The sequence below is a fragment of the Narcine bancroftii genome, chromosome 1 (assembly GCF_036971445.1).
Source record: "Narcine bancroftii isolate sNarBan1 chromosome 1, sNarBan1.hap1, whole genome shotgun sequence".
In the NCBI taxonomy this organism is placed as follows: Eukaryota; Metazoa; Chordata; class Chondrichthyes; order Torpediniformes; family Narcinidae; genus Narcine; species Narcine bancroftii.
In genome coordinates, this window is record NC_091469.1 from 117,973,288 (window position 1) to 118,117,466 (window position 144,179).

Genomic DNA, 144,179 nt, shown 5'->3' on the forward strand with positions numbered 1-144,179 from the left:
CCACAACTCCCCTCTCCATTCAGACTGCGAACCTGTTCGCAAGTGTCAACTGATTTTGCAGTGACTGTTATTCTCTCCCACCCAACCCCCTCCAGAAAAGACTTTTATCTTCACATTACAACAAAGCTTCCCCTCGTTTCTTCTCTTTTAGTTCTTACTTATAAATTATTTTTACTTCTTTATATGTAGTTTGTCGTCGTTCTTTGTTCTTGTTACATCTCTTCATCTCTTTTTCTGTCCTGCAGGCTTTCTGCAAATTCTTGTGCTTTCTCCAGATCTGAGAACAATCTGTTTTGCTGCCCTGGGATAACTATTTTAAGCACTGTTGGATATCTTAACATAAATTTATAGCCTTTCTTCCATAGGATCGAGCTGGGTAGAAAAAAATTTTTGACCTTTGTATTCCAGTGGTTTTTTGTCTTCTCTAATTTTATTCATTTCCTTCTCCAATATATTTTTTCTTGTTGTGCCCTTTCTATTTCCATTCTTTCCTGCATTTCAGGCATTCCCAAGACTTTTGGGATCCATTCTTTTATAAATTCTTTCATATCTTTGCCTTCTTCATCTTCCTTAAGGCCCACTATCTTTATATTGTTTCGTCTACTATAGTTTTCCATTATATCCATCTTCTGAGCTAACAACTCCTGTGTTTCTTTAACTTTTTTGTCACTTCCTTCCAATTTTCTTTTTAAGTCATTCACTTCCATATCTACCGCCATTACATGTTCTTCCACATTTTCTAATCTTTTCCCTACATCTGTTATGACCAGTTCTTTTCTACTCACTTTTTCTTCTGTACTTTTCATTTTTCTTTTCATTTCACTAAATTCTAATGTCAGCCATTCTTTTAATGCTTTCATTTGTTCTTGAACTTTTTTTTTAATCTATGTACTGTCCATTTATTTTACCTCCTATTCCTCTGTGCAGAACTTGGTGTTCTCCTTCTTCTTCTTCTGTGTCTGCTCTTGGGTTTGTGTCTTCTATTTCTCTTCCTTGTATCTGTGTCTCTTCTGACTTTCTTGTTGAACTGTTTGTCTCAGTTTGTTGGGTATTTTTTTTCCATGGTGTCTTGATGTTGGTCCTCTTCTTCTGGGTTGGTTATCTGTTGTGTCTCTAGTTTCCTTTTTTCTTTCTCACCCCTCCCATTCCCATTGTTCTCTTTATCTTCCAGCTGGGAGCTCTGGGTCTCTCTCAGCTGTTCATGCTGTGGAATTTCACTCCACAGCTGGTCCCCCCTCCCGTCAGTGTTGTCCTTGTCGTGCGCATCATGCATTCGTGATTCCTCGTGCATGCGCAGTTGCGCACCCCTGTTTGGCTCTGTGAGTCATTTTTTCAGTCCTGCGGTTAGTGGGTCACGACACTGCAGGCTCTCCACTAATCTCGGGGAGTGGGCTCCTCTTTCCACGGCGGGTCCCTGCTTTTTCGTGTAGGTAAGGCCTTCACCTTTCTCTTTCGGTGTCTTTCTTTCTTCTTTTCTTCCCATTGTTTTTGGCTTTTCTTTCTTAAGTGCCATTTTCTCCACACCTTTATTTTTTATTTGTTGTGATTTGTGTGTCTGGGGCTTTGCTTTTTCTTCACTGTTTTCCTTCTTTTCTGGAGAGGGCTGGTATTCTCCTACTGGCCACTACTCCATCATTTGACTCCTCCTAGTCAAGTCAGTATTAATGCACAAATGATACAGAAAGGAAAAGAATCAAAGCAAGAGTTACAGAATTAAACTAGAGAAGGTGAAACACTCAAAGATAATTTTATTTTCCTTGGAATACTTTTCAGAAACTGAGAGTATCGATCATGTAAATGTTTAGCAGATGCACAGAGAATTTAAGCACAACATGGACAGTTAAGTGTGGCAAATAATCTTCAATAGTAATATAAAAAGGATAGATTTGAAAGTGTTACTTGGTTCATATTAATGAAATATCAGATGAAGGATGAACAGTGATTTGGACTTGGAGGGGTAAGGTAGACCTCTAGTGTTCACTTACGTTTTTGCACAGTTTACAGCTTTATTTCTGCCCTGAAATATAATTTATATTGTATGGTCACTGTTGATAAATGCATCAGTCAATCTGCACAAAGCAAGATCCTTCAACCAGCAGTGAACAAATGATGAAGTAAACCTTTCAGTCAGTGATGGTGGTTGGACAATAATGTTGACCAGGTCACCAGGGTCCTCCCTGTGGCCAACCTGTTCAATTTTACTCTGTATTGCCACACTGACCATGGCCTCATGTACTGCCAAATTGATGGACAACATCTTGTGTTCCATCATGGCAGTTTCCAACCATACAGCATCAATATTGACCTCCAATTTCTGAGAACCTCCTTCCCCAGCCTCACCCTCATCCCTCTGTTCTCCTTCCTTCAGCTCGTCATCCCTTCCCTTTCTTCTCCCATCACAGTCCTCTCCTCTGTCGCAACTTCTTTTCCTTTTACTCTCCCATCTCTTAGCCTGTGTTCCTCCCTTTTCTCCTCCCTCTTTCTCTCCCTCCCCTCACCTTTTTATTCAAGCGACTGTCTGTTTTTTGCATTCCTGAAGAAGGGCTCAGTTCCAAAATGTCAGCTGCTAAGCTAAATTTATGTTCATTAGAATAAAAAGATTAAACAGTTTTCAGGAAATGCTGAGAGTAAATGCTGAGAGTAAATGCTGAGAGTAAATGCATGGAGATCGGCTGAGTTTCTCCGTCACTTTTGTGCACTGAATAAGAGACGTCTACAGATTCATTCAAACTCATTGAGTGCCCGAAAATAGCAGCGCAGGACAGCACTGAAGAAGGAATCTAGATGATATATCCTTAGACATTTTACCTGAACCCATAACCTCGGCTGATTCTAATTACAATATTTTTTAACGTAGCCTATAGCTGCGTGACCAGAACTGCACGCAATACTCCAAGTGCAGTTTCACCAACATCTTCTCCAGCTGTAACATGATGCTTCTGCTCCTCTACTCAATACCCAGACCACTGAAGTCAAGCGCACCAAACACCTTCTATGAGTTGCCACTTTCATGGAATATGTATGTACATCCTAAAATCTCTCTGTTCTACATCACTCTCAAAGAGCGCTACCATTCCCTCTGTATTGAGGCCAATTAACCGAACCACGAAAATGCTTGGAGTGTGAATGGAAACAAGAGGATCTAGAGGAAACCCATGCAAACTCCACGCAGAGAGTAATGGGAGTCAGGAGTGGTGGTGCAGTGTGTGGTAAGCCACTAAATGTTTATTTACCTGTCAGGGAACATCCATCGACTGACTGTCTGCATCTGTGGCCCCACCCGCAGACTCCTGAATAAAGGTGACTGTTCCATAGCCCCCTCCCCAGCTCAGGATAGTCGACCAGCATGGACGTGACTCCATTCTTCCAGTCTTTTTGAGTTATTGATGGTGCATCAATTTTATTCACAATAAATTTTGACAATGGAGCCTTTCAATAGCCTGAGGTCTCTACTAACTTCAAACCCTGGCTGCGCTGCTTCGAGGCACTCCTGCAGGCATCATCAGCCATCGTTTGGTGTACTCAAAAATAATGGACACCACGACAAACCTGGAGGTGATGGACATCTTGAAAGACCAGTACCTGAGAAAAGTAAATGAAGTCTACACTTCCTGATGACCCGAAAAAACAGCGACCCAGAAAATCAAGCGCCAAGTATCTCTGGGGCCTGTGAACCTTCTGACAGGCCTGTGAATGCAAGACTGCAGAGAACACAGAGGACCTGATTAGAAATGCCTCAGTCGCAGGTATCAGATCCATCTACCTCCATCAGGGACTGTCAGAGCAAAGTGAGCTCAACTTGCAGAGGATGGTTGAATTGGAAGGCACACTGGAGGTGGCATTCCAAAACATGGAGGCCTACTTGGCTGACAAATGGACACCTCGTGGTTGCCCCAGACACTGCTAACTTGGGACATGCTGCCACCGTCATGTCCTGCCAGTGACCCGACCCACAGCAGCCGTACTCCGTGAGCACCAAACGCCACCATCGTCATGCCCAAAGACTGACCTGACCACAGCCACTGTACTCCATGAGCTCCTAAAGTGCTACTTCTGTAGCCTGGGCAAGCACCCAAGGAAATGCTGTCCAGCAAAAGATGCGGTTTGCTCCAGCTGGAGGAAGAAGGGGCACTATGCGAAGGTGTGTAGATCCAAACCCTTATCCATCAGTGCCGCGAACTGACCCTGGGGGCTGCCATCTTGGACATGGCCATTCCTGGAAACCAACAGCACCACGTGCAAGTTGTGAGGGCCACCATTTTGGGCACTCTCTTCAAGACCCAGTCACATTGTGTGCGAATCATGGGAGCCATCATTTTGGGCACCATCTTTGAGACCCAGCACCGCTGCATGCAAGGGGTGGGGGCCGCCATCTTGGATGCCACCATCCCCCAGCCAAACACATGAATCTTCTGCTGCATCAGCAAACAGTGACCCAACGCGGTACAGCATTTTTCTCTCGTCGTAAGGCCAATAAGTCAAAAGGTCTCCTTGGCTTCAGAGTCGAAAACAGCCAATGTCCGCAGCTACTGAGTGGTGACCCTGACCATGTGGGGTATGGGCTATAAGGACTTTAAACTCCTAAAGATATTGCACCTAAGTGCTGCCATGCTACTGGAACTGGACTTTCAATGTCACCTTAAAAGCATGACGATGGAATACGATGGGCCCCATCCTCTCCCAGCAGTTTTTAAATGTCCATCAGCCACTACCCTTCAGCCAATTCCCCCCCCACCCCGCCACTTCCCACAGCCACAACCTAACGAGCCAGCATGCATGACCTGCAGGCTCTCCATCCACAAAATCACCTCTCTACCACTGTTTGAAAACCTCACCCCTGACTATAAACCTGTTGCCACCAAAAGAAGATGGTCGAGTGCCAAGGACAGGGCCTTTATTAGGGCAGAGGTGCACTGCTACTCAACAAGGGGATCATTGAACCCAGCTCCAGTCTCTGGAGAGCACAAGTGGTGGTGGTGAGGAATGGGGAGAAAAGCAGAATAGTTATTGACTACAGTCAGATACACACAGATTCACACAGCTGGATGTTACCCCCTCCCTTGTATATCCGACCTGCTGAACCAAATCATACAATATTGGGTATTCTCCACCATCAACCTAAAGTCAGCTTACCACCAGCTCCCCATCAGTCTGGAGGACCGCCAATATGTTGGTTTCAATGCGGATGGCTGCGTCTATCATTTCCTGAGGGTCCCCTTCAGCTCCACCAACGGGGTCTCGGTCTTCCAGCCGGAGATCAAATACATGGTAGACCAGTATGAGTTGCAGGCCACATTCCTGTATCTAGACAATGTCACCATTTGCAGCCATGACCTGCAGGGACCATAATTCCTAGAGTTCGCCAGACTCCTCAACCTCATGTACAATAAGGATAAGTGTGTATTGAACATTACCCTCCTTGCCATCCTTGGCTGAGGATGGAGTCATTGTCCCCGACCCTGATCACATGCGCCTGCTTTTGGAACTTCCCCTCCCCCACAACCTTAAAGCCCTGAAAAGATGCCTGGGGTTTTTTTCTTACTATGCCAAGTGCCTCACCAACTATGTGGATAAGGCCCACCCCCTCGTTAAATCCACCTTCTTTTCCCCTAACACCAGAGGCCCATGCAGCCTTCAACTACATCAAGGCAGACATCGTCAAGGCTATGATGCACGCCATGGGTGAATCAGTCCATTTCCAGATGGAGAGCGATGCATCCGATATTGCCCTGGCTGTCACACTTAACCAGGCATGCAGATCCATTGCTTTCTTCTCCCGCACACTTGAGGCCTCGAAATTCAGCACTCCTCTTGAAAAGGAGGCCCAGGCCATTGTCGAGTCAGTACAGCACTGGAAGCACTATCTGTAATGGAAGATTTAAACTGTTTTTTACTTCTGAAACTGCAAGGCTGAGAACCTGCTTGTTTTTTAGAATCAGCAGACATAATCTAATTTACACCATGAAGCCCCAGGATACATATTTAGTAGACACACCTAAATTCCCAGGGGCCCAGGATGCAGTTGAATCAGAAGACATTATCTAATTTACACTATGGGGCCCAGGGATGCATATGGATGCATATCCAACTTCCACCATGAGGCCCAGAGATGCTTTCTTTTGTTGGTCGCAGACTGTCAGGAGACCTTGAAGATAATTTTGTTCAAAGAGATAAGATCTGAAGTAAACAACTTTTGGGTAATATAAGCCATGGTCCCACTGCTGAAGTTTGAGACTCTCCAAGAGGTGGCAACATCTCTCAGCAAGAAGAAGAACTTCAAGAGTCCAGCTAATGTCCTGGTCGAGGGAGGTGGAGAAGCTGCTACCGGCGCCCCAACAACCTACTACAAGTGTGCGGTCGTTGCCTCGCTTCGGCAGTTGGGACCAGTCCAGGCATTGATAAGTATAATGGGGAAGGGCTTGCATATTGTAGTGTGAATTCAGCTTTTGAATTTGTAATAAACATTTGTATAAACTGAACTGCTCTTGGTGTGTGTGTCTATTTTCTTTCGGTAGCTCAAAGACTGTGACCAATCTAAAATGAACAAAATGAGAGGTATAAGTTTACCCAAGACACTATCTGTCTGGCAAATGATTGACCAACGTGCAGTCACATTCATGTTCAATAATCAGCATTGAGGTAGAATCAAAAACAGCAAGATATTGAGGTGGAGAATTGAACTTTCCACCTACAATTACGATATCTTGTACCGGCCCAGGAAACTCAATGAACACCCAGATGCTCTATCCCGCGGAACATGTGCCAGTGCACAAATTGACCGCTTACAAGCCCTTCGTGATCTCTGCCACCCTGGAGTCACCAGGTTCTGTCACCTTGTCAAGGCTTGCAACCTGCCTTACTCCATCAAGGAGATCAGGTTGATGACGAAACACTGCTAGGTCTGTGCAGAGGCTTAAACCGCACTTCTACCGGCCAGACAGAGCACAATTGATAAAGATCACCCACCCCTTTGAATGACTGAGTATCGATTTCAAAGGACCCCTCCCCTCCTCAGACCACAATGTTTACTTTCTCAACGTCATTGACAAGTACTCGGTTTTCCATTCACCATCCCCTGCCCAGTCTTGACAGTTGCCACAGTCATAAAGGTCCTACACAGTCTCTTCATCCTGTTTGGCTTCCCCTGCTATATTCATAGTGACCTGGGGCCCTCCTTTTTGAGTATCAAGCCGCTCCAGTACCTGCTGGCCAGGGGCATCACTGTGAACAGGACCACCAGCTACAACCCCCAAGGGAACAGGCAGGTAAATGCCATAGTCTGGAAGACCATCCTTCTAGCCCTGCAGTCTAGAGGCCTTCCTGTCTCCCACTGGCAAGAGATCCTACCTGAGGTGCTCCACTCGATAAGGTCATTCTTATGTACTGCCACCAATACCACACCACATTAACAAATGTTTTAATTTCCTAGGAAGTCCGCTTCCAGCATGGCTGATGTCCCCAGGGCTGGTCCTACTCTGGAAACATGTGAGGAGTCATAAGTCAACACACTGGTCAAAAGGGTCCATCTCCTCCACGTCAATCCCTAATATGCTTATATGCCATACCCTGATGGGCACGAAGACACTGTCTCTCTTAGGGATCTGACATCCTCAGGGGCTCCGGAAACAATTATTCATCACCATGCACCCTTTTCACCTCTCACCATCCATGATGCACCAGGGCCATGGCAGGTTACCGCAGCCCCAAAGGATGGCATCCCAGACTCAACACTACGCACCCACCAAGCCAACACCATCGACTGCATACAGTTGGTATTACAACAGTCGCAGCGGCAAATCAGACCGACGAAGAGAGTTAATTTGTGATTGTATGTAATGCACTTCACCCTGCCGGACTCTTTTTAAAAACAAGGGGTGAATGTGGTAAACCACTGTCTGTATATTTATCTGCCAAGGCACATCAATTGGCTGGCTGTACCTATGGCTTCGTCTACAGACTCCTGAATAAAGGTGACTGCTCCACAGCCCCCTCCGCAGCTCAGAACAGTCGACCAGCATGAATGTGACTCCATTTTATTGTGAATAAAAGCCTGTGAGTTTGCACAACTTCCAGTCTTTTGGAGTTATTGATGGTGCCTCACAGAGGCTCCACACAGTGCTTGGCATTGCACTGCATTTGTGTCATTGAGGATGGGAGTACAAAAATTCTTGATACTGTTCTGTAAATATTCCTGATATTTCCCTGTTGGAAAATATTGAAAAATCGGAACATGTGCCAGTGCATAAATTGACCGCTTACAAGCCCTTCGTGATCTCTGCCACCCTGGAGCCACCAGGTTCTGTCACCTTGTCAAGGTGATCAGGTTGATGACGAAAAACTGCTAGGTCTGTGCAGAGAGAGCAAGCGAGAGAGAGAGAGAGAGAGAGAGAGAGAGAGAGGAGTCTGAGTGGCTGTAATGTTTCATGTTAACTTTTCATGTTTAATGATCAAGAACACCTCAATCCCTCGGTACTCGATTCATTTTTAATTTCTTTCCATTTCAATAACAGTCTACATTTTGATTCCACTTACCACAATACATGACCTCCCACTTTCCTATTTTAAATTCCATTTAACTTCTCACTCAACCTATCCGCATCCCGCTTCTGATCCATGTGCTCCCACCTATTTTATCAGCAGATTTGAATAGTTCACATTCTATCTCTTCTATTACATACTCCAAGAGATGAACACAAAATGTACTCCTATCTACTCTCTGTCTCCCTTTTGTTTATTATTCTGCTACAATGGAAATGCAAAGGATGTATGGTAGTTTTTAGAAGAGAATGGAAAACCATGACCTAATAATTTAACATATGGATTGTATTAATAGCTTTCCATTTCACTTTGTTCTCCTGCCATGGAATTTATCTGCCTGCTGTTTACATCCTGCTTGTCCTCAGGAATGAGACATATGTTTGACTTCTGCAGCATCAGGTTCTGTTGTAAAGATTGTTTCCTGTAACTATGTCCACAGAATCAGTGAATCAATGAGACTTAAGACAGTAAAATTAAAATTAATGATTCTTGTTTTATTTTCTTTCAAATCTGAAACTTTAAATTCTGAATGAATAAAGCTCCTCATTTAGAATTATATTTCCACCGCCAATAACACATAAATGATGACTTACCACAACATTTTCATTCTCTTGCCTTCTGGCACTAGAGTGAGAAAATAGCTGAACTTTTTTTTTAATGCAAAGATTGAAGTACATAAAAGAATCGTCATTCTTAAATTTAAAAAAGTATACAACATCCTGTCACCATCTTAGGACATCCAAAACAGTTTATAGCTCTGGCACCTTTGAAGTACTGGCTGAAGACAGGCTGTAATGCAGCCACTTTGTACACAGCAAGATCATATAAGCTGCAAAAGGCTAATAACCAGATAGCAACTTTAGTAAAGTTATTTTAAGGATGAATATTGGCCAAGATAAGGGAAATGCAATAACATTCTTTTCATCCCTACTTAAGAAAGAAGGAAGGACAGAACATTCTACAAGCATTCAGCAGGAGGGGGAGAGAGAAAGAGAAAGCTGTGTGAAGGATGCAGAAGCTAGAAAGAGATACAATCATTACTCACTTACATCATCTCAATCAATCAGAACATAGTTTCCATTCATAACATCCATATGTAAAGAACCAATGAAAGTCACATACTGTACATGCATCTCACGACTACATACATCAGACCAGATTTCAAGATACCGACAAGGAATAGGAGCAAGCCAGTCTCAGAATATGTCAGAGTCTTGGAGACGACACCACCAACCACTCATTTGCATTAATTCTAGTTTTTTTTTCCCACATTCCCACCATCTCCCCCTGATTCTGGCATTGATGGACTCCCCAGGGCTATTCACATTGGCTAATTTACCTCCAAAACAGCACACCTTTGGGATGTGCTGCAGAACTAAAACATCCAGAAGAAACCCATGTGGGCTACAAGAAGTAGGCTCCATAGCTGAGTGGTAGAGCACTGGACTTGTAAACCAGGGGTTACGAGTTCATCCCTTTCTGTGGCTTCATTTCTGTGAGGGACGCTGGGCAAAGTGGAGACTCTCTGTCTTCCTTATGGCAAAATTAAAGAATTTCATGTATGTTAACATTCTAAATGTAGTATTACATGACAATAATGGAACCTTTACTTTGCATGCAAACTCCATAGAAACAGTATCAGAAGTCAGGATTGATCCCTATTATCTGTTGCTGTGAAGCACCGACTCAACTGGCTGCACCACATGTCATCTGCTAAGTGAGGGAGGTTCTAACACTATGAATAGAATTGTACATTACTAAAAGAAATTTATCAAACCAGTTGTAATGTGACTGAATGCACTCAGAGACAAGTGAGGAGTGGCCAGTAGACACAATAGTCCTCAGGTGAATCTGAGGTAAGGCAGGAAACCAGGGTTTATATTGGGGTAGGTGAGGTTGGAACCAGGGGAGGAACCAGCCACCTGAACAGTACATGGACAATGAATTCCATTTCACTGCAGCAGTGAAGTGTAATGACTGAATCAATTGACAACAATATTGGCTTCATTTTTAATCCAGATTCTCACATTTATTACCCTCACATTATCAAATTTCTTCTGATAAGATGTGGATCATCTTTTACTTTACATCTAATAGTGCATTATAATGTTATCCTAATGACCTTCTTGCAGATAATTAAAGTGTAGCCTGGCCAGGCAGGACAAAGTGCAGCAAGAAAGAGCTGCTGAAGAGGAAATACCTACACTTGAATCTGTTAGAAATAGAAGTACCTTTAAAGAAATTGCTCGAGACAAAAATTGAGAACAAAGAACATTTATTTTACAACAATGCAAAGTTGGGTGCTTCCCCTTACCCTGGGAATACACACATACACTGGGGCTCACCCAACTTTTATACAGTTGATTTCAGTATAGGAATACCCTCCCCCTTACATTCTTCTGCCTCCTGCTGGAGAGGTTTGGCATTAGGCAATCCTTCCTGCCTACGTGCAATTTCAGTATACTTGGAGGACCAGGGGGTATCCTGTCGGTGTCCCTTCATGTTATTGTCCTTATTCACACCTTCCTGATTCTCAGGGCTACAGTCTCTTGATATGCAGAGTTGGCTCATCCTGTCTAGGGTTGGCTAATTTAATATGTATAAATCTGTGTAAGGTTAGCTAATTAGATATGTAGGACTTGGTACTTCTGTCCAGGGCTAGGAGACCCTTATCTGATCCAGACTACCTCAACTTCCTACATTCTATTGTTCCTTACCGCTCCTTATCTTAGTCTTATGGTGGCTCTTGTCACAAAGAGTAGAAGATTCTTATGTTAATCGTGCTGACTCTGCTTTCCTGCATCCTAATCCCCAAGCTCATCCTGTTTGTACTGGTTACAGCCATTAACTGATGTATGAATTTTAGTTTCCTTCATGTTCATAATTTTAGATCAGTTTTCCCATCTCTCACAAATCCAAACTCAAAACTACCTGCTCCAATACAGACATTTCAAGGGGAAAACTGAGTGCAAATCTATTCATTTTGAATCAAGGAGCACAAATGGTGTCCAACTGGGAAGGAGGTTTATGGCCACAAAGAAACCAAAGGATTGTGGATAAGGTCGTGCACAACTTCTGCTGCGGAGAACATTGACAGGGTGGGCTATTGAAGGAAGTGAATGGTTTCATGCAATGAAATGAGCAATCCATTGGAAGACTACCAAGAAAGCCAGTACATAGTATCAAAAGGCATTGGTGTTGCAGCACCAATGTGACCTATGGGTTTGTGAAAAGCTTGAAGCCTGTATTTTGCAGCATGAAAATGGTCATTGGTTTCATTAGTACTCATGTGGACATGAGTTCATTATCCAGCACTAGGTGTTCAACTTCCACTACAGCCAGCTAATGTTTGAGAGCTACAATAGAAGCTAAATTTGCTCTGAGTAAGCTCAGGCCACTACCTTCTCAGCTGTTGTTTTGTTTGTTGTAATGGAAGATTTAAACCGTGTTTTTTTTTACTTTTGCAGCCTTTGCTTCTGCAGGGCTGAGAACCTGCTTGTTTTTAGAATCAGCAGACATAAGCAAAATTCCACCGAGGGGCCAGAGATGCAGTTATCTGAAAAAAGGACATCTGTGTACCAAGAACATTTAATCTTCCTGCTTGTTTTGGTCACAGACTGTCAGAGGCCTAGCCTTGATGCAAAATAAACCATTGCATTCAAAGAGATAAGCTGAAAATTACGTTATTCGATGGAAGCCTAGCATGCTAGCTTGCTCGCTTATCTTTCTTACTGTGCTGGGAATAGGTGCTTGGGTAAGCAGTTTTTGGATAATATAAGCCATGGTCGCACTGCTGAAGTTTGAGGCTCTCCAAGAGGTGGCAACATCTCTCAGTAAGAAGAAGAACTTCTAGAGTCCAGCCAATGTCCCGGTCAAGGGAGGTTCAGAAGCTGCTACCGGCGCCCTGACAACCTACTACAAGTGTGCGGTCGTTGCCTCGCTTCGGCAGTTGGGACCAGTCCAGGCGATGATAAGTATAGTTGGGAAGGGCTTGCATATTGTAGTTTGAAATCAGCTTTTGAATTTGTAATAAACATTTGTATAAACTGAACTGCTCTCGGTGTGTGTGTCTATTTTCTTTTGGTAGCTCAAACACTGTGACCAATCTAAAACGAACAAAGTGAGAGGTACAAGTTTACCCAGGACATTTGTAAACTGTAAATGGCCTCTACTGTATCTGCCAAAAATAAATCAAAGGGCATGTGAGAGAATAAATTTGAGGGCTATAGGGAAATAAGGAGCAGAATACAAGTCTGATGCAATTGCTCTGTTGAGAACTGGCACGGGCCTCACGGATGGAAGGACCTTCTGTAAGGGAGTTACAGATGGAATGCTTGCTGAAAGCAACAGCTATATCATCAACAGTCTTTGTTGCCCAGTAGCCACACTTCTGTTTACCATCGAAATTCAAGGGCAGACTGTAGTAGGATGACTATTGCAAGGACACTTGTATAATTCTTGGCCTGGGGTTGCTCCAATGTAGGATGGAATAAAATACGTCTGGAAGGTAATATTGGATACTTATCTTGGGAAAGTCACGTACTCATTCTGTCAGTGAGACTTAGGTATCTTTGACTTGTGAACCACAGAGAGTAAACTGGAAGATATCCCAGACTCTATCCTGGGAGGAGTACTATATATGTACATAAAAGGAATATGATTGTTAGCTTGTCAATGCTTGTGATAGTACAATGTACAGATGGTAGTGTAGGATGACTGTGATTGGCTGAGAGTGTAGCCACACCTACTGGCAGGTCATTCTGGACTGGTCGACCTACTTGTGATATGCTCCAGTCTTTTAGTTAATAAAAGCCTTGGTTTGGATCAGCAAATCTTTGGTTCTTTCAACGCGCTCTACAATGCTGTTCGTACTTTTTTCCATTCTCCATGATTGTAGTTGAGCAGGTAACATCTTTCAGTGGGGACATTCTTTTTGATACACAAACAGACATAGTTGCTCATTGAGATTCAGGCAAGGAATTTAGGCCTCAAGCAACCTGACTGTATCAGAAGCAGAAGCAGAATTTATTATCATGAGCATGTCACAAAAGGTTTTGTTTTGCTGGAAAAATGCTATAAATTCCATTTTTTTTTAATTAATAAATTAGTGCAAAGGAAAAGAAGGTGAGGTAGTGTCTGTGCTCATTGTCCATTCAGAAATCAATTAGTGGGGGCGGGGGGGGGGGGTTTGATACAAGCTGTTTTTGTGCTGTTGGGTTTTGGTCTTCATGCTCCTGTACCTCTTTCCTGATAGTAGCAGTGAGAAGAGGGTGTGGCCAGGGTGGTGAGAGTCCTTGAGGATAGATACTGGTTTCTTAAGACACTGCCTCTTGAAGATGTCCTTAATGGAGTGAAGACTGATGCCCATGATGGCACTATCCGAGTCTACAAATCTAAAGCTTTATCTTATCCTTGGCATTGGCACTTCCATATCAAACAGTGACGCAGCCAGTCAGTCTGCATATTACACCTGTAGACACTTGCAAGAGTCTTTGATGACATATCAAATCTTCTCAAACCCATAACGGTTTAGTTGCTGCCGAGCCTTCTTCATGATTGCATCGACATGCAGGATCCAGGGGAGGTCTTCAGAGATATTGACATCCAGGAATTTGATGGTCTTAAACCTTACCACTGATGGCCCCTCAATATGGACTGGTTTGTGTTCTCTCGATTGCCCCTCCTGAAGTCCACAATCAGTTTGCTAATATGAGTGTCCATTCAACCAGTTAACGTCCAGGAATTTGAAATTCTTAATTCTTTCCACTGTTGACCCCTCAATGAGGACTGGTTCATGATCTCCTGATTTCCCTCTTCTGAAATCCACAATCAGTTCCTTAGTTTCGCTAACACTGTGCAAGGTGTTTATTGTGACACCACTCAACCAGCTGATCTATCTCCCTCCCTCTTGTGCACTTCCTCATTGCCGCCAGTGATTCTGTCTGGGCATGGTTTCAGCAAATTTTCCTGTTTTAATTTTGGCTGTATTCCATGAATGCTGTGCACATTTTTTTTTGTCTAGATATCTTAAAGTCTGAAAAAGATCCCAGCCCCTCACACTTCCTGTAGAGCTTTGCCACGTGAAGCGTGTTCAGTAATCAGCAAACCCTGAAGAAATTTTAACTCAGGCAGAAGAAATCTCTAAGTGGTGGGTGATCCCTTTAAATAGCACTGGTAGGCTGAATGTTTGTTGATGCTGACAAGGTTAAGGGATGAAATTGGCTGGAGTGCTGAGACCCAAAATAGCAGCACTGGTACCAAATCGGTGTTGCGTGCTGATTGATGTCATGAGTGCATAATTCCAATGGACCTGCATAATGTACATAAAGCATTAATAGCCTCATCAAATACTACCTGGCATAATTATCTATGAAGTTGCATACATACACCAGATACACTGGGTTAGAGCTCCAAGGGCATTTGTCGTGCCAAAAAATGAATGATAATGATTCCAGTTTCTTTACCTGTTTCTCACCAAGACCTAGATATATCATTTTTTATTGCTCCTTGGATTTAATTATATCTCAATAGTCTGTGTAATACTCTGGAGCCAGTTTAGTAGAAATAACAGCAAACCAAGGTTCTGTAAATATTTTCTTGCTGGAATTTTTGTATATTGCATCGACAGCTTAAAAATATTCTTACGACAGTACTCCTAAAATCTGATGAGGTAATTTTTTTTATTGAGAAGTTTATTAGAAGCCTGCTATTATTTTACAGAAGGTGTATACCACAAGTATGCCTATAAGCTGAATAGCTTTAGCTAAACTCCTACAGTATTCTGTTGCAGCTGGGGCCTCTTAACCTTGACATCTGCCAGCCTGTGACTGGATAACATAAATGTCAAATTTGTCTTCAAAGAGTATATGTGTACATTGTATCATACAAAATGAATTTCTACTTTGTAGATTTGTTTAATGACCGTGATAGATTATCTAGAATTTTGAACATCCTGTTAAATAAATAGACTGCAGCAAACCCATGGAGTCAATAAAAGGTAGCAATAATTATTGACGTCTTGATTACTTGTGGATGCTCTTCATTATTGCTATTGATGTACTGATTGTCTTTGATTTATTTGTTTATCATTTCAGTTTGTCTGTATTCTCCATTCTGTTCCTCATTCTCACAGCTCAATGGCATTTTTCCTTTGTTTTTCTTAGATTAGGGAAAATTCTATCAAATGTATTTAGTATGGGCAACAAGGCTGCCTGAGGTGGCAGGGGCAAGCATGGTGATCACATGAGAAGGAAGTGTGGTGAGAGCAGCAATATGACAATGGACAGTTTTCATAAATACTGCATATTAAATTATTTTATGGCTTACAAATGTGAAACTATAATAACAAAAATAGAAAATGGAAACAACCACAGTAAAATCCCTATTACCTGGAATTCAAGCAACCGGCAACCTCAAGCATTTAATTTAATCATAAATTTAAGAAACTAAGCTATTGACAGCCCACACGTCACAGAATTACTGTAAAAAGAAAGAAAGGTGATGGTTGTATCTATTTGTGTTCAAATTAAAAGAGTTGATTTTATTAGCTATCTGATGGCATAACTGAGAGACCCTTTTTTAAATGTACCATTTCAATATTGCAGTAAAGCTGTCCGCTTTCAATTTCAATTCATTGATGGAGGATAAAGGAATTTGATATAATGATAAATAGGGCTAATAAGCCGTTAAATAAATGAAAAGCGTTTTGACTCTACTGCAAGCAGTGGCAGAGGGAATAAATAATTAACTATGATGAGTCAACTTCAAAAACGATCTTTTAAGTAATATATGCAGGATTTAAAACTACTGCACAGGAATTGCTAACATGTTGCCAGGGTGTCTCTATGCTAATGTACTGCAGCTCCTGCAGTCCATTTTAAGCAACAGGAGATGAAGTGTGGATGCACTGGGGCTCTTAAGCGTGCATTAGCTTTCTTTGGATTCCCTTAAATTTCACGGATTATAGGTGGTCTGCACAAAAGCTGTAAAATGTTGGAATGATTTGCTTGGATTTAAAGGTAATACTTTGGCTTGCTTCCCAGTCAAACAATAGAGTCAGCAGTAATTCTGCACTTCTGGGCCATATCTTTCAAAGTGGGTGTTTTCATCAAATCAGTGTTGACAGGTTAATACCAATAAAAGTAAGTAAGATGCCATTTCCATTGTGTATTTTTGTCACTGATAATAAATGCACAGTATATACAAGTCATAAATGGCCACATGATTTTTTTTATTATGGTGCCCTCACAACTCAAATTACATCAGAGCTCTGCAACTTTGGGGACATCTCAGGTCATTGAGCTGGAGTTCATTTGTTTTCCTTACAAAATATTACTCCCAGTAAAATCAAGAGCAGGCCTCATGTAGTGCTGATGTCAAAAATGCCAAATGTTTTGCCAGTATCAACAAACAGTTCCTCCTATGGCATTACTGCAACATGTGTGGAATATCCTAGAATGTACTGTAATGGCTACCCATCCCTTTTAAGGCAGCAGGAGCTTGCAATGTTAAACCTAATATTCCAAGTCTCTCGATTAGCAAGGATCAGCATTTGCCACATGTGCAAAGCGACCTCGTCTCAGCTGAGATAATGGCCTGCACCCATGAAGAAATAGGGGTGCTAAATATTTACAAGGGATGGAGTGGGCAACAAGGTGGTATCTGATTTTTTTTAAGTGACTCTTTCAGATCAAAGGGAATCTATGGCAAAATCTTTTAGTTAGTTATTTTATTAGATACTCATTGCATATTTATCAAATTTATTAATATTTTAAGTTGTAGGGGAAAAATTCAAAGATTAATTGATTCATTTTCCTTTTTTACATACGATTGCATTTAACACTTTATTGTTGATATCAGTTTTATGTACCAACAGAAGCTGGAAAATTAAATTCAAGATAAAGGAAAATTAAAACATAAGAATAAATTTTATGAATATGCACAAAAAATTGCAAAGCTGCCAAATTGAAAATGGCCTGAGATATATACACAAATTAACAACTATTGAGCATGTTAATTGTCACACGACTGTTCTCCTGCAGACGTCACTGAAGAGCATTCAAAAGTATGAACCTTCGTAAGACTTTTTCCTTCCAGAACTGCCCAATGTAAAGGTCAATTGCAAAGACAACTCAGCATACACATTGATTAAATCATTAGCTTTTCTTGTATATTTAAAATAGGCACCTTTTCCTCGCTAACCCATAGAATTTTCAGAGTGCTTTGGAGCCAAAGATGTGTTGTTTATTGCTGTTGATTTGGCTGCAGCATCCCAGGGAGTCCAGAGGCTGCATGCATTCTGTTTCTTCCGTTGCACATGTGCTATTCACTTCAGTTGTTGGCACATGGGCGGGGGTTTTGCAGGATTGGAATGGGGTTAGCCCACTTTGACTGATCTGATGGGATAAAGACAGGAAGGGTGAGTAGGACTCTGATATTTTGTGTTGACCGTTACCACATTATCATGGACATTACCATGTTATCATGGACATTATTACAGTCATTATTTTGATGTTTCCAATATTTTTATAAAGAAACTTGTTCTTTTAAAACAAACTATACTTTATTAGCTATAGAACTCATTCACAACCATGTGAATACCATCCTTCTTGAATCCAACTGAGCTGCAACAACCTAGTCTCTAACTCCCTCTGGTAGTCTGGAGGATCACTAGCACTCTATTGCTGCACCCCCTTTCCTTAAGATTGTGTGGGCCCAGAGAACACCAAAACACAGCAGCAATAGAAATTCACCAAGACAAATGGTTACTTAAACAAAAGTTGCTTTTAATTATCTTTAAACATGAAAACAGGATCAAACTCTAAATTATTACTATTAACTTAACTTAACACAACTTAATCCCCTTCTGGATCTAAGTGTCCATGTATGTAATTTGTATATAAGTTCAGAAAAGTTATTTGATTCATAGTTCAATCTCACTTCTCATTCCTCCAAGTTCACCAGTATCAGGCAATTCTTATACTGTGCACAGAATTTAACATTTATGAATCTTCACCAGGCTTTGATGCTTGAAAGGTAAATGGTTACTGCTCAGGAAGGTTCTTGTCAGTTTTCAGAGAGAGATTTATTCCTTGTTTGACACAAACTGATTCCTTCCGATCAGCCACTTCAGTGTCTTGCTGAAGAAATTTGCCCCATCAGGGTTTTCCAGATGATAACCTCTTTCTTTCAGGTCACCACAGAGTTCATTTTCATTTCCCTTATCTCTGGCAAAACACCACACAGCCAGCCATCTCCTCCTGTATGGACCACAAGGAATTTGAACAGGCTGAACTAGAACTCACAAGCTGTCTTCAAAATGGGGTTTTCCACAAGCTTGCCAGCTTGCCATGTTCCAGTCCCAGCTGCTGCTGCTGAGCTGTAAAAAACTGTAGAAGTGAATTATTTCTCTCTCTCTCTCTCTCCCTCTCTCTCTCTCTCTCTCTCTCTCAATCTCAATCTCTCTCTCTCTCTCTCAATCTCTCTCTCTCTCTCTCTCTCTCTCTCTCTCTCTCTCTCTCTCTCTCTCCCCACCCCCCCCACCCCCCTGTCTCCTCTCGCTACTTGGAAAACCACACGACCTTCTTAGAACAGCAAACTGCGTTCAGACAGACTGTGGCTCTGGACCTAACCTTTTGAGTCTGATCATCTGTTGCTTTCCAAAACAATAATCCATTACTCCACAGCATGTCCATGTTATGGACTTGTGAAGTCCTTCAGCAAAGCAGTTTCCATTGTCTTTACAAAGGCACTGGAAGCTTGGACTGTCTGGCTTGAGCAGAGTTCTGGCATTTTAAATTAGATCTGTGTTGTGAAGTGTTTGTGTTTGTTTGTGATCTACACTTTAAAAACCCCTACAATTTATCTCCTTTTAAAACATATCTATATACAATATAAAATATAACATAATCCATCACAAGATATTTAATCTAACAACATAATATACTAATACAAACACAAAAATAAACACATCAACAGCACAAATATTTTAAGTGTCCAGTTATTTTTTTTATTTTAGATATTCAGTCTGTCAAGTGCTTTGATAACACATGTGGGTCTGCTGGTCGACTACTGTCTAGCACTGGTGGTGTTTCCTCTGTTGTTGAGCAGGCTGGATCTTTTGCATTTGTCTGTTCCTGCAGTGTCTCTTGCATTTTCAACAGGCTCTTTCCATTCCTCCTCAGTATTTGACAAGAATGGATTTACTTCCTCCAGAAAAGTAGCCTTTTGCCCCAAGTTTTGGAATCTCTGAGTCTCACTGTGTCTCTTAGTGGCCCTAAGCTTCTGGTTGACTTGTCATAGTTTGCTTTTTATCTTTATTGCCGATGCTTTTGTTTCTCTTCAACATCTTTGACATCTCTGATTTTGTTTGGGTCTCTCAAGTAGGGAAGTGTGGTGCGTAGTCTGTGTCCCATCAGAAGCTCAGCAGGTGACATGCCATGTTCAAGTGGCGAAGTTCTGCAACTCAATAGAGCTAGATATGGATCTGAGCTGCTGTCTAGTGCTTTCTTGAACAACTGTTTAACTATGTGAACTCCTTTCTCTACTTTACCGTTTGACTGTGGATGCAGATGATGAAGTCACATGTCAAAAATCATACACTTCTGCAAAGTTCTGGAATTCTCTACAACTGTAGCATGGCCCATTATTCCATGTCTTGAAAAGATCAATTTCATATTAATATATCACCCAAGAAGCAGACATGTTAGAAAGCAATACAATCTTTGGATAGTTCAATAGATAGTCAACAACCAACAAGTAATTATTTCCATCCATGTGGAACAGATCAGTCCCAACTTTCTGCCATGGATCCACTGGTAAGCCAGTTATTATCATGGGCTCCTTTGTCTACTTTGTCTGATGTTTCAAACAGGTCCCACAACTTGAAACCATTCTGTTAATGTCAATGTTTATCACTGGCCAATAAACAGCAGTTCTGGCCCTCGTCTTACATGTTTCTATTCCAAAGTGCTCCTCATGCACCCTTTTCTGCATCTTGTCGGAGTGATTGAGGAATGACATTTCTGCTCTGTCTGATTGGAAGTCCATTGACAACATTCAGCTCAGCTCTGATGTTGTAGTATGGCTGACATTCACCTCTAGGGCATCCTTCATTCATATTCTTGATGACCTTTAGTAGAACTGGGTCTTTTTCTGTTTCAGCTGCAATCTACTTGGATTTCAGTGACCATATTTACGTGGAGATTCACATATGTCTCTGTGGAACTCTCATTGAGTGCTTCACTCTGCGTAGCTTCCCTGGATAATGCATCAGCTAATGCAATAGATTTCCCTGGTGTGTACACCCTCTTGACTAAGCTTAAGTTTTCACATACTTTGTCACCAAGCAGTGATTCATGTTCATCTGAGACTACTGCAAACCTGAGGTGCTGCTCTTTATCTTTAAATTTCATCTTGAGTTTACATGTACCTTGTGTGTTAGTGCTCTGTCCGTTGTAGGCTTTGAACTGTAGAGAATTTTCATTGATATATGGCTTTATCTTCATTGCCCTGATGTCACGCTCACAGATCAAATTGACCTTTGCCCCTGTGTCCAGCTTGAATGGAATATTTGTTCCATTTGCATGAAGTGACACAGTCCACTTGTCCTGCTTGACTCTGTTCACTTTTGGCTGTTTAGTGTCAGTTGGTTTATAATCTTCCTGTATTACTATGCCAATGAAAAGTCTATTAATGAGTGTAGTTTCTTCTTTAGTGTGTACAGTGTGCACGGTTTCATTTCTGTTTTGCTTCCCTTTGGAAAAACATTGCTTTGCATTGTGATTCTGGCCTTTGCACATATTACAGACTTTTCCTTAGGCTGGGCATTGTTTTGGTTCATGTCTCTTTGTGTGTGTGTGTGTGTAACTGAACTTTTTTGCATGCTGCAGAGCTAATTCACTGGCTTGGCATATCTTCACAGCTCCAGCTAAGGTCAACTCCGTATCTTGTAGCAACATCTCTCTCACTTTCTTATCAATAATTCTGAACACAATTTTACACGGATCATTGAACAGTCCAAAATTACGTGTTCTTACTTTTAATTTCAATCCATTAATAAAGTATCAAAGCTTTGTACCTGAAGCTGCATGTACAAGTGAAGCATGTATCTCTTGAATGTTTCATTTTTCTTTGGTGAAAAGTGTTCATCAATCATTTCAATAACTTTGCTGAACTTGCCCTGGTCTGCCTCAGCAAAAACAAATGTATTGAAAACATCTAGTGCTTGAGGTCACACCATGGTAATTATCAGTGCAATCTTCTATGCCTCAGGTTTACTATCAACTCCAATGGCTTGCAGGTACAGCATAAATCTTTAAACAGTCTCCAATCATGATCAACATTTCCAGTCCAATTTACAGCATTGGAAGCTCTACACTCTCCATATCTCTGCTGATAATGACTGATACACACTCTGCACACTCCTGGTACCATTTGCTGTTTCTTTTATTGTAATAAAGAAACTTGGGTTCTTTTAAAACAACTAAACTTTATTAGCTATATAACTCAACCACGATCATGTGGAGGCATCCATCTCGAATCCAACTGAGCTGCAACAGCCTAGTCTCTGACTCCCTTTAGTGGTCAGGAGAATCACTAGCATTCTTTCATTACAGTTATCATGTTTCGTACAACAACCACGTCACATTATGAGTCCTTTTGTGTTCATCAAATAAACAGTTTAAAATGCATCTGGACTTCACTATGAATTTGTTCCAATGCATCACAGTTAAGAGCCAACTCAGCCTTCAAGCAGCCATTTCATGGAGAGTAGTTGCTACATTTTACACATAAGAAAATAGCCGCATCTATGACAGAACTGTCATAGATGACAGTTCTCATCTAGACTGTCACAGTCTAGACAAACAATCTATGACTTGAATCTCAGAGTTTTGTGTTGAATGGACATTGTTGGAACATTTGGATGGTTTCCCCTCTTCGGTTTGGAGTGATAAACCAAACAATATGGCATCCATGTTGGAAATGCTAACCTCAGGCTGCTGAAAGCAATCCGCCTCCATTGGTCTGAGCATCGGTCACAGAGGGGTCCAGGACTTCTAACCCTAGAGCAGTAAATTAAGTAAATTGTAATTTACTACTGATGTCCCTCCTCCTTTCTCCATCTATCATCTCCTGCCTTTGGATTCCTGCTGCCCCCTCCCTCCTTTCTCCACCTATCATCCCCTGCACCTCCCCCCCCCCCCCACTCTTTTGCTCATACACCTGCTGGCATCTTCTCATACTTTGATGAAGTGCTCAAGCTCGAAAGGTCAGTTATGTATCTTTTCCTTTGCTACATAAAGGACACTGTTTGACCTGCTGAGCTTCTCCAGCATTTTGCGATTTTACTAACCCAAGAGCAGAATGTCCTATATACACACTGGTAGAGTCATTTGCCAAGAATCACAGTGATATTATTGACTGCTGCCACAGTGAAAACTTGTTTCTCTACAGCAGCACATCACGGCCAACAGAAGCAGTAGGTTTACGTTTGAGGATTCCCTCTGTGTATTGTTGCATGTTTGAACACAATTTGGATGTACTGCTGCTTGTCCATTTGGGGACTGTTGATTTTGGGCTTACGTTGTGCAGGCTTGGCAGATGGTTGGAGGGAGATGCTTAAAACCCATCGCCACAGCCACCGATGAGGCGCGATGTATCACAGACTTGCAGTCGTAGACCTCAAATCAGAACTGAAACGATGGAACCTAGATATAAATGATGTCAAAAGCCTCATTGAGAGGCTGAAACAGGCAATAGAAGATGAGGTGGCTTCGGTTGATGGAAATGAAGACCCTGTAAAACCACTGCAGAAGACATCGACTGAATTTAAAGTGAGAAACTTGGAAATGGCTGAACCTGTGTCACAAAATGGTGGGGAAGAGGATGAAAATGCAAAGGATGTGCAATTCAAACCGGAGAAAGTTAAATATCAAGGCAACATCTGACTTGCAGGATGAAATACAACCAGGTGACAGTGTATCAAATGTTGGAAGGAGGAGAAGCAAATGAAGTTCTTCTGGATCAAGCTCCAGAGTTTCCTGTCTGCACAGCCTCTCAAGCGCCAGGTCTGCTGCCTTGTTCAACCTTCTCCAGTAGTCGACTGAGTTTTCTCTGTGCTTGAGCAGGGTAGCATAAAAGTCTGTGTGAAAGAGACATGAGGGGGAATCACTGAAATATTGGAGAAGAACATTGCATTACCATGGGTGCTTGTGTGGAATAAAACCGGAGAGCTCTGCATCTGCACAGATTTTCACTGGTTGAATAAAAGGACACTGAAGGACGGTCACTCTCTTCCTCCATCAGGGAGATTGTTTGGCAATGCTGGGAGGCCACTGCCTTTTCATTATGATGGATTTGACCTCCAGGTTTTACAATATGCCACTCCATGAGGAGGGCAGGAAGTACTCCGCCTTTACCACTCCCACGGGCCTGTATGTGTACAACCATCTGCCGCAGGGTGTCTGCAACAGCTCTGGGAGTTTTATATACATAATGACTAGCATTTTTAAGGATCAAAACTATTTTAGTCTGCTATGTAATTTTGATGATTTGTTGGTGTTTGCCCCTGACAAAGCAACAGCTTTGCTGCACCTGGAGACAGTGATTGACAGGCTGTGGTGCCATAACCTGAAGTTGCCTCCCAAAAATTGCTTCTTCCTCAGGAGGACTGTAAAGTTTCTTGGTCACATAATATATGAGAATGGTGTTTCAACTGACCCCAGTAAAGTGGAAAACATCACTAATATGACAAGCAATGACCTCATGGAGCCTGATGGCGTGACCCCATCCCAGAGCTGGATAAGATTATTTTTGGGGATGATAAATTACTATTACATTTCATGGCCAGACACTGCTGTTGTCAAGCCACTCTTTGATCTGCTGAAAGGGGTAAAAAGGAAAGGCAAACATCTAAAAAAACAAACTGTCAAACAGGAAGTTATGTGTGTCCAACTGGACACCGGAGCAGGTACAGGCCTTTGAAAATCTCAAGTCTTCACTAGTTCACAGCTTCCTCATCCCGACTTCACCCGGCCCTTCATGCTGTCAACTGATGGATCCTTGGATAGCATAGAAGCTGTCCTGTCTCAAATTCCAGAGAGTAAAGAATGAGCCAGACCTATTGCTTTTACCAGCAAGTCGTTATCTCATTCACAAAGGAACTACCTGGCTTTGAAATGGTCAGAGTGTGACAAGTTCAATCACTGGCTGAAAGGCCACGAATTCACAGTCTAGACAAACAATAACCCGTTGACTTACTTTCTAATGATGCCAAAGCTAAACTGTTGTGAGCAACACTGGGTAGCCAAGTTGGCAAGTTACAATTTTGATATAAAATATGTCCCAGGATGAAAGAACACTGATGCCCTGAGCCGTATACCATTTGTCAAGGAGAATGTTAGCCATAGGCTGCTCACCAAACCGTATGCAGGTCTTCTCACAGAGGTCAATTATATGTTGACTACCTCAATTCAAAATGTCTTCTGACCATCCAGTGGTCACAAGAAACACTCTCCAGCAAATAGTAATGGTCAGTCCGCATGCAATTCACTGCACATGCATGCTTAGTCTGTGGCAGTAGAGATGTGTCTGCTGTACTGCAGTTGCACATTGTGTGGAATGCTGGTCTGAGGGCTCGTGCTGTTGAGGTATTACAGAACCTTCTTCAATTGATTCCACCTGGGCTGGACACCTTACCTGTCTATACCAAAAAGGACCTCCAGGATAGGCCATTGGAAGATAGTATACTCTCTTATATTATGTTCTATGTTGAGAGACATCAGAGATCTCCTAGGAGAGAAGCACTGGGAAAGACTTACTGTAAGAAATGATATGCTGTACAAGATTTTGAGGGACCAGAGAACCAAGGCAAAGTTATTTCAATATGTTGTCCCTGACTCATTAAGGTTGAGGTTCTGCAGAGTTCATGATGAATCTGGACAAGCTCATTTCATGGGCCTCAGTTTGGCGAGATGGAGGTTTTTCTGGCCAAACCTTGAACGTGATGTGAGAGACTATGTTGGCCAATATCAGTGATGCATTGTCAGCAAGACAGTTGAGCCTGACGAAGGAGCACCCCTGGAGAGCATAAAATCAACCAGGCCATTGGAGCTAGTCTGCATTGACTTCTGGTTGGCCAAAGACTCCAGAAACAAGTCTATCAATGTCCTGGTGACAACTGATCATTTCACAAAGATGGCTCAGGTATTTACATTTAAAATCAGACAGCTAAGCAGGTGGCAAGGGTTCTCTGGGATCGGTATTTCTGTGTTTTTGGTTTCCCAGAAAGGATCTATAGTGCCCAAGATGCTAACTTTGAGAGTCAGCTGTTAAGTGAGCCCTTCAGGCTTTTAGGTGTCAGGAAATCACACACAACCCCTTAAAAGCCAATGGGAAATGGGAATGTAGAATGATTCAATTAGACCTTGGGTGGTATGATCAGTGCATTGCCCCTGGACAGAACCCCGACTGGCTGCGACAATTGTAAACTCTGGCATTCATGTGTAACTGCGCACCCCATGAGACAACAGGATACCCCCCCATTTTACCTCATGTTTGGCCGGGTTCCCCACCTACCTGTTGATGTCCTCTTTCGTACTGTCCTTCATGACGCTTATATGACAAGTTATGACAAATATGTGGCATGTCTCACTAATTAGTTAAAAGAAGTAATGGTGATTGCCCAGGACCATGCTGAAAAAGAGCAGAGTCGACAATGCCCAGCTGTTCACAAGCAAGTTAAGGGATCCAAAATTGGAAACGGTGACAGAGTGCTCCTGGCCAACAGGAAGGAAAAAGGTTAAAAAAAAATTGCTCACTGATGGGACACACACATACAGGATCCGAGACACAATCACTGGGCAGGAGATGGTGGCCCACAGGAACCTATTGATGCTGGCCAATTTTCTCCATGTGGGGTACACGTGTGAAATGTCTGACCTTGCCTCATTGATGCCTGTTACAGAAACCTCAGCCTCAGGAACTGATGTCAGGGAAGAGGCAGAAGAGAGTCCTGGCTTGAGAGGGAGACTGACACATCTTATACTACTGGTGAAAGCCATGATGCTGTGACAAAAACTCGTCTGTGACTGTGGAAGGAGGACAGGGTCCCCTGACTGATCTGAAGTCTGTGAACTCTGGAAGGAGAACTATAGATTGATTACACAGTTGTCTGTACCAAGTCTATCAGGGCAGATGATGCTGACATATCAAGTGTGACCTCTGACTGCCAGGACGCCTCAGTCTCACCTGGGAGTCACATGATGGTTCATCCTGTAATCCGTGATTTTAGTTCTGTGACAGTCGCGAATGTTCCAGCACATAGGAGACAGCCAAACCCACAGATTTGGTCGCCTAGACAAACCTGTGAACAGGCTCAAACAAACCATGTCCAGGCAAGATGTTGTTTATGACAAGCCCTCTGTTGAGGCTGGTTGCAATCTGTGTTCCAGGCTCTTGATGACTAAAACATTAATCAGATAGCCTATGGGTGAAGAACTTTTGTATTGGTAAAATGTTCCACTGTTTCAAGTTCGTCCCATTCATAGGTCTGCACTACGCAGGTGTTGGGTCATGTGGGATGTTCAAGGCACCCTATTACCAGTTGCTGGAATGATGAATAAGCGATGCTCTCATACCACTTTATCTTTATGAAAGATCAATACCATTGGTGTTGGTCTTTCTTTATACTGACCCTTTGCTAAATGTCAATTGTAGTGTTTTCTTTGGTGTGTTTTGTCTATTGGAAGTTCATATTCGAAAAAAAATCAGTGAGGGTGGGTGTAACAGAGTAAAAAAGGGTTTTAATCATTTCTATATTTGTGAATTTTATCTCAATGCGTTATTTGTATTTACTGTAATTGTAATAATGTTTCTAGTGGGAATGAGTTCGGTGGTGCATCCCCTAAGCCCTCCCTTCCTGTCTCTCACACTGTTGTTACCTTGCTAAGGGTAAGTGGGAGAGAAGATTACTACTGGAGTATTTTAAAAGTTTTCCTTGGAAAATGATTTGATTATGACATCAACCTTAATGGATATTGTTTAGTACTAATATTAATAGGCTCTACAATTAGTTTTATATTCTTTTAACAATTCATTTAAGTTTTATGGATGTTTTTATCTTGCTGGTATTTTGACTCCATTAACACGTGGTGGTCATGTGATCAATGTAGCTTTGCTGAGATTTCACAGTGTAAATTCTGTTATTTTGCATGTGTAGTGGGAAGGTGGGAAAAAGGAAGAAACCCCAAGACAATGATGGTTGTATTATTTTCTCTTCTAAAGGTACAGGATTTCCTTGCTAAATGTATGCAAGTTAATTTTTATATGCAGTTTTTAACTCACCCACCAGGTGCCACTGTTTTCACTTTGTAAATACAGTTTTTTTTTAAATAGTTTGAAAATATTTTAAAATGCAAAATGTTTTCCTGGCAAATCTTAAAAGCGTTCACACTGCTGTTACTTTGCTAAGAGACCAAAGGGGGAAAAAAAAGGGAAGAAAACCCAGAAGACCATGACAGTTGTATTAATTTATCTTCTAAAGGGAGCGAATAAATGCTGGAAAACAACTCCTTGAGTTGTTCCTTCTTTTTTCTTCTTTGGCTTGGCTTCGCGGGTGAAGATTTATGGAGGGGTAATGTCCACGTCAGCTGCAGGCTCGTTTGTGGATGACAAGTCCGATGCGGGACAGGCAGACACGGTTGCAGCGGTTGCAAGGGAAAATTGGTTGGTTGGGGTTGGGTGTTGGGTTTTTCCTCCTTTGTCTTTTGTCAGTGAGGTGGGCTCTGCGGTCTTCTTCAAAGGAGGTTGCTGCCCGCCGAACTGTGAGGTGCCAAGATGCATGGTTTGAGGCGATATCAGCCCACTGGCGGTGGTCAATGTGGCAGGCACCAAGAGATTTCTTTAGACAGTGTTTGTAGCTCTTCTTTGGTGCACCCCTGTCTTGGTGGCCAGTGGAGAGCTCGCCATATAACACAATCTTGGGAAGGTGATGGTCCTCCATTCTGGAGACGTGACCTACCCAGCGCAGTTTGATCTTCAGCAGCGTGGATTCGATGCTGTCGGCCTCTGCCATCTCGAGTACTTCGATGTTGGAGATGAAGTCGCTCCAATGAATGTTGAGGATGGAGCGGAGACAACGCTGGTGGAAGCGTTCTAGGAGCCGTAGGTGATGCCGGTAGAGGACCCATGATTCGGAGCCAAACAGGAGTGTGGGTATGACAACGGCTCTGTATACGCTAATCTTTGTGAGGTTTTTCAGTTGGTTGTTTTTCCCAGACTCTTTTGTGTAGTCTTCCAAAGGGTACATAAACTAACATGACACTGTGAGTTTGGTGAATTCTTAAATGAAGCTTTAAGAGACCGGCTGGGTTAATGGGTTTAACAGCAGTGCCAGACAACATTTACTAAATAAAAAAGAAGTAGCACTTAATTCAGCATATGATACAGATGGGTTTCAAGATGGCTGATAATAACTTGAACATCTGCCAAGGCAAACGACTAGTGGTGGGCAAATTTTCCTGCTAAGAATGCTTTTGCTGTGGAAAAAGCAAACACAGTCCTGATAATTGTTATTTCAGAAGATCTAGATGTCATTGGTGTGACAAAGAGGGGCACATCAGCACCAAGTGTCTGAGAAACAAATGTAAAAAAGATAAAGAGAAAGGAGAAAGATGAAGGCCTCACCACTGAAACAAAAGACTCAGAGGAAGATGAGACAGTGGAAGTCATGCATGTTTATGGATTAAAGGATAGAAAATCAGAATTCTACACAAGGAGAAAAATTAATAACGACCCCCTTCGAATGGAGTTCGACACTGGGGCAGCAGTTTTGCTAATGCTATTAAGTTTAAAACAACAACTGCTACCCCACCTCATCATTTAAAGAGGACAACACAGTGTTAAAAATGGTCACAGGGTAAAAAGTCAAGGTGTTTAGAAAATGCAACGTAAACATGAAATATAAAAGAACAGACACCAAAAAGACACCAAGGAGCTGGCGTTGTTCGGAAGAAACTGGCTATCACACATTCAACTAGATTGGATGGAAATTGGCTTCATAATAAACTTGTGCCTGGAAAATAAGGGCAAGCCAAAACTGGAGCGAGTTTTCAAGGAGCACCAAACAGTTTTCGAAAAAGGCCTGGGAAAAATTAAAGTGGAACTTAACAGATTGAAAGACAAGGGAATGCTAGAAGGAATCCAATACATGACTGAGAAGTTCCCATCCGAATTTGAAGTGATCACAAAGTCACCATTAACCAAGCTTTACAGATTATAGGACATTCTATGCCCAAAGAGGAGAAATTATTCCAGGCCCTGAACGGGGGAAAGAAATTAATGAAGCTGGATTTATCACAAACATACCAACAAATAGAATTGGATGAAGACTCAAAGAAATATATGGCAATCAATACTCATTTGGGGTCATTCACCTATACCTGATTGCCATTCAGATGGCCCCAGCAATATTTTGAGTGGCCAAGGGAAAATTATTACATAAAATTAATGTAAGATGTTACCTCGATGACATTATAATTACAGGTCATGATGACTTTGGGCACCTATCCAACTTAGAAAAGGTCCTAACCTGATTAAAACAACCAAATACCCATCTGCGCCAGGACAAGTTCTGTGACATATCTAGGTTTTACAATTAACAGTGAAGGAATCTGGATGGGGATCGCTAGTGCTGAAGCTGTCTGCAGAACAGCCTACCCAACAAACAGAGCCGAATTGCAGTTGTATCTGGGTTTGGTTAACCATTATCAAAAGCACATTCCAAACATGTCAATGCTGTTTAGCCCTCTCAACCAATTCTTAAGAAAAGATCAGAAATGATGCTGGAATGAAGAGACTAGTAATGTGGTAGATTGGTTGAAAGACCTACTAACATCAAGCGACAATGTTCTCATCTACTATGACCCAAACAAAGAAGTGACCCTGGCGGTGGATGTGTTGCCAGAGGATTAGAAGCTGTGTTGACACAGGTGACAGAGAAAGGGGAACAACTGGTGGCTTATCCCTCCAGGTCTCTGATGGCTATGAACATAATTACGCACAACTGGAAAAAGAAGAGCTTGCCATAATATTTGGTGTCAAACAATTCCACCAGTACTTGTATGGTAGAAAGTTTACCTTAGTAACAGCCCCTAAAAAAGGGATTCTAGGCCCTAAAAAAGGGATACCAGTGCTAGTGGCAAAAAGAATTCAAAGGTGAGCCATATTGCTTGCTCTATATAATTATGGTTTGAAACATAAACCAGCAACACAAAACAATCATGCTGATGCTCTATCTCGCTGACTTCCACCAGAAACTGAACAGAAAGACAAGATAATTAAATGGACTGCAGAGGCTACAGCTATCAATCAAGAAAAACTTCACCACTTACCCGTAACAGCAAAAATGATCAGCAAAGAAGTATAAAAAGAAGCGACACTATCAAAGATCCTATATTTTTCATAAAATGGGTGGACTGAGGCTGAAGCCATCTCTGAAGAACTAAAACATTAGTTAACACGACGCCATGAGATATCAGTTGAAGAAGGGTGTTTATTGTGGGCAACCACGATAATAATTTATAAAAATTGACAGGTGGCTATATTATCGGAGCTCCACAACAACCACCCAGAGATGGTTCGGATGAAGGTGGTTGGCAGGCATGTCTAATGGCCTTCAATGGGCATTGATATTGAACACGGAGTAGGAAGATGTGGTATTTGTCAAGATATACAACTCAAAGGCCTTCAAGCTGAAGCTCACCCATGGAAATGGCCATCACAACCATGGCACAGGATTCACATTGATTTCACTGGTCCATTTATGAGAGAAAACTTCCTCATTGTTGTCAATGCACACTCTAAATGGCCAGTGGTATCACACATTAGAAAACCAGACCAGACAACCGAAAGACTACGAAGTATATTTGCATTATATGGATTACCTATTGAACTGGTTTCTGATTGTGAGAAACAGAAGTACCTTCACAGAAATTGCTCGAGATAAAAATTGAGAATGACGAACATTTATTATACAACAATGCAAAGTTGGGTGCTTCCCCTTACCCTGGTGTTAGAAATAGAAGTACCTTTAAAGAAATTGCTCGAGACAAAAATTGAGAACAAAGAACATTTATTACAGCAACAATGCAAAGTTGGGTGCTTCCCCTTACCCTGGGAATACACACATATACTGGGGCTCACCCAACTTTTATACAGTTGATTTCAGTATAGGAATACCCTCCCCCTTACATTCTTCTGCCTCCTGCTGGAGAGGTTTGGCATTAGGCAATCCTTCCTGCCTACGTGCAATTTCAGTATACTTGGAGGACCAGGGGGTATCCTGTCGGTGTCCCTTCATGTTATTGTCCTTATTCACACCTTCCTGATTCTCGGGGCTACAGTCTCTTGATATGCAGAGTTGGCTCATCCTGTCTAGGGTTGGCTAATTTAATATGTATAAATCTGTGTAAGGTTAGCTAATTAGATATGTAGGACTTGGTACTTCTGTCCAGGGCTAGGAGACCCTTATCTGATCCAGACTACCTCAACTTCCTACATTCTATTGTTCCTTACCACTCCTTATCTTAGTCTTATGGTCTTGTCACAAAGACTAGAAGATTCTTATGTTAATCGTGCTGACTCTGCTTTCCTGCATCCTAATCCCCAAGTTCATCCTGTTTGTACTGGTTACAGCCATTAACTGATGTATGAATTTTAGTTTCCTTCATGTTCATAATTTTAGATCAGTTTTCCTATCTCTCACACTGGGAATACACACACACACACACTGGGGCTCACCCAACTTTTATACAGTTTATTTCAGTATAGAAGTACCCTCCTCCTTACATTCTTCTGCCTCCTGGATAAGTTTGGCATTAGACAATCCTGTCTGCCTATGTGCTGTTTCTGTGAACTTGGAGGACCAGGGGGTATCCTGTCTGTGTCCCATCATGTCATTGTCCTTATTCCTTATTCACAAACCTGCCTTTGTCCTTATTCACACCTTCCCAACCCTCAGGGCTTACTAACTCTTATATGCAGAACTTGCTGACTCTGTCTAAGGCTAGAAGACCCTTATCTTATTCAGACTAACTTCTTACATTCTATTATCTACCCTTATCCTATTCATACTGGCTTTATTCATTACACATATATCCATACTAGCTTTCTTCATCTCTCATATTTTCATATTAGTTTTACTCATCTATCACATGATCATGGTCCACAGTTTGTATCAGAAGCCTTTAAGGTATTCCTAAACAATAACAGTATTTGACATGTCTTGTCAGCTCCCTACCATCTAAGCACTAATGGGGAAGCAGAACGTTTTGTACAGACTTTCAAGAAGTGAACGAAGAAACTCCTAAATGGATCATGGAGTCACAAAATCACAGATTTCATGTTAGGATCTAGAAACACACCACACTCTATCACCAAACGAAAACCAGCTGAATTGATGTTTGGATGTAACTTAAGAACAGGTGTAACAATATTAATATTTGGGGAGAATTTATAAGATTTAGAGTAGGTCACATACATACACACATTTTAAAACAGATCTTATTTGAAAGACTGAAGAATTCTCTGTGATGATATGTAATTACACCACTAGGTCACCAGAGGTCATCCCGGTGACCTTGGAGATAAAGCAGTCCAGAGCTACAGTCAAGCCTTCCAGGTTCGTCTTGCAGAGAATCAAGACCACTTAGTGTACATATTAGTTTATTAAAGCTGTTTTATACTTGCACTGCTGGTGTGGTTATTGTCAGTACATTCACATTGCAGGATCTCTTGGAGAATGTAAGCACCTTTCACAAGTTGGTGTTAACTGAACTGATATCATAAAATGCTTGACCATTGTCTTGTTGGAGTCATGCTGTAGCAGAAAGGTCAATTCTGGATTGTTTACCTAAAATAACAACTTGAAAGAAAGAACTCATGTTGTTTTGCTCAGGAAGGTGGGGGTTTTGCAAGACATGATCACATGCTCTCTTTGGAGTTTCAGTTGGGGAGAGAGAGAAGAGAAGCGAAGCCCTCTCAGCTGGTGTGTGTGTGACAAAGTGCAATCCAGGAAGAACTGATGAAAAGTTTCAAAAGCAGTGAATAGCTGATGTTTCTCTTGGAATAATAGGAACAGAAGGCGCTCTGTCGTAATCTGAAAGAAAAGGGTTACCGTCTGAAAAACCCTGATGGGGCAAGTTTCATCAGCGAGACATTGAGGTGACTAATGGTGGTACCTCAGTTGTGGAAATCCTGGAGCAACAAATCTCTCTCTCTGCAAACCTTACAAGAACCTTCCTGAACAGTAAACATTAATCTTTCAAGCACATGGTGAACTTAAATTCTGTGCACAGTATGGTGATTGCTTGCAACCAGAGAATTAGAAGAAGTGAGATTGAACTGTGAACCAAAGAACTTTTCTTAAATTTATACACACATTACATACACATGCGCTTAGAATTAGAAGGGGATTATTTGGCTAGTTAAATACAGAGTTAAGTTAAAATTTGATTCTATTTTCATGTTTGAAGTTGATTAAAAATAACTTTGGTTTTAAAATACCACTTGTCGGTGAATGTCTATTGCTGCTGAGTTTTGGGGTCCTTTGGGCTCGTAACACAAGACTTTCCACAGTATCCTTGAATAGAACAATCCACGTGTACCAGATTTCTGGAAGTGGGAGAACCAGTATTGGTATGAGACTACCGGAACAATAGGAAGCCATGGGTGAGATGATCCTTTGGCCATGCCCACTGCTCACGATCCTGATGAGATACCAGATGAGATTCCTTATGCTCATTCCGCTGTCAACGTTCCAGAAATAGTGTTGAGAAATAAGGCCCTGTCTCAACTGGGCAGTCCTCAATCAAGCAGTCTTATGACTCAACAGAGCAGTCCTACATTACAACAACACAGTCCGATGCAACATCTGAATGGGATTTGCCAAAGACAAACTTCACAGTCCTTGCCATCAACCTAGGTACTACCCCAAAATGAAAAGAGTCCAGAGAAGTCACAAAGTACTCTGACAGAGTTTACCTCTCTGAGACAATCAAAGAGGGAAAAATGTCCTCCAGAATGCCTGAAAGACTAGTATAGTGTAGTTGCTTATTGGATCAGATGTACCAAAGCTCTGGAACCACTGGATGTAACATAGAGTGTGGGAGATTAACCTTACACTGTCAAAACCATGCTTGGTTGGACGATGAATGAACTATTAGAATGAAAATATGATAATGGTCAGGAGCGGTCAGCGACAAGTGTCAACAGGAGATCAGTTGTGAAACCTGATGAGCTGTGGGAACCACAGTTCAGGACTGACTTTCCTGAGTGCTTCAGTAACAACCAAGAACTTTCAAGTGAAGACAAGTAGTTCTTAGATTTAGTCTCATAATCTGCCAAACTAGTCAATGGCCATTATTGCATTTCCTCCTTTGAAGGAAGGAGAAATATGCATGCCTGACAATAGAAGTGTGGCTGAACCATGTACACTGAACCTAAAGAGAAGATTCAAGATGGATTCTTCCTTACATTCAGACCACACCAACTTCATGTCTGACATGATATCCAAAAGATGTACAAAGAAAGTACCAGATGGTGTCTTGGAACGTAGTGATGATGGAAAATGGTATCTACCACACCATGGGGTTTTGCATCCGCAAAAGAAAAAAAAACTTTGAGTGGTGTTTGTGGAGTTTCACTAAATTCTCAGCCCTTACAGGGCCCAAATCTGACCAGTTCATTGATGGGAGTCTTGGCTAGATTCTGTAAAGAACCTGATGTCATCACTGCAGACATTGAAGCAATGTCCCACTAGGTGAAAGTACAAATGAAGACCGTGACTTGTTATTGTTCCTCTGGTGGCCTGATGGAGACTACAGTCAGAATGTGGTGTAAAACAGAATGACAGGGCATCTATTTGGAGCAACCTCATCTCCAGGTTGTGTGAACTCTGCCCTTAGGAAGTGTGCTGAGGACAATATGAAAAGGTTTAGCCCTCAAGCTGAAAGCACCATCATGAACAACTTCTAAGCACTCAATTGCACAAGGACAGCTTCTTCCCCACTGCCATCAGATTCCTGAATAATCAATGAACTTTTATTTTTATTATTATTATTGTAAGATGGTTCATAATATGAATGTTTGCACTATGATGTTGCCCCAAAACACCAAATTTCATGACAATAAATTCTTATTCTAATGTAGATGACCGCCTCACTTCAGCAGCTCCAAAAGAAGGAGCAATAGCTCTTTATCATGAGGTATTTGTTTCAAGGGAGGCTTTCAACTTACCAAGTGGATAAGTAGCAGTCATCATGTGTTGGCTGCCAAACCTGAAACAGAGAGAGCAAAAGAAAGGAATAATCTGTACTTGGACCGTGACAACATTCCTGTGGAGAGGATGTTAGGTGTACAATGGTGTGTTCAGTCTAATGTTTTGAAGTTCAAAATTATCTTGAAAGACCGACCCCTCACAAGAAGGGGGATTCTTTCAACAGTCAGTTTGATATGTGATTCCATAGGATCATACATCCTGACTGCCAAGAAGATCCTGCAAGATTTCTGTCGGAAAAGGATTGGTTGGGATGATACAATGCCAGACTCCATTGTACCAGAATGGATGTGTTGGATTCAGGATCTTCATAAGATGGAAGACCACGGTCGGTGCCAAGGGGGGATGCTGCTATGCCCACATACTCAGTAATCCCCCACAAACCAAGGTCTTCTGCCTGGCCCCAACCACGCACCCATTCGCAGGCCAAGCCTTTGGCACAAAAGCACAAAAATTTTTCATTAAGGTATATTTTTAAGACTAAAGCTTACCTGTTCTCTAAATAAATTTAAATGAAATACAAACAGAAATAGGAAAGGAAAAATACTTGCACTCATGATGTCAGAAGGGAAGTTGTGTTGTAATGCATGCAATGGGCACGTGACGACAAACTGCAGCGCCATATTTAAACCTGAAGGAAGTGTGCTTACCATTCCTCTCTTGAAAATCAATTGTCAAAGAAACATGCACAATAGAAGTCAAAGGAAATGGATATCAGAAGATGGATGGATGTTTCTGCTTCTTGAAGGCCTCCTAAATTCCACCAGCCATAGATGACCTTGGGACTGACCAGCTCAACCAGATCATCTTACAGAAGTAACCTGCCAGCTTTTTCAGTGGTAGGAACTATTCATTTGTCTCCGCTTGGTACCACAGCTGAGGCTGGCTTGAATGCAGTGTCAAGGCTGATACAGCATTTTGTTGTTGCCTGTCTAGCACCACTTGGAGGTCTTGGACATGGATGCCTTTGTGAATGTGAGCTTTCATAACTGGAAAAATACTATGGAGAAAGATAGGTGATTTCATAACCATAAATCCTCAAAGGAGCATATCTCTAGCTGTACACTGTGGAAGGAGTGGGAGATGCATAGCAATACTGGAAAGGAGATTTCAATACTTGTCAAAGCAGAACGACTGTGAAAGAACAGAAATTATGTTTCCTCTGTCATCGATATTCTCTGACTTTTGGAGGAAAACCAGTTACCTTTATGAGGGAAGATAGAGGCTTTTGCTAACATGTTGGGGGTTGGGGGGGGGGGGGAGTTTATTTCACTTTATGATGCCAGTCTTGGGTTTCATAATTATTATGAAAAATGTTGATTTGAATGCTTTTTGTGTCTGTCTGCATTTATTCTGTAAGAGTGGAGCATATAGTCTATTTCAAATGATGTTTTTTTTTATTTTTTTTTATTTTTCACACTATAAACCATATTGATCAAGATACATACATTTTCCTTCTTAAATATATACAGTGTCGTTTTCTCCCCCCTTCCCTCCTCCCCTCCCTTCCCTCCTCCCCTCCCTCCCTCCCTACCTCCCCTCCCATTTATTTAAAGTTCAGAATATAAGATACATTAAATCCATCAAACAATGTTGTCACTCAATAAAAATAAACAAGAAATTCCACTGAGTCAGTTCTTTTCATTCTCTTCTCCTTCTGTCATTTTAGGTGGTAGATGTCCACGGTAGGTTTTCTCTATTATGTTTCATGTATGGCTCCCATATTTGTTCAAATATTGTAATGTTATTTCTTAAATTATAGGTTATTTTTTCTAATGGAATACATTTATTCATTTCTATATACCATTGTTGTATTCTCAAGTTATTTTCTAATTTCCAGGTTGACATAATACATTTTTTTGCTACAGCTAGGGCTATCATAACAAATCTTTTTTGTGCACCATCCAAATCAAGTCCAAATTCTTTGTTTTTTATGTTACTTAGGAGGAAGATCTCTGGGTTTTTTGGTATATTGCTTTTTGTGATTTTATTTAATATCTGGTTTAGATCTTCCCAAAATTTTTCCACTTTCTCACATGTCCAAATTGCATGAATTGTTGTTCCCATTTCCTTTTTACAGTGAAAACATCTGTCAGATACTGTTGGGTCCCATTTATTTAACTTTTGAGGTGTAATGTTGTCTTGGGTAAACTTATACCTCTCATTTTGTTCATTTTAGATTGGTCACAGTGTTTGAGCTACCGAAAGAAAATAGACACACACACCGAGAGCAGTTCAGTTTATACAAATGTTTATTACTAATTCAAAAGCTGATTTCACACTACAATATGCAAGCCCTTCCCAACTATACTTATCAACGCTTGGACTGGTCCCAACTGCCGAAGCGAGGCAACGACTGCACACTTGTAGTAGGTTGTCAGGGCGCTGGTAGCAGCTTCTCCACCTCCCCCGACCGGGACGTTGCTCGGACTCTGGCTGTTCTTCCTTCTTGACAAGGGGTGTTCCCACCCCTCGGAGAGTCTAAACTTCAGCAGCAGGACCACAGGCTTATATACCCCAAAAACAATTAATCATGCACCTACTCCTTCTAATATTTGTCAGTCAAAATCAAAACTGAACATTACATTCTACAATTTAGAAGATTAATTATTCTGGAACCAGGATGTTATAACTTCCTGGTTTATCTCGTAGATACAAAGACTTATTAAAACTTCTCGAGCAAGACAGGTTGTGACCAATTCGTCAATTTCAGAGTGTCGCATTTGACAGCTGCTTTCCCTGGGCCTCACGGTGGAATTCCATTTCAAAGTGTATCTTCAGATAAGTCCCCATGGCTGAGTTTAATTACATCTGCTAGTTCTGAAAGTAAGGTGACCTGCGTGTGGACCCAGTGTCGTCAGTTCCACATAAGCAAAAAGCATCTGGGTACATGGTTTTAATCCTCCATTACATCCCACCCCTTGGTCACAATCTGTCATTTGCGAGGCCTAACCAGTATTTGAGTACAGAGGGAGCGAAAAAAGAGAAATCAAAACAACAATTACAAAGATAAGCAATGATGCGAGCCACCAACGGAGGATAGTGTGGCCCACCTCCCCAAATGTAGCAGTTAGCCATGAGAAAGGATTCCAACCAAGGCTCAAATTATCCTTGTTGGCCACAATACCCAGGTACTGGAGCTCACGAACAGATTTTGAAACATGCTGAACAATAACATATTTATATAAGCTGCACTTGAGGCTGGTGACCGAGGACTTCCTTGGTGTAATGCATCGGACCGTGTTTCCCACGGGGAACTCCCTTGGAACGTCCTCGACATTACAAATCCAATTGCTGGCATCAAAGCAGCTGTTAAGCCAAATCACCAGGAGTGTAAAATGGAGAACCTGGAACAAAGAAGCCTGACACATGTCACTCACGATACCATAAGCGTTCAGTGTTTAAACAGACTAAATCATCCTGTCCCTCAATAGCTACCCACTGAGTGTTACCCTGGGCAGGTGTCCCTATTTCCCCTTTTACAGGAGGGCCACTACCTGGTGGTGCCACCCATACCTTTTGTCCAACATTCTCTAGTTCGGGGATGGGGGGCAATCACTGTTTTTCCTCTGGAATAGGCTGTAATTCAGGAGCGTGAAGAAGTCGGTGGAAAGGTGTACCTCCTTTTAAAGGGCGATGATTCAAATTGTCAACTGCCTGCTGCAGCACATGGCACCATCCCTTCTGGGTCCCCAGTGATGTTAACAAACGAATTTGTTCCTTCAGTAAGCCGTTCATTTGTTCAACTAACCCGGCAGCCTGCGGGTAATAAGGAATATGGTGGACCCATAAAATACCGTTGTCATTTGCCCAATCACAGATTGCTTTCCTGGAGAAGTGCGAGCCATTATCAGAGTGAATCTCCTCTGGAACATCATAACGATAAATCAAATGGTTTAGTCCTTGGATAGTGCTAGCTTGGTCAGCCGTCTTGGTGGGAAAAGTAAAAACCAGGCCCGAAAAGGTGTCAACCATTACTAGGATGTAATATTTACCCATGCAGTCTAGCATGGGGCCTATGTAATCAATTTGCCAGACCGCAGCTGAGTGAGCACCCCGTTTTATTCGGCCATGTGGACCAGGTGGAATGGTATGGGACTTCACAAGCTGACATTCTGGGTATGTACGTACGACCATGCGGACATCATCCTGATGGACGGATAAAGCATGTGTACGGGACCACATAGCTGATCCCTTCTCTCCCAAATGACCACTCTGTTCATGTGCCCATCGAGCCAGGGGGACGGTATCAGCACAGCTGATAGTGGCAAGCTGATCTGCTACTGCATTATGTTGAGCCATGTTAGTCGCCATATTGGTATGGGCATCAACGTGATAAACGGTTATCTCACGATGGTGGGAAGCATCCCACAACAGCTGCCACAACTCTTTGCCCCATACTGGGCGGTCATGTATCATCCAGTTGTTCTTTTGCAAATCAGGCATCCATACCACAAGTCCATTAGCCAAAGCCCAGGAATCAGTAAACAGGCGAAGAGGGTGATCATGGGGATCTAGTGGTAAAGTGACTGCCTTCAACTCAGCATACTGACTGGAGCCACCATCCCCCTCCTCCGATAAGTGAGTTCCTGACCTGGGATGGTAAGCCACCTGTTCGTGTACGCGGCCCACCCCTTCAGGCCCTCTGGTCGCACGACTCTGAATATACCACTTCCATTTAACAATAGAAGACTGCTGAGCCCGCCCGATCTTTAGATTAGCATTATTAGCCAGGACCCAATTCATTATAGGAAGTGCAGGTCGCAATTGAACATCTGCATCACCTGTCATTCTTTCAGTCTCTAGCAGGGCCCAGTAACAGGCTAGTAACTGTTGTTCAAAAACAGAATAACGAGTGGCAGCCTCAGGCATGGTACGTGACCAGAATCCTAGTGGGACTCGGCGACCCTCTTGTTTCTGCCAGAGGCTCCAGGAGGCCACATCATCAATATAATGGTGAATTGAGAGGGAAGGCGATACTGGAAGGTGGGTGAAGGTATACTGGCGCCCCTTCCAGGTAAAGGCGAACTGATCCTGTGAATCCTCAGCTATAAGAATACTGAAGAAGGCGTTAGCGAGATCAATGACAGCATACCATGTTCCTGAGTTCCCAGTAGCAATGTTTTCAATAAGGGTGACAATGTCCGGAACTGCTGAAGCGAGTGGTGGGGCATGTTTGTTCAAAAAACGATAATCAACTGTCATTCTCCAGGAGCCGTCCGGCTTCTGGACCGGCCAAACGGGGCTATTAAAGGGCGATGTTACGGGCCTCACTACCCCTTCTTCTTGCAGAGCATCGATGGTGGCAGTAATCTCTTCCTGCCCCCCAGGGAGACGATATTGTGGAATGCACACTGGTTTCATGGGGGCTGGCACCATCACAGGATCCCACTTAGCCTGACCCACTACTAGTTTTTTTGTAATAGTTCGAATTCCAAATTCAAATCCCCCTTGGCTAGTATTAAGGGCCATACCGGCCAACATATTAATACCCAGGATACACTCGTCAGTAGCAGCCACCAGGGCATGTAACCAGACAGGGGAAGGGCTATCACCCACCATGGCACAGACTTTTATTTCCTTTGCCAGGGTGACCGCTCCTCCCAACCCCTCTATTTGAAAGGCCGGTCCAGTCCAGAGGTCGGGATTACCAGGAATCACCGAGTGCTCTGCACCGGTGTCGACCAAAGCCAAGTATTGGCGATCATTACCCCCACCCCAGTGGATTGTTAACGGTATGTAGGGCCGCGGATCCCCGTGTGTGCGCCATGTCTCGATGGAGTAGACACGGGAATCCTGCCCACACCTTGAGGCTTCAGAAGGGTTCGGGGGCTTCCAGGACCACATGCTATTGTTATCTTTAAGAGCCTGTTTAACCCATTGTTTTACCTCATCATGAGTAACTGGAGCAGGAGAAGCCAGCTCGATAGAAGCAGCAGTGGGAGCAGAAAGCACAGCTGGGCCAGGAGGACTCAGCAGCTGGGGATGATGTTCCCCTGCTTTTTGCCTAAATCGATCTCCAATGGCAGCCAGCTCTTTTACAGAGAAATCACGGATCATTGACTCCTTCCGACCCCTGTTCCCACTTTGACTCACAGGGTCCTCCACCCAGTCTAGGGGAGGAGGTGGAGGCCATCCAACAGAGGGAGTAGGCCATAGAGCATAAGCAGGGGTTTGGGTATTTTCCCCTGGGTCCACATGGGAAACCGGGGTATCTATCCCTTCCATCTCTACCCTTACATCATCCCCCCTTCTGTCTGTTTGGGAAATCTGCTGCCTTATAGGGCGGGCGTGAACAGCAGATGGAGAGGGTAGTATGTTAGACACATGCTGAGGAGTATCTGCATTATTACCATTGTCATTCCAGATATTCCCATCCCAATCCTCAATTACATCAGGATCGTTACCATTCCTTATCATGGCATGAAAACGATATGGATCGGGTTCTACTCCATGCCTTTCCTTATCTGCACAGAGCTGCTGCCGGAGTTTAATATTACGGCAAATCATTTGGACATGCTTATCTTCCCATTCTTTGGCTCTGTCCTGACTGGTGCGAACAATCTCGCTCATCATGGAACAGCATTGTCGCAGGACTTCTAGCTCCTCCTCTAATTGCTTTCTTTTGCACTGAGATTCTACTTCTCTTTGAATTAATTCTGCTTCACGCTGAACGGAGTGGCGTAATGCTGTGGCCAGCAACCAAAAACCATTCGTCAGCGTTCCCTTTTTATCAGGAAATTTACTTTCTCGAAGGAGAGTGGCAACCCGCTCTCCCAGAGGTGCACTTGATGAGTCTAACTTCTCATCCCAACTAATGGGTGGTCCCAACAAAGACAGGGTATTGGCCAACATGCCAAACCCATCGTCTTTGGAAGTCCATCCAGGAATCAAGAACTGCTCAGGGCTCACCTCTTTCTTTCGGCGAAACATCTTGAGACCAATCCTGCTCGCAGCGCCAATTGTCTTGGGTAAACTTATACCTCTCATTTTGTTCATTTTAGATTGGTCACAGTGTTTGAGCTACCGAAAGAAAATAGACACACACACCGAGAGCAGTTCAGTTTATACAAATGTTTATTACTAATTCAAAAGCTGATTTCACACTACAATATGCAAGCCCTTCCCAACTATACTTATCAACGCTTGGACTGGTCCCAACTGCCGAAGCGAGGCAACGACTGCACACTTGTAGTAGGTTGTCAGGGCGCTGGTAGCAGCTTCTCCACCTCCCCCGACCGGGACGTTGCTCGGACTCTGGCTGTTCTTCCTTCTTGACAAGGGGTGTTCCCACCCCTCGGAGAGTCTAAACTTCAGCAGCAGGACCACAGGCTTATATACCCCAAAAACAATTAATCATGCACCTACTCCTTCTAATATTTGTCAGTCAAAATCAAAACTGAACATTACATTCTACAATTTAGAAGATTAATTATTCTGGAACCAGGATGTTATAACTTCCTGGTTTATCTCGTAGATACAAAGACTTATTAAAACTTCTCGAGCAAGACAGGTTGTGACCAATTCGTCAATTTCAGAGTGTCGCATTTGACAGCTGCTTTCCCTGGGCCTCACGGTGGAATTCCATTTCAAAGTGTATCTTCAGATAAGTCCCCATGGCTGAGTTTAATTACATCTGCTAGTTCTGAAAGTAAGGTGACCTGCGTGTGGACCCAGTGTCGTCAGTTCCACATAAGCAAAAAGCATCTGGGTACATGGTTTTAATCCTCCATTACAAATGTATAGCCTGTGTATCCAGTTATATTGTATCATACGTAACCTCATGTTTATTGTATTTCTCATAGTTCCTGAGCATAACTTCTCCCATGTTTCATTCTTTATCTTTATGTTTAGATCTTGTTCCCATTTTTGTTTAGTTTACCCGAATAATATGAATATTCCTTTTCCTTTGGGTGTTGTTTCCTCCATATATCCAAAAGTTGCATTTCTTGCATCAATTTAATTATAAATTTAGTTACTTTGTTCTTTCTGTTAATTTTTTCCCCAGTTTTATCCATGTTTGAATCCAAATTAAGGTTGAAATCCCCTCCTATTAGTATGTTCCCTTGCGTGTCTGCTATCTTCAAAAAAATATCTTGCATAAATTTTTGATCTTCTTCGTTAGGTGAATATACATTGAGTAAATTCCAAAACTCCGAAAATATCTGACATTTTATCATCACATATCTCCCTGCTGGATCTATTATTTCCTCTTCTATTTTGATTGGTACATTTTTACTGATTAATATAGCTACTCCTCTAGCTTTTGAATTATATGATGATGCTGTTACATGTCCTATCCAATCTCTCTTTAATTTCTTGTGTTCCACTTCAGTTAAGTGTGTTTCTTGTACGAATGCTATATCAATTTTTTCTTTTTTCAGTAAATTTAGCAGTTTCTTCCTTTTGATTTGGTTATGTATTCCATTAATATTTAAAGTCATATAGTTCAACATAGCCATTTCATACTTTGTTTATCTTTCCTTTCCATTTCCTCATATTCACCTTTCCTTCTTATCCATTTCTGCTTTCTTTTTTTGAACACATTATAAGACAACATTTCTAAAACATGAAACATTTCCCTTATTCTCCTATCTAAAATTCCTTTAACCCCACTATCCCCTCCCCTTCCTGAGTTGCCCTTTGTCCCTTGTCGGGCGACCACATCTCCCCTCTCCATTTGGATTTGCGAATTCACTCGCAAGCATCAACTGATTTTGCAGTGACCGTAACTCTTCCCCACCCAGCCCCCCCCCCAGAAAATATTTTAATCTTCATATATAACAAAGATCACTCTCGTAATTCCCCCCATACTTCCTTTCTTCACTTTCTTTCCCTTCTTAGTTCTTACCTATATTCTATTTTTTTCATATATACATACACACATACACATATATATATATATTATATATACCTACATATTCACATACATATAGTTTGTGGTCATTTTTGTTCTCGTTACATATCTTCCTCTCCCTGTCTGTTTTGTAGTTGTTCTGCAAATTTTCTTGCTTCCTCCGGATCCAAGAATAGTCTGTTTTGCTGCCCTGGAATAACTATTTTAAGTACCGCTGGATACTTTAGCATAAATTTATATCCTTTTTTCCATAGGATCATTTTTGCTGTATTAAACTCTTTCCTCTTTTTCTGGAGTTCAAAACTTATATCTGGATAGAAAAAAAATTTTTTGACCTTTGTATTCCAGTGGTTTTTTGTCTTCTCTTATTTTTCTCATTGCTTTCTCCAATATATTTTCTCTTGTTGTATATCTTAAGAATTTTACTAGAATGGATCTTGGTTCTTGTTGTGGTTGTGGTTTAGGGGCTAATGTTCTGTGTGCCCTTTCTATTTCCATTTCTTCCTGTAATTCTGGTCTTCCTAGGACCCTGGGGATCCATTCTTTTATAAATTCTCTCATATTCTTGCCTTCTTCATCTTCCTTAAGGCCCGTTATCTTTATATTGTTTCATTTATTATAATTTTCCATTATATCTATCTTCTGAGCTAACAGCTCTTGTGTCTCTTTAACTTTTTTTATCAGATTCTTCTAATTTCTTTTTTAAGTCATCTACTTCCATTTCTACGGCTGTTTCTCATTCTTCCACCTTGTCCACTCTTTTTCCTATATCTGACATGATCATCTCTAATCTATTCATTTTTTCTTCTGTACTTTTTACTCTTCTTTTTATTTCACTGAATTCTTGTGATTGCCATTCTTTTACTGATTCCATATATTCTTTAAAAAAAATATATCCATGTACTTGCCCTTCCCTTCATCTTCAATTTCTCTGTGTTCTTCCTCTTCTTCTGAGTCCACTCCAGGATCTGTGTCCTTTACCTCTGTCTCTTCTGGTTTTCTTGTTGGTTTGTTTGTTTTATTTTGTTGGGTATTTTTGGTCTTCTTATTTTTACTAGAAGTGTCTTGATGCTGGTCTTCTTCCTCTGGGTTGGTCATCTGTTGTTTCTTTGATTTCTTTTTACTCTCTTCTTTCTTGTTCTCGTTATTTCGTGTGTTTTCCTCTTGCTGCTTTGTTGTGGTTGTCAATTTCAGCTGTGGAGATCGACTCCTCAGCTGATCCCCCCTCCCATCAGTGTTATTTTTGTCTTGTGCATCGCGCATGTGCGAGGAGTCGTGCATGCGAGGTTGTGCACTTTTGTTTGGCTCCGAAAGCCATTTTTGTAGTCCCGAGTTCAGGGCTTCAACTGACCTTAGGGAGCGGGCTTCTCTGTCCACGGCGGGTCTCCTCGTACAGGTAAGGCCTGTAATTATATTCTGATCAGCACCGCTTGTGGGTGGTTGTGCCCAAGTCCGACTCCCACCTTTCCCTTGCCTTATGTAAGCCCAGCTGCAAGCTCTCACTTTGGAATAGGAGATACATCATAGAAATAAACATCATAGAATTAGAATCTCCATATCACTACACACAGGTAGGGCCATAGATGGTCCCAAATTATCACTTAAGAAAGATCTAAACTGAAAGTAGCAGAAAAAAGTTTTATTCGGTAAATCATACTTATTCCTCAGCTGTTCAAAAGACATAAATTGACACTATTCATAACAATCCCAGATACACCTGATCTCCTTCCACTATGAGATGTCCAGGATCTCATTATACAGAGTCATGGGTATTAATTTGATCTCAGACAAGGGTGCTTTAGGAGATAACCCAGCTTTAGCTCAATACATTGATTTATTTTTTTGCCATCACTGAATTACATGTTTTAATATGGGGTTATCTGTTTCCCTTGATATCAGTTTAGTGTCCCACTTATATATTATTTTTTCTGCGATCTTTACTCCTATCATATATAGTCTAATTTGAACCCAGGAGGGAGTACCATCTCCCTAATAAAGAGAAGCAATAAACCTCAACTGGGCCACCTAATAATATTTTTTGAAATCTAGTTATTTCAAACCTCCCAGTTTGTAACCCTAAATCAATTTTTCAATGGAAACCTTAGCCACCTTACTGGTCCACAAGAACTTCCTGACACATCTGTTGACCGTCTAAAAGAATCTCTAAGGCAATGGGATAGGCAAGGACTGAAATAAATATTGGAGTCTTGGCATCACTTTCATTTTAACACAATTAACCCTGCCCACCAAAGTTGTGGGCAAGGTTTTTCCATCCATCCAAATCCTCCTCGCTCTTCCAGTGCAAAGGGAGATAATTGAGATGATATAAATTATGGATACAGAACTTTGAACAGATTCCTTTTTGTATTTATATTATGTGTGAATAAAGTTTATGTTTGGTTGAGGTTCAACTCATTTATAGCATTGAGAAAATGATAAATATATGTGAAAACATGCTGCTTTCTCTTTTTCCACTAATTTTGTTCCTGGCTTACTAATTGACAGAAACTCCAGACATTACCTGTCTATGATCTTAAAATTTGTAATAGACACATTCTCTTTGCAGAAACAACTAGGTTTTAAAACACAAAATAAGATATTGAATGGAAGTTCAATTTGAAATCAATTTAAGCTATTAATCTTCAATATTGTATCAAATATTTTAAAATGTACTTCCATAATTTTGTTTACCAGTTTTTTAATAACCATTCCAATGCAATCTTACTTTTAATCACAGGTGAATATTCTAACATTTTTTTAACCAACTTGTACTTATAACATTGAACTCCATTAAAGCTTCGACAGTTCAGTTATTTAGATTCATTCATTGGCTGTAGATCTCAATGCACCAGCAGTAGCGGCACTAGGGGTTGCAGTTGATATCCTCAGAAGGGCATCACCAAAAGAATCACATATTTCCTGAAATCACGCTCTGTTCTATGAAACACCAGAGGGATGGGGGAGTATGAATGCAGAAGTGTGCAGAGGTAAGTAGGTACCACCAGCATCCCCTATCCCCTGCTGAATGAGCTTTAGAGCAGAAGAGGTGCCCCCATGCAGTTACCCAATGCCCCCCCCCCCCGCTAACACTTCCTCTAGCACTGACCCTGTGAAAGGTTGACAGATGCTTCAAACCCACAAACTTTGAAATGGTGACATCTCCTCAACTGCATCATTTTGCTGATGCATGTGAGGACGGTTACGGAACTATTAGTTACCTGGTCAGGCACATTGTGGGTTTGTGATGGGAAAAGCAAGAGTGGCTCTATTAAAGCCAGCCACTATCCCTTGAATGGAGTTGTCTACTGCCACCAAGGCGAGCAGAATAGAAACAGTGTGGAGAAAAGAGCTGCAGATGGAACTAGCAAACTCCATATTTTGGACTAAAGCAGCTCTGTGCTCAAATACATCAACAATAAGACCACAAGATTCTGAACTTTTGTGGCCAACGGAGTTGCTGAAGTTATCAAAGTCTCACATGCACTACAGTGGAGATATATTAACATAGTTAACAATCCAGCAGGCATGCTTCCCAAGGTTTGAAAGTCCAATCTTTTCTGAAGAAAGAAATATGGGTGCCTGGGCCTCAGTTTCTTCTTTGGCCTCAGGAAGCGAGGCCTCAAAATCCTAATGGATTGGAAGAAATCTCACCAAAGGTCTGAAATCAGCAGTATAACTCTAAATGCTGCTCAGATAACATATGAAGAACTTCTCATCTTGGAATCCATTTGAAAAGGGCAGTAGCCTGGATGTTCAGACCTGAAGGACTGCTTCTGTATCGTAGCAGAAAGAGGAAGCAAGCAAGTGGTGTTCTTGCTCAGCTTCATCCAGACAACATCCATCAGAGAGATCTACCACAAGGAGAGACAGGAAATTTGAGTCTCAGGAAAACTTTACTCTCACATTTGAATAACTGGCTACTGCGGAGATGGAGATTATCTGTTTTTGCCACAATAAGTACAAGTGTAATCTGAGAAAAGGAATGAATGTTAAGAGGGCTCATAAACTCAAACCCATTCCGGAAAATGATGGTGGGCGACTTAGCAGAGAGGCAATGCCAGAAGAGATGAAACATCCTGACATACTAGGCCAATGACGTTTACATTTCTGATCTAATTTTTCGACATGTTCATGAAGAGGTGCGTCATGGTGGTCACAACCATATGTTATCCAGACTACGTCAAAACTATTGGATTACCGATGCCACTGTGTCTATCAGAAAAATTGTTTTAAAATGTTTTGTTTTTGGCATATAAATGCTACTCCTGGACAACAGCAGATGGCAGATTTGCCCCTGGACAAAATCTATGCCAATGAGCCTCCCTTCACATATGTTGGAGTCAATTATTTTGGACCCTTTGGAGTGTAGCATGGATGGAGTGTTGTGAAGCGCTATTGTGCTATTTTCAGATGTTTAGCTTTATATGGCGAGCTCTCCACTGGCCACCGAGACAGAGGTGTACCAAAGAAGAGGTACAAGGACTGCCTAAAGAAATCTCTTGGTGCCTGCCACATTGACCACCGCCAGTGGGCTGATATCTCCTCCAACCGTGCATCTTGGCACCTCACAGTTCAGCGGGCAGCAACCTCCTTTGAAGAAGACCGTAGAGCCCACCTCACTGACAAAAGACAAAGGAGGAAAAACCCAACACCCAACCCCAACCCACCAATTTTCTCTTGCAACCGCTGCAACCGTGCCTGCCTGTCCCGCATCGGACTTGTCAGTCACCAATGAGCCTGCAGCAGACGTGGACATGACCCCTCCATAAATCTTCGTCCATGAAGCCAAGCCAAAGAAAAGAAAGAAAAAAACCTTTAAGAGCAATTTACGTTGAAGGCATCATCACTTGACAAAGACTTTTTCATCAATTGCCTTTGGTGTTTTACTGCCAGACATAATCAAGTGAAAGAACTACGATCTGACCACGGCACCAATTTTGTGGGAACTCAGTGCAAGTTGACGGGGGTAATTGAAAGCAGGAATCATGATCAAATCCATAATACACTGCTCCAGAAAGGAAACAATTGGATTTTCCATCCCCCTGTCGCTCACACCATGGAGATGTATCGGAAAGATAAATTAGATCAATGCAAAAGGTTTTCAATTCCACCCTAAATTTGCAGTCTTGGCAAGAAGGATCTCCACACAGTTTTATGTGAAGCTGAGGCTATTCTCAACAGTAGTCCAATCACCAAGGTTTCTACAGATTCAAATGACCTTGAAGTACTTACTCTGAACCTTCTGCTCCTTAAGACGATGCCATCGATGCCACCAGGGCAGTTTCAGAAGGAAGATATATATGCCTATTGCAGGTGGAGGCAAGTTCAGTATATGTCGGACTTGTTCCGATTAAAGAATATCTCCCCCAACTGCAGAAATGACAGAAATGGTCTAACATCAGTCACCACTTCATGCCAGGAGACATCGTGATCACCATGGATGATTTAGTGCCTTGAAATTCCTATCTACCTGGAAAAATTGTTGAAACCAGTATGAACAAAAAGGGGCTTGTGCATCATGTTCAGATCAAGACACAGATCCCTCAACAAATTTCTACAGGAGACAGAAGAACTTTGACAAGCCCAAAACTGACTTTATTTTGTTTTTTTTTTAACCTTGTCCCTTGGCCACTACACAGACTACAGACTTTACTGGTCCAGAGTGGTTATAAAGATCACACTTTTTCAAGGCTATGTGCTAGCAACCTCTGGTCTTATGAAGAATGAAGATCTACATAATAATGGAATATACCATGTTTGATCATTATTTATAATTGAGTAATTATTATTTGAGACATAATAACTAGGGGCCGGTATTGTAGGACCCAAAGATGTGTTGTTTATTGTTGTTGATTTGGCTGAGGGCATTGGTGGTGTCCTAGGGTCCAGGGGCTGCACATATTCTGTTTCTTCCTGTGTGCACGCGCTATTCACTTTGGTTGTTGGTGCACGGGCAGGGGTTTCGTGAGGTTGAGGAATGGTTAGCCCACGTGGACTGGTATAGCAGGATAGAGAAAGGAAGGGTGAGTAGGGCTCCAATATTTTCTGTTGACTGTGGACATTACCACAGTCGTTATCACATTTTGTACAACAACCACATCATGTTACGAGTCCTTTTGTGTTCATTAATAAACAGTTTAAAATACATCTGGACTTCACTATGAATTTGTTCTAATGCATTGCAGTTAAGAGCCTATGTAACCTTTGAGCAGCCATTTTATAGATAGTAGTCACTACAGAGTGAAACACTGTGATTTAGTAAAAACACAGAAATGCTAGAGGAACTCAGCAGGTTACCATAGGAGGTTATGCGATATAAGTGTCATTTCCGGCCTGTGCCCTTCTTCAAGTGTGCTCCAGCATTCTGTGTTTTTACACAGAATCTTCATTAACACCTTCAGTCTCTTTCCGTGATCCCAGATTTGAGAAGATGATGAGGTTAAATAAAATGGAAATATTCAGTTGCAACCCACCCACTTGGAATGAAGGAATGTCCATCCATGGAGGCCATGCAGAATACAACACGGCAAAGATATCAACTGGAAATAGTCTCTCTTTGGAAAAAAAGGCAAATGAAGTTATGATCATAGATTTTTGGTGTCCAAGTATTTCATGTGTTTTGTAAAATCCTTTGCCAACTCTATTATACAATTATTAATATCCAAACAACAAAACTACAAGGCCAAGTATCTCTTAAAAGCAGCATAAATCACATTTTCCTCCCACAGAGTAGCTATATCCTTGGAATATATCCTATATATCCCTATATATCCTCTTTTTTTTTTCTTTGGCTTGGCTTCGCGGACGAAGATTTATGGAGGGGTAATGTCCACTTCAGCTGCAGGCTCGTTTGTGGCTGACAAGTCCGATGCGGGACAGGCAGACACGGTTGCAGTGGTTGCAAGGGGAAAATTGGTTGGTTGGGGTTGGGTGTTGGGTTTTTCCTCCTTTGTCTTTTGTCAGTGAGATGGGCTCTGCGGTCTTCTTCAAAGGAGGTTGCTGCCCGCCGAACTGTGAGGCGCCAAGATGCACGGTTTGAGGCGATATCAGCCCACTGGCAGTGGTCAATGTATCCCATATATCCCTATATATCCTTATATCCCTATATCCATATATATACCTATATCTATATACCTATATCTATCCCTATATATCCTTGTATCCCTATAATTCCTATATCCCTATATCCTTGGAATAACCTCATTTATGCAAAACCATCAGGAAAACAGAAGTTGTTGATTAAAAAATATCAGATAATAAATTTATACCATTTAAAACGTTTAAATTCGGCTGTGTATTGGAAGCTACTACAACTCATTTCTTGATCTGAGCAAATATATGAAGTGGAAGAACTGGTAAAGTGGAATGCTTTAATTTTCTACTTTGTTCTCATTGACTCTCCATATTACAGGTACACGATCCTTTATCCGGACTTCTAAAATCCAGAAAGCTCCCAAAATCCGGCAAGTGGGGACTGGCGGTTAGCGGAGGCGGTTGGGGGAGACTGCTGGGCGGCTGAGGGACTGGTGGTCGGGGGAGAAGTCGGAGCGGCTGAGGGACCGGTGGTCGGGGGAGACGTCTGGGCGGCCAAGGGACCGCGGACGGGGGAGACGTCTGGGCAGCCAAGGGACCATGGTTAGGGGGGATGGCCAGGTGACATGGCCAGGTGACTGGAAGGAGGTGGGGATGGATATGGCAGCACAATTCAGGTGGCCTTTCCGAAATTTGGAAAAATCTAAAATTCGGAACACACTGTCCCCCAACAGTTCCAGATAAAGGATCATGTACCTGTAACATTAAAATTACTACCAGATAATACATCAGTGAGAATCTTTTAACAAAAAATAAATTAGAGTTCTAATAGAACACAGAAGGCCTTCAAACTCATTCATGATCGAGATGTTTATTGATAATTGAAAATCAAGAACTGTAGATGCTGAAAATATGAAGTGAAGCACAATATGATGGGAACACATAACCTGCCAGACAGCAGAAGTGGAGTGGGAAGCAGAGTAAACATTTCATAATAATGACCTTTCATTCGAATCTGATACATCTGGTCATAGATGCAATAGGCAAAAGGGCTGGACAAAATCAGCAGGTCACGCAGCATCTATAGCAAACAAAAGGCAGCCAATGTTTTGGGCCGAAGCCCTTCATCAAGGAATGGGGGAAAAAGCTGGCAGATGCCTAAATAAATAGCATGGGGAAGAGAGGAAGGAAGAAGGGGCTGGGGAGGAGCAGTGGTAGCTCTCTGAATAGAGAAGAGGTGAAGAGCTGGAGGAAAGGAGACAGAGGGATAGGGAAGGAGAGAGAGCGAGGGGCTGAACGGAAACTGGAGAAGTCGATGTTAATGCCATTGGGTGGGAAAGTGCCCATACAAAATATTAGTTGCTCATTAGCATATGAGGCCATGGAGAGACATGTCATTGTGGAAATAGTGTGTGGAATTAAAATGGAGATCCCTGTTATTGCAGCAGTAGGAGCAAATGTGCTGAATGAAATAATCTCACAGTCTGCGCCTAATCTCTCTGATGTAGAGGAGGCCACAATGGAAGCCACCGGATATAGTAGATGATTCCTTCTGGGCACTAACATCAACTTCTCTACTTTCTATGAGGCCATTTGTCCATCTCTCTCTCTCTCTCTCTCATTTCCTATTCCCCTGCCTCCTTTCCTCCAACTCCCCACTCCCTTCCCTCTCCAGAGAGCCACCACCTTCTCCTATCACCTCAACTTTTTTCTTCTGCCCTCCCACCCACATTCACTTATGACCTCTTACCTGTTGACCTGTGCTCCTCCTTTCCTCCCCTCCCACCCCCCACCTTTTTATTCAGCCACCTGCATGATTTGGAGGTGGTGCAGAGGAGGTTCACCAGGCTCATTTTGCAAATGAGATGATTAGTTTAAGAGGAGAGACTGAGCAGCCTGAGACATTGGAGTTTAGAAGGATGAGGGGGGAATCTTATCGAAGCATTTAAAATTATGAAAGGAATAGATAGGATAAAGGCAGAGAGGTTATTTCCATTAGCAGGTGATACGAGAATGAGGAAATATAGCCTCAAGATTTGAGAGTGTAGATTTAAGGATGAGGAGGAATTGCTTCTCCCAGAGATTAGTAAATTTTGAATTTTCTGTCTGCTGAAGCAGTTGAGGCTGCCTCATTAAATATGCCATATTTAAGATACAGACATATAGTTTTTTGAATTGTATGGAATTAAATTTTTTTGGCAAACAAACAGGTAGGAGATGCTGAGTCCACAGCCAACCACTCATAATCTTATTAAATAACAAGCAGGTTTGGCTGGCCAGATGGCCTATTCCTAACTCCTACTTCTTATGTTCTAGGTCATTATTCTTTAGTTTTGGTATTACATATTTGATGATATTCAAAAATCTAGGGTTTATTTTAAACATTACGGACACATTTCACCATTCCTTTAACATTCTAATTTGTTTTTTTTACTGCATTTGTAACTGAACCAATGTGAGTTCAAGTGACCATCAGCATTTCTCTGGCTAACTTCCCAGATAATGAGCTTCCAAAACTTTCCTGCCTCATTCCTTCTTTTTTGTTCACATGCTCATGCAGTAAAGGCAATGCATTACGTTCTTATGTTTTTCATATCTGAAATAAATCCCTTGTTTATGACTGTAATATAAATGATGTGAATCACTGCCCAATGATACATTCTATCGGGGGCCATTGTTTGAAATTTCACTCTGTTCTGTTTGATCTATATATATACCTTAATCATGGAGGGATTTGAAAAACATTGAACCTAGCTCTATCCCATTTGTTACACTCATCCTGTTCTGAGGTTCCATTTACCAAGTGCCGAAGCATTCAATCAAAATGTAGAGGAGGTACAGCGTACCACCATGAAAATCAATCCTGTCACCCCAATTTGCACTATTTTTTTTTCAATAACAATTATTATTTTCTGTCCCAGCCATCTTGATTCCTGCATCTACTAAGCCAAAGTCAACTCATTACAGATGAATGATTTGAGATGAGGTACTTACTAGGCTTCATGACTTTGTGCAAACCTATCTGGCAAATTTACCCAGTAAGTAATGTGGAAAACTAGACTGCAAGTTTTAGTACACATACTATATCTATGTCAGAATAGGTAATTATTCATTTCTTTCTTATTTAAAAGCAGTTATGCAAATGCTGTTGAATTCCATAATCCGTGAATTCTGCAGCTTTGCCCTTACATGGATTTCTCCATTCTATCATTCATTACCATGGCTTCAGTCACTTGGAACCAATTCATCGGAAGCCCATCTTAAATCTCTTCACCTATCATCTTTAAAGACTATTTTTCAAAAATACTTCTTCATCCCTACATGTAGTCAACTCTCTCGAGTGTTGATCGTACTTGAGACAATGGGTCTTCTTCATCGTTTCTGTAATGAATCAGTGAGCAATCACTGTTGTATTCCTGGGCATCCTTAATAAAGGCCAGCATAATAAAAGCCAATGGTTGTCAACCATTTTTTTTTCATAGGTGCTCTATGGTTAGTAAGGGATTACTTAAGGTGGAATGTGAATAAAGAAAAAGGTTGAGCAACACTGCCATTAAGCCTTCTTAACTATCCTATCAAACTGTGTGGCATTGTTGAGGATCTATTGTCCTGGAGCCCAGGGTCACTCTGTTCCTACACACCGTTAAGAATACTGCCATTAATCACAAACTCTGCCTTCAAGTTCTAAGTTCCAAAGTGCATCATCACTTATGCAGATTGATCTCCGCACAACTCTACATCCTGTCTATATCCTCTGGTAATCTATGGCAACCTTCTACCTATCTATAACACTTCCAACTTTCATCTGCAAACTTACTGAGTATTCTTCCACATCTTCATCCAGGCCATTTAGAAAATTCATCAAGAGCATAGGTCCGAGAACAGATTCCTTTGGAACTGCACAATTCACAGACCTCCAGAGGGAATGCATTCCATCTACTACTACCCTCTGCTTTCTGCAGGCAATCCATATCAAGTGGCTTTGGTGAGAAGAGAATAAGTTAAGACTCTGGTGAGAGTTTAATATTGTTTATTCTTTTACCTCATATTAGTGCCAAGGTAGAATAATCAAAATGGCAACAGGGTTAGTGAACTGTTCAGCTTGTGAGATGTGGGAATTCTGGGAGACTTGCCATCTGCATTGAATTGTAGCTCCTTACAGATCATGTTGGGGAACTGGAGCTGCAGATCAATGACCTTCATCTCATACAGGAAAATAAGTTCATAGATAAAAGCTACAGGGAGAAAGTCACACTGAAGCTGAAGAAGTAGGTAGCTGGATGACTGTCAGGAGAGAGAGTGCAGGGTATACCTGTGGCTATTCCTTTCAGTCATGTATGCTGTTTTGGATACAGTTGAGGGGGATAACTTCCTATGACTGATTCGCAGTGGCTGGGTCTCTGGCACTGAGTCTGGCCCTGTGGCTCAAAATGGAAGGAGGTAGAAAAGGAGAGTGGCAGTGACAGGGGATTCTCTAGTTAGAGGAGCAGACAGGAGATTCTATGGATATGAAGGAGACCCCTGGAAGGGTTGTTGCCACCCAGGTGCCAGGACCAGGGATATCTTGGATCAAGTCCATGGCATTCTGAAAAGGAAGGATAAGCAACAATATTGGAATCAATGACATAGTAGGAAAAAGGATAAGATTCTGAAGAGAAAATAGAAGGAGCTAGATCAGAAGCTGAAATGTCAGGGCCTCAAGGAGTGAAATCTCAGGATTACTGCCTGTGCCACACGCCGGAGAGACATGAATGTATTGCTGTATAATTGGTGCAAGCAGCAAGATTTCAGGTTTCTGTATCATTCTGATCTCTTTTGGGGAAGGTACAATATGTACAAAAAGGACAGGTTATACCTGAACTGGAAGGAGAACAATATCCTGGTGGAGAAGTTTACTAGAGCTGTTGAGGAGGGTTTAAACTAGTTTGGCAGGGGGATAAGAACCAGAATGGTAGATGGTGGAAAAGTTGATATAATGTGTAGTGAAATCGTGAGGAAGGACAAGCAGTGGAGAGAGCATAAAGATAGTCAGTGGAAGGATGGAAATGTGTTTACTTCAATTCAAGATGTATTAGGAATAAGAGAGATTAATTTAGAGCATGGACCAGTATGTGGATTTACCACGTTATGACCATTACAGAGACTTGTTTGATGCAAGGAAAGGATTATCTGATCCTGGTACTGTGTCTTAGGTGTTTAAATGGGTTAGATTACTAATCAGGGATAGTTTCACAACTGCAGAAAGGGAGGACATGTGGCTGCATTGCCCACTGAGTCAATGTGGGTGGACGTCAGAAATGGGAAGGGACAGATCACTCTATTGGGGGTAGTATGTAGGCCCCTAAATAACACTCAAGATATTGAGGGGCAGATAAGAAGGCAGATTTTGGAATGGGGCAAAAATAAGAGGGTTGTTGTTATTGGGAGACTTGAACTTCCCTAATATTGACTGGCATCTTCTAATTGCAAGAGGGAAAGATGGGGCAGAATTTGTCAGGTGTGTTCAAGAAGGATTCCTGACACAGTATGTGGACAAGGCAACTGGAGGAGAGGACATATCAGATCTAGTACTGGGTAACCAGTAAGGGGGGGGGGGGAGGGGTGACAATGACCACAACTCCCTAACCTTTAGCATAGCTATGGACAAGGATAAGAGTAGAAAAAATGGTAACATTTTAATTGGGGTGGGGTCATTACTATGGCATTAGGCAGGAACTTGGAAGAGCATATGGGAGAGAGAAGGAACTTAAAATAATCTCTATTACCATAGAAATAGTTTCAAGCCAAAAAGCCTTCCACCCACCCACCCACCCATCCACCCACCCACCCACCCACCCATCCACCCATCCACCCACCCACCCACCCATCCACCCACCCATCCACCCACCCATCCACCCACCCATCCACCCACCCATCCACCCATCCACCCACCCATCCACCCACCCACCCATCCACCCACCCATCCACCCACCCATCCATCCACCCATCCATCCACCCATCCACCCACCCACCCATCCACCCACCCATCCACCCACCCATCCACCCACCCATCCACCCACCCACGCATCCACCCACCCATCCACCCACCCATCCACCCACCCATCCACCCACCCATCCACCCATCCACCCACCCATCCACCCACCCATCCACCCATCCACCCATCCACCCACCCACCCACCCATCCACCCACCCACCCATCCACCCACCCACCCATCCACCCACCCATCCACCCACCCATCCACCCACCCATCCACCCACCCACCCATCCACCCACCCACCCATCCATCCACCCACCCATCCACCCATCCACCCATCCATCCACCCATCCACCCACCCATCCACCCATCCACCCACCCATCCACCCACCCACCCACCCATCCACCCATCCACCCACCCACCCATCCACCCATCCACCCATCCACCCACCCATCCACCCACCCACCCACCCACCCACCCATCCACCCATCCACCCACCCATCCACTATATAAAAATAAATAAATATTGTTTCGAGTCTTGGAGAGTTTGTATGAGCAGTTCATTTAGTCATTCAGCACTCTCATTGCCCGTGGTAAGAAGCTGTTTCTCAACCTGGTGGTTCTGGCTCTGAAATCCCTTTCCCAACAAGAGTAGCTGAAAGATGTGTGTGGGGAGATAGGGGTACGCAATGATTTTGCAAGCCCTTTTTAAACAACGATCCTGGTAGATCCTATCATGGGGGAAAGAGACACTTGTGATCTTCTCTGCTGCACTTATGGTTCTGTGGATTGACCTCTTATGTAATGCTCTGCAGCAACTGTACCACACTATGATGCAGCTGGCCAGGACACTCTCAATAGAACTGTTGTAGAAAGTTAACAGGATGGTGGTCAGTAGCCTTGCCCATCTCAGTCATCTTAGGAAGTGCAGTCACTGTTGGTTTTAACTGACAGATTGTGACTATTCCCAGACAATTAAAACATTGCAGAAGTAACATTAATATTCCAAAAAGGATGGAGACAAAAAGAAACAAACTCTAGGCAAGTTAGTCTAACAATTGTCATTAGGCAAACATTGGAATCCATCATTCGTAAGGCATGTCAATTAAAAGTCATGGTTATCTAAAAGGGAAACAGTATTTGATAAATTTTCTGCCATACTCTTGGACAGAATAAAGAATAGATAAAACGGAACTAGTAACTAGTATTTGTATTTCCAAAAGGCATTCTGGATAAATAGATAAGTTTCATTTGGTAAATCACCAACTAGTGTTGTCCCATGGATTAATGCTGTGCCCTCAACTATTTACAATCCATATCAATAACTTGGATTAAATTTTTCTGAGGATCCAAAAACTGTTGTGAGCAATTTGTGAAGAGCCTTCAATGGAAAGAGACAGGTTCAGTGAATGGGCAAGAAGGTGTCGATTGGAGGATCCAAGACAAAATGTGAGGTTATCCATTCTAGATGAAAGAATAAAGAAGCAAATCATTGTTTAAAAGGAATGAGACTTCCCTGGTGCACAAAGCAAAAGTAGTTAGCATGTAGGTACCAAAAGTAATTAGGAAGGTGAATGGAGTTTTGCAAGGGTGTGGGACATTAAAATTAAAGAAAGTTTGATACAATGTATAGGACATTGCTGATACCCCATCTGGAAATTTGAAAGGAGCTTATTGGCTCTATATTCACTGGAATTTTAAAAATGTTTGGCCTGGAAGTCAGCCTGAAGAAAACTGAGGTCCTCCATCAGCCAGCTCCCCACCATGACTACCAGCCCCCCCACATCTCCATCGGGCACACAAAACTCAAAACGGTCAACCAGTTTACCTATCTCGGCTGCACCATTTCATCAGATGCAAGGATCGACAATGAGATAGACAACAGACTCGCCAAGGCAAATAGCGCCTTTGGAAGACTACACAAAAGAGTCTGGAAAAACAACCAACTGAAAAACCTCACAAAGATAAGCGTATACAGAGCCGTTGTCATACCCACACTCCTGTTCGGCTCCGAATCATGGGTCCTCTACCGGCACCACCTACGGCTCCTAGAACGCTTCCACCAGCGTTGTCTCCGCTCCATCCTCAACATCCATTGGAGCGCTTACACCCCTAACGTTGAAGTACTCGAGATGGCAGAGGTCGACAGCATCGAGTCCACGCTGCTGAAGATCCAGCTGCGCTGGATGGGTCATGTCTCCAGAATGGAGGACCATCGCCTTCCCAAGATCCTGTTATATGGCGAGCTCTCCACTGGCCACCGTGACAGAGGTGCACCAAAGAAAAGGTACAAGGACTGCCTAAAGAAATCTCTTGGTGCCTGCCACATTGACCACCGCCAGTGGGCTGATAACGCCTCAAACCGTGCATCTTGGCGCCTCACAGTTTGGCGGGCAGCAACCTCCTTTGAAGAAGACCGCAGAGCCCACCTCACTGACAAAAGGCAAAGGAGGAAAAACCCAACACCCAACCCCAACCAACCAATTTTCCCTTGCAACCGCTGCAATCGTGTCTGCCTGTCCCGCATCGGACTTGTCAGCCACAAACGAGCCTGCAGCTGACGTGGACTTTTTACCCCCTCCATAAATCTTCGTCCGCGAAGCCAAGCCAAAGAAAGAGATACACATGACTCTCTCATCACCTCTGTCCCTGTAAAAAGCACCCAATGTTATTTCTCCTCAACAATGTAGCAAATTTTGGGTACAGCCTGTACAAGTTGTTGCCACCCACTCTATCCAAAACTGTAAATGGCTGCAGCCTGTACTAGCCCTTAAAGTGATGCTCACACTAAATGAAATGGGAGCTCATAATGCCACAACCCAACAAAGAAGATTTTGCTCTGCAAAATTTTAACTGGAACCAACAATGTTTGAAATAATACATTCAATATTGTTACATGATATAATACAGACAAATATAACATTTTTCAGCAGCAGATACAAATAATAAATTTCATTTTGCTATGAATATAGAAACATAGGAACATAGGAAGTAGGAACAGGAGTAGGCCAAAAATGACCCATCGAGCCTGCTCCACCATTCAATACGATCATGGCTGATCTAATTTATGACCTAACTCCACCTACCTGCCTTCTCCCCATATCCCCTAATTCCTCTATCATGTCAAAATTTATCTAACCGAATTTTAAATATGTTTAATGAGGCAGCCTCAATCACTTCCCTGATCAGAGAATTCCAAACATTCACTTCTCTCTGGGAAAAACTATTTTTCCTCATCTCTGTCCTAAATCTACTCCCCCGAATCTTGAGACTGTGTCCTCTCGTTTTAGTTTCCCTGGCCAGCTCAAAAAACCTTCCTTCATCTATCCTATCCATACCCTTCATAATCCTATATATTTCTATAAGATCTTTCATTCTTCTGAACTCGAGCGAATACAATCCTAGATGATTTAATCTTTCATCATAAGTCAACCCCTTCATCCCAGGGATCAACCTAGTAAACCTCCTCTGGACCGTCTCCAAAGCCAGTATATCCTTCCTCAAATATGGAGACCAGAACTGGACACAGTACTCCAGGTGCGGTCTCACCAGTACCTTATACAGTTGCAACATTACCTCCCTACTCCTGAATTCAATTCCTCTAGCGATGAAGGCCAACATTCCATTTGCCTTCTTAATAACCTGCTGCACCTGCAACCTAACTTTTTGCGATTCATGCACAAGCACTCCCAAGTCCCTCTGCACAACAGCATGCTGTAGTTTTTCACCCTTTAAATAATATTCAGCTCTTTTATTTTTCTTGCCAAAGTGGATAACCTCACACTTACTAACATTGTATTCCATCTGCCAGACCTTTGCCCACTCATCCAGCTTAACTATATCCCTCTGCAGACTCTACACATCCTCATTACAATTTGCTCTTCCACTCTATTTGGTGTCATCCGCAAACTTGGCTACACCACATTTTGTCCCCTCCTCCAAGTCATCAATGTAAATGATGAACAGTTGTGGGCCTAACACTGACCCCTGCGGCACCCCACTTACCACTCTCTGCCAACCTGAAAAACTCCCATTTATCCCGACTCTCTGCCTCCTGTCAGACAACCAATTTTCAATCCAGGCCAATATAACTCTGGCCACCCTCTTCCGTTTTATATATTTATAAAATTTTTTGCTTTCTGTTTTTATATTTTGTGCCAATTTACTTTCATAATCCTTTTTCCCATTACTTATTACCCGCTTTGTAACCCCTTGTTGTCTCCTAAAGTTTTCCCAATCTTCCAGTTTCCCACTCCTATTTGCAGCTTTGTACACCTGTACCTTCAATTTTATACTCTCCTTTATTTCCTTTGTTAACCACAGTTGATTTTACCCTCTCTTGCTGCCCTTTTTCCTGACCAGAATATATTTTTGTTGAGCATTACAAAATATTTCTTTGAAAATCTTCCACTGTTCCTCAACTGTTTCATCAATTAGCCTGTGCTCCCAGTCCACTCTGCCCAATTCCTCCCTCATCCTTGGTAGTCACCCCTGTTTAAGCATAATATATTAGTTTTAGATCTAACTATTTCCCCTTCCATCTGAATGAGAAATTCAATCATACTATGATCGTTATTTCCCAGATGGTCTCTGACTATTACATCATTTACTCTACCTATCTCATTGCACAACACTCGATCCAGGAGAGCATTTTCTCTTGTGGGTTCCTTAACATGCTGCTCAAGATAGCTATCGCGGATGCATTCTATGAAGTCCTCTTCCAGATTCCCACGACCAACTTGATTTTCCCAATCTATGTGGAAGTTAAAGTACCCCATGACTACTGCCGTATCATTATTACATGCCTCACTTATCTCTCTATTTATTTCCTGTGCCACTAAACTATTGTTATTTGGTGGGCGATAGATAACACCCACCAATAATTTTTTCCCTTTGTTATTCTTTATCTCTACCCAATTGGACTCAACATTATGCTGCTCTTTAGATCTTATATCATCCATCACTACTGCCTGGAGCTCATCTTTGATTAAGAGTGCAACTCCACCTCCCTTACCATCCTGTCTATCTCTTTGCACCACCTGATACCCTTGAAAGTTTAATTCCCATTTAGGGTCACCTTGTAGCCATGTTTCCATGATGGCAAATCATAGGCATGGGTACCGATTTGCGCCTCAAGTTCACTAACCTTATTTCTAATACTGCAGGCATTCAGATAAAGTGCCCTTATGCTCTTTGTCTTTTTAATATCTAGTGACTTCTGTAACCTTTTCTTTTGATTTTTCTGCCCACTATTTTTCTTTGTAATTTTCTTAACATTATCATTGACCCGAAAACTCACTGCACCATCTGATTTTTTTTACTTTCTCCTCCCAACATTACTTTTCCTATTTTACTTTTCCTGGCCATTACTTTATCTTCCATACCCTTTTCCCTATCACTCTGGTTCCCATACCCCTGCCAAATTAGTTTAAACCTTGCCCCACTGCTGTACCAAACATACTTGCCAAAATGTTGACACCTTTTGGATTTAGGTGCAACCCGTCCCTCTTGTAAAGATTATGCCTTCCCCAAAAGAGATCCCAATGATCCAAGAAGCCAAATACTTGCCTTGTACACCAGAACCTCAACCATACGTTCATTTTCCTTATCCTTACATTCTTTTCATCACTTGCATTTGGAACAGGTTGTAATCCCGAGATCACCACCCTAGCGTTCCTGTCTTTCAGCTTTCGTCCCAGCTCACCATAATCCCTTTTCATTATCTCCTCCCTTTTCTTGTCAATGTTGTTTGTACCCACATGTACCAAGACATCAGGCTGCTCTCCCTCTCCTCTCAGAATATTTTGGATGCGATTTGTGATATCTCGTACCCTTGCACCAGGGAGGCAGCACACCATGCAGGTATACTTATCTGGCTCATAGAACCTCCTGTCCGTACCCCTGACAATGGAGTCCCCAATAACTACTGCATTTCTCCTTTTCCTTTTGCACCACTCTGCCAGGCCATCTTCTGTCTGGTCATCTCCCTCAACAGAATCCAACACAACATAACTGTTGCTGAGTGGGATAGTCACTGGTGTGCTCTCCGTTTTTCTCGCTTTTTTCTTTCCCCCCCTGACGGTTTCCCACTTACCTGACACGGGTTCTGGAGTATTTATCGCCCTGAAAGTTGAGTCGATTAACTCCTCACTCTCCCTTACAAGCCACAGGTCATCAATCTGCAACTCCATATCCCTAATTCGCTCCTTTAGTAACTGCATCTTGGTACACCTGGTGTAGATGTGGCCATTTGGGAGGGTGGAGGTCACCCATTGTTCCCACATCTGACACCCAGTACAGAGCACTAACCCTATTGGCTTGGCTCTGAATACGAAGGCAAATAACTCAGCTTACCTTTTCTCCTTGCCTGCTTTCGCCGAAGCCTGATAAGCCAAAGCCAGGAAGTCTCACTCCTTTACTGCTCCACTCACTCACTGAGCCACTTCTCACTGGCCACTCCCTCCCCTTTCACTCCTTTTATTGGCCCTTGACCAATTAACCCTGTCACTTTCAGTAAGCTCCTCCTCCTCTGACTCACTTTCAGCAAGCTCCTCCTCCTCTGATTCACAGCCCGACTCTCTCCAAGCTCCTCCTCCGACTCCCAGCCGAACCAAGTAGGCCCAAGCACCGGTAAGCCCCCAACTTTAATAGCTTACCTTCTCCACACTTTCAGCAAGCTCCTCCTCCTCCTCTGATTCACAGCCTGACTCTCTCCAAGCTCCTCCTCCGACTCCCAGCCTAACCAAGTAGACCCAAGCCCCGGTAAGCCTCCGACTTTAATAGCTTACCTTCTCACTTTCAGCAAGCTCCTCCTCCTCTGACTCACTTTCAGCAAGTTCCTCCTCCTCTGATTCACAGCCCGACTCTCTCCAAGCTCCTCCTCCAACTCCCAGCCGAACCAAGTAGGCCCAAGCCCCGGTAAGCCCCCGACTTTAATAGCTTACCTTCTTCTCACTTTCAGCAAGCTCCTCCTCCTCTGATTCACAGCCCGACTCTTTCCAAGCTCCTCCTCCGACTTCCAGCCGAACCAAGTAGAAACATTACAAACTTAACATCTTGAAAAGCAATCAGCAATTACATTACCCTTACCTCTAATACAGTGGTTCTCAACCTTTTTCTTTCCACTCACATACCACTTTAAGTAATCCCTATGCCATGGGTGCTCTGTGATTAGTAAGGGATTGCTTAAGATGCTATGTGAGTAGGGAACAAAAGTTAAGAACCACTGCTTTAGACCCAATTGTTACTGAAATTCATTTAAGTACAATTAAAACAGTGGTTTTCAAATTTTTTTTTCCACCCACATACCACCTTAAGCAATCCCTTTCTAATCACACAGCACCTCTGTATTTTGAACGAATAAATAAAGTTTTTTAAAAAACACAACACCTATGGAATAGGGAATACTTAAAGTGGTATGTGAGTGGAAAGAAAAAGGTTGAGAACCACTGCTCTAATAAGAGTTATTTCTACATCATAATCCTGCAGAATTAGACTCCAGTTTAACAATTGTCTATTTTTGTTTCTCATTTTATTCAAGAACATGAAGGGATTATGGTCATTATACACAAGTGGTCCCTAAGCTGTAAACATCAAAATGCTGCAAAGCCAGTACAAGTGACAATAATTCTTTCCCTATGATAAAATAATTATTTTGATGTTCATTGAATGTCTTGGAGAAGTAACCCACTGGATGGTCAATATCAGCACCATCAATCTTTTGTAATTACACAGCTCCCGCAGCTTCATCACTGCAAAAGAAAATGGCTTCTCAAAGTCAGGTGACTTAAGCACAGGCTGGTGACATAAAATGACTTTCAGTTTGTCAAATGCTTCCTGACAAAGTTCTGTCAAAACAAACATTTCACCCTTCTTCAGAAGGTTAGGCAAGAAGGTCACTATCAGCAAAATTTCTACAGAACTTTTGATAATATCCTACCATTCCCAAAAATCTCCTAACAGCTTTCTTACCCTTGCAAACAGGAAACTCAGAAATCATCTGAATTTTTGCCTGAACAGGTGCCAACTTGCTTTGACCAACAACATAACCAAGATAAGTCACAGCAGCAAGGCCAAATTTACTTTTAGCTAAATTAACACTAAGGTTTGCTTTTGAAAGTTTGTCAAAGAATTCTCTAACTCCCAGGTATCATAGAAAAACAGAAAAATAGGTAAGAGTAGGCAATTTGGCCCTTCAAACCTGCACTGCCATTCATTATGATTAGTACCCGCTTCTGCCTTCTCCCTATACCCTTTGATTCCCCTTAGCTACAAAGGCTAAATCTAACCTCCTCTTAAATATTGATAAGGAACCGGCCTCAACTACTTCCTGTGGCAAATAATTCCACAGATTTATCATTCTCTGAGAGAAGACATTTTTTCTCATCTCAAAAGACATCCCCCTTATCCTTAAACCATGACCCGAGTCCTGGTTTTTCCCAGCATCGGAAACAACTTTCCTGCATGTAGTCTGTCTAATCCTTTACGAATTTTATATGTTTCTATAAGATCCCCCCTCAATCTTCTAAATACAAGCCGAGTCGATCCAACTTTTCTTCATATGCAAGTCCTTCCATTCCTTGTATTAATCTGGTGAACCTTCTCTGCACCCCCTCCAGGGCGAGGAAATCCTTCTTCAAATAAGGAGACCAAAATTGAACACAGTATTCCAAGTGTGGTCTCACCAAGGCCCTGTACAGCTGCAATAGGAGCTCCCTACTTCTGTACTCGAATCCTCTTGTTATTCTCCATAACCAAATCATCTGAATCACAAAATTAATCTTTTTTCTTTCCAAATGGTAAAACTTTGTATTCATATAACCCTGATGAGGTCACAAATACTGAAATTTATATCCCTGTCTGTTGAGGGAACACACCAATAACCTTTTACTAATTCCATCTTCGAAAGAAACTTAGCCTTTCCAACTTTGACCACACAATTATCCACCCTAGAGATAGGATATGCATCTATCTTTGTTACCACATTAACTTTTCCATAATCAGTGCAAAATCTAACCGTCCCATTTGGTTTAGACACCAGGACATGAGGTGAACTCCAATCTGAGGTGGAACATCTAATAATATCAATCTTTAAAATAGATTCAATCTCTTGGTCTAGCAGTCTGCACTTTTCAACATTCATTCGATATGGATTTTGTTTAATAGATTTTGCATCTCCAACATCAACATCATGACAAGTTATTGGTTCTCTCAGGCACATCTGGAAACAAGTTCCTACATTTTAAAAGTAATTCTTTGATTTGCTCCTTTTCCTGGGGATGAAGATGAGCCAACTTAACATCCAAATCCTGCAAAACAATCAAATTAGACAGACAAACTGGGACAATGTTTTGTTTGAAGTGACCCTCACAAGAGTCAACTTGTACAATCTCATGGTCCCTAGACTACTTAGTTCTATACAATACCACTGGTGAAGGCTTTAACATGCTGACTTGTTGACATGTACGCTAGCCTGTTAACAAATACTGATTTCCAGCTTTTGTCTTGGGCACAACCCACAATAAATTGAGGAAATGGTTCATCAAAAGTAGGAACGGGTTATAATGGAGCCACTGGGGGAACCTGATTGGGTTTACCCACAACCTAACAAATGTGACATGTCTGGCAAAATGTCACAACATTTTTTCTTAAACTAGGCCAATAGAATTGTTTCATAATCTTATACATAGTTCTCCTTACACCAAGACGACCACCCAAGGGCATGCTTTTGGCCCAGGTTAAAAATTCATCCTTACAGGCTGAAGGAACTACATTCTGGTAAACATCTGCCTATTCTTCACTGGCAGGAATATCAGGTCATCTCCACCTCCTCATCAACTCACCATCCTTGAAATAATAGCCAACTGGTGCTTTCTTTTTTTTTGAATATTTTATTTATACATTTTCAAACTCAAACAATTTCTATAATCAATTACAAATTACAGTTATCAATTAGATGCAAAATTCACTGTTGACTCCCAAGCCATTTTTTCACCTTCCCTCCCCCACCCCCTCCCCTCCCCACACTCAACAGACCACAGTCACACACAACATTCAAGACACCCACAACAAAGGTAGAGAACACATCAGGGATTTGTCACGGCCCAACAGTTGGCACTAAGGCAGTTACATTTTCTTGACTTTACTTGATTGGGATGGAATGAACCACCCCCCCCCCGCCCCTCCCTCAGTAGAAGGATAGACAGGGAAGGCAGGGCAGCAAGACACACAGGTCCACACAATAACTGTGCTCCTATGAAATTTTAATATGGTTGCCAAATTTTTAGGAAGGTGTTATATTTTTTTTCCTTAAATGATAGGTAATTTTCTCCAAGGGACACAGCTTTGCATTTCCGTATTGTAGTGCGCAATGTCCAAGTGGGAGTCAGATTGCCAGGTAACCGCCATGCATTTCCTGGCCACTGCCATTGCAATCATTACAAATTGGATTTGGAATGTGGCCAGCTTCATCTTAAGCCTTATGCCTATCATGTTACCCAATAGAAACAGCTCTGGGTCCTGTGGGAAGTCTATACCTATGAATTTTTCTAGGCCTTGTCCTAGTTCCACCTAAAAGGATCTCACCTTGATACATGTCCAGGTTGCGTGCACAAGGTTCCTGTCACAATGCCACATCTGAAGCATGGGTTTGAAATTTCTGTTTTCGCCTTATTCACTTTTTAGTGTTCACTATAGCTGGTGGAGAAAGATATACTGCACCAGTCTATCCCACACATTAATAATTTCAATCATGCTGCTCCGACACAGGTCTGACCAGCAACGCTCATCAATAGCTGTTCCTAAGTCTTACTCCCACCTTTGCCTCGATTTGTGAAGGCCCAGTTTTGACCCTACATATTGATTAATTTTGTTCCATATAGAAATTATGTGTTTCAATATACACTGTCTTTTTTTTGCCAGATTGTAATTTAGTATCCCACTTATAAATAAAGTCTCCTGCTACCTTTTCACCCACGGTGTGCAGACCAATTTGTGCTCAGGATAGTACACCTTCCCCTTCAAATATACCTCGATTGGGCTGCCCAGACTGAAGTCCCAGGTTAATTTTTCCATAGAGACCTTGGCTACCTTTCCATTCCACAGAAACCTTCTAACATGCAAATATAAAATCCCCAGGGCAACGCCACAGTCAGAGTCTGGAAGAGGTACTGAAGCCTCATCAACACATTCATTTTAACACAGCTGGTCCTGCCAACCAGAGTGATAGGCAGGGTTACCCACCTATTTAAGTCATCCTCAGTTCTCTTGAAAAGGGGGGCATAGTTTAGCTTATATAAATTATTTAGGTTAGTATCCACCCTAACTCTTAGATATTTGATCATGTTTTGCAGCCAATTCAAATGACTATTCTCTTGATATTGACTGTAGTCCCCCCTAGCAAGTGACATGACTTCACTCTTATCCCAATTGATCTTATACCCAGAGACCTCTCCATAGTCTTTTAGAGTAGAGTGCAGGCTGGCCAGCAAGTTTACTGGGCCTGTCAGATATATCAACACATCATCAGCAAATAAATTGGTTGTGTGTTCCTCCTGGCCTACCCCAAATCTCTTAATGTCAGGATCCTAGTGAATGGCCTCATCCAATGGCTCCATAGCTAGTATGAATAGAGCTAGAGATATTGGACACCTTTGTCTACTACAGTGGTTCCCAACCTTTTTCTTTCCACTCACACACCACTTTAAGTAATCCCTATACCATCAGGGCTCTGTAATTAGTAAGGGATTGCTTAAGGTGAGATGTGAGTGGGAAGGAAAGGTTAAAAATTACTGCTCTAGATCCAATTGTTACTGAAATATTTTGCTTGAGAAAAATTGTAATTGGCCCATTTCCTTTGGAGTTATTAAACCGTGCACATAACGAGTCAATTAGGTATGATTACAACAGTGGTTTTTAACCTTTTTCTTTCCACCCACATCCTACCTTAAGAAATCCCTTCACAGAGCACCTATGGCATAAGGAATACTTAAAGTGGTATGTGAGTGGAAAGAAAAAGGTTGGGAACCACTGGTCTATTAGATCTTGACAGTGGGAAAGCTGAAGAAATTTCCCCATTGGTCCCAACTTTTTCCTTGGGTGCATGGTACAACACCCTTATCCAATTTATAAAAGTTGCCCTATTCCCAATTTTTCTAGCACCTCAAATAATAAGTCCCACTTTAGTCTGTCAAATGCCTTCTCTGCATCAAGGTCTACAGATGCATTATACTCAGCAGTCTGCTTATATTGTCTGTTGCCTTCAATTTTTGCTCAAAGCCCACTTGATCCTTATTTATTAATTTCAGCAACTATTTTGCCAATCTATTTGCCAAGGTTTTGGTAAGTATCTTATAGTCTGTATTTATTAATGAGATTGGTCTATAAGAGGATGGTTTCAGTAGATCCCTGTCTTTTTTGAGAATGACCATAATAATTGCTGTCAAAAAAGATTCTAGAAGAGTATGGGTCTCAATTGTCTGGTCTACCACCTCCATAAAAAGAGGTATCAATAAGTCCTTAAATTCCTTGAAGAACTCAGACAGGAACCTATCTTCCCCCAGAGATTTGTTAGTCTGTAGTAAAGTCAATGCCTTTTCTATTTCTTCCTCTATGAAGGGGAAATCTAACCCTTCCTGTTCTAAATTTGGTTGTTCCAATTTTGACAGGAACTCATTGATTTTATCTGCTGCTGCCACCACCCCACCCCCACCGCCAATTTTGTTTCATATAGATTTTCATTAATTTGCCTAAAAGTCTCATTAATTTATTTTGACTTGTAAGAGACCCTGTCATTCCTGGTTTATATTGCATTGATCGTTCTTGAGGCCTGTCCTGCCCTCAACTACCAAGAGAGGACTTTATGGGCAATTTCTCCCAATTCTTAATACTTTTGTTTTGACCTCATTATGGCCTTTTCTATACTATATATTTGAAGCTTATTGAATTTCAGTTTTTTTGTTTTTTTAGAGCCCATATTGTTCTTCAGAGCCAGATTTTTGAAAGTCCTTCTCTAAATAAGTTATCTCATGTTCCAATTCTCCCAACTCCCTCATGTACTCCTTTTTGACTGCTTTAGTGTATCCAATTATTTGACTTCTCAAATCTGCCTTGAGGGTGTCCTAGAGGAGAAATTTATCTAGAGTAGAGGTACAGTTGATCTCAGAATATGTCTATATCAAATTCAGCTCCTTCATAAAAATCAATGGTATCCCTTGCTGCCTTTGTCTTTGGTATTTTTTTCATTGACCTGTCCAGGTCAGGATCCAGACAAAAGTTAAAGATCACCCCTCCCCCCCCCCCCTCTTTCCTCTGCCAGTTCCAAGAAAGTATATGTATGAACTTCTTGTCATCAAGATTTGGGGCATATACATTCACTAGGGTCCAGGACTCTGAATATATCTGAGAGTGCACCATTACAAATTTCCCTGCTCTGTCTGTGACTAAGCTTTCCACTATACCAGAACACTTTTTCCTATCAAAGTTGCCACAACCCATGCCCTAGAATCAAACAAAGAGGCTATTACCTGGTCGAGCCATCCCATTTTTAACTTTTGATGTTTCCACTCTGTTAAATATGTTTTCTGAAGGAAGGCCAGATCTGCCCCTATTTTCTTTATATGTGTCAAGACTCTTTTCCTCTTCACTTGTCTGTTCAGACTGTTTATGTTAAAACTTATATATTTGATATTACTGGCCATTTCCCCAGAGTCTCTTCCCAAGTCTGTGATTTCCCCCATCCCCTGACTGCCCCATGTCCAACATTCACCCAATCCTTTTCCTTCAGCCAGGCACTCCAGTCCATCGAGTCCACGACAAATCCGAGAAAGGAAGAATAAGAGACAAAAAGGACAAAAAAGACAAAAATAAACTATCAAATTCACATATATCCCCCATCTATATCCTGCTCCCTTTAATCTTCCCTCCCCTCCCCCTAGTGTCTTCACCCTCTGCATCATCACCATCCCCCTCCTCACCATAGGCTGTGCATTTTGCCTCCTACCTCCCACACCTCTCCACCCTCATCCCCCAAGCCCCCTGGATCATTTTCCTCTTTACAAATTCTCCCACAAATATATTTATGAAACAAACAATTAAACCTACAATAATTATGATTTTATAACTATTATTTACAGTACATTCTTACATACATCAAACCATTGGCATTATCCATTTGGCACTTATTCCTTTCAAACCAGAAACTGCTTTACAAACTGATGGGCCTCTTTTACCTCTGACAGGAACTTTATCTCCCCCCGCCCCCCCACCGTGGCATTACAATATTTCGAGTTGCTGGGTATCTGAGGAAACATTCATAGCCATTCTTTTCATTGGCTCAAACTCCTTTCTTTGTTTTAGTAGGGCCACACATATCTGGGTAAAATAGCACCTTGTTCTCCTCCAGCTCCATAGGACCCCCCACCTCCTTGCTTTCAGCCCAACAGCTTCTGCACCTAAAATTTTCTCTCAGTCCTGGTGATAGAGGAGCTTCACCAGTATTCAGCGTGGTCTTTGACTGGGGCCCGGCCACAGGAAGAAGGACCAATGGGCCCTCTCTACCTCAACTGATTCTCCCAGTTTCTCCCTTCCTAAAACCTCAGTGTTGAAAGAACACCACAGGATACCTCCCTTCCATGCCTTCCCTCAACCCCACAATTTTATCGTGTTTTTCCAGCAATGATTCTCCAGAGTATCAATTTTCTGCCAGAAGCGACCCCTTTCTGCCCCCATGCGGTAACTTCTCTCTCTAATTTATTTATTCGGTCTTCATTTTCCTCAATTCTTTCCTCTACTTCAGTCACCCTTCCTATCAGTCCAATTAGGGCATTTTCCCATCTGTCCATTTCATTATAAATTTCCCCTGTTTTTTTCCTTAAATCTCTAGCCAGTTTCTCCTCTATCTTTCCCATGGTCTTTAGGATGTTGTGTAGTGAGGCTCTGTGGCCTCTCCCCCTCTTGCCAATGCCATCTTGCCTCCCTCGTGCCTCCCCACTTTTCCCTGCTCTCTCTTCCTGCCACCATCTCTGATCTCCTCATCACTTCCCTCCTTGCTGGATTCACTGCTGGAGTTGTCTGTCGTCACAGGACCGAGGTCTCCCACATCCTCCTATAAGCTCCTCCTGCTACCCATCACATTCCACTCCCAAGCTCTCTTTTCTCACGGTCCTCCCCAAGGTTCAGACCTCTCCATGGGCCCCTCGCCTCTCAATGACCAGTCGGAAACCATGTTGCTTCTCACCCCCCCCCCCCCCCCACCCCCGGGTTGGTCTCACCTCTTGCTGCCCTCCAGGGCGAGCACTGGCTACATTCTGCGGGTCGCACCTCTGTCGTCAGAACCGCCCAGTCTTCAGGCCTGGAATCGGCATCGCTATCTTTGGCTCCACGAGGTGGACTGGATCGGGTGCTGGCAGTTGCTCCTTCCTTACTGGCGACTTTAATTTGACGGCATTTTTCATCCCCGTTTTTGTTGGGTAGGAGCCTTTATTTATCTATTCTTGCAATTTTTAGTGTTTGTACTTTTTTTAAAAACAGGTTTTGGCTTTCTTAGTCCGACTGCTCTAAGGTTCTACATTCTACTTCACTCTCCTCATCACGTGACCTTAACTGGCACTTTCTATATTTCATTATTGGAGAGAGCCTTATCTCTCACTTCAGTAAGATTGGGATCTTTGTTTTGCCCCTCTATAAACTCTTTTCTGGATAACACCAGCCCTCTGGTCCAATAAAGAAGGAGATAAAGGTTTTGGCAGGTCATTACAATCTGAGTGCTGTTTTGTACTATCACAGATTCTTAATCTGCACAGCACCATTTGCACAAATAAATTTTTTAGCCATAGCCCGAGACATTGCACAGGCTGGATATATATCAGAATCTGTCTTTGTCTCATCAATAACTGCCTTGGCTGTCAACCACACCACAGGGACAACTTTACCCTCTACAAGGCCGTTTCCCAGTAACAACAAAACTCCCTCTACTAGCAAACTTGATCAGATCTCTATCATAATAGGTCCACTAACTAAAGCTGATTTCAACACTATCCTGCGCCGAAGAATCGACTCCAGATCAACCCCACCCCCCCAGACCTCGAATTAAATTTATTTCACTGTGGCAGTCTCATCGCCAAACTCCAAAACACTGAGTGACTTGTGGTGACTCTTCCTTTACCGAAACCAAACCCTCTGACACAAAATATTTGAATCTGTTATCAGAAGGCCTGGAAACTTTTTGATTTCTATGTTTTTCAACTCTTTTTCTTTCTTTTGTTTTCTCAGCAGAAAACAATTTGCTTACAATAGTGGGAAAGGGGACCCAAAGGTTTTCCTTTCCTTGCTTATCTTCATCCTTACTCCTAGCACAACTTTCTGATTTATTTTCTAACTTATTTGGATAGTTCATATCACCCTTTTGGAAGGTTTTAATTTAACCTTGTGGGTTAAAGCATACTCATTCATTAATTAACAGATTCCTGCCAAATTTCCACTCACTTTTCATTTAAATATGCTTATACGTCATTAGGAATGCACCTTTTAATTTCCTCAGCTCTCTGTCTGTTATAATCATCATTTGTTTTGATGTGCACCATCGGTCGAATCACACAACAAAATCCTTAAGACCAATTTCCTCAAATTCCTAAATTTTTGCCTATAAGCTTCTTGAACCAATTTATAAGCTTTAAATCAGCAGCTTGTTTGGTTGTAAGGGCAGAGTAAGCCTGCTGGGCCTCCCTTTAATCACACTTTGTAACATGAGGGACCAATGGTCTTTTAGCTACTTTAAACTCTCAGCAACTTTCTTGAAAGCTGGAAGTTTTTATCAATCTCAGCCTCATCAAATGGAGGAACTAACCTAACCTCCCTACTGGTCACAAACCTCTCACTAGGACCAGAACATGGAACTCCATTTCTCATCTTCTCTCTCTCAAACTGCCTTTGTTCTCTCTCCACCTCAAATCTATGTTTTTCTAACTCAGTCTGTTCCAACAGTAACTGCTGCTCAAGGGATTTACTCTTGGAAGATTGTTCTAACTCCTTCTCTCCAAACTTCCCCACTGATGTATTAGCTTTGTGCTATAATTCTCCAGATCCACCTTTTTCATACATGGTTTTATCACAAAAAATCCCAACTTTTGGGCAATAACCACCAACTCATCCTTTTTCACCTTCTGCAAACCCATAGAGCATGGCGATTTCAAAAACTCATCCATATCCATTCCTACAGTTTTCCCACACACCCGTAAGTCTTTCAAAAAGGAATTTAACCAATCAGATTGAAAACAAATTGATCAATAAGCTCCAATTTTGGTCAGAACCCAGACGAACCCCAATTTGTTATGTCACAGGCCAGCAGCAATAGAAATTCACCAAGGCAGTGTTATTGTTTTTCTTTTAAAACACTATTAATAAACTACTAATAATATATATTAATCAAATCAAACCCCAACTATCTGCGAATATACATGTGTGTGTGCCTCTGTGACTGTGTGTGTGTGTGTGTGTGTGGAGGGGGGAGGGGTTGGGGGAATACCCAAACAATTACAGTTTAGGCACAATTCTGGAAAGTCATTCCAAAGTTCAGTCTTAGAAATCTATTGTTGAAATGCAGTCTTTTAAACTGATGCACAGATGAAATTATGAAGGAGATGATAGAGACTAGGTGACTGGACTACTAAAAACATACAAATCCTTGTCAAATTACTTGCTGAGAAATATCTTTTTTGCACAAACAGTTGTCACAACTCCCGTTTTACTTGGCACAGTGGAGAAACAAAACACATGACCTCCATGATGCTTCAAAACCCAGGTACGGGTTGATCAAAGTGACCTTTCCTTTGGTCAAGGTGGTATTCAATAATTTCCCTGACAGGGAGAATCATTCACAGATTCATTCCTGTTCCATGCTCGATGTGATGGCCTCTGGTCAATGATGCTGTTTCTTCAGTGTTCCACATGCATGACTCTCTCACCGCCTGTGTCCTTGGAAAAAGAACCCAATGTTCTTTTTCCTCTACAAAGTCACAAATTTTGGATACAGCCTGTACTAGCTGTTGCCATCAGTTTCTCCAAAGCTGTGAAGGTTGTAGCCTGTACTAACCCTAAAAAGTGATACAAACACGAAATGAAATGGGAGCTTGTGGGCAGCCGGGGCATTGGGCGTTTGGATGCTCGGGTGGACTGGGGCATTGGGAGTTTGCATACACAGGTGGCCAGGGTGTTGGGAGTTAGTATGCTCGTGCAGCTGGGGCTTCAGGAGTTCAGATGCACAGGTGACCGGGGCATTGGGAGTTTGCACGCTTGGATGGCCATGGCATCAGGAGTTCAGATGGTCAGGTGGCCAGGGCATCAGGAGTTCATATGCTCGGGTATACTAACAACCTCTTATCGTTTCCATTCTGCAAGGCAGCAGCACATCTCATGTCAAATATTTATCTTAAAGGCAGTCTTCCTGTTGGCTGTCCCTAAGATGAATGTATCTCAGGAGTCAGTCAATGCTTAACCATACAATATCATTAATAAAGACAAGACATAATTCTGTAAAAAATTGGGTTTTTTATGCTGGTTGTGAATACTACCTTAATTTGCTAACATTTTCCTCTGTGGTACATTCTTCACATTAATATGTAAGCAAAAATCCAAAAGATGCATTTTGCTGGAAGAAAAATACAGCTGTTGGAAATCTGAAATGACATCAGAGTGAGAGATTGGGTCATGAAGCAAGTCAGGGGGCATCTGTGGAGAAAGAAACAGGATGAAAAAACAGTTTCAAATCATCTGCTCCAGTTACTGCCTATTTGTCAATCAAGTCCAATTATCTGTTCATCGCTCATGATGGCAGACACTTTGGAAGGGATAGAAAAGGTCTCTACATCAGCCATTCTCAACCTTTATTTTGGCCCCCTTCCAATTCTTCTCAAAAGTTTCTGGGGCCCCCTTCCCTGTGAAGCAGTCAAGTTTTGGTTTCTTCCGTACTTCTCTCCTATCAACTATAAAAAAAATTAAGAATATTTATGTTACATGAGGTGAAAAGAAAACAGAAAATAAAGAAAAGGCTTTTACTTAAACGTGCTGTGGCCAAAAGGGGGGCAGTAGGGTCTTCGTTGAGAATAGCTGCACTTGATTATTCAAAATGAAAAATTAACTTTATAGTCTGCACAAATTTGCCAGTTGATTGGGATGTTATGATTACAAGTTCCTCCTGGCTGCCTGCAGGATGGAGGACACCATGCCAGACTGTCAAAACATTCTTGCTTAGTGGGTCCATATGCCGATACTTTCCACAATGTCAATAAATAAGCAGTGATGAGAGGGCCAAGAAGTAGGTTCAAATATTTTTGACTCTTTTTACCTGTATATGGTAGTTAGTATTAAGCTGGATAGTCTGAACTAAAAGTTTATGGCCAGGAAATTTCAATGCCTGTTATTATTTTTAAACTTTGATTTTTGAATAAGGATTGATTACACTGAGCAGTGAAGATTTTGCTTCCTGAACACTTCAGTGTATTTTATCAGTTTTGGGCTGCTGGTCATGAAAATCACTTTAAAAATTTCTGATCATATACTGTTTTTTAGATATATAAGTCTATTAGTATATTGCCTACAATTCAAGCTGTTTTGGTCAGTCCAAGCATGTTTGGGCATGCATTCAGTGCAGGTATTATGCAAATGTTTTTAGGCCTGGACATGCTTATTCAGGATAGATGCAGACAGGCTATAAAAGCAGCTCGCATATTCATATGCTGTGCATTACATTGATTATAGATTGGATGCACTTTGATGCACATGTTCTTCAGGCAACAGCATTATGAGTTTACTTAACAATAGCATTTATTGTCTTCAGGAAGATTCAGTACAGCAGAAAAGTCTCATCAATGTTGCAACAGCTGCAATATATTCTATTACATTTGTGGCACGTATACACTTAAGGCTCAAAGATGCAACAAGACTGCACTTATTAAGAAAGCTTATGTGTTCTACTTTGGTTGTAAAATTGGTGACAAAGACAAACCCTGTGCAACATGTGCAGTCAACCTGAGAGCTTAGCTCAGCATCATTATGCGATTTAACATGTTAAATTAAATAAAAGTTCATTTAATGTTTCTCCATCTTCGTACGTGATACAGCAAATCTGAAATTATCTTTGTGTTCAGCTTGAAGGTGTCTTGTAATCCCCAATGATTTTTTTTTCAGGAAGAAAACCTTTCATGAAAAAAATGTTGTCTAGTCTTATTTTGGGTGTGGGATGCATGACTGGTGATATCTAATTCTAATTGGGCTTCTCTGGAAATTCAGCAGAGCTCCTTCAGACTCAAATTGAAATTGTGTTGGCTATACAACATTTGTGCTAGATGTATTTACATGTAGAGTGAGTGTTGCCTGGGAAATCACATTACAATGTTGTGTGGTGACCCTATTGTTGATTAGTCCCAAAACTGCCATCTTTTATTAATGCTGTTTCCTGATAGGTCCCCATCTCATAACTTCCCTGACTTGAATTTTTTTTTAAAAAAACTGCCAATGCTGGAGATCTGTATTGAAAAGAAAAACAAAATGCTAGGGATATCAGCATCAGACAACATCTGTGGAAAGAAAATAAGGGTTAATATTTAATATCTAACACATATTGAGAATCAGGAAAGAGAGAAAGGAGAGAATATAAGTTAGAATTAAGTTGCAGGAAGAGTGAGAAAGATTGGAGAGGATGAAAGGAATATCTCTAATAGGGTGTTTGGTGACCTGGAGAAAATCTAAATGAGCTCATCTGATTGGTAGGTTAAAGGCAGCAGTTGGGGAGGGAGAATATGCCCCTTCATTCATAAAAGCAATGGAATGAAATTGGTTCAAGAGTGAGATCGTTGACAACCTTCATTAAGAGTTGTGATATGCAGGGCATAGAACCTGCCCAGCATATCATGTTGTGCTAAGAAACAATGGGCCAACTCTCCCTCTGCAACTGCCCTATTAACCAATAGGCCAGATAATCTAATTTACAGTTTATCAGAGGGAAAATCTGACCTCATGTTATCAAAGATATTCCCTTTGTCCAAATCATCACTCCCACCTGTCCTGAAAAAATGCAAATTTATTTTTCTCCTTCCCAGTTCTGATCAAATCAGCCTTTGACCTGAAATATTAACCCTGCTTCACCTTTGACCTGTTGAGTCTTTCCAACATGGTTTGGTTTTATATCACTTTCTCTTTCTTACCTCCTCTTCATGAGCTCCCCAACCCCTATTCTCACCCAACTCACCTACTCATGCTAACCATCTCTCCCACCTCTGATTCCCTAATATATTCATGAATCTTCAATGAACTCTCATCTCCAGCCAAAGTCCAGGTATATGGCCATTCACTGAATCTTATACCTTGGGCCTCCAACAATAGTTACCTTGAGCTTTGGGTGATGGTTATTTTTGCCACAGCAGACACACAGTCAAAGCAACTAGTGGCCAACTTACTGACATTTTAGCACATCTTTGCAGCACAATTGAAACTTCAGGCCAGTTAGACGTAAACCAATGTATTGATGCTGCACTCGGGGCCATCTTTGCCAGTTTTTCTCTGCTAACAACACTAATTGTTTGGAAGGGGAGAAATAGGGTTTCCCTTGTCAACATCTTACCTTAATTAATGAGTCATGAACCTCAACCTCAATGTTTGCAAACCAGCTGACAAATTTGCCTATCAGACACATATGACTATATTGCAAATTGAATTCTGAGGATGTAAAATTCCTCTTCTTATTGTTAATGAATTCCATTTACCAAAACAAGAATTTGCAGGTGTTAATCTGATCAAATTTTCTGTCACAATATTGAGATGTTTTTAGTACCAATTTGTTGCATTACTGCATCAACCACATTCGACGTGATCAATGGAATTACTCTTTACATGCAATGACTTGGAATTTGCCTTGCATCAATATACTTGAAGAAACCATCCCAGTCCTTATGGTTAAAGCCTTACTTGGCACTTAGGCCTTTATAACATATTTTGTTGTGTGGGAGGAATTTTCAAGACAAGCCCCACCCACAAAATCTTTTGAACTACAGACCATGGAGCATTAAAGCACAGAAACAGGCCCATTTGGCCCATCTAGTCCATGCTAAATTATTTATTTTGCCATGTCCCTTCAATCTCTTAATGTTCTCAAATCCCATGCTGTCTGTAGGGAGTTTGTATGTTCTGCCAACGTCTGCGTGTGTTTACCCCAGGGGCTCTGGTTTCCTCTTGTGAGAGATCAGTAACACTGATCTTTTTGAGAGATCAGTATCACTGATCTAAAAGAGAAGTGAGGATTGTGAGAGATGAGGAAACTTGACATAAAAATATGAAAGATGGGGAAACTAGTGCAGACATGTGGAGTGATGGGTTAAACCAGTATGAACAGGCTAAACATGGAAATTAGAATGCAGGAAGCAGAGTCAGCCTCTGTAAGATAAGAATCTTCTAGTCTTTTCGACAGGATCAGTGAGCCCACCGTATGAATAAGATAAGGAGAGGTAAGGAATAATAGAATGTAGGAAGTTGAGATAGTCTGGATGAGATAAGGGTCTCCTAGCCCTAGACAGAAGTACCAAGTTCTACATATATAATTAGGAAGCCATACACAGATTTATCAAGTTAGGCATATTTAATTAGTAAACCCTAGACAGGATTAGCGAACTCTGAATATGAAGGGAGAGTTGGAAAGGTGTGAATGGGGACAAGGGCAAGGTTGTGAATAAGGACAATGGGGATAATGACATGAGAAGACGCGACAGGATACCCCCTGGTCCTCCAAGTCCACTGAAACTGCACGTAGGCAGGAAGGATTGCCTATGCCAAACCCATCCAGAGGGCAGAAGAATGTAAGGGGGAGGGTATTCTGATACTGAAATTCACTGTATAAAAGTTGGGTGAGCCCCAGTGTATGTGTGTATTCCCAGGGTAAGGGGAAGCACCCAACTTTGCATTGTTGTTGTAATAAATGTTCTTTGTTCTCAATTTTTGTCTCGAGCAATTTCTGTTAAGGTACTTCTATTTCTAACACTCTCACCGTTCAAAACATACCAGGGGTTGTAGGTCAATTGGGTGCAATTGGGTGGCATGGGCTCATGGGGTGAAATGGTCTGTTACTGTGCTGTATGTCTAAATTAAAATTTAAAAAACTTAAACATGTCACCTTTCACCCTCAATCCATGTCCTCTCAGTCTTATCTCATCCAATTTCAGTGGGAAAAAAGCCTGTTTGCATTTACCCTATAAAGTGTACTCCTCATAACTTTGAATACCTCTACCAAGTCTCCCCTCATTCTCCAGCACTCCAGGAAAAAAAGTCCTAACCAATTCAACCTTTCTCTATAACTCAGCTTTTCAAGTCCTGGCAATATCCTTGTAAATTTTCTCTGCACTTTTTCTGTCAAGTACATTTGTTAAATTCTTCTTCTTTGGCTTGGCTTCGTGGACGAAGATTTATGGAGGGGGTAAAAGTCCACGTCAGCTGCAGGCTCGTTTGTGGCTGACAAGTCCGATGCGGGACAGGCAGACACGGTTGCAGCGGCTGCAGGGGAAAATTGGTTGGTTGGGGTTGGGTGTTGGGTTTTTCCTCCTTTGCCTTTTGTCAGTGAGGTGGGCTCTGCGGTCTTCTTAACCAATTGTCAAATCTGTCATAAAGCTTGGCATAGTTTCAAATATTTAACAGCATTAAAATTGTTATAAAATATTCAAATAATTAATAATTTAAAAAATTATTTTATAAATGTAAGGATTAAAAATTGGAACATACAATTGATGAAATCTTCAATTAGGAAAAGTTAAAAAATATTTCTCCTTTATATTTTTATTAATCGAGCAGTGAGGTGTATTTGCTTGTACAATCTTCATCTGGCCTATTAACCAATAGTGCAGTAATCCAGTGCACATATTCATGCAGGGACTTGATGCCCAGTGTATTTGATCTTGCTGTTTTGCAAACAGCTCCAACTGGAAGCTTCATCACTCAGCTGTTTGAATGTTCCTAAGACCTTGGTTTCTACTTATATGCTTTCAAGGACAGATGTTTGTAGGTCAATTGGGTGCATTTGGGTGCAAGTGACAGATGGTGCTCTGTTCCTGCACTCCACACAGAGTCCAGTAATAGTGCTTTCATACTGGAATTCCCCAGCATTTTGCAAGATCAGTTAAACTACTAATTTCAATGGGAATCCCAGGCATGGCTCTCAGGGGCAATGGGGAAAGGAAGTTTTTTTTTGTAATATCTTAAGTAAATTAACATTTTTACTTAGGTATTTTATGAAATTAAAAGAGGTGCAGATGGGATAAAGAGAATCTTTTTCATAGGATAAAAATTCAAGTTCCAGAGGACATGCATTTAAAGTGTGAGAGGGAAAAGTTTAAAGGAGATGTTCAGGGTAATTATTTTTACATTGAGAGTGGTAGGTATCTGGAATGTGCTGCCAGGTGGAAGTGGAAGCAGAAACAACAGAAGTGTTGAAGAGACTTTTGAAAGAATGAAATGCAGAAAGTAGGGGAATAGTTTAGATTAATTTGGCATAGTGTTTGGTGCAAACATTGTTCCTGTCCTGCTCCGCTCCATGTTCTACATTCCAATTAACTCGATATTTTGTGTTTTATTTTTCAATTATGTTTTAATTCTAATATTTTAAATGTATGTATGATGAAAGATGTCTAAAAATTTGTCAACCAACTTGTAGCTTTCACATCTGGACACCCAAGTTTGTCAGGTCTGTTTTGGAGGTACACACTGAGTAACCAATGGCTGAAGGATGTGGATGGCCCCAGACAGACCTTCAGTGTCTAGCCTAGATAAAATGTGTCCCTGCCCATAGAAAGTTAATGATAGAGTAAAACCCCTGGTATCTAACACCTATGAGGATTGGTAGATGCCCCAGAAATGTATTTTCCAGTTGATTGAGATTGTGTATGGTGAACTAACAGTGAGACACGCCAATTTTAAATGTCTGTATTTTTTACTTAATTATTTACTGTGATTTTTTTTTTGCTGCTTGCTTCAGACTGCCAATTGCTAGAATTCTGGATATTGGGTTTTACTGTACAAAAATGGGATGGTGGAGAAAATATAATTCAAAATACTGTTAAATTATGGCTCCATTGCCAAGGAAAGATATTCTGGACATTACAGATGACTTCATGAGTGCACATTGAAAATGCTTGTCAATTGCTCTTCTAATAGTATTGACATATAAACAGATAAAACATCAAAGAAATTTGCTGTGTAGTACATTAAGGATTTAATGGCAGAATAATGAATCAGTCAACAAACACGTTCATAATAATGAATAAGTAAATCAAGTTGTTGTGGTAACATGGGTAGGATAAGTCCTAGAACACCTGGACACAAAGATGCATACATCAGGATTCTCTTTATTGACTACAGTTTGATATTTAACACCATCATCCCCTCAAAACTGATCAGCAAACTCCAAGATCTGGGACTTAACACCCCACTGTGTAATTGGATCATGGATTTCCTCACCTCCAGACCACAATCAGTGAAGATTGGTGAGAACTTCTCCACAATCTCCATCAGTACCAGAGCACCACAGGGCTGTGCTCTACTCACTTTACACCTACGACTGTATGGCTCTGTACGACAATAACACCATCTACAAATTTGCTGATGAAACCACAGTAATATTTTGTATAAAGGAAAGGAATGTGTCAGCAGACAGGATGGTGATTTAAAACTTAGCTGAATGGAGCACCAACAACAACCTTGCACTCAATGTCCCCCAAACAATGGTGCTGATTGTTGACTTCAGAAAGCCAAAGGTGTACAATCCAGAGATCACTGGGTGATCAGAGGTGGAGAGGGTGAGCAAATTTATGTTCCCGGGAGTCACTGTCTTGGAAGATCTTTCCTGGACCCAACACACTAATGGCAAAGTGCAGAAAGCACATCAGCACCTCTACATCTTCAGGAGTTTGCCTAGGTTTGGTAGGACGTCTGAAACCCTGGCAAACTTCTACAGAGGTATGGTGGAAGTGTGCTGACCAGCTGCATCATGGTCTGGTATGGAAGCACCAATACCCCTGAGCATAAAGCCCTCCAAAAGGTAATGGACACAGCCCAGACATAACAGGCAAAATCCTCCCCACTATTGAGCACATCTACAGGGACCACTGCTGTTGGAGGGCAGCAGCAATCATTAAAGACCCTCACCACCCAGCACATGCTCTGTTCTCGCTGCTGCTATCAGGAAAGAGGTATAGGTGTCACAAGACTTGCTCCACCAGGCAGAGAAACAGCTGCTACGCCTCCACCATCAGTCTCCTCAACGACAAACTCAACCATTTATCTCTCTATCCCCTTTTATATTCCAACCTGTCATTGTTTAAAATCCAGCCTATGATGGTAGTGTCATCTGCAAATTTATAGCTTGAATGGAGCAGTGTTTGGTAACACAGTCATGGATGTGCAAGGATTCCAGGAGGGCACTGATCTTCTAGCCTTGTGGAGCCCTGGTGTTAAAGATGATTGTGGAGTAGGTGGTATCATCAATCCACACTAACTGGAGCCCTTAGACAGGAAGTTGCTTCTTTTTTGTTTGGACATGCAGCAAAATAACAGGCCCTTTTGGGCCATGAGCTTGTATTGCCAAAATACCCCAATTAACCTAAACCCCATACATTTTGAAGGGTGGGTGGAAACTGAAGCACTTGGAGAAAACCCACGCTGACACGGGGAGAATGTGTAAACTCCATTCAGACAGTGTCGGATTTGAACTCAGGTTGCTGGCTGGTAATAGCCTTGCATTAATCACTATGCCAACTGTGCTGTTTTGTTTGTGGTTAGCGAGAATCCATAAGTTTTATTTTAGTTCTCTGTGACCTCTTGGAATGAGCAGTACAGTAATTATGATCAGTGTACAGTAGACAACCCATGGTCGCATGGTTTTTGTTTGCCAAACATAACATTGAGTTCCACAGGATTTCAGATGCTGATCCTTTCCGGTGAGTGCCTTGGAGAACAATGTAGATTCTCTGATGATCTAGAGGTCTTCCGAAAGGAAATTTCCAAAGTAAATTATCTTTCCATATTCTCAAGTATTATCGGCTTATATTCACCTTGGATCTCTCCATTCCCACCCCATGATCTTTTTCACTGGTGGCCTCACCAATAACTACTCAGTTCACATATAAGCTCTTCCCCTTTTCCTAATCATATCCTTGGCATCAACTTTGCCAGGCAGTATTCTGCCTCACTAACTTCCTTCCAATCTCAAATTGTCTTTTTGATAGATGCTCAGTGGACATTTTTTTTAACCTAAGAGATCAATTCCTTCATCACAGTTTAAACAAGAAAGTGGGAACGACAACTTGTAAATAGTTTTCAATGGGATAATGCACTAAAATTTACAAAAATAATCTGATTCAGTTCTATTTTAATGAAGCTGGGACTATCAAATGGAAACAGACTATTTGCTTTCAGTTGATTAATTGCTACTCTGGCAAGTGATATTTGCCAAAAAGTTAACATCATATTAAGGTGAGGAAATTCATATTTGTGGAAAGTTGAATCATGTGTATAAATGAATACTGATTCATCACTCTTCTAGAATATATTTCCTTACAACTACAGAAATAGAACAATGAGCAATAGTGGAAATGCAGGACGGTGCTGGCAGGACCCTTGGTTAAAACTTAAGTATCTATAGGACTTTATAATCAATTTAAGATCAAGCTAGATACAATATACTTGGTATGTGCAGCAGGACTGTTAAACATTTGTTCCAGATGGACTGAGATCACCATTATAAAAGTATTAGAAATAGAGGAAAAGGCCATTGAGGCCTATTCTCTATTATTCAATAATGTCATGGCTAATCCAACTTCCCTCAAGTGAATTTTCCTTTTCTCTCACAATGAATAGTGATTCTTGAACAGATTAAAAATCTATTGATTTTAGCTTTAAATATTTTGAAGACAAGGAATTCCTACGACACATTGTGAGAAAATGAATTTTTTCTAATTTCAGTCTTAAATGGGAGCCCCCAACTTCTGGGACTATGTCCTTTCATCCTGGATTTACTCCAGAGGGGAAACATTCTCCCAGTATTGGCCTTGCATTTTCCCATGAGATTGTCTCTGAAAATGGTGTAGGATTTCTCTATAATGGGCTTTCAGTCAAAGCAACAACTCACCTAACACACAATGAACAAAAAAAAGGAACAAAATATGAAAGTAAAGCATTTTATGAATGATCCCCCAAAAGGACATTGCCTGAAACATTGACTAGAGTTTATCTTGCCATACATTTTGCCTGACCCACTGGTGCTTTCTGTTTTTAGTGCAGTGATTAAGCTATTGGACTACTAACACAGAGGCTTGAACTGTTATTAAGCACTGGATGGCTGATGTAGAATTTAAATTCCGATAACACATTAGTTTTCCACCCAAAGAAAATGACCTTCTAATGATCATGAAATGACTGAATTGTTAAATAATTCTTTACAGTTTGCTCATGTCCTTCATGTAAGGAAATCTGCCCTGTCTATACATGACTAAAGACCCCATAGAAATGTGGTTGATTATTAAGAACCTCCTCAGATCAGGAGCAATTAGATACAGGCAATGAAATGCTGACCTTCAGAAAATTCTATTAAAAACACTGAGGTATGTAGGGAAACACTCTGAAGGCACAGCAACACCAGGCGCATCAAGATACGGAGCTTATTCAATGAAGCTACAAAACAGCATTACATTAATGGTAGACAGTATACAGAGATATAAGCTCATATCTAAGTCATGAGTGATGGTGGTCACTGAAAATAACTGGAAGAGAAGGCCAGGTGAATTTGGATCCAAGCGCCAGGATGGAAAATACGAGTGAAACATTTGTAATAATTTTCATCAAAAAGTGACATCTCAAACTCTTATAAGGTTCTTACCAGTATGTTTTCATTATGAATCAACCAATTTGTCAAGACCTGACAACGCCCCAAATGAGACTTATGGCTCAGAGTAGTGAATCAGGGCCTCTATTTCCTCAAAAGCCTGAGGATATTTGCATGTCACCAACATCCCTCAACAATGTTTACAGATGTATCCTGTCAGGCTGCATCAGTATGTGGTACGGGAGCTGCTCTCCCCAAGATTACAAGAAACTACAGGCAGTTGTGAGCACAGCTCAGATCCACTCACTTTCCTCTCTATTTACTCCATCCCACTGCCTGAGAAAAGCAGCCAATGTACTCATCCTGACTCATCCCATCCTGGTCACAAGATTCATGAATGTGAGATCACACATCAATTTCAAGGGCAGTTTCTTTCACACTGCTAACATTGTGGTGATGTGTAATTACACCACTAGGTCACGAGGGGTCATCCCGGTGACCTTGCATGTAAAGCGACCCAGAGCTACAGTCTAGCCTTCCAGGTTCGTCTTGCAGAGACACAAGACCTCTTAGTGTACATATTAGTTTATTAAAGCTGTCTTATCCTCGCACTGCTGGTGTGGTTATTGTCAGTATAATCATAGTCCTGAATGAAACATGAGTAAAATAATGTTGCCTTTGTTCAGTACTAACTGGTTTTTCTCTCTATAACTATACAATTCTGTACTGTGTTTTACTTGCTGTACAATGAATGGAAAGACTAGCTGGACTGCATTCAAAACAAGCTTCCTCACTACACCTTGGTCCATGTGACAATGAACTTAATTGGATTTAGCAGTCAGACCTCAGATGAAATTCCATAATGTAATGCAAAAAATAACATCACATTGCACCAAATAATTTCTAGGCCTCAAATCTCTGTATATTTTATTAATTTTATATGTAATATCAATGTACAAGTTGATTGCTAATTCTCTCAACCAGGTATATTTTACAACACAGAAACAGGCCCACAATGTCTATGTTGACTATCAGCTGTTGATATATATTAATCTTGTTTAATAACACTTGATTTATAATCATCTATGCTTTACTGATTTGAATGTTTCTTAAATGTGGTTCCTCAATTTTCCTCTCATCATTTTTTTGTCCCTACCCCAAGCATATTCATCCTCCAAAAATACATTACTTTTTAAAAATACATAACATATATTTATTAAGATTAAATTTCATATATCATTCTTTATCTGCACCTGCCCATTTGCAGATTCCCATCTACATTGAGCCTCTGAAGAGTCTGAAAAATGGCAGATTTGCTCTTCCAAATCTTCAATATGTGAAGTTCAACATTTCCAATCTGAGTGTTCAGCGAATGTCAACATTATCCAGACTATCATTCCCTACTGGAGGATCTTTTTTTTCAAATAACAGCACCAGGAAGATTTTATGAAATACGGAATACTGTTCAATTTATCTGCTGGCTGTTGTGTTGCAGAGTTAATGCTTGCAAAATGAATCATTTGAGATTCTATTACAGGTGTGACAGACAATATAGATATATTTTTGGCAGCTAAATTGGGAAAGGTTTGTTAGAGTAAGTTATATACAAACACTTTAAAACAAATCTTATTTAAAATACTGGAGCTCTGCTAGACATATCAGGGCCTCAGAGTTTTCCAAGAGTTTTGAAGAGTGCTCAAGAGACTTCAGTAATGGATTGTTGTTACAAAAGGCAACAGATGAATGATCTTGCTGGAGCCACAGATTGTCTGGAAGAGAACCCATTGTTCCAGGAGAGTCATGTGGTTTTGCAAGCAGAGAGTGTCAAACAAGCTTTGTGTGTGTGTGTGTGTGTGTGTGTGTGTGTGAGAGAGAGAGAGAGAGAGAGAGAGAGATCACTTGTACAGTGTTACAGCCAGCAAAAGTAGCTGGGACTGGAACAAAATCAGCTGGCAAGCTTATGGAAAGCCCTTTTGGAAGACGGCCTTGTCAAAGCCTCTGTGGTTCATGTAAGAGGAGAGGACTGGCTGTCTAATGTTTCACTTGGAATAAGGGAAACAGAAAGGAACTCTGTGGTGACCTGAAAGAAAGAGGTTATCATCTAGAGAACCCTGAAGGGGCAAGTTTAGTCAGCAAGACACTGAAGTGGCTGATTAAAAAGGAACATCAAATCTCTCTCGGAAAACCGACAAGAACCTTCCTGAGCAGTGACCATTTACCTTTCAAGCACCAAAGCCTGGTGAACTTTATAAATGTTAAATTCTGTGCACAGTCTAAGAATTGCCTAAAGATAATTAAAAGCAACTTTTGTTTAAGTAACCATTTGTCTTGATGAATATCTATTGCTGCTGGGTTTTGGGGTCCTCTGGGCTCCTAACACAGGAAATGGAGCTGAATAGATGGCATTGGGTGCTTTGCCTTGGAAGGAAGTTTGAAGGTTGAGGAAGAGCCTGGTAAGAATTCTTCAAGAATCAGAACTATCCCAAAGTCTAGAGGGAGAAAGTAAAGCCTGGAGGGAGATGTTTACATTGTTTTCAATTTTCATACAAGTGTTTTCACTTTCATTTCACACATTCATTTTACTTAAAGTAAGCATGGTGCAACTTCACATCCTTGTAAAACATATTCCTTAGAACCGGTTTGGAAACTCAAGTGCCCAAGAATGCAGAAGGCTACAGAAAGAGGCATATATAAAGCATCAGTATCTCTAGATTCAAGAACAGATTTTTTCCTAACTGCTTTCAAACCTCCCCATATTGCCTTAACCCAGTGGTTCTCAACCTTTTTCTTTTCACTCATATATCACTTCAAGTATTCCCTATGCCATAGGTGCTCTGTGATTAGTAAGGAATTGCTTAAGGCGGTATGTGGGTGGGAAGAAAAAGGTTGAGAACCACTGTTTTAATTGTACCTAATTGACTCGTTATGTGCACGGGTTTATAACTCCAAAGGAAATGGGCCAATGACAATTTTTCTCAAGCAAGATATTTCAGTAACAATTGGGTCTAGAGCAGTGGTTCTCAACCTTCCCTTCTCACTCACATACCACTTTAAGTAATCCCTTACTAATCACAGAGCACCGATGGCATAAGGATTACTTAAAGTGGTATGTGAGTGTAAAGAAAAAGGTTGAGAACCATAAACTTCTCTGGGACTACTATGTCTTCACAATTGAAACAATTTTTTTCAACTTTAAATATTCAATTTATCTGTTCTTAATATTTATTGTCTCTCTTTCTGTCTGTTGGTACTTTGTTGTCATTGTAACTTAATTTATACTGTTGTTGTTCTTGTTGAATTGTACATACCTGTATGGCCGCAGCAAGAAACAGATTGTGTATCTCTATGTTGTACTTGTCTATATGACAATAAAAACTCATTCTTATACTTTCCTAGTCACAAATTAATGCAAATATCCAATGCATGAAAGTACATGAAACCATCTCTTCCTTCACAATATTTTTTTTGTAATCATTTGTGAAATGACATCGTTAGTAAATGCAATGCCTCGCTGTATATGAAAGTGTCACAAATCTGCAGAAGATCATTTTCAATGCAAATAGGACCATCAACACCCATTTATACTAATTCCTACATTCTGCCAATTCTTCCTAGATTCTAAAAGCAACGTACACTCTCTGGGAATTAACAGTGGGCAATTAACTTACCAATCTGCAGGAAGACAGCATACAAACTTCACACATACAGTACCAGAAGTCAGAATCAAACTCAGCTCCGAGGCAGCGGTTTTACTAACTACATCAATGTGCTATAAAAACTGCAGTTTCCTGCTTTCTAGACTCCTCACATTTCCCTTCACCTCTGAAAAGAGTCTCCTTAAGATCTGACCCCTTCCCAACATTCAGCACTACAAAGCAGCAGTTATAATTTCAGGGATCAAGTGGATCAAGCTTCAATGCACAAATATAAGTGAATGACCCGAACATTTTAAAATTGAATATTTTCCTAAATGCACATTTAACTCAACATGATGAAATCCAATTTCCAAGCACAAGCCTTATTGCAGAAAAGGTATTTAAGTTGCAATAATAGGGAGTGCCTTGTGGCAAAGAGATTTTATTGTAAACACACAACCGATATATAAGATTTAGAAGTGATGACAATATCTGAGCACAGTCAACATCTAAATGATCCTAATTATAAGAACTTTACAAAACTACAAGAAAGAATGAGGAATACAAAACTGATAAAAGAAACTTACTGTGGAGAATTAAAGACTTTAACTAAGTTTGAGTAGACTGTAGAAACACAATGATTGGCTTTCAGGGACAAGAAAGGAGCAGAAATCAGATATGTGACAGTTGTAAGTAAATATCAATTGAACATGCAGGAAAAAATCTTTTCTAAAGAAAACTGAAGATTTAAATTTTCATATAGATTGGAAAAACAAAAAAAAGCAATTCTAAAGGCAATAAATTTCAAAATGTTTTCTTGGAACAAAATGTTTTTCAACTAACAAAGGAATTTTTCTACTTGGCATTCTTCCCAACAAATTTTTTTTTAAGCCTGCTGGTTTAATGTAAACAGAGCCAACATTGTGCAGTTGGAATGTTTGTACCAAAAGAGTTCAGTGACTTCATCCAATGGGAATACAATGTTATTTCATTCTTATAAACAGCTAGTCTCTCATGTTTAGAGCTATATAGGTAACATTATAGTAATGTTTTTTGTACATTAATATCTGTACTCTCCGCAGAAATTTAATCACTTAGTATCAGTGCATAAAATGATACATTTTCCAAAAATGTGGTAACATCAAGGTTGAAAAGCATGAGAGAGATAACAATTCAAGACTAAGCATTTGGGATCTAATATCTCAACGAGTCGAGCAGAGTTCCAGCACATTTTCCCTCTTAATTTCATTCTCCAGAAATCATTATGCATCAGATTTTACCCAGAAACCTTTCCATTGGGTTTTGCTCCCTTTGGAGGCTATTTCAGCCTGGAATAGATCTGAAAATAGATCTAAAATATCCTGTTCCTTCATTGCATGCACAACATTGAGAAATACAAGAACTGTGATTGCTGAAATCTTGAGCAAATAATGAAAATCTGGAGGGATTCAGTTGGTCAGGTAGCATCCGTAGAGAGAAATGGATAGTCAGTATTCCAGATCGGGTCTCAAAATAGGGTTTTACATGCATAATATATTGTTCTAAAAATCTGATACACACATATTCCATGAACTCAATCTCAAGGACTACATTTGTAAGGTAATATTAACGTACCCATAATTTTCTTTTTGGTTGTATGCCACCACTATTTTGCAGGAACATAAATAGGGACGGGGGCATGGCAAGATGCCGTAGAGTCTAGACATGCAGTCTCGACCTCTCAAGCCAGAGTTTTAAATACCTGTTTTTTAACCCTTTATTTTCAAGTTTAAATTTTTTAAATTTTAGTTCAAAGTATTAAGGAATTATTATGGCCACTAATGGTAATAAGACTAAACCTCAAGTTCATAAGAAGTTACATTTTCGAAGTGCTGAAGATTTGGGGCCTAGACGATCTGATACAGCCCCAGGCTCAATTTCTTCATTGTCTAAACCCCAAAGATCACCTGTGGGGGCTGAAATAAAAACCTATTACTCACCAAATGAAGGATGGCGCTGGAATTACCCGGAAGAAGGTGCGTGTTCCCAAGAAGTGGACCCTGATTTGGAAAGCCTTTCGATTTCAATGGAGGGAGCACATAGGAAGAGAACTCCATTGTTGGAAATGCATCAGGTAGCATTTCAATCTGAAGAAATCGTTTTTCTTCGTGAATTGATGAAAATACGAGATAAGGGGGGAGACCAGCAGCGACTCCCTGAGGAAGTCGGGGTGCTGTCACTGGGAGTCCAGACCCGCCGTAAAACTTTTAAGATGTCTTCTGTTGAGTTGCAGCAGGAGCTGCAGTTACCTTGTTCTGCCACTATGTCAGAGAGAGCAGAGCTGAGATTTATTGAATCACAGTGTATGCAATTAAATGAAGTTATTCAAGCTGTTATAAAACCTTTGTTGACATCTCAAATGAATGAAATGGCTCAAATGACTGCTGGTATAAGTTCAGAATTAAATATGGTTAAGACACATGTGGATGCATCTTATGAAGAATTTTTAAAAATTCAGACTGCTTTTTTGGACTGTGAACAAGAGACTTCTAGCATAGAAAAAGTGTTGAAGGTGGAAAAATCAATCATAGAATTAGGAGAACGTGAGAAGGAGCTAGAAAGAAAAATAGATTATTTGGAGAATCAAAGCAGAAGGAATAATGTGAAAATTGTTGGTTTGCCAGAAGGTATCTTTAAAGACTGGATTCTGCAAATATTAGGGCAAGAATTTTTCTCTGGGGGATTGGCACTGGAAAGAGCCCATAGAGCTTTAAGAAGAACATCCTCAGCTGGTCAACCCCCGAGACCAGTAATAATTCGATGTTTGAGTTATTTGGATAGAGAAGCAATACTTCGACTTGCAGCACAAAATGCGACACAACGACAAACGCCATTATTGATTCAGAATAGCAGTCTTTTTTTATCCTGATCTGAGTCAAGATGTCATTCAACGTCGACGTCTATTCAATCCAGTTAAAGAAGTTTTGTGGTGTAAAGGTTATAAGTCTACTTTTCGTTACCCTGCAGTGTTAAAGGTGTTTTACGGACACTATCAATTTCAGTTTTTTGAGACTGATCGTGAAGCAATGATTTTTGCTGACTCATTGCCAGATATAAGAGGACAAAGACAAAGTCCACCATTATCTCCTAAAGAAAAATCTGGTTGCTCTGGAAACAGAAGAAATGGCAGAAATGGGAAAAACAGGAATGGAAAGAGTCTACCTCCTTCCGAAATGGGATCTTCGAGATTGGAATCTTCTGGATGAAAAGAAGAATTTTCTTATTCTATTTTTTCTTTTGTTATTATGATATTTTGATGTTACTGATTGTTTGGCTGGAGAGGGAGAGATTTGCACTAAGTTCTTTACTAGTCATCAGCCACTGGTGGGTGACCCACACCCAATTCTTGTTTAGGGGATTACTACCTTTTGGTAGTTTTTTTTTGGGGGGGGGGTCTTTTTTTTTCTTTTTTTTTAGTTTTTAATTTGTGGAAAAAAAAATTAGAGGAAAAAAAAGAACATAAATAGGGACCTGATAAATCACTCCTGTCAATGTTTCCTTCCCACTTACCTCTATCCAAACTGTTCCTAGTTTCTGATTTTCTGGAACCAAATCGTTTCTTCACCGCTGGCCTAATGCCAACCCTCATCATTAGATTTACTAACCCAGCACTTCTCTTCCTCCCTTCCTATCACTGGAAATGTCAAGCACCCAAGACCATTTGGTTTCTAGCCTTGATCAACTAGCATGAAACTAGCACCAAACCCAAGTTAAGTAACTCCATCTTTTCCTAGAACTAGTGCCAGTGCTCCATCAATAAAAGCTTCTCCCGCATTCAATTCTTTGATCTGCTCTGCCAATTTGCGTGTGGCTCACAAAGTTAATTTAGACTCAGCTCCTCATAATCCCTCTGCAAAACATATCAATTCAATTTCTATCATTGGTCTCCAAATAGACCTCCTCCAAATTCTCTTCATGCTAAGATATAATCCATGGCACCATCTGGATAACTGTGTCCTTGGAAATTTAATGAGTGTTGAGATTAAGCCATTCAGGTAATTTGCTTTTTTCTTGGTGTATCAGTAGGGGTTTACAAACTGGGGCTGCTCGGGGCCCATGTTTCTTACTCATTTAGTGGGCCTCAGCAGCCCCTTATACGCTGAACTTATAAGTCGAACTGCAACTGGCCAATTTAAGGATGATTTCACCCCTTTGGTGAGGTGGCATCACACACTCACTGGAAGTCACTGGTATCCCTATCGGAAGTCACTAAAACTGATCTATATTCACTTTATGGACATACGCTGATTATCACAGAAAATTAACCTGAGCTGCACACTCTCCACACTCAAACCTCTTGCCAATGTGTCACTAATGACATGTACATGCATGCACTGGCATCGTCTTCCACTGGGCAGCCATCTATCAATTACAAACTGAGCAGCAACAGCTACACGGTACACCTACATGGGTTGGCAATCCACCTCCAAGGTGGTTTGTGAACGTGCAGTTTTTTTTAAATTGTACCCACCAATTGGCCCGTACATGGGTATATAACCTGACAAAATGGCAGGTTAAGCTCATGTTACAGTCCAATTTGTAAACCTTAATTAAGTCTGCAACTCAGATTTCAACGCAATAATTTTTACTCAGTCAGCATTCCTCACAATGCAGGCGTTGCCCATGTTACTGTTGAGATTCTCACTGATTACCTCCATGTTGTATTCACAAAACAGTAACTATCCCTTTGACCGCAAATCTCATGCACAGCAGATTGTCACTTTTGCACTCTCTTCATGAAACACTCCGTACATGAGCTAAAGCATCTTACTCATTGTATTGGGAAGGATTGTGCCTGTCATGTGACAGCACTGCCCCTACCTAGTCAGAAGACACACTAGCTTCCAATCTGGCTTGGTTCTGCCCCACCTATTAGTGCACACCTTGCAGTTGGCTCCATATAAATTAACTGGACTGGACTCTCCAGTTTGACTGTACTTGGCCTTGGGCCATTGGCTGTTGTAATTGGATTAACCCTCCTGGCAATGAGCAATTGACCTGGGCTGGACCCTCCAGAACTATAAAGGTGCTATGCGTTCTTTGTTTTCTCTCTCTTTGCCAGCTTGGAACCACCCTGCTTCACTCCAGGCCTAGAAATGTGGAAGGGTGCAGGAGAAACTGTTGGTAAGATGTACACTGTTAAAAGGGTTGGGAGCATTTATTTAGTGTCTCTTTGCAGCATGGAGCTGTGCCTGCACTGAGTCAAGGGGTGGTGGGACATTGTTGTGATTTTTTTTCTTTCATCATTTTATGTACCAGTTCATTTTGTGTATGTGTGTGTGTGTGTGTGTGTGTGTGTGTATTTTGTTTCCCATGCTATTTTCCCCATGTTTGTTATTAATTTTCCATTATTTCTTTCCCGCGGCTGCTGTAAACTGTGCGTGTGTGTGTGCCATCAGTTACTATTTCCCACACTTGTCTTTGTAAATAAAATCCTTCCCTACCAAAACTGTGTTCAGAGTCCTTGCCTTTGAGAGCTATCAAACCTGTTTCCTCATTTACAACACTCATACACATGTTTAAGTAAGACCAACTACCCTGTACTGGTTATCTTCAGTGACAATAATTTATATCTATTGAAAAGCCAAAAACAAAAGCCGCATCTACTGGAAATTTGAAGTAAAACCAGAAAATACTGGATAAATATTCAGCAAGTCAAGTGGCATGTGTAAAGAGAGAAATAGAGTTAACATTTTATGTTAATAACATTTTCTCAGAACTCAGTTAACTTGAACATTATATCCAGACATGCTATCTGACCTGCTGATGTTATCAGCATTTTTTATAATTAACACCTATTCAGGTAACCAATTGCAGCTTGCCATCAAATAGCATTTGGTTCTTTGGCTTTTATTAGACAGGTGATTGAGTTTAAGAGCAGGAAGGTAATGTTGCAGCTCTATAAAATTCTGGTTCGTCTAAACTTGCATTCTGTTCTGTTTTATGTTCAGTTCTAGTCACCTCATTTTCAGAAGGGATGTGGAAGGGTTCAGAGAAGATATTGTATGATGTTGTCATATCATTTTAAAAGTTATTTTATTTTTCTTTTCATAAATATACCTAGAAAAACTCTCCATGTTGTTTTCTTTACAAAAAAACAAACAACAAAACAACCCCCCCCCCCTCCCTTTCACAGTATAAATCCACACACCATAACGGCTCACATTTATGTTGACCATAAAAAATTATGGGAAGTCACTTATGGGAAGTTACTATAGCAGAATTTATTATTATCCTTTTTATTATTGTATTTATAATTACAATTGGGCCCCTATATCATCCAAATATAGCTGGAATATCTTGATAAAAATGTTGTATTTGTTCTTTAATTTGGGTGTAATTTTTTCCATAGATATGCAACTATTCATCTCAGCAGTCCATCGTGCTATATGTAGAGGGGAGTCGGATTTCCAAGTAATTAAAATACATTTATTAGCCACTGCCAGGGCTATTTTAACAAATAAAATCTTGAATTTAGTTAATTAATTACTTATTTCAATGAAGTTTCCCCAAAAATAAAGCTCTGGATCGCCTGTGATGGTCATCTCTGATATCCTTGTTATTATTTCAGTAATATCCTGCCAGAAAGGTCTCACATGACCACGTAGCATGCAAGAATGTTCCTATTTCTGTCCCACACCTAAAACTCATTTCCAATATTTCAGATTTTGATTTATGTAACTTCTGAAATGTGAGATGTAGGAAATTATATTGCACTAATTCATATCTTGCATTTATGATTGATGTCATGCTATGCAAACACCAATCAGACCCACATCTTTCCATTATTGCAACACTTAGATCTGACTCCCAACTTTCCCTTGATCTCTGTAAACCTGATTTCACACTTTAATTCTGGAAAGCATAGTGCATCTTAGTTATAAATGTAGGTGTATTCCCAGCAAAATTCTTTGTTTCATTTCATTAATTTCAAGACTTGGCCCCCATCTTTCTCTTAAGAACAATCTTAGCTGGAGAAAAAAAAGAAATTCCTGTTAGGCACTCTGTATTTGCATCTTAATTGTTCAGAAGACATGAGATCCCTTCATATAGCAATCATCAATATATCTTATTCCTTTATAATACCATGAATTTAATATTTTTTACCCAGAATCAGTATATTTTTACATAATGGTGTTCTTCATGATATACCTGCTTTTTTTCCAATACAATAATTGATGTCTTGCAATATTCTAATAATATGAATTAATATATGGTTATTTGTCTTTTTTGTTATTAACAACATTCCATTTATAAATAAAGACCTTTGATGTTTCTTCTTCTATTGAATTCAAACCCATTTGGATCCAAAAAGGAGGACTGTCTTCTTCAAAAAAGAATGATAAAAATCTTGCTTGTGCTGATAAATAATAATTTTTAGGTAGTGCAATAGGTAACAATTGAAAAAGATAACTGTAATTTTGGCATCACCTTCATTTTAATACAATTAACTCTTCCCACTACAGTAATCAGCAAGTCTTTCCATTTCCGTAGATCTCTATTTTTTCTAAAAGAGGAGTGTAATTAAATTTATATAAGTTCTGTAAATTATTATCTGTCATTGTCCTAAATAATTGTTTCCATCTCTCTTAAATCTATTACTTTTTTGATATCTTTCATAATCAAAAATTTTCAATGGTATTATCTCACTCTTGTCCATATTTAATTTGTAACCTGATATTTTTCCATATTTTTCATATGTTTGTAATTTTATCAGTGATTCAACTTGGTCAGACAAATATAATAGTCTTTTTCTTTGGCTTGGCTTCGCGGACGAAGATTTATGGAGGGGGTAAAAAGTCCACGTCAGCTGCAGGCTCGTTTGTGGCTGACCAGTCCGATGCGGGACAGGCAGACACGATTGCAGCGGTTGCAAGGGAAAATTGGTTGGTTGGGGTTGGGTGTTGGGTTTTTCCTCCTTTGCCTTTTGTCAGTGAGGTGGGCTCTGCGGTCTTCTTCAAAGGAGGCTGCTGCCCGCCAAACTGTGAGGCACCAAGATGCACGGTTTGAGGCGTTATCAGCCCACTGGCGGTGGTCAATGTGGCAGGCACCAAGAGATTTCTTTAGGCAGTCCTTGTACCTTTTCTTTGGTGCACCTCTGTCACGGTGGCCAGTGGAGAGCTCGCCATATAATACGATCTTGGGAAGGCGATGGTCCTCCATTCTGGAGACGTGACCCATCCAGCGCAGCTGGATCTTCAGCAGCGTGGACTCGATGCTGTCGACCTCTGCCATCTCGAGTACCTCGACGTTAGGGGTGTGAGCGCTCCAATGGATGTTGAGGATGGAGCAGAGACAACGCTGGTGGAAGCGTTCTAGGAGCCGTAGGTGGTGCCGGTAGAGGACCCATGATTCGGAGCCGAACAGGAGTGTGGGTATGACAACGGCTCTGTATACGCTTATCTTTGTGAGGTTTTTCAGTTGGTTGTTTTTCCAGACTCTTTTGTGTAGTCTTCCAAAGGCGCTATTTGCCTTGGCGAGTCTGTTGTCTATCAACATCAACAGCAAATAAATTAATTCCTTTTGTCCTTCTTGTCCAACTTTGAAGTCCTTAATCTCTGGATCTCTCTTTATAATCTCCACCAGAGGTTCAATAGCTAGGATAAAAAGTGTTGGAGACAGAGGACATCCTATCTATTCTATCTACTCAAGGGAAAAGCTGCTGGTATCCGATTGTTGGTTATAATTTTGGCTTATGGTTTAGGATAAAGAGCACTTATCCAGTTTATAAATTTTCTGCTTATACCATATTTTTACAATGTTTTAAATAAGAAAGACCATTCTAATCGATTGAATGCTTCTTCTGCATCTCGACCGATGGTTATACTTGGATTCAACTTTGATTTTGCCATATGTATTATATTAGATAGTCTAAGTAGATTATTTGAAGAATATCTTCCTTTAACAAATCCCACCTGATCTGTATGTATTAATTTTGGTAGATATTGTCACAGTCTATTAGCTAATGCCTTTGCTAATATTTTAAAATCAGCATTTAAGAGTGATATAAGTCTATATGATGAAGTTTTTTTAATGGATTTCTATCTTTCTTCAGTAGCACTATAATTATAGCAATTGAGAAAGATACTAGGATGGTCTGGGTCTTCACCGCCTGGTCCAATACATCCATCAATAAATCTTTAAATTATATGTAGAACTCGGGAGGTAACCCATCCTTCCCCTGAGATTCGTTAGCTTGTAAAGTACCCAAGGTTTTCTCAATTTCTTCTCTTGTAAATGAAGCATCTAAATCAATTCATTCTCTATTTTCTAATTTTGGAAGTTCAGCATTTGTTTAAAATTCATCTATCTCATTTTAATCTCCTAATAGATCTGATTTATATAGTTTTGTATAATATTGTCTAAAAGTATTATTTATTTCTTTTTTATTATGTTATAATATTGGTCTCTGCTTTTATTGTATTTATCATTCTAGATGACTCCTCTGCCTTAACCTGTCAAGGCAAAACTTTATACTCCCATCCTCCTAATTCATAATATTTTTTAGTTTTCAATTTTTTTTTATTCTCTGTTTGTGATGTGTTATATTTCAATTTTTTATTATCTAACAGTCTATATTTTTCTTGTGATCCTGTTCTCTGACTTTTTTCTAGTTTTGTTATTTATTTCTCTAGACCAGGGGTGTCAAACTCAAATTCACAGAGGGCCAAAATTAAAAACTTGGACTAAGTCGTGGGCCAAACTAAATATTTATTGAAAATTTTCAACAACATCTGCATGTTTTCTCTTCTTTCAACATATGTAATGTTAAACTTTTTCTTATTAAAATAAATGTTTAATAATAGTTTTGGTTAAACTTTTTCCAGAAGAAGCATTAACAAATGAGAAATAAAATATTCAATAAATAATATTTCTCTATAGCCTTTAAGCTCCTTTTAAATGTTTTTTTTTCACAAGCCAACAAGTCAAAAAAATAACAACTTGCTTCAATGAAAATCCAATCTTTCAACTATGAACAGTCCAAAGTTAACCAAAGAAAATATTAATCCAAGCTTAGCTTGCTACACTGTGATTTACTCTGATGCACCTGGGTTTAAACCAGATACTTGGCATCTCTTCTTAGATGCAAGTTCATCAAACTTTGGGGTCAGAGTTTTCCTCCCACCTGTCTTGAAAGGTCCTGTTTTCTGTCTCGTTTGGCCATTTTTCGTAAGGGGTTTATTACATGTGAGTTGGGCGACAGGTCGCAGATGTTAATGAAAGTAAAGAGTGGAGGTGGGGGCGATTAGCGGGCTGACGGGCCAGTGCCAATGCATTTGCAAAGCATTCTGGGATTTGTAGTATTAGCTGTGCATGCGCGATACTGGTGCGACGGCCAGCAGGCCAGCTCTAATACATATTTGATATGATCTTGCGGGACAAATATAATTATATCACGGACCAAATTTGGCCCGCGGGCCTGAGTTTGACATGTGTGCTCTAGACCATCTAGTTCTGTTGCATACTCTCTCCAGATATTTTGTTCAGTAAATTATTTTTCCTTTTAGATAAGCTTTAAGCATATCCCATATTAAAAAAGCTATTATCAGTAGAGGAAAAATAAGGTTCACAGAATAGTTCTATCTGTCTCTTAACAAAATTACAAAAGTCTTTCATTTTCAACAGTGTGGCATTGGGAAAATATCTATGTATATTTTCTTGGTTTTCCATTATTGCAATAGCTAAAGTTAATGGTGAATGATCAGATAGAAGTCTTGCCATATATTCCATTTTAACAATCTACTTTTTAACTGGGCAGATATTAAGAGCAAATCAGTCCTTGTATGTGAATCATGTACCCTTGAGTAGAATGAGTTGTCTCTTTCTATGGGGTTAAGTGCCTCCATAGAGCAATCAAATTTAAATCTTTGATAAATTCTAGTGTAGTGTTTGCAACTTTTGTCCTTGTTGCTGTTCTGGCTGATTTATCCAGCATTGGATCTGGACAGAAATTAAAGTCTCCTCCAACCAATATATTTTATCTTCCTTCTGCTGTTTTTTAAAAAAAATCTTTCATAAAGGCTTCATCGTCATAATTTGGTTCATAGATATTCATAAATTTCCATGATTCTGCATAAATTTTACAATGTACCATTCTAAATCTACCAGCTTGATCAGTCAGTGTCTCTTCTATTATTATTGGTATATTTTTATTAATTAAAATCATTACTGCTCTTTCTTTTGAGCTGAATTAGGACAATATTACTTGTTCCACCAATCCTTTTTTTTTCAATTTAGCATGTTCCAATTTGGTAAAATGCATTTTTTATTGAAAGACTAGATCTGGCTTAAATTATTTTAGATGTGCCTAGACCCACCTCCTCTTCTCCGACCCGTTTATCTCATTAACATTTACTAATAAATTTTAACACTCTATCCATATTGATTTTTAAAACAAATATTGTATAACAATAAAACATTTTTGACTGTTTAAATAATAGTGATCTTTCCCCTTTAAAAAATACATACAAAGTCCTTGACCCAACTGTGACAGAAACAGAAAACACTGAAAACCCATGGAATATTTCGAGAATATTTTTTATAGATACTCCTCTCCATTCTCCCCCTTCGAACAGATTCTCCACCTTGCTACTACTTTCCCCAAGTTTTCTCTCTTTTCTGAGCTCTCTGTGAACATTTCAATAAAATTTACTTTTCAACAAAAAATATGACTTTTTTTTCCAAACACAACTTTTACTTATTCCCACTGTAATCACTCTTCATACTCTTCCTCTTTGGCAGCCTTAGCCTTTTCATAAACCTTGCAGGAAGTCTTCCACCTCTTTCTTAGTTTTGAAAAATCATTGATTACCTTTTGCTACTTCCACCCTCAGATTCACGGAATATGTCATTGAATATTTCAAGTTTTTGGAATGCATTGACTTTTTATATCGTTAAACTCCTTCCTTTGCTTAATCAAAGTAGGACTAAAATCTTGAAAAAATAGCACTTTTTCATGGTCAATCTTGGGTGGGTCATTATTTTGGTTAGAGTATTCATATGCTGCTCCCAGAATTGTCTCCTGTTCCTGGTAACTCAAAAGTCTTATCAGGACCAGTCTGTTCGCTGATTGCCTGCTTTCTTGTGTTTGATGGTCTGGTGACCACTTTCAATATACAATTTTTTTCTGAGTTTGTCTTCTCCCAGCACTCACAGGGGTCCATGTTTTAAAGAAGTTCACCAGATCTCTTCTCTCAATTCCTTCTTTTAGTCCAATAATTTGGATGAAGCAGGACTGCTCACCTGACGTTTCAGAGTACTGGAACTGCAGGGCAGAACTATCAGTGATTGAAGACATCATCTATAAAGAAAGCAAAATCCTTATCCCAAAGAGTCTGAGAAAAGAGATGCTAAAAAGGATCCATGGAGGACATCTTGGAATTGAAAAGTGTAAGAAAAGAGCATGAGAGGTGATGTACTGGCCAAAAATCAACAATGATATAACAAATGAAGTGTTAAACTGTACAATATGCCAGAAATATTAAGCAAGCAATCCTTCAGAACCACTGAAGCCACACCCAGCACCATACAGACCTTATCAGAAGATAGGCGCTGACCTATTCGAATTTCAAGGGAAGGACTATCTTGTAGTCACAGACTATTACTCCCTGTAATCCTGAGGTGTGTAAACTGAACACCACCACTGCAGATGCTGTAATAACAGGTATGAAAGTCATATTCTCCAGACATGGCGTGGCAAGCAAGGTCTTCACAGACAATGGATCCCGGTTTTGCAATTTAAAGTTCTGACAGTTTGCCAAAGAGTGGTACTTTGTACACACCACGTCAAGTTCTTATTTTCCACAGTCCAATGGTCTAGTAGAAAAATCAGTACAGACAGTGAAAAGACTGATGAACAAAGCAAAAGACAGTGGAACAGACTTCTACCACAGCATGCTAGTATACCACACAATGCTGCTCGAGTGTGGTATGTCACCAGCACAACTCCTTAGACTAAGATCAAACCTACCCATGCAGGAGAACATCATAAAAACAAAAGAGGGGGAGAAAATGAGGAAGTTCAAAGAACAACAGAAAGAAAAGCAAAAGTATTACTTTGACAGAGGAACAAAAAACTACTGGAACTCTACAATGGTGACCAAGTAAGGCTCAAAGACAAAACAAACTTATGGACTCAGAAGGGAACTATACTTGGTGAAGCCCAACCAAGATCATACACCATTCAGATAGATGAAGGTGCTGTTCTGTGAAGAAATCATCAAGACTTTCAAATGGTACCAGTCACAGTAGATGGAAAGATGGATACTGTTGAACAACCTGAATATACATCTGAGAAGACATCATCTGAGGCAACAGCTCAGATTCAAGGATAATCAATCAGGAGATCGTCAAGACACGTGAATCCTCCTAAGAGACTCATTGAGCAAATTTAAAGACTCCCGTTATAAAATGAAGTAGTGCTGTTTTATTCGCTCTTCATGTTTTAGTGTATGTAAATGGAAACACACAAAACAAGTTTTAAAAAAAATAGTAACAATGTTGATAATAATGAAAATGCAAGTTCTTGGTGTTAAAGTTAAAATTGCAGAGTTATACAAAGAAAACATGTTAGTTAAAAGTCAGCTACTTTTCTTTCAAGAAAGGGAGATATAATGATAGTGATTGTGGTTGCAAGGCAACTAGCAATGCCTTATTGTTTGATTATACTTGGCAGCCACCAGGGACTAACACAGAGCAAGACACATAGTATGCGATATCTCTAATGGAGACTTGCAGCCTCATGGCATGTGTCATGGTGCTGTTTATATCATCTTTAAAGTCAAGAACATTTTCCTTCATCTATGTGTTGTCTTAGGAACTCATACATACAAATACAAGATGAAACAACTGGAATCTGTTTGGACCAGCTTATTGCATGGAATAACTTATGCCAGTGATCAGAATCAAATTCAGAATCAGGTTTATTGTCATGAACTAAATTTGTTATTTTGCCACAGGAGTATTGTGCATTGCAGATGCAAAATTGCTATAAATTATGTATCCATAAATACAACATTTAAAAATAAATAATTAGTGCAAAAATGAAAGAAAGGTGTGATAGTGTTTATAGGTTCACTGACAGTTCAGAAATCTGATGGCATAGGGGATGAAGCTTCTTTTGTAACATTAGGTGTGTGTGACTTCAGGTGTCTGTATTTTCTTCGTGATAGTTGTAGTAAGAAAAGAGCATGGTCTGAGTGGTGAGGGTCATTGATGATAGAGTGTAGTGAACTGGGATTCACTAGAAGTGTGCTGTACTAATGACTGGTCCTGCCTTCGAGCTCCTCCCCTGTGGGCCCATATATAACCCTAGTTTCCCGCCTAAACCCAGAACCCCTCTGAAGCCTGTTCATGAACCCTACCTGTGTTGTAAGCTAATAAAGCATTAGTTCTCCCTCCAGTTGAATGTGAACTTTTAACTACGCTACATAGAGTTGCTTTCTCGAGACACCACCTCTTGTTGATGTTCTTAATCTCATGACGATCCTGGCTGAGTTTAAAAACCCTCTGTAGCCTTTTCCTTTCTTGTGCATTGGCACTTCCATACCAGAGAGTGATGCAACCAGTCAGTATGCTCTCCAAAGTACACCTAAAGAAATTTGCAAGAGTCTTTGGTAATGCACATATCCAGGACCAGGCCTATTCAAGAAAAATTATATTTTCGGATAACTGGTCATTTTTTTAAAAATAGTCCAGGACCAACAGCAAATCATTTGTAACAGTGTTTAAACAACAAGGGAAGACTTTCCAAGCATGAAATAATATTTAATTCTCACCAAACAAAACAATGAACAAAATAAATCCAACACCAAAAACTCAAAATTCTACTCAAAGGTTTTTCCAGAATTTTTTCAACCTGTGACATCAGTTTGGGTCAGAAAAAAAATTTGGATAATTGAGTAATTCTGATTGTTTCGGATATCCTCATTTATTCAAAACATTTTGGATAAATGAGGATTTATGATTTTTCTGAAATCCTCAATTATCCGAAAAAGGTTTTAGAGCTGAACAGATGTCACTTATGGGTCAAAAAAATTTGGGTAATCCAATTTTGGATAATCTGAGTTGTAATGTACCTGGAGACATATACAAGACTGTGGATGCTGGAATCTGAAGTTAAACCCACTCTACTGAAAAAACTCAGCAGGCCAAGTAGCATCAGTAAGATAAAAAAGACATTTTGAGCTAAAGATCTCTATTGAGATAGATGACTTTGGCTCAAAATTTTGACTATTTGTTCTCCCACTGATGCTGCTTGATCCACTGAGTTCTTACAGGCTTAGCTCCTCAAGAATCTTTTAGCCACAGATGCTGCCTGATCTGTTTGAATGTCTTCACAGTTTTTTGCTTGTGTTTCTTTTTCCCCTCATGTTTCCAGTTTCAACAATTTTATTTGATCATTCCAGAAGTGTGCATTTACACCAGGGTTTCTCTGTGGAACTGCTAGCAGCAAGTTTTTCCCTCCCAATCTTTTGGAACATGGTTTACCATGAATCTTTTTTTCCTGTAACCTTTCTACATGAATCTCTTTTCCTGGAAATTGCCAGCAATGTGCTTTTTGAATTAGAATCTCTTTTCAGCTAATTTTGCTTGTGAATTATTTTTACCCTCAAAATAGGCTCCAGGAAATAAATCTAGTTCAGAACAGTACCAACAGTGAAATCTTGTGTAAGTGGGTTACCGGCAGTGAACCAAGTGATCTGTCCTCCACTATTCCCTAGGGCAGAGTATGCCAAGGATTCACTTCCCATTCCCCTTCACTGATAAAAATCAATTGCAGAGGTTTCAAAGAAAAGTCTGATGCAACCACATCCACGGGAAAAGTAGTACAAAGCTGAATAACCTGATGAAACTTGGTCCCTCGGGAAATAATTGGCATAATCAGGTTCTAAGAGAAGAACTTTTAGGAAGGAGGTCTTGGAAAAGACCTGGTGACAAGAGATTTGAGGCAGCAACTTGGTGTAAAAGCCAAGCAAAGAAAAAATGTAATGCAGATCCCTCTGACTACCAGGTTTCTCATGATGTTAATGCTCTGTTATTTTGGAACCTATTTGAACTACTTTTATTTTCAGAAAATTGTTTGCACCAGGTCTTACCCCTTGGACAAATTTGCACCATTATAATTTGTAACCTTTTTCCTCCTGCTGTTTCCTCCAGTAAACGTATGCACCTGGTATTTCTGCTGGGATCTCCTTGGACCAGGTGTTCCCCAGAACATGTTTGCATCCGATTTTCTCTTTTTGCACCAGGATTTTCCTTTAAGACTTTTGTTGAACTAAGTATTGCCCTGGAGTCTATTTGGACCAGGATTTCTCCAGAGTTTCTTTACACCAGTTTTCTTTCCACCTTACAACCTATTTACATTAGATTTGTCTGCTGGAACTTAATTGCAACTAGTTAGGTTGGCTTAGCAGTTAGTGCAGCGCTGTTACAACGCCAGCGATCGGGACTGGGGTGTGAATCCTATGCTGTCTGTAAGGAGTTTGTATGTTCTCCCTGTGTCTTTGTGGGTTTTGCCTGGGGGCTTCTTCCCACCATTCAAAACGCACTGGGTGTGTAGGTTTAAACTGGGCAGTATGGACTTATGGACCAAACTAGCCTGTTACTATGCTGTATGACTAAATTTCAAATATTAAAAATTTTGTTTTGTTTCTAGAAACTGTTTACATCAGGTTTTTTTTTTCCAATGTGAACCATTTGCACCAGTTTTTCCAGGAACCTATATTTAACAAGGTTTTATTTGGAAATGGATTGCATCTCTTGTGACATTAATGAATTTTAATTTTGAGGACAGACTGTGGAAGTTGCAGTTGATCTTCCAATGGAAGAATTGTAAAGGGATTTGATACAAGTGCTTAACAGCATGAAGAGTATAGGTAGAGAGCAAGTGACCCATTCGCAGAGGGTTCAAGAGGTGGTAATCAAATAAAGACGTTTGGTGTCATCTGTAAAAATTTGTAAAGTGATTATTTAGGATGTGGAGGGCACTTGTATAGGGAGAAGTAGAGGCAAATTTAATTCCAGCTCTCATGAGTGAGCTGGATAAGGTCAGAAAGGAAAGTAAAATTGCAGAGCATCTTGGTGAGAGAAGAAATGTGAAATTGGCAGGATCACTCTTAATAGAAACTGGTAGAGATTCAATGCCGTGAACGGTCTTGTATATTGTAATCGTTCTATGATTTTATGCCTAAATGAAATGGATGTAAAACCACACGTACATTCACAGCATTTAATGTTCTCATATTAACAGGAGTAAACATTTTTTAAATTAAATTGTCATAGTTCACAATTATAGTTAGAAAACAGATTTTCTTTAACTTCCCAGACAGAAAAATTATAGCAAAAATATGTCTGGGTTTAGAAGCCAATTTTTTGATTAAAGTACAAAAATGAAAAAAAAAAGCTTTTGTTGTTTTGTCCAGATGATGTTTAATGTCCTTCAGCTGCCATCTTGCTGAGGAACTACAGTCAAAAAGATTCATGTTGATGTAATCAGTCCAGAATTACAAGGCTGATTTTGATCATTGATATATAGTTTAATCTATAAATTGCCTTTTAGTGATTAAAAAGCCTTAAATAATAAATTTAGAAAATTTATCAAATATATTTTGTCAATTAATGTGAAGTTTAGTAACACATCTGTGCAACAGCTGAGAAAAACAGCACTGTGAAATAATTACTGACATTCCAACTGTGTAACTAACAATTTTGACATTTCTGTAAACTATTTGACTCAATCTTATTCTTGGATGTGCTGCATAAAAATCTAGTGTTGGAAACAGAACTAATCTCCACTTTGGATCTTGCCACATGTCTGTACCATGTATTTCAAACTACTAGATGCTTCAATTTGCATAAAATTTGCAAAACAAAGTCAATGAAAAAATTCATTGTTCATCCAGCAACTCCTTGCACAGACAATCCCATTTTGCTTCTCCTATGCATTCAGAATATGGACAGAGGCTATACATACTATCCCCATAATGCAGTCATTTTCAACTCCCTGAATAAATGGTGTAGCGCGAATAAAGGCTCTCATGATTGGAGGGAGAACAAACACTTTTATTAGCTTATAACTATGGGTAGGGTTTCTCATTAGTCTTCAGAAGGGTTCTGGGTTTAGGTGGAAAACCAGGGTTATATGTGAGCAGACAGGGACGGAGCCAGCCATCAGCACAACACACTACCAGTGAATCCCAGTTCACTACATTCACCCCTTCCTGTAGAATTTGGGGTCTGTGGATGAAGACAGAGAACATGGGCTCAGAAAAAAGTTGAAAAATATGTAGTTATTTACAAATATACAGATTTAAGCCGAACGAAGGTCTGGAGATCCTGGGTGGAGAGCCTTAGCACTGGGGGTCCTTGGACTCCTTGGGTCTCCTGGTCCCCTTGTGAGGGAGAAGAGATAGACTGGATCTCTTGCTCAGCAGTGGAGGAGGATGCACTTTCTTCCTGAACCAGATCCCCTGAGGCCCTGACTTGGGGTGGCGAGAATTAGCTCCATAGCTTGCAGGGCACCTGAGGCAACGGACCCTTCGTTCCGGTGGGTGCAAGTCCCTGATGTAGATGGTGTCCTCCCTGCCATCTGGGTACTCCTCATAGGCATACGTTGATTGGCGTGAAGCAGTTTCACCCTTTCCATCAGGGGGTCAGTCTTGCTTCTCACGTGCTTCCTGAGAAGGGCTGGACTAGAAGTGGTGAGCCAGGTTGGGAGTGTAGTTCCCGATGCCAACCTTCTTTCGAAATTGAATAGGAATTAGTGAAGCATAACATTGGTCATATAACATAGTGGCGAATGGATCACCATAGGGAGGACTTCCTGCCAGCATGTCTGGAAGCCCTTTTGACTTCAGGGCCAGTTTGACAACCTTCCAGACCATTGCATTCTCCTTTTCAACCTGCCCATCCCCCTGGGTGTTGTAGCTAGTAGTCCTGCTGGATGCGATGCCCCTCACCAGCAGGTATTGACGTAGCTCGTCACTCATAAAGGATGAGCTCTGGTTGCTATGAATATAGCTGGGATACCCGAAGAGGGTAAAAATGGAGTCTAGGTCCTTTATGACTGACAGAGTGGGTGTGTCTGGACATGGAATGGCAAACGGGAAGTGGGAGAACTCATCAGTGATAGAGAGGAAAAAGGTGTTCCCATTCATGGAGGGGAGAGGTCCCTTAAAATCGACACTGAGCCGTTCAACGGGCCTGGATGTCTTGATCAGGTGTGCCTTTGTGGGGTGGTAGTAGTGTGACTTGCACTCTGTGCAGACCTGGCAAGACCTGGTCATTTCCCTGACATTTTCCATCGAGTAGGGCAGATTGCGCGCCTTGACAAAATGAGCCATGCAGGTAACCCCTGGATGGCAGAGCTCATTATGCAGAGACTGCAGTTGGCTAGTGTGTGCAGAGGCACAGCTTCCTCTGGATAAGGCATCTGGAAGGACATTAAGAGCTCCTGGCCAAAAGGCAATGTCATAATTGTAAGTGGGGCGCAATCTTGTCATTTTTGATTTTTCCCCTCTTGACATTATTAAACATGAATGCGACTGAGCTCTGGTCAGTAAGGAGCATAAATTTCCTACTAGCCAGGTAGTTTCCAGTGCCTCTTGGCTTCTACAATGGCTTGAGCTTCCTTTTCCACAGATGAGTTCTGAAGTTTTGTAATGTCCGAGGAAAAAAATGCAACAGGCGTGGTTGAGGGTAGCAGCCAAGGCTACATCCGAAGCATCAACCTCGTGGCATGATAAGATGGCCGCCCTCCTTCCTCCACTGACGATGATGGTGCCGAGTTTGAATTTGGGTCACGGCAAAATAGCCACCTAGCCTTATCACCCTGTTTCCTCACTGCCACTGCCACCCTCCATCAGTGTGTAGCACAGCAAGTTGGCTCGGGTGAATTCAGGGCAGACGGCTTGGGGCTGGAATCAGATCCGGGAATGGTGCAGACCACAAACTTCCCAGGGCTTCCCCTCACATGGCAAACCCTTATTTAATGCCCTTTCTTGCCACAACTGGAACACACTGAGTCTTTAGCTGAGCAATGAGATTTGGGATGCTGGCTCTTGCCTCAGAAAAAGCACTCCCTAGCATGGGAACTGGCAGCCATTAGGGCTGGAATAGCAGGAGCAGCCAGCCTTTGGAAGGGATCAACTGGGTAAGTGAGCTCGCTGGCTTCGAGGTCATCGTTCTCGAGCTTGGCCTTTCCAACAATTTGGCCAGTTCAACGTGGCTAGTCAGGTCCTTCTTTCCCAACTTGTGCTGTCGCTGCCTCATGTACCTCGAGCGGACCCCCACAACTAGATTGTCCCGGATCTGTTCTTCCTCACGAACGTGGCCCATAGCCGCTTTTTACCTGCACTTCTTGGCAAGTGTCCAGAGCTCCTGCAGGTAGTCATCGATGGTCTCTCTTGGCCATTGACGACATAGAGCCAGTGCCTTGCTAGGACCTCATTGTCCACCTTCAACTCCTCAATGGCGGCATCATATGTAGTGCAGTCCCTGATGGCTGCATACCCTTTCGTTCCTACCCTCGAAATGAGTTTGGACCTCCTGAGTTCATCATTGTAGAAGATGTCTCTGGTCACGTTCAGGTCGACTGGAAGCAGTCCAGCCAGTACGTGAACTCCTCAGCCGTGTCGGGGGACAGAAGGTCTATCAGCAGCGTACCTGGCTTGAGTAGTGCTTCCATCATTAGGGAATAAGCTAATAAAATTGTAGCATGAATAAAAGCTCTCACAATTGGAAGAAGAACAAAAGCTTTTATTAGCTTACAACTATGGGTAGGGTTTCACAGTAGTGTTCAGTAGTGTTTAGGTGGGAAACTAGGGTTAAATGTGAGCAGATGCAGGCAGAGCACAACACACTACCAGTGAATCCCAGTTCACTGCAAATGGTGTGATTAAAACAATGTAAATGGTTACCATTGTTCTTGAACCAAAATGAGCCAAAAGAAAAACCTGCAAGTTCAGAGTTGCAAGTACACATATGATCAAATGTTCACAATCTCTTTTAGTTATCTAATGAGGATTTAGCTATTTCCTTGAGTTTAAAATGCTTAACTTCAACACCAATTTTAGGTTTGAAGGTGGCTATAAATGCCAATGAGAAAACCGCAGACTCTTCCACAAATGTGACAGGTACTGTCCAATAGAGCCACCGGATGGGCAGTCTGCGAGGAGATCATTCTCTTCCATTGCTTTTGTAAGGCCTCTGTGTAGTCCCAGTGCATGGCCTCAAGATTCTCAATGCCATCTCAAATTCTCCTTTTCCTCCTTTGAGTGGTCATGGTCCAAAAGTCCCAAAGAGTCCATGGTGATGGTAGTCCTTTGTTGAGCACATCTTCAGTGTCTGCCTGGTAATCTCTTCTCATTACTCATAACCGCTTCTTGGGTCAGGGGCATCATGATGCGAATAACAAGGATTCCCCAATATAGCAAATAGTATCTCAATGGGTACATTGGCCTAGATGAGGGCTCTGCTATTAGTTTTCTAATTCTTCCAGTAAACTTGGAAGATGTTGCAGAGATGACATTGATGTTATCCTTCTAGTGCCTGGAAATGCCTGATATGGTTAGTCCTTGGAAGCATATAAAAGAGTAGCAAACATTGCTGCTGGCTGGATGAGTTTTGTTCAGATCTAAAATTCTGATCTACAAATACCCTTTTCCCAAATTGATCAAAGTTTTTGCCGGCTCGTAAGACCATAAGATCTATGTGCAGAAGTAGGTCATTCGTCCCATTGATTCTGCTCTGCTATTCCATCATGAGCTGATCCATTCTCCCACTCAGCCCCACTCCTCTGCCTTTTCTCCATAACCTTTGATATCCTGAGTATTTTGATATCTATCAATCTCTTCCTTACAAACACCCAACGACTTGGCTTGTGACACATTGTAGGTCTCACTAAATTTCACATCAATGTTTGCCTCTGTTGAGATATAAGAAGTGGTTCACATTTTTCAGGGACTCACTATACAACTTTACTGTCAGAGAGCAGTGGAGAACCTTCATTTTGTGGATGTTTAATGGAAGGCCAATCCTCTTGTATGCTTCAGTGAAAGACTTGAAACTCAATCTCTCAGTGTATGCTAATAGGTGCAAACTATATTATTATGAGCTTGTCTTCCATCTAGTCTGAGTATCTGTTGTGAGTGAGGAAACAGGTTTGGTAGGTCTCAAAGGCAAGGACTCTGAACACAGTTTTGATGTAGGGAAGGATTTTATTTACAGAAGGTAAGTGTGGGAAAATGGTAACTAATGCAGAGCATACACACATAATGAACTGGTACATACAATGATCAAGGAAAAATCACTATGGTGACCCACCACCCCTTGACTCAGTGCTACAAGGGACATTAATTAAACACTCCCAACCCTTTTAACAGTGCACATCTTACCAACAGTTTCTCCAGCATCCTTCCACATTTCTAGACCTGGCGTGAAGCAGGGTGGTCCTAAACTGGCAAAGAGAGAGAACAAAGAGCACATGGCACCTTTCTAGTGCTGGAAGGACAAGCCCACATCATTTACTAGGGCCAATAGCTCAGTGGCAGGAGGGTTAATCTAAATACAAAGGCCAATTGGCCAAGGCCAAGTACAGGCAGGCTGGAGAGCCAGTCCAGGTAATATACATGTGGCCAACAGCAAGGCGTGCACTAATGGGTGGGGCGGAACCAAATGTTGATTGGCAGCTGGTATGTCCTCTGACTGGAGAGGGGGCAGTCACATGACAGCCACAACCCTTCCCAAAACAATCCACCCCTCAGAGATCACACCACTCGCCAATCATGAGACAATCAATAACAATGTATGTTACAAGTCAAAACATGTTTTTAAAAAAACAATACTGATCAAGTGGGTCAAATATTTACACTAGTGCTGTCCGAATGCTGGAGAAGGTACATAATCAAATTCAATGACAACACCTCACCAGTCCCCTCACCCCTGGCCAACCAGTGTCGTGGTATTACCAATGGAGCAGGATGCTGTGGGAGCTGCTCCCCAATGTCAGAGGCTGTGTGTGGGCTGGTAGGGGTCTTTGCAGATTTAGTGAGCCCTCTTAAAACAATGATCCTGGTAAATCATGTCATTGAGGGTGAGGGAGTCTGATCCCCTCTGCTACTTTTATCGTCCTGTGGATTGATCTATGATTCAAAGCTCTTCAGCAACTATATCACACCATGATGCAGCCAGCCAGGATGATCTCGATAGAGCTCCTCTAGAAATGTGACAGAATGGTGGTCATACAGTGCAGTTTTACAGTGCATTTATAAAAATTGGTAAGAGAAATCATTATACTACCAATTATACATACAAAATTTCCTTACGCTATTGAGGAAGGCATTGGTGTACTTTATTGGCTGCATTATCAATGTGGTTGGACCACTATAGCTAAAACCCTTTTTTAAAAAAAATAATATTTGTATTGATATTTTACAGGATAACCAATTAAACAGTACAATTATACAACGTGTTACAAAATTTACAAATATTCTCATGATAAGGAAATCCAGAGCACAATCACGAAAATAAAGTAAAATTTAACAACAAAAAGAAAACAGAAAAGGAAAGAGAAAAAAATACAAAACAACTTGGAGAGGGACAGCACATTGCCAAAATTTCAGAACAATACTAATTCTTAAGATTATGATAATAATTCATAAATGGGCCTCACATCTTTTGAAACTTAATATTTGAATCCTTAATAGTATATCTATTTTTTTCTAGAGTTAAACAAAATATAATATCACTTAGCCATTGTGCATGTGGAGGTGGAGAGCTATCTTTCCATTTAATCAAAATTGCACATCTGCTATCAATGAATTAAAATATAAAATTCAGTTTTGAATTAAAGTCAGTAATATATCAACATCTTGAAGTGATCCAAAAAGAGAAATTAAAGGGCAAGGCTCCAATTTAAGCTTAAAAATTAACAATAATGTTTGAAAAGCATCTTTTGAAATTTTTCTAGGTAAAGGCAGGTCCAGAACATGTGAACTAAAGAAGCATCACCTATTTTACATTTGTTGCATAAAGGATATATCTGAATAAAAACGAGACTATTTAACTTTAGACATATGTGCTCTATGGACCACTTTAAATTGCACCATACAATGCTGTGCACAAAAGGAAGTAGTGTTAATCAAATTAAAAATGGAGACCCAAACCTCATCGGACAATAAAAGATTTAAATCCTGCTCCCAGGCATTCTTGATTTTAACTAGTGGGGCATCTCTCAGATCAGCCAAATTATTATAAATAAAAGATATTAAGCCTTTATGGGAAAATTATAGATCAAAAAAATTCCAAGAACAATCACCTCGGTAATTCCTGGAAAATCAGGGATCTGAGATTGAACAGTGTCTAATTAGTAAATATCTAAAACAAATGGGGTTTTAGGTAAATTAAAATTTTCCAGCATTTGTTTGAAAAATGCAAAATTGTTGCCAATAAAGGTATTTGAAATGTTTAATACCAAATCTGTATCAGTCTTGAAAGAAGGTGGAAAAAGGTGATTGAATATAAAAACTCTGAAAAACTCTGAAAACCAAAAAACCCTTCTAAACTGTACCCATATTCTCAGTCAGTTAGTTTATATAAAGAAGACCCTAGAATTGCCAACATAGAAGTATTCTTAACAAAATTTCCATTTCTACCCATGTGGGGCATTCAACATGATTATCAAATTGTAGCAAAAGATCAAATTACATAATATATTGACTACCCAATAATAAAATCTAAAATTAGGAAATTCCAAACCACCATTCATTTTTGCTTTTTGAAGATTAACTTCATTTAAGCAGGGGTGTTTTCCTTGCCATATATATAAACAAATCAAGTGAATCAACAAAAGATATAGTAATAAAAATTGGTATAGATTGGAAAAGATACATAAATTTAGGTAAATGTTCATTTTAGTAGAATTGATAAGGGCAAATCATCAATTGATAAAGGTGACCATCTTGATAAGAGTAATTTAACATGATTAAATAAAATAGAAAAAAAATTCTTTAAAAAATGTTTATATCTCCCAGTAATTGTAATACCAAGATAAATAAATTGATCTTTCACAATCTTAAAAGGAAAATTAAAATACCTTGGTAAAGGACCATTTAGAGATAAAACTTCACTCTTGTGCAGATTCAACTGGCTAAATTTAGATAGCAAGATAATATGGTTGGTAAAGAAGCATCTGGATTAGATACATAAAGCAAAAGATCATCTGCATTTAAGGAAACCTTATGTTCAATTACCTTCCGATAAATTACTTAAAATCTCTGCATTCACGAAAGGCAATTGTTAATAGTTCTAATACCAAATCAAAAATTAATGGACTTAAAGGAGAGCCTTGACAAGTACTCTATTGAAGATAAAAAGGTTTTAATTGTTGTAGAATTGAAGCAGTGGGACATAAACATAATAATTTAATCAGTTTAATAAAACATAGTCCAAAATTAAATTTCTCCAGGGTCCCAAATAGATAACCCCACTCCACCTGATCAAAAGCTTTCTCTCTATCTAAAGAAAGAACACATTTAGGGACAGGAGTGGGGGATAAATATAAAATATTCAATAAATGGTGTATATTAAAATAAGAATAACGATTTGTAATAAAACCAGTTTGATCTTCAGAAATGATTGATGGTAAAATATTCTCTATTCTGTGTGCCAATGCTTCAGCCAAAATCTTCATATCAATATTAAGTAAAGAAATAGGCCTATGAGAAGAACATTCAAGTGGACCCTTCCCCTTTTTTTCAGAGCAAGAGAAGTACATGCTTCATTAAAAGATGACAGAAGATTCCCTTTTTAAATGTGTCATTAAACACAGATCTTAATTGGGGCATGAGCAATTTAAAAAAGGATTTCAAAAATTCTACAGTGAACCCATCATGTCCTGGAGATTTACATAATTATAAAGAAGATATCACAAAAAGTATTTCATCTTGGTAAATACATGCCTCCATATTTGTACATTTATTCAGAGTAAATCAATAAAATTATGATAAAAATATATCTTAAAAGGGTAAGATTTTGAGGTTTAGTTATCAGGTCACATTTCACAAAACAAACATCTCATTTGCCATGCAAGAGCTATGCAAGGGATAGACTTTGTGTCTGCCGTTAGCTTTGCAGAGACAATGAAAAGTGTTTCTGAGAGTTTCACAAGTAGGTGTTAATGGACCAGCATGTTTGAACCCTGTCCAGGCTCAAGAATTGAGAGCTTTTTTGCTTGTAAACTGGTACTAGAGTTTGTTGTCCTAAGAGGGGACATGTGGTTTTGCAAACAGAAAGAAAATATCCATTGTTTTTCAGAGTATTCTGCAATAGTTGGTGTAAAGGCTTCAAGTTGGCATACCCGCTGAAAGACCCCATTTCAAGATGGATTTTGAGTTCTGAGTTCAGCGTATTCTAAATCTCTGTGGTCAATTTCAGACGTTGTGGCTGGTTATTGTGTTTCTCCAGAAATAGGGGGAAAAGAACTCTTTGTGGTAACCTGAAAGAAGAGGTTATCTTTTGAAAAAACCCAAGAGGAGGGAAAGTTTCTTTGGACAGACACTTCAGTTGCTGATTGAAGGAGATGATTTGTGTGTCCAACGAACAACGAATATCTCAACGAAACCAAAGAAAGACTTTCCTGAGTGGTAACAATTTAAGTTAAAGCATTAGAGCCTGGTGAATATAATATCTGTTCAATTCTGTGCACTGAGTGGAAGAATGACTGATATCAGTGAACTTGGAGAAGTGAAAAGTGAATAATTGGACAGTGAAAAAGAATTTTCATGAACACATAAACATTACATACACATGTGCTTAGAAATAGAAGGGGGTTAAGTTAATAGTAATAAGTACTGATCTTATTATTATTAAGAAAATAAAAACAGTTTTGTTTAAGTAACCATTGTCTTGGTGAATATCTGTTCCTGCTGGTTTTTGAATCCTTTGGGCTCGTAACAGTTGGAAAATTTAGGCAGTCGATAAAGTCCATCATTAAACTATTATCGTTATTAGATTCAGTAGTAATCCATACCTTCATATATCTGAATTTTAGTAATTTGTTTCTTAGCAGCCATATAACCATATAACCATTTATGGAGCAGAAACAGGGCATGTTGGCCTTTCGAGTCCGCACCGGTTCACTGATTTTGTGCGCCTTCTTCAGGTAATGGTCCCGATGGGTTTGGCCCTCGAATTCCAACATCTGTGGCTGAATTCTTCTGTTATTCCATCTTGGCAAACTCCAAGAGTCTAGTTTGCAAAACCTACAAATTGGGAAGATAAAGAGGTCCACGAGCTCCTTACCCTCCAAGCTTGAAGACTCCGCACAGTTGTTTTAATTCATTGATAAAAAAAATAAATTAGCAATCATCTCAATGTTACTTGTAAGAGCCTGTATTAAATGTGATCACAGAGGTTCCAGGATAAGTCCTGATAGATCCAAGTCAAAGAATGCCAAATCTCTTGTGAGTTCCATTAAAAAAGAGTGCAATCACATGGCAATAGGTATGCAAGAAAATTACTTGCAAACTTAAAGAGTTAATCTTTCCATTGAAAGTGCTGACAAATGGGGAAATAATGTGAAGGGAATGAAATATTAAACATTGAAAATTACTCAAAGTGCATTCATGTGTAAAAAAAAAAAAAAAAATATTTTCTCACCATATTTTTCAGCCATTCATTTCAATTGGTTGGCCAAATGCTTACCATTCACCATGAATGTAAAATTGACTTTTACTCCTCAGAAGTTGCTGTTCAATGGGTTAAGTAGAAAGAAGATCAAATTTAGTTTTAAATTCAACTCTTTTTATATAATTCAGGTTTTTTTTTAACTCATGCATTCTATAAGTCAATTTGTTTAATCTGTTTGATTAAATCTAATCTTTCCTTATTAGTCTTCTTCTTTATATTAGCTGAATAAGAAATTATTTGTCCTCGAACATATGCTTTCATAGTGTCCCAGACAATCAAATTAGAAACTGTTGAAGAGAATGTGTATTAAAGAAAAACTTAATTTGGTCTTCTATAAATTTCAAAAAATCATTGCCTGAAAGTAAGGTAGAATTAAAACGCCAGTGTCTCTTTATAAAAGGAAAGTCAGGAAAATTCAAAGACCAAATAATCAGAGCATCACCAGATAATCACATGATTTAGTTGATGAAATCAATTGATTATCTAATAAAAGAATAATCAATTCAAGAGTAAGAATAATGAACATTAGAAAAAATGAGTACTCTCTACTGTTAGGATGAAAAAAATGGCAAACATCTGAAATATCAAAATTTGTTTAAAAAGAATGAATTACAGCAGCAGATTTATTCAGAGTGGCAGCTTTAGGGGATAAACAATTGAGAAGAGTATTTAGCCAACAACTAAAATCTGGGCAAGCATGGCGTCGGCAAGTGCAACGACAATGGGCGCCTCCTGTTGGAGCTCTGCGCAGAACAGCAGCTTGTCATTACAAACACCCTTTTTCAGCAGAGGGACAGCCTTAAGACCACCTGGATGCATCCCCGATCCAAACACTGGCACCTCCTGGACTACATCCTGGTGTGAGAAAGTGACAAACGAGATGTGCTCCACACCAGGGTCATGCTCAGCGTGGAATGCCACACTGACCACCGGCTGGTTCGCTGCAAGCTCAACCTTCACTTCAAGCCAAAGCCCAGGAACAATAAAGCCCCCAGAAAGAGGTTCAATGTTGGAAACCTGCAGTCAGACGAAGCGAGAGGAAACTTCCAGGCAAACCTCAAAGCAAAGCTCGACGATGCAACCCGCCTCACGGACCCGTCCCCTGAAACCCTCTGGGATCAGTTGAAGACTACCATACTGCAATCCACTGAAGAGGTACTGGGCTTCTCCTCCAGGAAAAACAAGGACTGGTTTGACAAAAACTGCCAGGAAATCCAGGAGCTGCTGGCAAAGAAGCGAGCTGCCCACCAGGCTCACCTTACAAAGCCATCCTGTCCAGAGAAGAAACAAGCCTTCCGTCGCGCATGCAGCCATCTTCAGTGCAAACTCCGGGAGATCCAAAATGAGTGGTGGACTAGCCTCGCCAAACGAACCCAGCTCAGCGCGGACATTGGCGACTTCAGGGGTTTCTACGAGGCTCTAAAGGCTGTGTACGGCCCCTCACCCCAAGTCCAAAGCCCGCTGCGCAGCTCAGACGGCAAAGTCCTCCTCAGCGACAAGATCTCCATCCTCAACCGATGGTCAGAACACTTCCAATCTCTTTTCAGTGCCAACCGCTCAGTCCAAGATTCCGCCCTGCTCCAGCTCCCTCAACAGCCCCTAAGGCTAGAGCTGGATGAGGTTCTCACCCTGGATGAGACATATAAGGCAATCGAACAACTGAAAAGTGGCAAAGCAGCAGGTATGGATGGAATCCCCCCAGAGGTCTGGAAGGCTGGCGGCAAAACTCTGCATGCCAAACTGCATGAGTTTTTCAAGCTTTGTTAGGACCAAGGAAAACTGCCTCGGGATCTTCGTGATGCCACCATCATCACCCTGTACAAAAACAAAGGCGAGAAATCAGACTGCTCAAACTACAGGGGAATCACGTTGCTCTCCATTGCAGGCAAAATCTTTGCTAGGATTCTCCTAAATAGAATAATACCTAGTGTCGCCGAGAATATTCTCCCAGAATCACAGTGCGGCTTTCGCGCAAACAGAGGAACTACTGACATGGTCTTTGCCCTCAGACAGCTCCAAGAAAAGTGCAGAGAACAAAACAAAGGACTCTACATCACCTTTGTTGACCTCACCAAAGCCTTCGACACCGTGAGCAGGAAAGGGCTTTGGCAAATACTAGAGCGCATCGGATGTCCCCCAAAGTTCCTCAACATGATTATCCAACTGCACGAAAACCAACAAGGTCGGGTCAGATACAGCAATGAGCTCTCTGAACCCTTCTCCATTAACAATGGCGTGAAGCAAGGCTGTGTTCTCGCACCAACCCTCTTTTCAATCTTCTTCAGCATGATGCTGAACCAAGCAATGAAAGACCCCAACAATGAAGACGCTGTTTACATCCGGTACCGCACGGATGGCAGTCTCTTCAATCTGAGGCGCCTGCAAGCTCACACCAAGACACAAGAGAAACTTGTCCGTGAACTACTCTTTGCAGACGATGCCGCTTTAGTTGCCCATTCAGAGCCAGCTCTTCAGCGCTTGACGTCCTGCTTTGCGGAAACTGCCAAAATGTTTGGCCTGGAAGTCAGCCTGAAGAAAACTGAGGTCCTCCATCAGCCAGCTCCCCACCATGACTACCAGCCCCCCCACATCTCCATCGGGCACACAAAACTCAAAACGGTCAACCAGTTTACCTATCTCGGCTGCACCATTTCATCAGATGCAAGGATCGACAATGAGATAGACAACAGACTCGCCAAGGCAAATAGCGCCTTTGGAAGACTACACAAAAGAGTCTGGAAAAACAACCAACTGAAAAACCTCACAAAGATAAGCCGTTGTCATACCCACACTCCTGTTCGGCTCCGAATCATGGGTCCTCTACCGGCACCACCTACGGCTCCTAGAACGCTTCCACCAGCGTTGTCTCCACTCCATCCTCAACATCCATTGGAGCGCTTTCATCCCTAACGTCGAAGTACTCGAGATGGCAGAGGTCGACAGCATCGAGTCCACGCTGCTGAAGATCCAGCTGCGCTGGATGGGTCACGTCTCCAGAATGGAGGACCATCGCCTTCCCAAGATCGTGTTATATGGCGAGCTCTCCACTGGCCACCGTGACAGAGGTGCACTAAAGAAAAGGTATAAGGACTGCCTAAAGAAATCTCTTGGTGCCTGCCACATTGACCACCGCCAGTGGGCTGATAACGCCTCAAACCGTGCATCTTGGCACCTCACAGTTTGGCGGGCAGCAACCTCCTTTGAAGAAGACCGCAGAGCCCACCTCACTGACAAAAGGCAAAGGAGGAAAAACCCAACACCCAACCCCAACCAACCAATTTTCCCCTGCAATCGCTGCAACCGTGTCTGCCTGTCCCGCATCGGACTTGTCAGCCACAAACGAGCCTGCAGCTGACGTGGACTTTTTACCCCCTCCATAAATCTTCATCCGCGAAGCCAAGCCAAAGAAGAAAATCTCCCCCCATCACCAATGAGTAATGACTTAAATCTGGTATGGCTGAGAGAAAAATCTTTCAAAAAGTTCTGGATCATCAGTGTTGGAGATGTATACATTAGCAAAAATTAACATTTTATTTTATAGTTTACCTGTAAGAATAATATAATGACCATATATAATGACTATAGTATTATGATGTACAAAAGGAATATTCTGGTTAATTAAAATAGAAACTCCCCTGACTTTAGCATCTGAAGAGGAATGAAGCATTGTCCTTTCCATTTTGACATAAGTCTGGCATTATCACAATTTCTGATATAAGTTTCTTGAAGAAAAACAATTTCAGCCTTTAAAAGCCTGACATGAGCAAACACTCTTCTATGTTTAATTGAACTATTTAACCCTTTACCATTCCAAGAGATAAGTGTGATTAGATAAATCATAAATCTTAATTAATGTTATGAAAACAATCAGGCACAGTTTGTCACTATTCACCAAGCAGTCAGCTTGAAGTCATGTGATGACATGGCTTGTATAAAACCTGCTCTTAAGACCCAAACACCCATCCTTCTCCCCAAACATCCCAGCACTCAAAGTTGTTAAACAGAACTGCAACAAACTAAAAAAAATTTTAAATCCTTGCACTTCTGCTGAAGAATCTAAGAATAGCTCCTTATTTTAAAAGAATAATTAATATTTTTTCCCAGACAATAAAAATTATATTAAAAAATATAACCAGTGAAAATTAAAAATTTACAATAAAGAAACATGATACAAATGCATGCATTATAAATTCATGTCTCTTCACTATCAGCAGAAAATAAAAAAATATGCTGATGTGTTAAATTCTTCAAGACCTCTAAACAAGCATTCAAAATAATACGATATTATTAATAATTAAAGAAAAGCCCCAAAGAATGTAAAGATCCACTTATTACTTTTCAAGCTCAATAAAATAAGTATCTAAAACCTATATTTGAACAATATAAAATTTTCCACACTTAAAATAGACTATGCACCTGAACATTATTTAAATGTTGGCCCTATATTCCCATGATCAAATAATAAACCACGTACACTGTATTACTTGTGCTACTGATAAATGAATAACCAAAATAGATAATTACTGTCAACATTAAAGTAAAATTAATGTATTCAATTTAAATCTTCACTGTCAAAAAGAAACAAAATAAGCTAAAATTTAAAAATTAAAGAAAACAAAAAATTATTAAACCACTTAGCAAACAAAGCATTACCCCTTCAATTAACAAAAAGAGAACAGCCAAACTTCCCCCATTCAAAACATAACAAAAAAAAACCATTCAGAATATAAAAATAACTTTGGACACCAACTATTAGTTCATGTTAGACTTGAAATTGAAGGAGATTCATTCAAAACTTTACATGCCTCTTCCACCAATTTCAGAAATTCCTTGTGACCATCTTCAAAAGTGATCCGTAGACGAGCTGGATATAACAAGGCAGGTTTGAATCCTTTCTTGCACAGCTCAGTCTTGACTTCTTTATATCCTTTCTGCATATTTATAACTTCAATTAGTCTAATTTGTTGCCCCTCGTAAATCCGATTTCTCATAAAACCCTGAAGCTATCTACCATGGTGGGAGGTGATGGTTGGAATCATCAGGTCCTAGTGAATCCATATTTCAGAATAACATGCCTGGAGCCAGCACATCAAGGCAACCATGAAGAAGGCACATCAATGCCTATATTTACTGAGGAGTCTGAGAAGAGTTGATGTAATTGGATACACTATGAATGGTAGTGGAACAAGTCACTTTCAATTCTAAGTAAACATCAAAAAGTATGTCTTTCCCAGGGGATTACAGTACAACATATTTTTCCAAGAAACAATACCTTCTGTTAACAAAGTTTCCAGTACTTAGTGAATCTAGAAAAAGAAACAAAATATTCAGAATTAGATACGCAATAGTGCCATAAATAATCAAAGTATATATGTAAGTAAGTGATGCCGATCAGCTGTTACACATTTACCAATGTCCATGCTAAGTTCTTAACATTAATTGACAAACATCCTCATGTTTCAATCGCATAGACATCAAAGTTTCAATAAGATAACTGTTACAACTATCTGTTTTAAGGGAATTGGTACATACTGGAATGACCAGAAGAAGCTGATTCCATTTGACATAGCTACCAGGGTACTTTTTATAAGACAGCATCAAAGAAGAAAAGGAATAAAGTATTATTTTCCCCTTCCAAAACTAATACTTCATTCAAACTAGTATTGGTGATTTGTCTACTTAAGACACTTTTGATATACCAGCTACATCATTCAGAATAAAAATATTTCCAAAGCACCAGCATAGCCTTCAGCTACCTCTGGAAAATAATGTTCATAGATTAACCTCAAATCCACCCAAGTTCAGGGTCTATCAGTGTTCTGTGCCTTTTTGAATGTTTCAGATCCAACTTATTGTTATCATGAGTAATAACCTTTCTTAGGAAATTCTCAGGTTAGTTAGTGGTAGAGATTCAATGCTGGGATATTTTATCTTCCTGAAGCTATTATGTCAAACATTTGGCATTCTGATGACATTGTAGACAACTTTCATCTAAAAATAATTACAACCAGAACTGAAAAAAATCTTTTAAAATTATTGACTTATTGCTAAATCTCTCCCTCCCAGCAATTCATGAGCAACAATTCTGTGTTGAATAAATTGGAAGTTATTGTTCATTTCTAAGAACATTTTAATCAGTATAATAATTGGGCTAGAAATCTAAATGTTCATTATCACAATATGATCAAAGATAATGCCATTATTAATAACAAATAATTTTTTTCAAAGATTCAATAATTTTCAGACGTAATCCTATCACATGATATTTTCAATAGGTTGCACATGAAAGTAAGTCTCCATGGCAACAACAATAACGTGCATGGGGAAAATAGTCACCATCCTTGGTGTAGACCTTTAAGAGTCATGGACATTATCTCAAGTTAAAACCAAGTTACTGTTATTAATTGGTCAGATAATTTATTTCATGTGACTGAAATGAAGAATTTGCAGGATGTATAGCACAGATAAAAGGATTTGGGACAATGATTTTCCTCTGCAATGTTAACCTTGAACATCAGATTACTTTATTGAATTTGAGTCATGACAACAGAGTTATTAAAGGCATAGAAAACTTTATTTGTTACCATTAATTAATAATGTTCAATATCAGCTTTGCACAATATACCTGTTTAAAAATCAGTTTAATGATTTAGAGAATTCATGGATGCATCTACCCATAAAATCTCAGTTGTATTACCAATTTCCTACCCACAAGCATGCGGCTGCTACATTCTTTCAGACGTGATATGGTAAAGCTGATTGTGAAGAATGATTATAATTCAAGTTCAAATTTATTGTCACATTATAGTGAGAAGGGTTCTTCGGCAAGCAATCTGGCAAGTCAACTCTAACAATAATACAGCCATGCAAAATAGCAGAATGAGAGCATAGTTACAGAGTATAGAGTTGCACTGAAAAAGATCAATTAGTACATCGCAAGGACATTACAAGTGAGCAGTTGTAGGGTTCATTCAGTATTTTGAATGTCCCTAATGTCTCTTACCAATTTTTATAGATGCACTGTAAAAATCCACTGTAAAGCCACCATTCTATCAACTTTCTAGAGGAGCTTTATTGAGATCATCCTGGCCGGCTACATCACAGTTATATTAAGTAGCTGCGGGAATATTTTGGGAGATTGATTGTGAAGGAGATGGGGTCCTCCTTTGTAATTGATTGTGGTCTGTTGGATTTGCAGAGGTGGGTGCTGAGGCCAAGATCCTGAAATTTATGTATGAGTTTGCTGAGGACCGTGGTATTGAAGGAAGAGCTGTAGTCGATGAATAGCAAGTAGTCTGACCTAGATTTTCCAGGGCCTAGAGGAGGGCAGGGAAGGTAGTAGCTGGTGTGGACTTGTTTTGACAGTCAGCAGATTGAAGTGGGTCAAGGCTGGCATGGAGCCTAGAGTTGATGAAATAAGGAGGATATTGCATGGAATGTTTATGGTAATACAGAATATTCACAGTTTAAATTTTCCAGGTTTTTGAATGAATATTAGGGAAGAAATGAGCCTGTACATCTCATAAATTCATACCAAATGCATTTCCTTACATGATTACTTCAGGAGTAGGGTGGGGTGCAACAGGGATCTGACCCATTCTTTTTGACTCTTGGTTTTGCAGAAGGGTGGATGTAATCTACAAAATAACACGTTTGTGGGTCAGAGTGAATGGGCCTGAAGTCCATTTTTATTAGGAAATAGCTGTGCTATAAATACCAACATTTATTGATTTTCTCTAATTGCCCTTGAGAAGATGACAGTACTGTATTTGCCTGTGAAGGAATTGGCCAGGTTTGCCACTTTCTGCAGCATTCTCTTGTTTCCAAAGCAGGCCATGATACTTCCCACAGTAGTTTAAAAGAGTATTCAATCACATGCCAAATCCCCTCAGACTTCTGGGAAAGTAGAAGCATTGGTGTGGTTTCTTCAGTATTGCTTTGATGTGCTGGCTCCAGAAGTGCTCCTTTGATATGTGGACTCCAGGAACTTGAAGAAACTAGCCCTCTCCAATACTATCCCATAAATGGAGATAAGCATGTGATTTTTCAGCCTCCATTTGCTTAAATCCACAATAAGCTCCTTGGTGCTGCTGACATTGAGAGCAAGATTGTCATTCTGACACCTCAAAACCAGATTCTCAATCTCTATTCTGTACTGTGACTCACAGTAGTTATTCGGCCAACATGGTAGTGCCATCAGGAAATTTGTAGATTGCCTTGGAGCTGAATTTAGCTATGCAATTGTAAGTGTAGAGGGAATAGAACAGGGGTCTATGCACACAGCCTTGAGGTGTCCTGATATTGATGGTCAGTGAGAAGGAGGTGATGTTGTCAATTGGCACTGATTGGGATCGGCTAATTAGGAAATAGCAGAATACAGTTGAAAAGGGATGAACAGAATCTCTTTTGCTGGTTATGAAAGTGTTAAATGCTGAGCTTTAGTTAACGAACAACAGCCTAACATGGGAATTATTCTGCTAAAATTTGAAAAATAGCATTAAAATACTATATCAGGAAAAAGTAATAGATAATTGTATACTATTGCCAAATTCTCTTTAAAAAAAGATAAATAATTAGTAGAATATACCAAATGGCATGTATAATATGGTGGAGTAAATTCTAGATACAAAGAATTACCTTTGTGGGTGTCAGCACACAAGAAACTCTCAAAAATGCACATATGCTCAGACACTCTGCCTGCAATCAAGACATGATCTACAGCTTTCATCTCCACCCTATGGACCTTCTCACTTCTACTTCCTGAGAAGATAGCTTTCAGCCTATGCTTGTTGTGACTGGGAATCCCACCAAACAGACGGACATTCAAGAAACTCAGTGTTCCAAGTTTTAAATCACTTAATCATCCCAAAAAGCCCTCCACCTACATCACCCTGGTGCCACTGCAGATACTCCAACTTCAATCTTAGCCTCCCCCCCCTCCCCAACATTGAACTTATCAAAATAATCAATACTGCTGTAACAGGTTATATTATATATATATATAAATGTTTTTAAAAGAAATAGATTGTGGGGCTTTAGTGTAGGTCACTTTGCAAACAGAGACTTACACTTCACACCTCATTTAAAATGCAAGAGCTTTGCTGAAGCTGAACATTCAGGCTCCGTGACTTTGCAGAGACAATGGAACTGCTTTGGAAAGAATTTCAAAAGGAGGTGCAAATGGAAAAGTGCTGGGTTCAAGTGCTGATAAAGATTTTTCAAAGATTGGGTTTGGAGCCCTGTAAGAAGTCATATGGGTTTTACAAGCAGAGAGAGGAAAAACATATAGGTGATTTCTCTTTTTTAGAGAGAAAGAGCAAAGTCAAGTTCTATGGTAGCAGTTGAAGCTGCAAAATGGCAAGCTAGCAGGCTTGTTGAAAGACCCCATTTTGAAGATGGGTTGTGAGTTATGAGTTTAAAACCCTTGTGGTCCTTACAAGAGGAAATGGCTGGCTAGACTGTTTCTCCTGAAATAAGGGAAACAAGAGGAACTCGGTGGTGACCTGGAAGAAGAGGTTATCATTTGGAAAACCCATGATGGGGCAAGTTTCTTTGGCAAGACACTGAAGTGACTGATTGGAGGAAATCAGTTTGTGTGTGCCCAACGAGCAACAAATCTCTCTCTGAAACAAATGAGAACTTTAACTTTTAGCACCAGAGCCTGGTGGAGATTCATAAATGTTGAATTCAGTGCACAGTATAAGAATTGCCTGATACTAGTAAACTTGGAGAAGGGAGGTGAATGATTGGACTGTGAATCAAAAACTTTCCTGAACAAATACACATTACATACACATTGCTTAGAATAAGAAGGGGGTTAAGTTGATAGTAATAAGTTAAAGTTTGATCCTGATTTTATGTTTAAAGAAAATTAAAAGCAACTTTTGTTTCAGTAACTATTTGTCTTGCTGAATTTCTATTGCTGCTGGGTTTTGGAGTCCTCTGGGCTTGTAACACGACCATAACTGTAGTGAATTTATGAATAATTAAGAAATGACTACCAAATATGTTTAAATTGAGACATTCATTAACTTTCCATTTATTTCTTTGCTCACCATCTCACTCCTCCTTTAAAATGCTCTTTAAAGTCTATCCCCTTTTGGAGGAGTCACGTGATGGAGTAGTGGCCGGACAGTGAACTCCAGCCCTCTCCAGAAAAGTCGGGAAAAACAAGAGAAAATACAAAGGCACAGAAATACAAGTTAAAGAAAAGTGAGTATAAAGGTGGAAAGAAGATGGAGAAAAAAGGAGAAAAATCAAAATCAACAGAAAGAAGAGAGGAAGAGAAGACAACGGAGGAAAAAGGTGAAGGCCTTACCTGTCCGAAGAGGCCCGCTGTGGAGAGAGGAGCCCACTACCTCGGGTCGGTAGAAAAAGAACTACAACAATGGCTCACAGAGCCGAGTAAAAGTGCGCAACCGCGCATGCAAAAAAACACACCGACGGGAGGGGGGACCAGCTGGGGAGTCGATCTCCACAGCCGGCAACGACAGCTGCAGAACACCTGCAGCAAGAAGAGACCACAGAAGACAATGGAAACAAGAAAGAAGAGGAGGAAAGGGCATCAAAGAAACAACAGATGGCCAACCCAGAGGAAGAAGAAGAGGAAGAATACAGTGAAATAGATAAAGGGAAAGGCAAGGTAAAGGATATACTTGCTCTTGTTAGAGGATACATGGAGTCATTTAAAGAATGGCAAACACAGGAATTCAATGATTTAAGAAGAAGAATAAACAACACAGAAGAGAAAGTGAATAAAATAGATATGACCTTAACAGAAATGGGGAAAAAAATGGACAAGATGGAAGAACGGGCAATAGCAGCAGAAATGGAGGTAGAAGACTTAAAAAAGAAATTGGAGGAATCTAATAAAAAAACTAAAGAGACACAAGAATTACTAGCTCAAAAAATAGATATAATGGAAAATTATAACAGAAGAAATAACATAAAGATAGTGGGCCTTAAGGAAGATGAAGAAGGCAAGAATATGAGGGAGTTTATAAAAGAATGGATCCCTAAGACCCTAGGATGTCCAGAAATGGAAATAGAAAGGGCACATTGAGCATTGGCCCCTAAACCACAACCACAACAAAAACCAAGATCTATTGTAGTAAAATTCCTAAGATATACTACAAGAGAAAAGGTACTGGAGAAGACAATGGAAAAAGTAAGAGAGGGCAACAAACCACTGGAGTATAAAGGGCAAAAAATCTTCATTTATCCAGATATAAGTTTTGAACTCCTAAAGAAGAGAAAAGAGTTCAATACAGCAAAGCCGATTTTATGGAAGAAAGGATATAAATTTACACTGAAGCATCCTGCGGTATTGAAAATATTTATTCCAGGACAACAAAACAGACTGTTCTCGGATCCAGAAGAAGCATGAAAATTTGCAGAACAATTACAAAAATAGACTGAGGGATGAAGACGGGTAATGAGAGTAAAAATGATCACGATTGATATGTATGTGGGTAAAGACAAAAATAGACTGAGGGATGAAGACGGGTAATGAGGGTAAAAATGACCACGATTGATATGTATGCGGGTAAAGAGGTATAAGAGAGAATAGAGACAATGGGCATACGTGAAAGTATCTGTAATTAGAGGAAAACATAGATAGTATAGACAAGAATTAATAAGGGAAGGTAATGGAATAGAGAGAATAAGGAGGGAATTAAAAGAGTGACCTTTGTGACATATGAAAAGTGAAATCTTTTCTGGGGGGGGCTGGGTGGGGGAAAAGAGCGGTCACTGCAAAATCAGTTGACGCTTGCGAGTGGATTCGCAAATCCAAATGGAGAGGGGAGATGTGGTTGTCCGACAAGGGATAAAGGACAACTCAGGAGGGGAAGGGGAGATTGGGGATAAAGAAGATAGAAATAGGAGAATAAGGAAAATGTTGGATGTTGTAGGAATGTTGTCTGGTAAAGAGTTGAAAATAAGAAAACAGAAATGGAAAAGGAGGAAAGGTAATGATGGAAAAACGGAAAGAGAAGATAAACAAAATATAAAATGGCTACGCTGAACTATATGACTTTAAATATTAATGGAATACATAACCAAATTAAAAGGAAGAAACTACTAAATTTACTGAAAAAGGAAAAAATAGATATAGCATTTGTCCAAGAAACACACTTAACTGAATTGGAGCACAAGAAATTAAAGAGAGATTGGGTAGGACATGTAACAGCAGCATCGTATAATTCAAAAGCAAGAGGAGTGGCTATATTAATTAGCAAAAATGTGCCATTTAAAATAGAAGAGGAAATAATAGATCCAGCAGGGAGATATGTTATGATAAAATGTCAGATATATTCGGAGCTTTGGAATCTACTTAATATATATTCACCTAACGAAGAAGATCAAAAGTTTATGCAAGATATCTTTTTGAAGGTAGCTAATACGCAAGGGAACATACTAATAGGAGGGGATTTCAATCTGAATTTGGATCCAAATATGGATAAAACGGGGAAAAAAATTAACAGGAAGAACAAAGTAACCAAATTTATAATTAAATCAATGCAAGAAATGAAACTTGTGGACATATGGAGGAAACAAAACCCAAAAGAAAAGGAATACTCATACTACTCGACTAGACATAAAACATACTGAAGAATAGACCTATTTTTGTTATCAGCTAGTATGCAGGATAGAGTAAGAAAAACAGAATATAAAGCGAGAATGCTATCGGACCATTCACCCTTAATACTGACAGTAAAGCTAGAGGACATCCCTCCAAGAATGTATAGATGGAGATTAAACCCCATGCTACTTAAAAGACAGGATTTTAGAGAATTTATTGAAAAACAATTAAAAATGTACTTTGAAGTAAATACGGAATCAGTGGAAGATAAGTTTATACTATGGGACGCAATGAAAGCATTCATTAGAGGACAAATAATAAGTTATGCAACCAAGATGAAGAAGGACTATAATCAGGAAACAGAGCAGTTGGAAAGGGAAATAATAAACATAGAAAAAAAATTAGCAATAAAGGAATATACAACCAAAAGAAGAGAATTGGCGGATAAAAAAATAAAATATGAAACATTACAAACATATAAGGTAGAGAAGAATATAATGAAGACAAAACAGAAATATTATGAACTAGGTGAAAAAACACACAAAATCTTAGCATGGCAGCTTAAGACAGAGCAAACTAAGAAAATGGTATTGGCAACAAGGAAAAAAGACAAACAAATTACATATAATCCAAAAGAAATTAAGGAAAACTTCAGAGAATTCTATGAACAATTATACCGAACTGAAAACGAAGGGAAAGAAGGGAAAATAGATGAATTTTTGACCAAAATTGAACTACCAAAACTACAAATAGAGGAACAAAATAAATTAACAGAACCATTTGGAACAGTAGAAATACAAGAGATAATAAAAAAAATTACCAAATAATAAGACACCAGGAGAGGATGGACTCCCAATAGAATTCTACAAAACATTTAAAGATCTAATAATACCGCCCCTCCTGGATGTAATCAACCAGATTGATGAGACACAAAACTTACCAGATTCATGTAAAACAGCAATAATTACAGTGATACTAAAACAAGGGAAAGATCCACTCTCACCAGCGTCATATAGACCAATATCTCTGCTAAACACAGATTATAAGATAATAGCTAAACTATTAGCAAACAGATTAGCAGAACAGGTACTGAAAATGGTAAATTTAGACCAAACTGGATTTATCAAAAAAAGACGCACAACAGACAATATTTGTAAATTTATTAACTTAATTCATGCAGTAGAAGGAAATAAAGCACCTGCAGTAGCAGTTGCTTTAGACGCAGAGAAGGCCTTCGACAGAGTAGAATGGAATTACTTGTTCAAAGTATTGCAAAAATTCAGTTTACTGGAGAAGTATATTAATTGGATTAAAGCATTATATAAGGGACCGTTAGCGAAAGTGACAGTAAATGGACATGTATCAAAGCAATTTAACTTAAGCAGGTCAACGCGGCAGGGATGCCCACTATCACCATTATTGTTTGCGCTAGCTATAGAACCACTAGCAGAATCGATAAGAATAGATAATAATATAAAAGGAATAAAAATAAAAGACAGGGAATATAAAATCAGTCTATTTGCGGATGATGTGATAGTGTACTTAACAGAACCAGAACTATCAATAAAAGAACTATATAAGAAATTGAAGGAATATGGAGAAGTGTCGGGATACAAGATAAACGTAAATAAAAGTGAAGCAATGCCTATGAATAACGCGGATTTCTCAAAATTTAAGGAGGAATCCCCATTCAGATGGCAAATGCAGGCAATAAGATACCTAGGTGTACAAATAAACAAAAATCTAGGCCAATTATATAAACTCAATTACAATCCACTAATGAAAAAATTACAGGACGATTTAGAGCATTGGAAAGAGCTACCACTAACACTGATAGGAAGGATAAACTGTATTAAAATGAACATTTTTCCAAGGATACTATACTTATTTCAGGCATTGCCAATACAACTGACAGAAAAATTCTTCAAAGAGTTAAAGAAAATAATAAGGAAATTTTTATGGAGAGGGGGGAAACCGAGGATAGCACTAGATAAATTAACAGAATGGTATAAACAAGGAGGCTTACAATTGCCAAACTTCAAAAATTATTATAGAGCCGCACAATTAAGGTACCTATCAGATTTTTATCAAACAAGGGAAAAACCAGACTGGACGAGACTAGAATTAGATAAAATAGGGGAAAAGATACCTGAACACATATTATATAAATGGGACGAAAAATTGGTACAACATAGAACTTCTCCAGTATTACACCATCTCCTCAATATATGGAAGAAGATTCATGTAGAAAGAAATAAAACAAATTATCAAATACCAAAACTAATATTGACGCAAAATAAGCTACTCCCTTTTACAATGGACAACCTTTCTTTTAGAAAATGGGGAAAAAAAGGGATTAAAAGAATAGAAAATTGTTTTTCAGGAAGTAGATTCTTATCCTTTGAACAAATGAGAGATAAGTACAATATAACTGGAGATACAGCGCTGGCATATTACCAACTGAGATCCTACTTGAAAGATAAATTAGGAAGCAATTTGAGTTTACCAGAGGGAAGTAACCTTGAATATGTGATTACAGATACAATGTTAATCAAAAGATTTATAACAAATATGTATATTAAACTGCAAGAAAAGGAGAATGAGGAAACAAATGGTAAAACTAAACAAAAATGGGAACAAGATTTAAATATAAAGATAAAAAAGGAAACATGGGAGAAATTATGTTCTGGAACGATGAGAAATACAATAAATACGAGGCTGCGTAGGATACAATATAATTGGTTACACAGACTATACATTACACCGCAAAAGTTAAATAAATGGGACCCAACAGTATCTGATAGATGTTTTCGATGTAAAAAAGAAAGGGGAACAACAATTCATGTAATCTGGACATGTGAGAGAGTAGAAAAATTTTGGGATGATCTCAATCAGATATTAAATAAAATAACAGAAAATAATATACCAAAGAATCCAGAGATCTTTCTCCTAAGTAACATAAAAAATAAAGAATTTGGAATTGACTTGGAAGATGCACAAAAAAGATTTGTTAAGATAGCCCTAGCCGTAGCAAAAAAATGTATTATGTCAACCTGGAAATTGGAAGATAATTTGAAAATACAACAATGGTATATAGAAATGAATAAATGTATTCCATTAGAAAAAATAACATATAGTTTAAGAAATAATATTGAAATATTCGAAATAATATTGAAATATGGGAGCCTTACATTAAATACAATAGCGAAAACCTACCGGGGACAAACATTACCTAAGTTGATGGAAGGAGAAGGAAAGAAAAGAATGGACTCTGTAGAATTTCTGGTGTATTTTTGTTGAATGACAACATTGTCTGACTGAATTAATGCAACCTAGATTGTATACCTAAAATGGATGAGAGTGGGGGGTGTGGGGGGGGTGGCTTGGGAGGAGGGAGAGGGGGGAGAAAAAGTCACTGTAAATGTGTGAAAAAGAAAAAGTGTATATCATGGCTATTGTGATTTATGGTGTGAAAAATAAAAAATTTTAAAAAAAAGTCTATCCCTTTTATAAAGCTTTTAACTATCTGCCTTACTATAGAAAAAACATAGAAAAAACATAGAAGATAGGAGCAGGAGTAGGTCATTCGACCCTTCGAGCCTGCTCTGCCATTCAACGAGATCATGGCTGATCTTAAAGTTCAGTACCCCGTCCCCGCCTTCTCTCCGTAACCTTTAATACCCTTATACTGAAGAAATAGATCTAATTCCCTCTTAAATATATTTAATGAAGCTGCCTCCACTGCCCTCTGTGGCAATGAATTCCACAGATTCACCACCCTCTGGGTAACGAAATTCCTCCTCATCTCGGTCCTAAATGGTTTGCCTATTATCCTCAAACCATGGCCCCGGGTTCTGGATTTTCCCATCATTGGAAACATCCCATCTGCATCCATTCTGTCCAGTCCTGCCAGAATTTTATATGTCTCTATGAGATTCCCTCTCAATCTTCTAAACTCCAGGGAGTACAATCCCAATTTGCGCAATCTTTCCTCATAAGTCATTCCTGCCATTCCAGGTATCAGCCTGGTGAATTGCCTCTGCACTCCCTCCATTGCAAGAACATCCTTCCTTAGATAAGGTGACCAAAACTGCACACAATACTCCAGGTGTGGTCTCACCAAGGCCCTGTACAGCTGCAGTAAGGTATCCTTGTTCCTATACTCAAACCCTCTTGATATGAAGGCCAACATACCATTTGCCTTTTTAACTGCCTTCTGTACCTGCATGCTCGCCTTCAGAGACTGATGTACAAGTACCCCTAGGTCTCTCTGCACTTCCCCATCTCTTAATCTATTGCCATTCAAATAGTAATCTGCCCTCCGGTTTGTATTACCAAAGTGGATAACCTCACATTTATCCACATTGTAGTGCATTTGCTATGTATCTGCCCAGTCCCTCAATTTATCCAAATCACACTGAAGCTTCCTGACCCCCTCTTCCGTGCACACAACCCCTCCTAGCTTAGTGTCATCTGCAAATTTGGAGATATTACATCCAATCTCCTCATCCAGATCATTAATGTAAATTGTGAACAGCTGGGGTCCCAGTACAGATCCCTGTGGAACCCCACTGGTCACCGCCTGCCACTCAGAAAACGAGCCATTTATCCCAACTCTGTCTTCTACCTCCCAGCCAGTTCTCAATCCACATCAATACTTTTCCCCCAATCCCATGAGCCTTGATTTTGGAAGCCAGTCATTTATGCGGGACCTTATTGAAGGCCTTTTGGAAGTCCAGGTACACCACATCCTCTGGCTCTCCCCCATCTATTTTACCTGTCACCATCTCAAAGAATTCCAATAGATTTGTCAAGCACGATTTACCTTTTGTAAATCCACATTGACTCCGTCCAATCCCTTCTCTGCTAGTCATATGCTCCGCTATTACATCCTTAATAATGGATTCCATCATTTTGCCCACTACTGATGTAAGGCTCACAGGCCGACAATTCATGCTTTTTCTCTACCCCCAATATCTCTATCTCCCAATAACGTTGCTTGGAAGGCTCTCCTGTATTAAAATGAATGTGCTGCCTAGAGTACAATATTTTTCAAAGTTTGCCTGATCCTATACCTCAGAGATTCTTTCAAAATCTTAATAAATGAATCATGGGGTTTCTGTGGAAAGGTAAGCTTTCCACAGTCTCTATTGATAAATTAACTCGGAATTATGAATTGGGAGGATTAATGCTCCCGGATTTCAGAAAATATTTTTGGGCAACCCAATTGATGTGTATCACCTCCCTCTTTGACAGAGGACATGAGTCTTCACTGTTAAAATTGGAGATACATAAGGGTGGTGAGAGGATAACAGAAATCATATATAAATAAACGGAATTCTAAATTATTATCTAGCCCTATCGAAGCCCTCCTATTAAAACATATAATTACAATAGGGAATAAAATTAATGATAAAATTGGGGATGGTGTGGGGGGGGGGGGGGTGTGTCCTTTCACCAAAAACACTCCATGCTCAAAATATGTTAATTCCATTAACGATTCATAATAAAATCCTGGACACTTGGTCCCAGAGAGGGGTCAAGTGTATTGAGGATTGTTATGAGCAGAGACAATTTATGATATTTGAGCAAATTAGGAATAAATATGGAGTTTTAAATACAACTTTTTTCTGCTATCCTCTGTTAGGATCTTATTTAAGGAACAAATTAGGTCCAACACTAACCTTACTGCATTGTAGTGAAATAGAGACTCTGGTTCAAAAGGGGAGCACTAAAAATTTATTTCAAAAATATATTCCTTATATCGGGTGGGAACCCCTAAACAAGGGCTTGATAAATCTAGACAAAGGTCGGAATCAGTTTTTGGTATTGAAATTGATCTATTTTGCTGGTCCAACTTGTGTCTCCATTGACACCCATACTGGACAGTCAGAGTGATTATGAAAAAAGGACTAAAATGTAGGATTTCATATATTGACTGCTCAATAATAAAATCTAAAGTTAGGCAGAGCTATTGCACTATTCTCTCTTAATCTTTGCAGGAAAGCTTTATTAAGATGATGTAGCCGAATCAAGTAAGTAAAAACTGATTTAGGAACAAAAATTGAAATAGATTGAAAAATGTATAAAAATTTAGTTAATATATTCATTTTAATAGAATTCATACAGCCTACTAAAGTTATGAATAAAGGAGACCATTGGGTCAGGGAATGTTTCACTTGTTTAAACATAGCAAGATTATTCTCCTTAAAAAGATATTTATAATTCTTTGTAATTGTAATACCAATGTAGGTAAGGTGATTTTTAATAATCTTAAAAGGCGAGCCATCATACATTGCTGCAGGAGAGTTCAATGGAACAAGTTAACTTTTATGTACATTCAATTTATATCCTGAAGATTGACTGAATTTTGAAAGTAATGACATCATATAGGGGAGAGAAGCAACTGGATTTGAAATGAAAAGTAGGAGATCATCTGCATGAAGATGAACCTTATGTTCAATCCTTTTCCTCCATATCCCCAAGATGTCTGTGCACTCACAAAATGCAATTGGCAATGGTTCAATCGCCAGATGAAATAATAAGGGACTTAACAGGCATCCTTGATAAGTGCCACGCTGCAGATTAAAAGGTTGAGATTAAGTTAGTAAGAATTGTGGCAATTGGTCATGAATACAATATTTTAACCCATGTAATAAAATCAGTACCACAATTATAGTTTTCAAGGGTTGTAAACAGATATGTCCATTCTATATGATCAAAAGCTCTTTCTGCATCTAATGAAAGAATACACTAAGAATATTCCCAGAGGCCAACTGCATAATATTCATTAAGTGACATATTAAAATAGAAATAATCATTTTAATAAACCCCATCTGATCTTCAAAAATAACTGATGGTAAAATGTTTTCCATCCTATTGGCTAAACATTCAGTAAAGCGATCGGTTTATAAGAGAAACATTCAGTTGTGTCTGTACCTTCACAATTAAAGGTATACAATTAAAGCCTCATTGAACGAGTCTGGAAGTTTACCCTGTTTCAATGAATCTGCAAACACCACATTCAAGTGAGATGTGAGCAATTGGGAAAATTATTTTTAAAAATTCCACAGGAAACCCATCTAGTCCAGGGTCCTTTCCAGATTGTAATTAGGAAAGAACAACCATTATTTCCTCTTGCGAGATAGGTTCATCTGTCGGATTTGACTATCTGAAGAAATCTTGGGGATGTTCAATTTTGTCCAGATTTTTGTTATCAAATTACCACCATTTGTACCTTCATAAAAATGTAGCATTTATCTCCAAATGATCTGAAGTCATAAAACCATTATCTTTATGAATCTTTGTAATATATTTATTAGCGCCAATTCCTTTCAAATAGTTAGCTAAAAACTTACCAGATTTATCACCATGAATGTAAAATTGACTTTTAGATTTCAATAGATGGCATTTAACTGGATATGTTGAGAGAAGATCAAATTTAGTTTTAAATTCAATCTTTTTTTGTAAACATGAGTTTTTAGTTTGAGCATATTGTTAATCTAACTATTTAATTTGTGTAGTTAACTCAGATCTTTCTTTATTAGTCTTCCTTTTTTATTAACAGTATACAAAATTATTTGCCCCCAAAGAAAAGCCTTCAAAGTATCTCATATAGCTAGACGAGATATCTCTGAGGAAAGATTAGTATCAAAGAAAATAACTACCTGTTCTTAAATAAATTTAACAGTCTTTACCTGATAATAGCACTGAATTAAAATGCCAATGTCTTTTTATCTTAAGGAAACTTAGGAAGAATCAGTAACATTGTTACAGGGGCATAATCAGATATTACAATCATGTGGTATTCAATAAATGAGCTAGTGGAATTAAATGATTATCAATAAAAAAAGTAATCAATAAGTGTGTAAGTGTGATGAACTTGGGAAAAGAAAGAGTATCTCTATTAGTAGGATTTTTAAAAATTGCAAGACATCTGAAATCCCTTAGTCTGATTTAAAAAAAGTGTATTAATGAGGCAGATTTGTTTAATGTATCCAGGTTAGAAGATAAACAATCTAGGATAGGGTTTAACCAGCAGTTGAAATCCCCACCTAGAGTAAGCAAATATAAATTTAAATCCGGCAAGGAAGTTAAAAAAAAATCAAAAAACCCTGAGAGCATCAATTTTGCAAAAACCACCAGTTTATCATGTAATTTCCCTGAAACAATAACAAAACAGCCATTAGGATCTGAAACAACATTATGTACACTAAAAGGAATATTCTAATTAATGAGAATTGATACACCTCTAGATTAAGCTTGAAAGGAAGAATGATGTTACTGCTCTTTCCATCAGGTGTAAAACATCACTGCCCGCATATGTGTCTCCTGTAAAAATATAATTGCAGTTTTAAATGTGAGGGCACTTTCCTTCATTTTACTGGATAATATAGGCCTCTTAGATTCTACCTCAGGAACTTAATAGGATTAGTCACGATCAATCAGTTATAAAAAGTAAACACCGACAGTAAAGCTAATTTCAGAGATTCCAATGCACATGTGCAAGGCAGAGTTTGTGCATCATGTACAACAACCTCCAGCCTGCAGATAGCCTTATTAAACCAGGGAGTATGACTTGGAACCAAGACAACCACAACAAAAAAGCCAAAACACCCATAAACCCACCCCCATTCTTCTCCAGTCTCACTCCCAAAGGCTGTTGAATAGGCCAACAGCGTGCTAGTTAAATCTAGAATCTCCATTACCTTCCAGTTGACATAAGGTATTCTTGCTCTAAACCAGAATAACAACAATTCCCCACAGCTGCTCATAACAATAAGCTATGTTTAGTCTAAATTACAGTGTAGGTCAGACAAAGGATTAAAAATTTCTCAAAATCTTCTTTTAAATTTATTCCAAAATATACAAAATAAAATTATTTATCCCGTTTTCGTAAAGCAATCCTTATCATAAATACAGTCAAAACATATCAAATTCTTTTCCTTGAAATTCAAACTATTCCTGATGACAATGCTTTCCTGTACAAACCTTAAAAAAACAAATGAATGAATGTTGAAAATTCACTCATTGGTTCAAAAACAGCTATTGAATTAGCTATTCAGTAACTGGAGCGGGAAGGCTATGTATATATTCCTGAGCTTCCTCCACTGAACCAAACCATTTCTTATTCCCATTGGAAGAGAGATCTGAGTCTTGCCGGAAACAGCAGTGATGGCTTACATCCACGATTGTACAGCTCTGACATAACTTCCCTGTAGATAGAACACTGCTTCAGAACTTCAGGAGAATAATCTTCAACAATTCTAAATTGTTGGCCTTGATAGTGCAGTGTACCTTTCTGATGGGCTTCACGAATCAACACTTTCTTTTTGTTTTGATAATGATGTAGGTGTATAACCACCAAACATGGTTTTTGCCCTGGTTTAGGCTTGGGCAATAGTGAGCAATGTGCTCTGTCAAGCCCCGGTGGTGTCAGAAGGATAACTTTCCCAAATACCATTACCGGCAACTCATTAAAATTTGGCAAGTGTATGAGTTGTAGTATTTTCAGCCAAGCCTGCAATACGCAGGTTTTGTCTTCTACTTTGACTTTCCAGATCAATTACTCTTGTCGTTAACTTCTTGTTGTTATCTTCCAGGTGTTTGACCCGATGTTTTAAATCCTTGAAAGTAGATTCTACTGAGATTAATCGTTCAGCCTGTTCTCTAGTAGAAAGACAGACCTGTGTAAGTCGATTCTCCAGTGCCAAGAGCTTATCTTCTAGAAGTTTAAACTCTGCACCAATAAATGTTTGGTTTTATTTCCAAGAACTTTGGAGAAGCCCTCAATAATCTGGTTTGGCTGTAGATCAGCTGGAATTTCTTGTTTCTTTCCATTTTTTTCCAATCTTTCCACCTCTTGTAGCTATTTCAAATGCATAATATGAAATTTGACACCACTTCAAAAGTTTAAAAAGGTGAACGGGAAGAAAGTACGCTGAAGGTATGGAGCTGTGAAGGAGACGTCTACTCCGTGTCGCACTCTAACCAGAAGTCAGATATTTGATACAAGTGAAAAAGCATTTTGAAGAAATAGCATCTTTAATGTGTTCCAATTATAGTGGAATAAAAAAAAACCCACAATATTTAATGGATGGCATTTATGAAGTCTTTCTTGAAATGTCAAATGCTGCCGTCTACTGCAAATAGTGTTTTTCAATGATGCTACTGCTCCAGTGTCAATATATTGACAATAATATTGGCAGTTTGACCAGCAGCTCTTAAAAGAGCTTCTGCATCACCACCAAACACATACTGTTACAAGTGTTCTGTTCAACAATGCAGTACAGAGGATACTGAACAGACAATACAAATAAGAGAAGGTACTGATATGAGACTGTGTCAAAGATACTGGTGGAAGCAAAGGAAGAAAGATCAACTTTTTGTAATGAACTCCTGTATTTAAGTATTTTGAAGTCTTGCTGAAACTGAATATTGGCTGATGTGATGAGCTGGCATCTTGTCATGGAGGCTTATGCTCTCAGAGTTTTGAGATCAGTCTGCTGAAGTTGTGAGTGGTTCTTTAAATAGCAATGTTACATACCAAACATGACAAATAAAATGTGGTTTTGCTGGAAGTACTGAATGACTTACTAAGCTTGGGCAGCAAGGAACCACATTCTAAACTACAAAAACTCTGCCTTCATTAGCAGGTTTGATTTTGGTTCTTAGAGAGCAAAGTGCAGCATGTTCAGAAAGGATCAGGGTGGGGATCGGATAGATTAGAGTGATTATGTCAAATGGAAGTATTGAGACAGTCAATATTGTGTCAGCGGTTAACTATGAATAAATTGAGAGGAGAGAGGCTGGAACAAAGAATCCAGTTAGATCCAGAATTATAAAGTTGGGGGAGAGACTCCAGTCTATTCATATCTATTTTGTGGCAACTGGAATTGCAGTGGACATGATGAAATAACCACACAAGGTGTTTCTAGAGTAAATCAAACATATTTACTCTTCATCACCCAAACAACCTTTTAAAAGCCAGAATCATGTGTTCAACACACGCTGACATTATCATGCACTGATATCACATGGCTGGTTCAATGCCTCCTGGGAGTTGTAGTGCTGCCATAGCACCACTACACTCCACCACCCCCACCACCCCGCCCCCCAGAACTGCCAGAAAATTTTGTCTGTCTTTTTGTCCTCTGTGACGTACTGTTGGTTGCTGCAGTGGGGAAGACTTGTCCACATGTGCTGGTTTAAGCCTGTCAAAAGTGAAAGACTGTGGCTTCCCTCTAATGTCCAAAATACAGGTCGACCTAGTTTGTCTGAGTATCCTATAAGGACCTTCGTAGGGTGCCTGTAAAGGTTGACCAAGTGTTCCTCTTCGGATGAAGGCATATTCACAGTTTTTGAGGTCTTCAGGCTCAAAAGAAGAGTGTTCTCCACGTGACCATGGTGGTATAGGGGTCAATTTTCATACTGTCTCCCTTAACCTGGTCAGCAGTTTCTTAGGATCATCGCTGGAGTTGGAAAGGTAGGGAACGAACCACCCTGGAACCCATCAATGGTGCGCCATACATGAGATCCGCATATGAAGCTTGGATTTGTTCTAGTGCCCAGTAATACCCAGGACAGCTCATCAGCCAAGTTTGGGCCCTCTAACCAAGGCTGATTTGAGATGTCAATTAAATCTTTCCACCATTCCATTAGCCTGGGGATGATAGGCATTTGTATAATTAATTGATATACTAAGCAAGCGAGACAAGGCCGTCCACAGCGAGGAAGTAAATTGTGGCCCTCTATATCTGAAGTAACATGTGCCAGTAAACCAAAACGAGACACCCAGGAACTGACAAACGCCCGAGCACAAGTGTCTGTAGTAGCATCTACCATAGGCACAGTCTCGGGTCACTGCGTAAATCTGTCTATTACAGTAAAAAGATAACAGTATCCTCTTGAAGCAGGAAGTGAACCAACAATGTCCACGTGGACCTGAGCAAAATGCTGAGTAACTGCTGGGAAGGACTGCAGTGATGCCTTAATATGCCGCCGAACTTTTGCTTTCTGGCAGGCAACGCAGTACTTCGCCATTTGTGTAACATCTTTTTTAAAATTGTGCCACACAAACCTGTTCGAAACCATACGGACGGCCAATCTAATTGATGGATGTGAGAGACCATGCACAGAGTCGAACACTTGACATTTCCCTGATGCCAAAATGTGATAGTACAGATTCTATCACCAATGTGTATATGTACATATGTACAGATTGTAGTGTAGGATGACTGTGATTGGCTGAGAGTGTAGACACACCTACTGGCAAGTCTTAAAGGATTGCTCCTAGCCAGACCAGGTCATTCTGGACTGGTCGACCTACTTGTGATATGCTCCAGTCTTTTAGTTAATAAAAGCCTTGGTTTGGATCAACAAGTCTTTGGTTCTTTCGACACGCATTACACAGAACTACGGGGCGTGGGTGTCCCGTTGATATATCACAGAGGAGTAGTTTGTCATTAACTCAAAACTGGACATCTTGCAATTGCAAGTTCGTGATTGCAGTCCAAAAAACATTCGTCTCATGGTCATGTTCTTGGGCTGCGGCCAAACTGTGTAGTCAATACCTTGATTGACAAATGAAACCTCGAGTGGAGCAGAGCGGGAATGTGCATCAGCTTCTGCATTGTCTTTTCTGGAAATATGTAGTATTTTTGTGGAAAATTCTGAAATGAATGATAATTGCCGTTGTTGTCGAGCTAACCTTGAAAATGCAAATGTTAAGGGCTTGTGGTCAGTATACAAATTAAAATCTCTACCCTACAAAAAATAACAGAGGTGTCAAATAGACAAGTAAATGGCCAAAAGCTCCTTATCAAAAGCACTGCATTTCTTCTCTGTTTCATGAAGATGGTTTCCATTGCCTGTTGACATATTGATGAAATGCACCTCCTACAGCCATATTGGAAGTGTCTGTAGAAAGGGCAGTGACTGGATTTAAACCTGGGTAGCTGAGCATAGTGGGATGAGTCAGCAAATCTTTCATCTTCAAGAAGGCATTGTTTCCCTCTTCAGTCCAATGGATGGTTCTACCCATCAGCCTGTTGGAACCACAGTTCAGGCTCAGCTTCACAGCAAGTTGAAGGTGAAGTGCAGGGCTATAAGTGTCTGCCAGAGGAATAGTTTGAAAAGTAGTTCCATCTATTAGCCGACACCCTTGAAAGTCAACAAGGAATAAATGAGCCTGAAGAAAATCTGCACCAAGCAAAGGTTGGGATACTCCTGCTATAATGAATAGCCAAGTGTAGAGATGATTCTCAAACTTGTCATTCATAGTGTTTCCAGACATTAAATCAAAAAGAGTTTTCATTACATGAGCTGTTCCCAGAAGAAACCGATGGTCAAAAATTACCATTCTCAAGAATTCCTGCAGGCCTTTTAACTGTAGCAGGTCTTGAATACTTGGTAATGGCCTCAACTTTGGATGGCTGTGGAGAGATGCCTTCCTGAGTAATCCTATTCAATAATTTCTTGTCCAAAAATGCATTTATCCAGATTGATGATCAGTCCAAACTTTTGTAGATGAATAAAAAGTGTACGAAGATATTCCAAATGCTCTTCCTGGCCACTAAAATTTTGTCGAGATAAATGAAGACATTGGTCATACCATGTCCTAGAGCATCAAACACCCATTGAAATGATT